Source organism: Salvia hispanica, chromosome 5, assembly GCF_029641045.1.
Source record: "Salvia hispanica isolate PSC_SH4W2 chromosome 5, Shi_PSC_v1, whole genome shotgun sequence".
In the NCBI taxonomy this organism is placed as follows: Eukaryota; Viridiplantae; Streptophyta; class Magnoliopsida; order Lamiales; family Lamiaceae; genus Salvia; species Salvia hispanica.
This window is the reverse complement of record NC_142696.1, coordinates 35841256-35984065: the sequence shown is the minus strand read 5'-3', so window position 1 is coordinate 35984065 and position 142810 is coordinate 35841256. Positions and strand designations below refer to the sequence as shown.

The window sequence follows — 142810 nt, the reverse complement described above, 5'->3', positions numbered from 1 at the left end:
CTCTAACTATAACCTTCTATTTAATCAAAATAATAATAGGGTAGAAATCTAGAAGTTTTATTTATAAAGAAAGTTGTACAGTAACTCTTGTAATAAAGATAAAATTATTTAAAAAGGACTATTGACTGATTTTTTTAACTAATAAACTTAAATAAATCAGGAATTTATGTAATTTGTGGGAAAATTAAGGAGGAAAAAAGTTAATACTACGTGGCTTAGAAAATTATTGGCAGGCGAATTAAATGAAATTGCAGTATTAACGGCGAGTGATATGAGGCAATCAATTAGATTTTTTACTTATAGATTTTCTAACCCAACAATCAATAGGAATATTAACTAGGGGTGGGTAGGTAAGGTATACCTTACCGAAACCACCATACCGTATACCTTACCGTAAATACGGTATGTGAAAAAGTCATACCTTTACCTTACCAAAGTTTTCGGTATACCGAACTTCGGTATACCTTATTTTCGGTATGATAAATTTTTATACCGATACCGTACCTCATTTTCGGTATATACCGTACCGAAGTTCGGTATACCTTAATTTTGCGGTATACCTGACTTTCAACATCAATTAAAATAGAAAATTAGAGTTTTTAAAATATTATTTATAATTTATAATTTTAAAAATAAATTAAATATAATTTATTCATAATTATATTTATATTTCACAATAGATTTTATAATTTAAAAATATATAAAATATATTTTATATATAATTATGTTTATATTTTTGTGGTATATACCTTAATTTACGGTATATACCGAATTTCGGTATGCAGCGGTATACCGCGGTATTTGAAAATTCATACCGTTACCTTACCGGAATCTTTCGGTAAGGTATCATACCATACCGAAAGTCACGGTATACCGAAAATTCGGTATTTTCGATATTTTTTCGGTACGATAAGGCCGGTATTTCAGTATTTCGATATTTTTCCCCAGCCCTAATATTAACCACTCCTCAGCCCAAAAATCAATATTAACCGCTTTGTTCATCTTCTTCGTTGAGAATACATCAGCTTCTTCTGCAACTTGGCTCGACACTCCTATAATCACCGGTGCTAATAGTGGTCCGACCAGATCCGTCACAGAATCATGGGGCGGAGTTACGAACGCTGTGGGGTCGGGGGCTGTTGTGAGAAGTCCCCCGGCAGTTCTCTGAAGACGGCGGTGGGGTCGGCCGACCCCGCGCGACCCCACCTCCATCCGCCACTGATTTTAATGGTAGTTAATGATTGATGTTGTGTCGATATTATGTTGATACTGTGTTGACTGTTGACATCTTGAAATTTTACACTGTGTTGATATTATGTTGAAGCTGTGTTGAAGAGTTTTGAGTTTTGAGTTTGTACAGTATATAAGTTTGCATCATGCCATATATATATATAATAGTACGACATTTTTTATAAAATTACACATTGTTATTATACTTTACTATTTTCAGCATATATATAATCAATTTAATTCTCATTCGACCATAAATCTGGTTACAGACAAAGAACGGGTTTTTTTTTGTAAAAAATATCTGAAATTTTATTGTCTGGGGTAATTTATTTAGCTTATTTTAATGGAATCATATCCTGGCTAACTTTTTTAGTTTGAAGTTTAGGAGTCCAGTCTCCAGAGGCCTCAAAGAGTCATCCAAATAGTTCAAGAAATCAATAATAGAAAAAGAAATCTCCATGAGATCATCTTCAATAGTCCAGACGTTTTTGTGGAAGAGGCATATTCTTCACATAAACTGTCTCAATGATATTGTTTAATTGAGTAATTAGGATTACGCCTAATAATTCAACCCTTAAATCATTGGGGAAATAATCAGATGGCAAGTTAAGAAGACCAAGATCAATGAATTCATTTTTTTCTAGTTCATTATTTCCATACTCTCCAACAAAGTCAATACACAGCCTATCTACTTAGAGTGTCTCCAACAGAAGAGCCGCGGCGGGGTGGGCAAGAAAGGAGTTCGCCGCATCTGCGGCAAGGATTGGGCAGTGGGGTCATGGATGCGGCGACCACCGCGGCGCCTATTGCATGCCGGAGAAAGCCGCGGCGGTGTCCGACTCCAATTTTTTATTTGTTTTTCTCAAAATTATCTATAAAATATCTATTCCAAATTATTTTTTTCATTACATTCCATTCTATTTATTTTTTACAATTAATTTTGTTTCAGGCCATTTAAAATATTCCATCACTTGATAAAATAATGCGATTTGTGATCGTGGCGTGACCACCATTGGATTGGACAAGTTTTATTATGCCTCGGCGGAATCGTAGTTGCGTCATTCTACTGTGGACAATCTTAATACTCCAATGTCTATAACTAATTAAAACCCCAAATTAAAAAAAGGGAAATAAATAAGAAATGTAATCACTTTCATTCTTTCAATATATGCAATCTAGTGTTCCACCATTCAAGAAAAGTGGTATGATAATGATGATATTGGTGAGGTCGTTAATAAACAACTATTGTCATGGATCTTTCAACCCTCTGAGAAGCCCATATCTCTAAACTAAATTAACTAATCATCTCCTTTATGCATTTCAATTTTTTTTATTAATTAGATTACACCACCTTATTTATTTTTTTGTTCGATAAACTAGAATTTAACTAATCTCTCACAATGACTGAGAATCACAAATCTTTAGCTTCAATAATCGCTTTACCATGTTAATCCATGATAGTATTGCAAATCAATCATACTAACTCTTTTCATTATCTACTTGAGATTCTAACAAGTTAATTTAATGTTACATTGTACTAGCTTCTGAAAAGTTTGAGACTCAACATTATTAACCTCTTCTAAATTTTTTCATTCCAAAGAAAATGACCTCTTTTTTAAGATGATAGTACTTGCTTTTTTTGGAGTACTCTCATCTTTGCTAGGACAATCCAAAGATAAAAATGGACCATCTTCATTAGAACATGTGATATTAAAAATAATTGAAATTTTTAATTGAAGCAAAATATATATAAGAAAATAATAATAAAAAAATAGTGTGGAAAATTACCTTCCCAATACAATCATACAATAAATTAAAATCCCATCTATGTTTTGCATTTTTTTTAACTCCTTTACAAATATACCCCTATTTAACTTTTTGCCATTAAATTATCAAAATAAATATGGGCATATTACAGAATTTATGTATACGTTGTTTCCAATTACTTTCTCAATATTTTTCAAAATTCAAATCGGCTTATATAATTGCAATAGTGATATTATCGTGTTTTGCTAAAACTCCCAAAGTCATTTTTCCAAGGCGCACTCCGGTTTTAGGGTTCACTGATCCCTATTCAAAATTTGCTAATATCTAATACTAATAGGTTGCTAATTCTCGATTATAATAATAGTTCATTTTAATTTATCAATTATGATTATGATTTATGTATATATATATAGAGAGAGAATGCGCACAAATTTTTTTATTTTGCTTTTGCCTACGATGCGATTATAATATCAAGCTAGTAGCTAACATTCGGTACATTGATTCTCTTTTGATATATGAATATTGATAATTTAATGTTGTTAAAACAAGTCATAAATATCATAACCACGAGAGTTGGTATACATCCACGTATAATACGTACAAAGATAATTTCATATTGTTGTGTATATAAAACAAGACGTTCGATTTCATAATGATAGATAAATTTATAGTAGAATCTTTTTTTATGGTTTGGAAATAATATAATATCATTATGATTTACAAATAAAATTTAGGGGTGTTCGGTTGGCAAGACTAAATCTCATAATTAAATATGTATCATGTTTGGTTCATAAGATTAACCCACTAACTTAATCCTAGATAGATAGTCTCATGATAATTAGTCATAGTCTTCCTCCTCCAACTAAAATAATCCCACAACTTAATCCTAGATGGATAGTCTTATGATTATTAGTCTTGACACCCACCGAACGCAACCTTAGTGTATTATTAATTGATGGCTATATTTGAATATGGTGAAGAGTAGCTTGCTTGCTGACTCAGATAAAATGTCCTTTATTGATAGTAGTATATTTTAGTAGTACCTTTCTCCCATGAAAAATAGTCTTATTATTGTTTTAGGATGTATAAAAAATAATAGTCTATTTCTAGAAATTGAAAGTTTTCCTCTTATACTATACCCACTTTTTCTTTCATCTCTCTTACTAATTTGCCTCATTTTTTCTCTCATTTTCTATTAAAATTCGTATCGTTCATAAATGAGATTATCTTTTTATGAACGTAGAGTATAATAAACAAATACAACTTCAAGTATTACTCCCCTCATCTCACAATAAGAGTCACATTTTGTCATTTCGATTTGTCCTATAATAAAATTCACATTTCACTTTTACCATAAATGTTAAGTAGATCTCACCTTCCACTAACTCACATCACTCACATTCTATTATAAAACCAATAAAAAAGTGAACTTCATATTCTATTTTTTTTTTATTACTATATTTTTTATATTTCTCAAAAATCTATGCTAATACCAAATATATTCCTACTGTGGGATGGGGATATTATTTTTGTGGTGCCTAAAAATTAGGCAGAATAAAGAACTAGCTAGCTTGTGTGGCCGGTGACAAGCTATTCTTATTAACGAAATTTACACTAATTTTAATATTATTTGAAAATGTGTAATGCCAAAATGTGTAATGCCTTTTCGGTATGATGAGAGGTTATTACCATTATAGGATATATTATAGGGCTGTCAATTCATATACGTTTGATCGATGTCATGATATGAGAGGATACTACCTAATTTGCCTTGTTCAAGATCTCGCACAAAAAAAGAAAAATAATGTAAATTTCAAGATCATAATTAGACCAGCATCATTTATTAAAGAATTTACGTTAAAAAGTATACTATGTTACTCGTGATTTACCACATAATTATACACTCCTATTTTTATTTTATTTTTTAATCAAAGTTATTCCGAATCCGCCTTTAACGAAATCGGATTATATCTGCTCAATCGAGTTTTATTTGATATTATAAAAAAACAAGTTACAGAAGCAAGGTAACTAAATAATTGTTTTTCGAATGTCCAATATATTTTAAAAGAAACATTAAAGGTGAGGTCAAAAGGATGAATTTACCTAAAAAAATAACATCAAAACTTTCAGGAACATAAAAAATTATTTTTGTTTAAACATTCACTAAACAATATCTTCGGTTCTGACCCATAATACCACAAAAAATGTACTACTCCACAATCTAAATTATTGTACTTAAAAAAATCAGAGATTGTCGTTTGTAAAATATCACAAGTGTAATTAGTGGAGTAGTACTATATCATTTCCATCGCTGAATCCACGGCTTTCAACACGACAAAATTGAACAATTTATATCCAATCATCTGAGCACTCAGGATTCCGCAGCCCCACAAACTTTTTGATAAATAATGGACTAGTATTCATAATTATACTTTCTCTCCTTTCCGATTTATGGCTTTAACTTCAATTTTGTTAATTTTATTATAGTCTGAATTTTGAGAAAATTATTAATCGTAGCTTGATTTAATTTTCCAGTGCCAAAAATTAATGTGATTATAAGGATGTAATTGGTGTGAAATTTTTACTGAATTATCATTTTTTGTGTCCCTATTTGCATTTTCTAAAACATATTCCTAACAAAGAGACATCAATCAAAATTTTCGAAACTCAGCATTCACTGTTCCAACACAGCATATGGTTTGAGATGCTCAAAGGAAAACGAAAGCAGCAGATTCAAAAAACGCAGAAACGAGGGTGGGAGAGAAAAAGTAGATTTAATTTCTAATAAAAATGTTATTTACAGAGTTTTAATTTTGTTTCTAATATGTTAGGTTCTTTAATGTGGCATTATTCAATTCTTTTTTTAAAATTTATGCCTTTCTTGAATTTTTTATTTAATAAAAAAGTAATAAGAACTCTAAAAACAAGCAATTAAATAATTAAAATAGTGTAAATTTTCATTTATACGATTCTTATTTTTTTTCTGGGCATACTTTGTTCTAACTTCTAATTTCAAAATTTTATAAATTTTAATGTTATTTTTATTGTTTTATTAAAATACATACAATAATAATAATAACACACTTATTAGTGAGTATTTATTATTGATGACAGTTAATTTATTAGTTAATAACTTAATACAGTAATTTTTGAACTAGAAATCATGCTTAATCGTAATTGATAATTAAAATAATAATATGCTTATTATTCTTGTCATACTCACTATTAATAACTTAATAGGAAAATATTATTATCATAGTTTTGACTATTATTTTCTCAATTGATATTTGTATTAATAAAATATTATAGTAGTAACTTTTTAGGAGTACCTATTAAATGACTTAATCCGTATAACTTCAATATCCCTTTGGTATTTTCAAATACACGATAAGTAAATAGTAAATCATATTTCCAATGAATTGTCTTCAATGATTTATGAAAAATACTACTATAACTTTTCTTACAAACAAGCGGCCATAGAAGTTATTGGCATCATTAAATATACATATTGCATGAAATCAAAAACTGATTTGAGCATTTTAAATAAGTTAAATAATACTACTACTAAATTAACTGTAACTTTTGATATTTATTTAGCGTTTAAAATTAATGATGTCAATGAGAGTTTTAAAAATGTTGGAATAAATGTTTGTTTTCATTTTAACTTCAAAGAATAAATTGAATTTTAACATTTATGCACTAATTTGTAAATAACATTTATGTACTAGTTTGTAAAATTAATGCTAATAAGGACTAGACATGGGCAATGTCTATACACACATAAAGCATGCGGCGTAATATATATGGTAGTTTTCCCTCTATCCCATCATAAAGGACTCAATCATTTGTCTCGTCTAAGATGACTCATTATTAAAAATAAATTTTTTTATCTTTATTTTAATTCTCTTTATCTAACATAATAAAATAAAATTGCATTAATCGCCAACCACTCAAGGACCAAGTCATCTTCCTTGAACCGGATGGAGTACTATTTTATTTGTAAAGGTGTTCCTTTATAAGTACTCCATATTTTAGAGATTGTAAATAGCAATATTTACCATTGGTGTTTATTTTGATGGTAAGATTTGGATTCAGCTAACCATATCTTTTATACTCAACCATATCAAAACTTTGAATATCGGGCAATGGATCCAAGAAACATTTCTTTTTTATTAAATTATTGTTATAAAACCGATGTTGAGATAATACTACTACTAAGATTCTAGAATCCAAAAAAATAATCAAATTTTAGTCCCCACGCTCAGTTTACGACAAAAATGAATAATTCAGACCAATAGCATGTCGCGACATAAAAGCACCGAACCCCACGTACCTCACATGTGCACTTTCGATTAGGCTATCGTGTCCACTTAATATGTGTTAGTACTATAATTTGGTCCACAATTTTCATTTTAGATTTTATTTCTCAATCTGGAACTCTAGCAGTATTTGAGCAATAATTTTGTGTACGTATAAACTCACCTGATATTTTATAATGTTTATTTTCAAATTTATTCATAGATGCTTTCAACAAATACTAACTACGGAGTAAAAAGTATATGTACTCTATTTGATAACGATAATTTTTTTAGATTGTTTTTGTCATTTTCAATACCTATGATTTCTGCTACTGACTGACGATGGTAATCCTTGGTAGCGAAGGCTAGGCAATATGTAGCGTGAGTGTACCACCTAGTGGTCCTAAACCTAAACCAAGCAATTCGGTTCGACAAAGGGACACATAATGGGGTCCGAGAAAGTATTATTTTCCTAAAACACGTGAAATAAAAATTACTCCTACTTAACTACTTTGGAGCCGATGGAATATATATAAAGTATAACTCACATTTCACTAACTTTTTCTATCACTTTCTTTTACAGAGTCGAACAATTTTTTAAAACTCTAGCCGGTAAAAAATGGAGCATTATTGGTGGACAAAAGGGAGTTTTTACAAAAATATTCTTTTCATCCAACATTAAGAGTGTCATTTCTTTCCGGTGCGAATTTTAAGAAATTTAAAGAAAATTTAATAGAAAAAAACTAGTCAAATATGATCTCACATGTATTAATTTTAAATGAAATATGAGTAGAGTGAGTAAATGGAATATGTGGCTTATTACCATTTATAATAACAATGAACCGGGATCCTATTCTTGGACGAACCAAAATGAAAAAAGGGACTCCTAATTACAAATAGAGGGAATACATTTTAATTTAAATGACTTCTATGAGTATTTATATTTTATAACGGAGTTTTTCTATAACATCCTAAAATTTGAAAATTATTCAAGTATGAATAATTAGTGAAATTCGTAGTACTATTGAAAGAAGAAATTTATGCACAATGTGTTTCTTGTTTATTTCATCAATATAATTCCACTCCTTTATATTAGAGAATTACACTGTTTTGGAGGAAGTACATTTTAATTTAAATGACTTCTATGAGTATTTATATTTTATAACGATATAAGTTATTCTTTTAACATCCTAAAATTTGAAAAATAATTCAAATATGAATAATAAAGCGAAAAATTTTATTGAAAGAAGAAATTTATGATCAATGTGTTTTTCTATTTCCTCAATATAATACCGCTTATTTATATAGGAGAACTACACTGTGTTTGGAGAGCAAATAAACTAGTACTCTCTCTGTCTCATAAATAAAGAGACAATTAGGGTGACACATGAATTAATGATAATTAATAAAATAAAGAAGAAGAAAATAAAAAATAGTTAAAATAGTGCTAGTGAATAGTGTGATCACATTATTATTATATTTATAAAAAAAATGTGTTTAATAGTAACCTAGTGTAATACTCCCTCCGTCACATGTTACTTGCACTTTTACTTTTCGGCACGTCACAAACTCCTTAAATTTTTTATAGTTTAAGTTAGAATTAATGCATTTAATTAATATGTTAGTTTAAGTTAAGAAGTCCTTTATTAAGTGACGTCTCATTACACTTAAAATTCTAACTTAATTACACAAAAAAATCAATCTTAAATTTACGGCCTAAAATGAAAAGTGCGAGTAGCATGGGACGGAGGGAGTACTACTAAGTTGTAAATAAATTAAATTGATGTACTATATAGGTAATGAATTGGAGAGAACTTTCTATAAATGTAAAAGAGCTATTTTTATGAAATTATTAGAAAAGAAAAGTGTTTATAGTTTTATTACACGGAGGAAGTGTCAATCGTCTATCTGTTACATAGAGTAGTGATAAAATGCAATCTTATATATTGTACAAACTCAAAACTTCTCAACACAGTTTCAACAATGTTTTAATACAATATCAACACAGTGTAAAATTTCAAGATTTTAATGTCAACACAATATCAACACACCATCAATCAATGACTACCGTTGAAATTCTGTTGATATTTTTCTGTAGATGTGTTTTTTTTTATCTGTTGATATTTTTCAATGGTTCAAATCATAGTTTTGAATTTGTACAATGTTTAGAGTTTTCATTTGATCAAATTCTATGTTACGTATAATTACCTATATCTTCCATATTTACTCATTCCCCTAATCTTGGTATGTTTGACCTTCTATATTTGATCATTTGAATTATAAAAAAAAAGTAGAAGAACTTGAGTAATACTAGTATTTACTTTATAAAACCTGACCCTATTTTGACTTTTCATGTTTAATTATTAATAGACTATTAATAATTTATGAAGATACTATTTTGATTTCTCATATCTAATCATTAGTAGACCATTGATAATTTGTTAGGAAGATAATCATTAAACATCTTCATCTTAATATGATAAAACATAACACAATCGAATTAGACTGCAAACTTGACTCTGCTGTTACCGCTAAGGTTAACTGACAATAATAAAATATTTACAAATTTCTTAGAGTTTAAGGCATATAAATAAATACTAGGTCAAATTTGTTGCTATAAACTATAATTAATTTTTGTTTTAAATTACATACTGTGTTTGTTTTATTAGAGTTCCACTGGCTGATAAAAGTTATACTTATGCCACCATTATTTGAGTGAAATTTTATAAATAGTTATCAAACTATCATAATTATATCAAATTGGTTACTAGACTTTAATTTGTTTCAAAATAAATATAAAACTTTATGCAGTACTGCTATGAATCCTATTCTAATGCTTATAGCACCCTAATCTAAAATCAAGACTAAATCTCCACCATTGAATTTTAAAATGAGTGGATGAGATTAAAGCTCACAAATCTCAATAAATAGTAGACAAAATATCAACAAAAGGGTAATATCGTCATTATGTTATCATATGATAATTTTCGTGGGTGTTTTTTTATATCAACATTGTGTATTACAAATATCAACAATATGACATTAGAATATCAACACAAGGACAAGAAAATATCAACACATTTTTATTGAGATTGGACATGCATAATATTGAGATTCTGCCTACAATATATTGAGATTTTTTGTTGCATTTGTTGATAAAAGCTGCTTATCTACATGTACGAAAATTGAAATATAATTTATCAAATTTCATCACCCGAACATCGTCGGAATCCTTATTAAATTATCTTTAATTTGATATATTTTTTGCTAAAAAATAATTTAAATTGAAAGAGTTACGTAAATTTAAAGATTTGAGATGATTTTGAGAAGAGATTTTAATTTAATTAATAATTATTTAAATTTAAAATATATTACACTTGACATTATATCAACCACAAGATCTTCTAATCTAATGGTTAAAAATTGATCTCAATTTTGGATTGCTAATTAGTTAACAATTGATCACCTCCCTCCCGTAGTACTATTACTTTATATCAAAATCATCATTCTAAGTTTAATTTAATTTTCTTAATTATTTTATTTTAAATCTCGTTTTCTATTCTCTAACCAACTAATTTTCCTCTTTGTTTTCTATATATTCCACAACCATTACTCCTTAATTCGTACTCCATAGACTGATTAAAACTGATTGCGAGCCTTTTTAATTTTCTTAAAGAATGATGCAGCAGAAAATCTACGCCATTCATTTGAATACTATAAAGAGGGAACATCTTTTTTTGTCCATAAACTTTGTCAAAAGTATCATTTTAGGTCAATGAACTTTGAAAATATCATTTGAGGTCTACCAACTATGGGTTAATATCAATTGAAGTACTTTTTTTTATTATTTTCAAGTTTTTCTGGACGAAAATACCCTCAATATTTTTAAAAGTATATATTTTTAATAAACTTATCATATACTCATATTTTTTATAAATATCTTTACTATATATTTTTGATAAATTTTCTAAATATAATTTGACCTTCAATATTATCACTTAATTTTGTGACATGCAAGAAAAGATCCTTATTCAATTTTTTAATATTAAAGAAAAGTTCTTTATTCAATTTTAAAATTCTTTCATATAAAAAATTGAAGAAGCAATTTGACTTGCATATCACAAAATTAAGTAATACTATTGAAAGTCAAATTATATTTAGAAAATTCATCAAAAATATATTGTAAAGATATTTATAAAAAATATTAGTATATGATAAGTTTATTAAAAATTATACCCTTTAAGATATTGGGGGTATTTTTGTCCAGAAAAATTTAAAATTAGTAAAAAAGTACTTTAAATGATATTAATCCATAGTTGATGGACCTCAAATGATACTTTGGCAAAGTTAGTGGATTTGATGTTCCCTCCACTATAAAACACCATTATTAATTGAGTGAACTACAAGAATAGTCCCTGGACTATGGGTTTATCTCGCCCATAGTCCCTGGACTTTAAAAATATCGCCAGTAGTCCCTGGACTAAGGGTTTATCTCGAAATTGGTCCTTTTGGCTTTTTTTGGTACGAAAATACCCTTTGATATTATTTTGGGGGGTTTGGGCAATTTGGTCTTTTTACACTTTTAACATTTTAAATCTGATATTATTTCAGCTATGTACTAACTTTGATATTATTTCAAATTTATCATCCTTTTTCCCTTTTGTCACCCTTCACTTTGTTTCTTTATTTTAATATTAGATTTAATTTTACAAAATTTTAAATTTTAATTTTTAAATATCAATAATTTTTTTTAATTTAAAAATTATTAAATAGCAAAAATTAATAGTTATAATCAATATTTGGTAGTGTATACTACTATGTAATCAATAAGGTATGACAACACTTTAGTTTTAATCAATATTTAATATAGTAGCTTTAATCATAAATAGATTATATAACACAATTTATTCTGAAATAAATATGGATCTAATGTAAGACTAATATAATTTTCGTTTATTAATTTGAAAACAATCAAAATTTACTAGAAAATTTCAACAAAAATACTCCTATATAAAATTTTTAGTAGGATCAAATTTTTAGTCAACTTCATAATATTTAATCACAAGCAATTATAACAACCGAACGGAGGCTAAATAGAATAACTCTTATTTTTCCATCATGATTAATATTATTTTTCTGTACTTCTTCAATTCAATTGAATATTATATTAAATAACAAAAATTAATAGTTTTAATCAATATTTATAGTGTCCATGAATTAATAGTTTTCATTAAAAACTTTTATTGATATTTAAAATCTAAATATTAAATTTAATTTTATAAAATTAAATCTAATATTGAAAAAAAAAACAAATTCAGTGAAGGATAACAAAATGGAATAATATCAGATTTAAAATGTAAAAGTGTAAAAAGACCAAATTGCCCAAATCCCCCAAAATAATATCAAAGGGTATTTTCGTACCAAAAAAAGCCAAAAGGACCAATTTCGAGATAAACCCTTAGTCCAGAAACTACTGTCGATATTTTTAAAGTACAGGGACTATGGGTGAGATAAACCCATAGTCCAGGAACATTTTTGTAGTTCACTCTTATTAATTTTATAGTTTAAAAAAACTGATTGGGAGCCTTTTAATCTTCATAGATATGAGTACAGAAGAGTTAAAAAATATAGTGTGATGCAGCAAAGAATCTAGGGTATTCATTTGAATATAAAAAACATTACTAATAATTTAAAAAACAAAAAAATCAGATTGGGAATCTAGAGTAGGTTCACGTGGTAGTGGCCCATTTGGGCGTGCAATCATCCTCTCACTTCCAAGTTCCACCTACCAATCTCCGCATCCATCACCTTCTTCATCTTGGTACACGCCTAAATGGGATTCTCATTTTAACACCAATTTCTTGAATGAGTATCTCCGATTTTCCGCTATAAATAGCGCTCCATCTCCACCTCTTTTACCCACAACTAATGCATCAAAAGGGTCAATCTTGCAACCGCAGATCCAGGACATTTTCAAGATCTCGCATTGCCATTGAGGGTTGTTAGATTTTTCTGCCAATTTCCATCCCTTTAAAACCCTTCTCCACTCTCTCCCCAGCTCACTCTCGCTTCTCACCATGGCTGCCGTTCAAGGTTTATTGGATTCAATTTATCTTCCTAACTAATTTCGATGATGTATTTTTTTAATTGCATTTTTGTTTGGAATTGGAATTTGCAGAGCAAGAGCGTGAGGTTCAGAAGAGTTACTGGACGGAGCATTCTGCTGACCTCACACTGGAAGCTATGATGCTTGATTCCAAGGCGGCTGATCTTGACAAAGAAGAGAGGCCTGAGGTCTAATCTCTAATCTCTCTCTTGACTATTTTCTTAGAATGTGAAAAATGTGTATTAAGATGGAACGTTCTTGTATTTTTGTGCTGTGTGTGTGCGTGTGTTTGAGGATCTTGATGTCATTTTTTGCTTTTTTAATAATGCACGAATAAAAAGATGGAATCTTTGGTGAGTTTTAATATTTTATTTAGGGATACCAGTGTTTAAATTTGTCAGCTAATTGTTGAACACTAATTTCATCTGAATTTGGTAATGAGATAGATGTATCTTGCCGATTGAATATGAGGGCGAAGTTAATCGAAATTTTCGGTTTCTTTAGCAAAATCATACTACTACTAAACTAAACATTCAGCAATTGAAAATTTTAAGACCAGATTTTCAAGTTCGTGTGTTAGTTGGTTAAAATTCAATATTTACAGACTATTACCTCTTTTTAATTAGTGGAGTACTACTATAAAGTTGTATGTGTAACTGTCAGTAGTTTGATTATGCTTTGCATATTTTTGTTTTACAGTCATTATATTTTGCTTCTAGCGACCCAAATAATTGATGATTATGCAAGCTCGAATCATTTTATTACTTTATGACCACTTATGGGAATCTTATTAAAAAAGGAAAAATTTCCAACTACTTGTTTTGTCATACCTATGCTTTGAAAGTGATGTTGAATTATGTATGTGTGTGACTTTTGATGTCTGCAGTTAAAATAATTTATTTTTGCATGTGGGTTGGCCTTTAATACCGGAGGCCAAAGTCTCATGTTCGAGTTCACCAATGTCGGAGGCTAACCATCTAATATAACTACTCTGCAATTCCCTCCAAAACTTTCAGCTAAAGGAATATAAAAAAGTGCTTCGTTTTGCCATTTTAGTAACTATTTTATAGCTGAACTTTGTATTTTCTGGAGGTAGCCATTATTGGACTTCCTTTTAAATGGTATATTTAGTTGCCATGCTTTTCGAAAATAGTATTGTTTTTTCCTTTGCCACGCACTAATTTGGTATCTATGCTCTGAGATTTTATTATTTTTATCTGTGACTGTATTATACTATGCCATATGTCTGCCATATTATTTCATTTATTAATAAGGCATATGTCTCTCATCTCTTGTCTTTAATTTTTCCTTTAATCATTTCTCTGCACCAAAAATCTTCTTAGGTGATGTCTCTGCTCCCACACTTTGAGGGAAAGTCAGTTCTGGAGCTTGGAGCCGGCATTGGCCGCTTCACCAGTGAACTGGCTAAAACAGCCGGTCAAGTGATTGCTCTTGACTTCATTGAAAGTGTGATAAAGAAGGTAGTTTAGATCAACTATTGTTTAAGTACGTAGTTTGCTATAACCCTTGAAGCCAAAACTAACGGCTCTGTTTTCTTGCAGAACGAAGCTACCAACGGGCATCATAAAAATGTCAAATTTATCTGCGCTGACGTGACATCTCCGGACCTGACCTTCCCTGAAGGGTCTCTGGACGTGATATTCTCAAACTGGCTACTAATGTATCTCTCGGACAAAGAGGTGAAGCTTCTTACCTCCTTTTCTTGATTGTAGCTTTCTTTTGGTTCTGTTTGTTACTATGTGATGAACACTTGGCCTGTTTCGTTTCAGGTTCAGGACCTTGCAAAGAGACTGGTCAAATGGTTAAAAGTTGGTGGCTATATCTTCTTCAGAGAGTCGTGTTTCCATCAGTCCGGTGATCACAAGCGAAAGTCTAATCCCACTCATTACCGTGAACCAAGTTTCTATACCAAGGTTCGAGCCTTTTTTTAATTGCAACATTAAAATTAAAGATCGCGTCATGTTCAAGACCTTCTCACTGTGAAACAGTCAACGACAAATATTGCTGATGTTGATTCATTAACTTCACCTAATAATTGAGATAACAGACCACAACACCGATCTGTATCATTTCATAATAGTTTTCTCTAGATATATAAATAATTCATAAAATATTTGGACTTTGGCTCAATTTATCTGTTTCAGGTGTTCAAAGAATGTGAATCGGCTGACAATTCTGGGAATTCATTTGAGCTTGCTCTCATTGGCTGCAAGTGCATTGGAGCTTATGTGAAAAACAAGAAGAATCAGAATCAGGTAATGTTGTTCGACTTTACTCAAACTTGTTTCACCTGTCATATATTTGCCGTGAATCCTACTGAACATTAGTTAGAAGCATGGAACGTGTTGTTGTGTTGTTAGTTTTTTTCTTTTAAATTATTTATATATTTTGATCGTAATGAGGATTGAAGGTTTTAGTTGTTGAATACTTGAATTTAGGCTTCAAATTAACCTGCCTGCCCTGTATGTAAAACATAAACTTCTCATAAGCCCAGAAAATAAATGGTATCTATGGGTTAATCAATTTACATAATAACAGGGAGGTTTGGCATTTGATATCTTGTCATTTAAAAAAAAAAAATCTAATCCTCAAACTATATAAAATAGAGTAGAAATATACTGCAATCATTTTTTAATCTGTTCTTTTTGATGCAGATTTGCTGGCTCTGGCAAAAGGTTACTTCAGATGATGACAGGAAATTCCAGAAATTCTTGGACACAGTCCAATACAAATGCAGTGGAATATTGCGCTATGAGCGCGTCTTTGGACAGGGATACGTGAGCACCGGAGGACTAGGTATGTCTTCCGAGGTTTCAGGTTACCAGAAAAGTATATAACATTGAGAATTTGTGATGCTTATTTCAAAGTGAAGTATCATTCATGCACTCATCTTGATTATGACCAGAAACAACTAGTGAATTTGTGGCCAAACTGGACCTTCAGCCCGGCCAGAAGGTCCTAGACGTGGGGTGCGGCATTGGTGGAGGCGATTTCTATATGGCAGAGAAGTACGACGTTCATGTTGTTGGCATAGACCTCTCCATCAACATGATCTCTTTCGCTCTCGAGCGTGCCATTGGCCTCAACTGTGCAGTTGAATTTGAAGTTGCCGACTGCACCAAGAAAGAGTATCCCGATGGCTCATTTGATGTGATCTACAGTCGCGATACAATCCTTCACATTCAAGTAATTTTCTCACCATGGACTGTGTGGTATAGGGTCTAAGGTCTACAGTTTATTCAATGTCATCTGATTTGCTAACCATGGCATTGTTTTCAGGACAAGCCTGCATTATTCAGGTCGTTCTACAAGTGGCTGAAGCCGGGAGGCAAAGTCCTCATAAGCGACTACTGCAGAAACTCTGGGACCCCATCTGCTGAATTTGCAGAGTACATTAAGCAAAGGGGATATGATCTGCACGATGTTAAGGCTTATGGCCAGGTAACGACTGCAATCACATTACACCACTGTTACATCTGAATCCTCCCTGTCCTTACCAAGCCTTTTCTCCCTGTCCTTGTGCTTGCAGATGCTTCGTGATGCTGGCTTCGTTGATGTCGTTGCTGAGGATCGAACTGATCAGGTACTTATTGACCTAACCACTTAACAGACGTTAACTTTTCATAATTACTAAGCCCTTACCCTTAGAGAGAAGTAGACGGGGCATAGCTAACGACGTCGTTTCTTGCTTTGCAGTTCTTGAAAGTTCTCCAGAAGGAATTGGCGACGGTGGAGAAGGACAAGGAAACATTTATAAGCGACTTCTCTGAGGTAAGACTTCATTTGTTTTACTCCACTGCTGCTCATGACTGGATAGTAATGCTCCATCTCCGTGTTGCTTCTATATGTAGGAGGACTACAACGACATAGTTGGAGGCTGGAAGGCTAAGCTCGTGCGGAGCTCCTCGGGGGAGCAGAGGTGGGGTCTGTTTATCGGCAAGAAACAGTGAAATCCTCGGGTGTTTTACCGTGCCTCGTCGTATTAGTATCCATCTGTTTTAGTTCAATAAAAGGCATGGTGTTGAATAATATGGGTGTAGTGTGTTGTATCTGTGTATGTTGATGCCATCAGTTATTCTTAACAGTCAGTTTCTAGGCATCCATCTACTTTGTTTGTTCTGTACTTGAATGGTCATATTTTTATCTATGAATTTTACCTCCTCAAAACTTGTTAGAAGTGAATTAGTTATTAACCCGTTCATGCAATTTGTAGCCATTTATCTTTGGAGGCATGAATTAATCCTAGGTAGTTGAAAATGAGAGTCACCTCACTAGAGAAGGAAAAAAAAACTATAAATATGTTCTACTGGAAAATTGGTAAAGATTAAAATAAACATGCTTGGTATGATGGAATGGAATAAAGGTGGAATGAAATGGAGGTTAGAATGAAATGTCAATTTCCTTGGATTTTCTTTGCATTTTCATCCATTCACTCATTCATTCCATCACACCAAGTAAATGAATAGAATGAAAGTAGGAATCACATTCTATTCCATCATTCCATTTCATCAATACCGAGAAGCCCAGAGAAAAAAATTTGAAATGTTCTAGTAAGAAAATGAGAGCCACCTTATAATAAAAAAAAAATACTATTATAAATAAATAGAGACTAATAATGGAATCAAGATTGAAATGAAAAAATATGACTATTTTTGCAGAGAAGCAAAAATAGTAGTTTAAGGGCCAAGATTTAAATGACATGAATCAAGATTAATCTCCTGATTTTGTTGGATTCAAATCTTAATTTTCACTTAATACTCTCAAACTCCATTTTATACCAATAACTATTCTATCTGTTAAAACCAACATTTTTTTCTGGGATTTATTTGGAGATATTTTTCCACACTTGAAAATTTATTTTAAATATATTTTGATACCGACAATTTGCAATGGTGAAGACTTTTGGTTGGAAAGTCTCTCAGAATTTCTGAATGGGATTATATTCAACTTCTGTCAGATAATTGGCTCCCAAGGGAAAATTAATTGAATCATATTTCTTTTTGAATTGTTCTATTTCAATTAGGTCATTTTTTAATTGATGAAATACAATTCTTATTTTATTATAACTCTATTTAACTCATAAAATTTTTATCCTAGTCTTTGCGATAAAAGAAATGTTCCAACACTACTGAACATTTTTAACTAATGGCGTGTGCAATGTTTTAATTTGAAACATATTTAAATGATAAATTTATAATTTAAAGAAAAAGTTTTAATCCATTCTATTGCTATACAGCTATACTTATAGTTATGGACTTGATATCACAGTTTTGCAAAAATATCATAACCTATAAAATATGAAAAAACAAATCCATCTGACCTTTTAACGATTTTGATTTCAAAAGGTGGTAAAGGGTTTATTTAAGATCTATTAATCAATATTATCAAATGCCACTGGTCCACTCTTCAAATAAAAAGAAATTCAAAATTTATTCTTGAATCAAAAGTTGGCATTTCTTTTTTGATATGCATGCTCGACTCTACACGTGGGACACAACTTGCAAAATCGAAACACCAAAGCCGACAATGTGAGATATGTTTTTTTTTTAATGTTAAAAGGTATGGTAGTAAATTTAAATATTGGAGTGTCATATATTTTAAAATATATTATATAAATATGTAGAATGTTTTTGGAAAATGTGTCGGCGAAATAAAGTTTAACAGAAGCTAACGGCCGACGTCGGAATCTATCGGAGGGGGCGTCTATGAAAAATTTACATCTGGACCATGGTATAATGGGAGGAAGAGGAATGATATGTAGAACTTGTTTTATAAGCAAGGATAGGCTATTCAAGTTCGGCTTCCCAAATGTTGAAGATAATCTGAATGCCTTTTGCAAAGAGCATCCAGAAACGGTTTCCCACATCATCTTTAGATGTAAATATTTAAGTAGTTTGTGGTATTTCTGTTGTAGCTGCTGGAACATCTCCTTATGCTTGTCTATGGATCCTGTTTTATGCTTTCTATCATCATGGACTAAAGCTTGGTGTCCGGAATTTCTATTTCTACCAAGTCAAATGAGCGAGGAGCTGCCCAAAGTTAGACGATGGTCAAGACAAAGTTAGGCAAAAAGGTGATGGCCGTTGCTAAGGTGACCTCTCTATGTACTCCTTCCTTTGTTTTCTGTGTGAGCTTTTGTTGGTTTTTTTTGTCCGTTCTTATTAATTTAGGTGTTTTGGTTCTATAGCCTTTTTTTTTATTTTTTTTATTTTAGATTTGTTTGTTTCTTTGACTTGCTCACCCATTCTAAATGTGATTTGCCTTTATTTTATCGGAAAAAAAAGATCTAAGAATCCTTCTTTTCCAAGTAGGACAAGAGAGAAAGGTCTACTGCTATGTAGAATTTGGGCTTAATAATTGGGAGAAAAAGCCCAATTTAGATTTTCAAGCTGCTAGTTTGGCCCAATGACATAAATTTGGGGTTTAGACATCCCAAGTTCATGTTTTTTTCTTAGGTTAGTTTTATTTACTCTGCTCATTCATAGAAAGGAATGATGAAGAAACTAAGAGACGAAGGTACGAAAAAAATAAAACTAAAGTACCCCCCATCCCCCCAAAAAATAAAAACAATGGAGAATCTTCATAAAAAAGAAAAAAAAAATTACTACGACTCCTCCCTCCGTCCCAGATTAAGAGTCACTTTTTGCCATAAAAATCCGTCCCAATTTATGAGTCATTTTTAGAATTTTCCATATTTGGTCATACAATTTTACCCCATTCTTCATCAAAATTACATAAAAATGTCATTATCTACATTAAAATAAATCAAAACAAAAATCAAAAGTCAAAAGGGACTCACTTTAACCAACTCCACCATCTCACTTCATTTATTACACATTTTATCATTTCACTTCATTTATTATACACTTCAACTTTTTCTTAAAATCCGAGCCATAACAATAAGTGACTCCAAATATGGGATGAAGTAAGTATTAAATAAAGTTGAGTGAAAAAAAATTAAATAACTAAAAGTCAGAGGGAATTAACTATAGAAATTAATACAGATCGTAAAAGTCATGAAAAGTAAATGTACAGCGGGTAATACAAATAACTATTATGAATTTATGATCTATTCCCCTGAATTATTGCGAGTTATTAATTGCATATGGATTTGTTTAAGAATCAAATTTTCACGGGAATTAAACATATTAAATTAGGGCATTTATCTAATAACAAAATAGTACTAATAAATTATGATTGGCAATATTCTGTTATCAAAATAATTAAAAATTCTCTTTTCAATCCTTCATTAAATTTATAAGTATATTGGAGTGTTACTTATATTCTTGTTTTATTGTAGTAGTAATAATATTTTTAGAAAAAGGTGTAGTGACCAGCCTACCCTAGATTGCAGGCCACACTGTGACAGAACAGATTTTTTGTAGGGACAATTTGGTTGGAATTAAAACATATATTTATGTTACTTAACTTTTATTAAAAATTAAATTCTAATTGACCCCATCATTAAATGTTTAATATTTATGGAGTATAACATAAAACTCTCACCTCTGGGACATTCCTACAAAAAGAACATTATAGTTTACTTAATTAGATCAACATGCTCGAGTGAAAATCCATGTTTTAAATAGGGACAATAAATTAATTTTTAATTAAGCGGGGGTAACATTAAGGTATGAAAAGACTAGTCATTTATTCATGTCGAGATGGGACACCATTTTTATTTGTGAAGGTGTACTTGTTTAACATTTAAGTGCTTAATACAGATTGCTGGTCCAACATCAGACATTTTTCCTATTCTTGTTATAAAGTGGTCATGTCCCAGTGGCCTTTCATCAAGAAAGATTCGCATTCACTCACGTACTACAAAATATGTCTATATTTACATAAGCCTTGGCTAAATTCATCCACATTTCACTACTTAACAACGAAAATATCTATCGGAAATTAACAAAACTCCGTAGGCAGACAGTGTTACCGACGGAACCATTAAATTATTTCTAATATATATGTTCAATTATAAATTAGAGAAAGATGATAGCACTCAATTTTAAGACCTTAGAGTAATTTTCGAAAATTAAATATTGTATTATACGGCAATAGGGTCCAAATGAATAGTTGATCGAGGACCTCTGAAAATATTGTCGGCAATATAAGTCTCTTAAAAGTGAAAATTGACCTTACTATGAAAAGAAAATAAATAAATAACAATGAGTTATATATATCTCAGGAAAATGACTTAATTCACTTTTGTCTTGGCAAGCATGGGGACATTTTGAACTATTTTACCTGTAAATACCGTAGTTGCAGTTTCAATTCATTTGGTCACAATTTATAAATAGTCCGCTAACTTTTGTGAGAGTACTTGAAACAAATAATTTAGCCTCAAATTTATACATACGGATACCATCAGAACGGCACATGTATATTTACTTTTTGAAAAATATATAGACCCTTTACTATAAATATGTAAATAATTTATACGCACAAATTTTTTCCTGTGCTATTACTAACAAACTTCAGTTAATTACAAGACTGAGACTGAAAATAAGATAAATTAATACTATGATGCTTAGCTGCTATCGCATTTTTGATAGAGTAGATAACTCAGCAAGAGATGATATTCTATGAATAAAAATGTGAATTCCACTCGGACCAAGTGAGTCTTTTGGACGAGGTGAAATGGGTTCCACTCGGACCAAGTGGATTATGAAATGAATCCCACTGGGACCGAGTGAACTCTCTGTATTGGCCGTTGGACATCCTACTCGGGCTGAGTGGAAAATGGTATGAATTCCACTCGAGTTAAATAAACTATCTATATTGGTCGGCCTCGGGCGGAGTGGAGGGTGGCCTATATTCCACTCGGATCGAGTAAACTTTCCTTATTACTGTGCTTGGGTTTTACTTGGACCAAGTAGACTTACTAACTCTCTCGTTCGATTTTTAGCCCGTTTCACTTGTATTCTTAGCACATCTTTAACAAACTCGTTAAACTCCAAATAGTTGGAAACAAAGGATTCGAGTTATAAAACTCAACTGAATATTACGATTAACGCGCATCAAACAACCGTATAACCTATACAAATACTAGTTTAATGATATCAATTTTATCAACGTTACACACATCAAACGACCAATCTAGCCTATACAAATACTAGTTTAATGATATCCATTTTATCAAAACTCTTTTGATTTTAGACCTATTATTTGAACTTCAAACTATAAATGCTATGAAATTTTTTATTGTATTTTTAAAATTATAATATGATAAACAAATGTCATATAGGCACTATAATATTTGAAAGAAATGATATCATTTTCTCAGTATTATTGCACAAAATGACTAGCTATGTCAGTTAAATTACATAGTGACATCTAAGCTAATATAGTTTGGAATTCATATGAATGATTCTTGTAATTCTATAAGAGTAGAAGTGGTGATATTTTCGAATAATTAAATATTAGTAAAACGTAATTTAATTTGAAGCAGATTAGCCTGAGTGATATGGTTTTTAGGTGTCCAGTGTAATTCCTTTGTCCTTACTCACATTCATGAGTTATGTAAATTGAAATGTCAAATTTCCTTTATTAGTACATATCAGAGGCCAAACATAGCCTATGTAGCAGTTGTTAGGCAGACCTGTGTAACGTAGAAAAGGCTAGTTATACAATGCAGATTGAATACGACACACCTACACTAAACTCAAGAAAATATCACACACACACACACACACACCCACAAGTATATCTGTGTGTATATTCATTCTATTTCTAACTCAATATATATTTTTCAGATAAATCATTCCATCATAATTACAGTGGGACATATTCATGTAAGTAAATATTTTCTCTTATAAGGATGACCTGTGCTACTGTTAAACCCAGTACCCTCATTTTACTCACTACCTAGAAATTAAATTCCTCAACTAATCTCGATTTTGTAATAATTAATTTTTATTATGAATCAATATTTCTCGTAATAATAGTACCACAATCCTAAATCATACTGGTGATATTATGTTCTAGTCGATATACTTGAAAGTCTTTCATATGAAACTTACCTAAATTTTGGTTATTCACAGAACAAGATGATTCTATCATTCTATGTATAAATTACCAAATTTTTAATTCATTTTGATTTTGCTAGAATCTCTTTGTAGTGTATAAACTAGAGATAATTTACATGCTAGGTTTTTTTTTACTGGAGGAGGAATTTTGAAATTTGAATCATATACCTAGTTGTTTAGAGTTAGAGATTTGTATCGCTTGGATGTTCCATGAAGAACTAATAACTCCTATACATAGTATGCATAGGGATTTTCAAATAAGAATGTTTTCATAGCTAGACAGCTGAAAATTATCATTCTTGATGATTCTGTCTCATTTATATATTCTTGGATAACTCTCCCCCATATAAGGCCTTTAAAGATATGAATGGTCCACTTCTAGATGGTATCAGAACATGCCCAAATCGATGTGGATCTCTTTATCTGCGCGTGTGAAAATCTGATGTGCATTCCGGCCCACACGTGCAAGGGTGTGTTGAAACTCCTCATTCTTGTCGCACATCAACTTGGTCATAATCATGTCACATCTATATATCATTGGATAACCCTTTCTCTTATAAAGTTTTTCAAGGGTGGCTGGGTGAGTGACTCATTTCTCTCCAGTAATCAATTGCATATTGAATGTATACCATAAGTGCAATGGAAAGTATATACTCAGTATATTCATGTCATTAAGTATAGTGCAAAAGTTGAATGCATGTGGCTTATGGGTTGAATGCAAATTATTTATGAGTACGTTCTTATTTAAGTTATGATTTAAAAAAGATATAAATATGCAGAGAGAGGGTGAGAGTGTGTGTGTGGAAATTAAAGGAGGAAGGAGAAGAGACAGAAAGGAGAGGGTGAAATAAGAATGGTTGCAGAGAAGATTCGAAAAGGGACAGCACAGTAATTGTGATAGCATCTAAATGTGTAAAATGGTTGTATCATATGTCATATAGCATGAACGAAAGGACAATCATATTATGGGCATCAAAAACCACCCTCTCCTTATCACTACCTTGATTTCCCCTATGTTATGTCACTACGATTCTCTATCCTCCTCAATTCTCCTTCTTTCATCACAATTTACTCAATCCTACCTAATTCATTATTTTCTTCTTTTTTCTTTCTTTTTATTTTGTTATAATCAATATATTACCTTTGCTTCATTGCAATGGATTGAGTCGATTATTTACAAGCTAGCTAGAAGAAATTTATAATTAAATGTAAAAAATAACTACATGAATCGATCTGTCCCATGTAGTTTTTATACTTGTCATCTTCAAGTGAATGAATATCTTGGTGTTTCTCATTTTTTCCTAAAGAAGAAATTCAGTGATCATCGAACAACAAACGTACAATCAACACAAAGAAAAGGGATACCTTAGTCTTTGTGAATAAAAAATCGATGTACAAAATCAGGTCAATATATAGCGGCCAAGAGTCGAGGGCTGTAAATTTCTAGTGATGGTGCATGATTGAAGGTTGCCAAGTCTTGGTTTATTTTGTAGTTTGGCAAGAACATTTTCTGAAATAATTACAGGGTACATTTTTAAAATGTTGGAAAATATACAAGATTTGAAATATTGCGGATTTTATTTGCGTCACTAACACCATATTTTTTTAATGGATGATTTTCATATATATGAAATCCTTTAAAAGGGAAATCCGAACTTAAAAAATTTTAATTTGGCATTAATAGTAAACAGTTAAAGAGTGCGCATTGTTACTTATATTGCTCTATTAATTTTAAATAATGTATGATGTATCAATGCAGTTGATTCTGTTCGTAAGTTTCAATTGAATTAATCTTTTATGTTCTTAGATACAAGAATTCACTATTTCTTAATCTTCTAATTTAACTACTCCATTAATTACGAATTAAAAGTTCAATTACGAAAGTTAGGTTAAACTCATTTATTGTGTAACAATCTAAAACAGCTAATTTTATAATCATCTCTAAAATGCAGAATTTATTAATCTAACAATTATCTGTTTTTATCATACTTTTAGGAATATCATGTACTCCAAATATTGATTTACAAAATGCACTAGAAGTTCAGAGTAGATGTGTTGCTATATGTAACATAAATTATAGGAGTACTATTTATCCATGTGTAATAATAAAAACAATTTATATTAAATGTGAGTGTATGAACCACTGCACCTCAATTTTTTTTTTATTTTTAGTGTCTACACTTGTAAAATTTGTGATTTGTCGACCCCTGCTGTGGCTATCTCATTCACACACAAGTATTGCTCCATCACATAACAAGTAGGACTCTTTCATAAAATACATTAAATTAAAGAAGATCTTGTGTCCACCACTACATCTACATGTGTGTTTTCCTTACCTATTAATTCGACAATTTCTCACCGACTATGAGAAGGGACGATATATATTAGACTGGTGTTGAACCCTAGCCAAACTCCTACCCCAACAACATATTCATTTATTGGTATGCAAGAAAAATTAAAAATTTCAATGAAAGACGACAATTAATATACTCCATAAAACATCCGTGTAATAGATAACGGTTAATGTCACACAAATTTAGCATTGAATGCGACTATAGTCTATAGTGTATTACCAATACCTATCCCAAGATTCTAACGAGTCACCTCCCTTTATAGTTTCAGTCTCATTGAATTCTAAATTTATGATTTTATTGGAGATTCTCTCTCTCTCTCCTTCTACTATTGTCAACAAAGGTAGACCAATCTTCCTCAAATTAGCTTACCACTTTATTTGATTTTACCCAAATTTCAACATATGACAAATTCATACAAGGCACATTAACTTTTGATTTTCGTCTCATTTGGAATATTCAAAGCTATTTGCAATGATAAAATAAAACCAAGAAAGAAGCACAAATTCCATTGCATATCATCATATCATAATACATTAAATTGAGAAGCAAATTAAGTTCAATTTGGAGAAAACCCTAATTTTCAATTCTTTAAAGGAAGGAATTCGAAAAACTGGAAAGGGGCAGCAATATTATTGAGGGAAACAGCATCCGGAATATCCTGGCGGCGGTGGCAGTCGGTGTCGCTCTGAAGGGGGAAGAGCTGGAGGGTCTGTGCGTCGGCGGCGGGGGAGGAGGAGTGGTCGTAGGGTTGGAAGAAAATGTTGAAGAAATCTTGAGGGTTGAATTGCATAGTAGCAAGTGTAGAAGGAATAGTGGAAGTGGGGGCGGAAGAGGATGATGAAGAAGAACAAGACAAATTCATCATCTGCAACGTGGCATTCCTTCTCCGTTGCAGCTCTGCCTCCTCTTCGAACTGTACCCATCCATCATCTGCTTTACATTCTGCCTCTGCCTCTCCACTTTTCTGATAATCATATTTATTGCATGCAAAACTTGCTAAGCGTTAGTCAAACACTAACCTAAATCACAATCTGACATCCCTAAATATCTCAACAAATACTAAATTCCTTTATTCACTATAAATGATAATAAAAGAAAAATAACACAGTACTATATCAATGTGTATGTAATTAGAATGGAAAATGTGAAGGGTGAAAGTGTCATTTGATGGTAATATTAGTAGTCCACTGCATTGCTTCCAAAAAGTAATGAAGAAGCACAATCCCCAAAACCCTAGTAACAAAATGCAGCCCCGACAGAAAGGAAGGTATGCAGCTTTTGGATCATTTTCATTTCCCAACAAAAATAGCTTTTGCTGCTTCTTCACTCCTATCCCCTGAAACATTATACTTTTTCCAACCACACAACCTAATTTCCATAATCATCTCATAATTATGAGCTTATTAGTACTAGTACTCCTACTAACTACCACATTAGTATAAAAAAAAATGTTCCTATCATTCAACACCAAATTAAAGCCCTAGCTAGTGAGAGAGAGGGGGGGAGATAGTGATGAACCTGAGCAGCAGCAGCAGCAGCAGGTGTAGTAGAGTGAGTAGGAGATGGCCAGTCCTTGGTGTGTTCAACTTCAAATAGTGTCGTATTCGCTGGTGCGGACAAACAGAAAAACAAAATAAACAAGCAAATCCGAGAATACAAACAAAGGCCCATCGCGGAATCAAGCAATGGATCGCAACTTCTCATGGCAGAATTCCATGCTACCAAACAAACTCGGGTTTTGGAAGGAATAATATTAATTTATTAAATAAATATTCTTTACCTGCCGCTTCTTCTCTCTTCTCTCCGTTTTCTTGCTGATTGCTCTGCGCCTGCTCGACGTCGGGATACGACTCCAGCTGGCGCCGCCGCTTCTGCCTCTCCCTCGCCTTGTGGTTCTGGAACCAGTAGAACACGTTCTTCCCCTCGATCTTCCCGTACCGCCGGAGCTCCGTCGTGATGTGCTGGATTTGCTCGGCCGACGGCGTCCGCGTCCCCCGCCGGTACAGCTCCTCCAGCGTCTGCAGCTGCTCCGGCGTCGGGTTCCACCTCGAGCTCACCACCACTTGCTGCGTCGTCAGATCTCGCTTCCCTTGCTCCGCCATTGCTGCCGTCCATCCCAATCCATTATTATTAGTAGTAGTAGTAGTAGTATTCATAGAGATATAGAAAGAGAGAGATTAGACTTGCCGAGATGGTGATTGAGGGCGAAAATGTCGGCGCCATGGATGCGGGAGAGGCAAGAGGCGGGGCGGGGGATGAGGGGGCGGAGTTTGCGGTCTTGGATGGTGTTGAAATCTCCGCCGCCGTCGCTGTATCCCATCATCCACATGATGAATAGGATTATCTGATCATGCCTTTTTGGAATGAGAAAACCAGCTTTCCAACTGAAGAAGAGTGAAAATAAGGGTTTTCGATTAAAGGTGGGAATGAGCTCAAGAGGAGCAGCCGTGGGCAGTAAATATAAAAGCTTTTTTTATGTGTACGGAGGGAGCTGAAACAGTTAGAGTGAAATTCGAATTGTGGAAGAAAGGAAGTTGACTGGGGTTTGAAGAGAGGAAAGGAAATGAAGAGGGCAGTGCGTGGCAGAGAGAGAGAGAGAGAGAGAGAGAGGGGATGAATAATTGATAATAGTGAAGAAGGGAGGGTGCTCGGAATTCTGGGTATTGAGTTATCGAGAAGCGTGAAGAGAAAGGGACGTGACGATGATGAGGGTTATCATAAGCCTCATCACCTTCTTACAACATCATTTATTGTTCTTCTGCCTGTCTCGTGCCTTTCACACTTATTCTCAATCCGAACTGCCCCTCCCTCCCTACCTCTCATCTTTTTTCCTATCACAACAATTTTGTGACTTTTCTGGAATATTTGTAATTATTCATCCTTATATATATAAATACCTCTATATGAACCGCAATTCATTCTCTATAACTATGCACTTATGTGTTCAATAACTTTGCAAACACATATTTGTGCTTGTCATCCCCTAATTACATTAAAGCCCATCATTTTGTTGTACTTTGAAACTGAAAGGAAAAGAGAACAAGTGATTGGTTTATATTGTGTTTTTAGAACTACTCCATGTTTTTGTTTTATTCTATACCACTTGGTTACAAGTTTGTACTACTATATTTTTTGTTGAAAAATATGACTCAAAAAGAGATTAAGTATTCATAAACACGGTATTATAATGCATAGGGGTTAAATTTGGTGTGCCATGTGTAGTTTTCAAGCTATATGTCTGTGCCTTTGTTAATTCTCGTTCAATTATTTGCTTGATTAGTTTGGTTTAGTTTTGTAACATATAAGATGGTAAAAATGAGTTTGAACCATTATTAAAAGGCTACCAATATCGTCATATTCAAAAAAATTCGTGTTACACTTCTGAATCAGAATTATATATAGAGAGAAAGTTATGATAATCTTACCAAATATAGACGCAACCTGAGTGTGATATACATGATCGTGTGTCCATACATGTTGAGCACACAACCATCTGTGAAGAGAGGACTTTAGGCAATTTTAACTGAACGAATTTAGTTTCTTCAAACACGTGGAGAACACGACCCATCTCCTTAGCCATAGGTTGCGATGGACTTCGGGCATCGGACATTGGGGGCCCGATCGCGCGAGATCGGGCTCGGGCGAAATCGGGCGTCCATTGCAGGCGACCGAGTGAAACGACCGAAATATCGGTCGTCCCACTCGGGCGCCCATTACAACGCGACGCCCGAGCCTGATCTCGCGGATTTGCAATTTTTTTTTTCTTTTATTAAACCAATATAAATACCCTAAACCCTCATTCACTTTTCACACACTTACACATAATACTCTCTACTCTACTCTCTTTCTCTTATCTTTTCTCACTTTTACACTTTCAAGAATGGATCCGAATCAATTCCCAAACCTGCATAGTGTGGACGACGACGCCCGTTGGCCCAGCCACGAGGACTACCGGGTCGAGACTCCTGGATCTGTAGGGCCCACTTACGTTTCTGACTCTGAGTTCAATCCGTTCTTCAACACCAACGCGTATCAGGTTAAGGACATGGAACCCAGTTGTGGGCAACCTCTTGCCCCAGTGCTGCCGCCGCCGAGGTGGAAGAAGAAGATGGCGCAAAAGAAAAAGGAGCCATCCGTCCCAGTTACACCTATAGGGTATGCCACGGTGCGTACTGACTACGAGATGGAGGAGTACATGAAGGTGGCTCAGTGATGGTTCGATATATCGAAGGATTCGATACAGCCTAACAACAAGACTTCGAGCAGGATGTGGGAATCGCATTGAGACCAGATACAACTCGGTAAAACTGAGTTGGGCGCACAAGCGGACCAAGGATCAGCTGCGCAAGTGTTGAGATCGGCTCAAGGTCCATGTCAACAACTTCGCCTATACCTACACGAAGAACAGGGACGGAAGGGGCAACGATGAGAGCATGGAGGATATCATCCAGAAGTCGATGGCCGAGTAGCAGTAGGAGTACGGGCAGTTCAAGTTCTACAACATTTGGCTGATATTGAAGGACAAAGCGAAGTTCAACGGAGGGATACCGGTTGGATCCTGAGTTGTGAAGCGGACGAACACCGCCACTGGCCGTTACACGAGCAGCGGCCCATCTCTTGTTGGATCTGAACGTTGAGCCGGAAGGGAGTTCCAACATGCCTACGTCTACTTTTAGACGTCCCATTGACACCAAGGTTGCCAAAGCTCAGGCCAAAGGGAAGGCGAAGGCGGCTGCGTCTAGATCAGTTTCCCCGCAGACTACGCCTCTTCCGTCTACTCAGCTGGTGGCCTCAACGATCGAGGAGTTCAGTGGTTTTCACGAGGTGTGCGGGTATAGGTTCCTACTTGATACACAAAACAGCCTTCATCAGGAAATCAATCCGAAAAAACGACGGTGGACTGAGAAGATGTTCAAGAATTTGAGCCAGAAGTTAAATTTAGATGACTAGTTAGGTTTTTTTTAATTTAGTAATTTAGTTTAGTAATGTAGCTTTTTTTAGCTAAGTATGATATATTTTTTTTAATTAAAGTAATGTAGTTGTTTTTTAAAATTTATGGTGTTTAATATAATATATTTTGATATATTAGTAATTGAAAATAAAAATAATAATAATATTCAAATTAAATGCAAATTGAGTTTAATTAATAGGGCAAACACTAGGGTGATATCATTACAGAAAGAAGGGGTGAACAAAAAATTGTTGATGTGGCAACCACTAGGGCGCCCATTGTGGATGCTCTTAAAGAGTAAAATCATAAAAAAAATTCAGGCTTTTATATGATTTTTGTAATTTTAGTTTAATTTATTTTTGAATTACTAGGATTTTTGAAACACTTATAAATACTGGTTTTCATTCTTTTACAACCAATTTGGATTATTATTAGTAATAAATCCTATATTCAAGAAACTAGGTGTATAGACCACACATGAATTGTTGACCTTTATTTTCAAATGAACAAAAATTTAAAATCCCGTCACAATATAGTTAAATCTGAAACCTTTAAATTTAAAAGTGAACTACAAAAATGGTCCATGGACTATGGGTTTATCTCGCTCATAGTCCCTGGACTTTAAAAATATCGTCAGTAGTCCCTGCACTAAGGGTTTATCTCGAAATTGGTCCTTTTGGCTTTTTATTGGTACGAAAATGCCCTTTTCGGGGGTTTGGAGGGTTTTGGGCAATTTGGTCTTTTTACACTTTTAACATTTTAAATCTGATATTATTTCAGTTATGTACTAAATTTGATATTATTTCAAAATTATCATTCTTCTTCCATTTTGTCATCCTTCACTTTGTTTTTTTTATTTCAATATTATATTTAATTTTATAAAATTAAATTTTAAATTTTGATTTTTAAATATCAATAAAATTTTTAATTAAACTATTAATTCACACTATAAATATTGATTGAAACTATTAATTTTTATTATTTAATATAATATTCAGCTGAATTGAAGTACACACAAATAATATTAATCATGATGGAAAAATAAGAGCTATTCTATTTAGCCTTCGTTCGGTTGTTAAAATTGCTTGTGATTGAATATTATGAAGTTGACTAAAAATTTTATATAGGAGTATTTTTGTTGAAAATTACTAGTAAATTTTGATTGTTTTCAAATTAATAAACAAAAATTATATTAGTCTTACATTAGATGCATATTTATTTCAGAATAAATCGTGTTATATGATATATTTATGATTAAAGCTATTAAATATTGATTAAAACTAAGTCGTTGTCATATTGATTAAATATTATACACTTTCAAATATTGATTATGACTATTAATTTTTTTTATGTAATAATTGTTGTAATTAAAAAAATTTATTGATATTTAAAAATTAAAATTTAAAATTTTGTAAAATTAAATCTAATATTGAAATAAAGAAACAAAGTGAAGGATGACAAAAGGGAAGAAGAATGATAATTTTGAAATAATATCAAATTTAGTACTTAACTGAAATAATATCATATTTAAAATGTTAAAAGTGTGAAAAGACCAAATTGCCCAAACCCCCAAAACCCCTCAAAAGGGCATTTTCGTACAAAAAAAAAGCCAAAAGGACCAATTACGAGATAAACCCTTAGTCCAGGGACTACTAGCGATAATTTTAATATCCAGGGACTATGGACGAGATAAACCCATAGTTCAGGAACTATTTTTTTTAGTTCACTCTAAATTTAAACATTAATCTACCACTAAACCAACTAGGATATATTACTGGCGACTTTCTTGGTAAGAGATTTAGAAAGTGCAAATACCATATGTAGCCAGGTGGATAAGTAAATGAAAAATTATTTCTAAAATAATATCTTGTGAGAGTTAGGAATCAAACTTAAAACCTCTACTCTCACTAAGATGTCAATATTTGCTTTTCTCCACATTATAACTAATATATTTTATTTACAAAATTAATAAATTATACCATCTATTACCAAAAAATAAAGTATACTATCTGTGTGATTGCTGATCAATTTCATAATTTTCAATCCTGCATATTAAAGCATACTATTATTTCAATTTGCAATTGTACCACGATATACGCGAATTCCCAAATATGTGAATACCTAAATTTTCGCTTTTGTAATATTTTAACTTCCATAACTGCAGATTTACAGTTGCATATGCGCTTCTGCGCTTGTCTTAATTTGAGAAGTGGTGAGCTGTTAAGATTCTGGGACAGGTGTCACTGATACATTGGTTAAATCTTATCTTTTTCTTCTTTCTATATTTCGTTTTTTGTCATTTTATGTAAAGTGAACTACAAAATTAGTCCCTGGACTATGCTCGTCAATGAACCCTGGACTTTAAAAATATCCCCAGACAACCCTGGACTAAGCGTTTATCTCGAAAATGGTCTCTTTTCACTGTTTCGTAACGAAAGTACCCTTTTAGGGGGTTTTGGAGGGTTTGGGCAATTTGGTCTTTTTACATTTTTAAATCTGATATTATTTCAGTTATGTACTAAATCTGATATTGTTTCAAAATTATCATTTTTCTCCCCGTTTGTCATCCTTCACTTTGTTTCTTTATTCAATATTAGATTTAATTTTATAAAATTAAATTTTAAATTTTGATTTTTAAATATCAATAAAAAATTTAATTATTAAAATTACTATTAAATAACAAATTAATAGTTTTAATCAATATATGATAATGTCTAATATTTAATCAATAAGGTACGACGACACCTTAGATTTAATCAATATTTAATAGTTTTAATCATAAATAGATCATATAACACGATTTATTCCAAAATAAATATGCATCTAATGTATAGGAGAATTTGACTAAAAATATTGTGAAGTTGACTAAATCGTGTTATATGATCTATTTATGATTAAAACTATTAAATATTGATTAAAACTAAGGCGGCGTCGTACCTTATTGATTAAATATTAGACATTATCAAATATGGATTAAAACTATTAATTTGTTATTTAATAGTAATTTTAATAATTAAAAAAATTTATTGATATTTAAAAATCGAAATTTAAAATTTAATTTTATAAAATTAAATCTAATATTGAAATAAAGAAACAAAGTGAAGGATGCCAAAAGGGAAGAAGAATGATAATTTTGAAATATTATCAGATTTAGTACATAACTGAAATAATATCATATTTAAAATGTAAAAAGACCAAATTGCCCAAACCCCCCAAAACCCCCCAAAAGGGTATTTTCGTCACGAAACAGTGAAAAAGGACCATTTTCGAGATAAACGCTTAGTCCAGGGTTGTCTGGGAATATTTTTAAAGTCCAGGGTTTATTGGCGAGATAAACGCATAGTTCAGGGACTATTTTTATAATTCACTCTTTTATACATGTATGTCTGGTTTTTTAAGTCTTAAACTTCCCTATAGTAAAAATTAACAGACCAGAAAATTACCGGATACAATAATGTTCGGTGACGTGATTATTTTTTCTATCTTAACCGTACTTTCCAACTTTATATCTCTTTTTTTTTTATCTTAGAATGTTTATTCTATTCGATTTTCATACACAAATAAAATTTTGAGAAAATATTTTTTTTTTTTAAAAAGAACCCAGTGATCAGGTTTAGCATATAATAAATGTAATTAAGTTTAGATTTTGCACATCAGCTCATTAACGTAAAGAATTACAATGTGATATGGATTTAATGTCCTTAGCAACTAAATCACACATGAAAAAACGTTAGGTATGAATTAAAGTGATGTTCGGTTTTCTAGATAAAATAATACTCCTACAAGATATAATTTAGGATTGAGTTGTAAGATTATTTTAGTCACAGGCCCATAAAGGATTAGTTATGACTAATTATCTCATGATTATACATCTAGGATTGAGTTGGAGGACTACATCTGATGAACCAAACACACTACTGAAATTAATCCCGAGATAAATCTTGCAAACCGAACACTCACTAACGAGATTAAATTTGCTTGAGAAAAAAATGGACGTTTAATGAGTTAATTTTATATTTGGGCCATCATTTACTGATGGACAATAATAATAAAAGTAATGATGAACAACAACAACAATAATAATAATAATAATAATAATAATAATAATAATAATAATAATAATAATAATAATAAAAAAAAATCGGCCTGTATAATATGATTAGACTGGGCTACCTTATTTAACTATAGGAGCATCATTATCAATTTCAGATAATTGTGTTATTTATTTAGTTACAAATCACAGATTAATTAAGCTATATCGGCGGTTTCTCGTTCTTCCAGAAAACACACACAGAGAGGCTTGGGCTCATTTTATTGTTGGGCTTTACGATTTATTTAAGTTGGGCTTCATATGATTTAGTCCGATCAATCTGATAGGCTTAAATTGGGCTTTTATTGGTTTGATACTTTGATTAATCAAATTTTAGGATTTACTCAACAAAATGTGTTTTAAATTATCGGGAAAGTAAATGTCTTATATTTCTCAGTTTACGAAATGCCGTTTTTAGTTGTGGTATAATTTTTCAAATCAATCTAGGGTTATTTGAAGTTTTGAACTATTTAGGATATTAATAATAACTGTACAATGGACGAAATTCCGATGATAATGGAAATTTCACTACAAATATTATTATGTCCATATTTTAAGTAAGAATAGATTGTGTATATTTAGAGCATGAGAAGAATAGCTTAGAATAACATAAAGTTTTATATCATGCATTTTGTGATTTTTTTTTTAATAAGTCTATTTAAAGAAAAGTCAAGTAAGACATCGTTTTTTTCATGATTGGATATTTTGATTCTGAGTATAAGAATTTCTCCAGTCCTAGCAATGTTAAGTCAAATGGTAGTTAGAATTATAAAGGGACTTAAAAAAATTCAAAATTCAAATTCGTTTAAGCAAACAATGATTAGGTTAAACCCCAGTCATATTGAGGGATTAAATGGTTAAACAAATTTAAAAGTAATTAATTGATCAATATAAATACTAAATTATTAATATCTGTCATCTTATTGCCAAAAGTAAACTTACATAAGAGATATGATTACACTTTACTAGCAAGCTCGAGGCCTGTTAAGCTTTAACTTATTTGTGAGCCCAGCAAAATATATTACTACTTTTTATTAGTATCCAATAGTATTATTGAAAAGTCCATAATGTGCTACGGGCTTGTTAATTTATTTCTACCCAAAAACGATATTTTAGCCAAATTATACAACATTTGTTTTCCAAAAATAGGAATTTTAGAAACAACCTAGGTTATAATGTAAAATTGATAAAGTAAGAGAGACGGAAAAAATGGATAAAGTAAGAGAAATAAAGGGAAAAAGTAGTGAAATTGGTGTTAGTGGATTATGGGTCCTTTGCTTAAAATAGAAAGTTTCTAATTTTAGATAACGAACCAAATAAGAAAGAGTTTCTATTTTTAGGAAATGGAAGGGGCGTGATATTGAGTCCACTAACGAGAGTTCACACGTGATGAACAGTTCTTTTTTGATTAAATTCAAGGGATAATAATTATTTAAATCATAAAATTTGGTCAAATTCTAATCATCCCATAAACTCTAAAATTGGAATAGTAAAACAAATGCACTTCACTCAATCTATTGGACTTTGGCCTCCTTATTCTTTGTTAAATAGTTTTTCCTTTTGCAGTTTACTTTATGACATATGGAAAACAAAGTGTTCGATTTTATTATATATTTTGTTTAAACTAATAGTACTATTTACAACTAAAACTATTTTTTTTGGGTGAATGTAGTATAATACCATGTACCATGTACCATGTTACCTAATTTTACCATCTTTTAGGTATCTCTAAAGGATAAAGTTGATACTTAGTTATTCTTTTTATATCAGTTGTTTCCCTTTTTATCTTTTAAGTTGGAGGAAGTGGTCTTTTCTTTCCTTTTTATTTATATGTATATATTTAATTTTATAGAGCATATTTATTTTCTTTAGCCGTTACAAAAAAGAAGAAGAACTCGTTAAAGGGAAAAGCGAAAGGCATATCTCTCTGCAAATATAATTTCACATCTATTTTTAATTAAAGTGAAATACACTTTTCTTATTATTAGCCAACCCCAACCGTAAACCACAAATTAATCCTCCAAATTGACAGTTTGTCTCACTGTTGATTAACGTTCATGTAGTTCGAGCTTTGAAATCTGGGTTTTCATTACTTAATTATTTTGTCAGCAATAAAGGAAGAATATTAAATATAACCACCGTACAACTTTTTCTATCTCTATATATGTAAGAAATTTATAGATCTATTGTGACTAAATATATCTTACCCAGTGTCACCTAGTAATTAAATAATCGTTCTGTAGTTTGTCACTGAATTATTCTGTGAACCTCGAAAATCATAGTAGAAGAGATTATTTATAGCTATAGTTCAACTTTTATTCCCTTCGATTAGCAAAAATATCATTTAGTAACAATCCACCGTTTTTGCCTTATTACGCAACAGTATTTTACATCTGGATAATGAATTTTATTAATTAAAATTAAATATTGTTAATTAAATTTAACATTATCTATACCATATTTTATCGTGCCAATAGAAATTTTATCACCGCATGTAATTAAAATTTATGAGCGAAAATTATTTACTCCAATGTAAATGTGAAATTTCTCTAAGAGCATCCACAGTGCCGGCTAGCTGGATTCGCGTCGCTAGCCGAACCATTGCAATAGGCCAGCGGCGAATCGACGTAAAAATCGGCGTGGGCTGGCCGATTAGAGGGCGCTGGCCGATGCGCTGGCCGCCATTGTGGCGTGCCGATCGGCCAGCGCCAATTTTCGTTTTTTTTAAAATAAAAAAATTGAAAACCTATATATACGCGATTTTAGTTTCATTTTCATTTGCACCACTCGTTTTAACGAGTTTTCTCTCTCTCTAAATTTATGTACAAGAGCAACATCGAGGGATGAATAACGCGGGTGGTAGCGGTGGGGATGCTGAGGAGTACGAACGGCAGATGAACGAGGCAATGGAAGCCTACATGAACCGCGAGATGGAGCGGTACATGCGAAGGGTGGAACAGCAGGCGGTACCTCGCCCTCCACCGGTTGTCCACCGCCAAGCAGTGATTGATCGGGATCACGTAGCTGCACATCAGCGGTTATATGACGACTACTTCGCTCCGGACCCGCGGTTTCCAGCAACCATGTTCAGGCGGCGTTTTAGAATGCGCAGGGAGTTGTTTATGCGTATCGTTGACGCTTTGGAGCGTCGATATCTTTATTTCCGCTTCAGGCACGATGCGGCTGGCAGACTCGGCCACACCCCTATCCAAAAGTGCACTGCGGCAATCAGACAGTTGGCCTACGGAGGCGTGGCAGACATGTGGGATGAGTACCTCCACATCGGTGAGACGACTTGTCTGCAATGTCTGAAGTATTTCTGTCAGGGCGTGATAAACATTTACGGTGAGCAGTACCTTCGAAGCCCTACTCCCCAAGATTGTCAGAATTTGATGCAGATGCACGAAGAGTAACATGGGTTCCCCGGGATGTTAGGCAGCATAGATTGTATGCATTGGGAGTGGAAGAACTGTCCGACTGCCTGGAAGGGGGCCTACACGACCGGCTACAAGGGAAAGAATCCCACGATGATCCTCGAGGCCGTAGCTGATTATCGGCTGTGGATCTGGCATGCGTATTTTGGGGTAGCCGGGTCGAACAACGACCTCAACGTCCTCAACTCGTCGCCCCTCTTCAACGAGAAGTGTCAGGGCATCGGTCCAGCCGTCTCATTTGTGGCCAACGGCAACCGACATGATATGAGCTACTACTTGGCGGATGAGATATACCTTAGGTGGCCCGTCTTTGTGAAGACGATCAGGCACGCGGCGGATGACAAGAAGGCCTACTTTGCGGAACGACAGGAGTCGGCGCACAAGGACGTGGAGCGCGCATTTGGTGTGCTCCAGTCTCGATGGGCGGCAATTAAGGGTCCAACGCGTTTGTGGGATGTCAAATGCGTTTCCCAATTAATGTACGCCTGCATTATCATGCACAACATGATCGTCGAAGACGAAGGCGTACAACTGACTAGTTGGGCCAATGACGATGAAGCCGGTCCAAGCCACGGAACGGCCACCCCTAGCGTACGACATGGGGTACCTCTCGATGAAGTCGGCCGCCTCCAGGAATATGCCGACATGCGCCAAGTGGATGCTCATATTCAACTCCAAAAGGATATAATTGAAGAGTTGTGGGCACGGAAGACTGCACGGCGATAGTTTTGTTTCTTTATTATGTAATTTATTTTTTTAAATGAATGTAATTTTTTTTAATGCAATTAATAAATTTTCCCGTATATGTCTCGTAAATTTAATTCCGCAATTTAATCGTAAATTTAATTCCGTAAATGTAGTTATTTTTTAATTATTTTTATTGCGGATGGCCTATGGCTAGCCTAAATCTAATGTGGCAGGTGGATTTTTAGTGCTATTGACGTGGCAGGAAGAGAGAGTGGCTGGCCTATTTCTATTGTAGATGCTCTTGACGTACTAACTGATGTGGTAGGAAGAAAGAGTGACTGACCTATTTCTATCGTGGATGCTATTACCGTACTAACGTGATTTTTGTGGAAACAAATTAAAAATAATGAGTGGCAAAACTGAATTGGTAAATGGTTTATTCTTTGGAATGCGTGAAGCTGCATGGTAAACGACAACAATTCCAGTTAATATCTTTGGACTTTGGCCTGAATAAGTCGGTAGTGTAATTAAAACTTTTTAAAAACTCCATCCATCAAAGCAGCAATATCTTATTTACTGTTACCTATTTGATGGTTCTACTATAGATTTACAGCCATTTATGGCATTTTACGAGTCATTTATATTACAGTATATTTTTTTTGGGTTAAATAACTTTTGAAATTGCATATTCCAGGTTAGTTGAATCATTTTATTTTCTACATTTATTTTAAAAATATGATAATAAATAGTAAAAATAGAGATAGAGTAAAGTAAGTGGCATCATAAGGTGGATAATAGTCTTATCTACATTATTTTCTCACTTACTTTACTTTTTCTCCACTTTAACTATTTTTTATTATTTTTAAAAAATGAGTGCAGAAAATGAAATGACTTGACTACGGCGGAACGGAGGGAGTATTAGATGTCAATGTTTCACAATTATTCTACTGCTATGTTTTATCGATGCTTTCATATATTTATGGATATCAAAAGCATATCAAAGTTCAAACTGAGTAAACAATTTTTTATATGTCCATTTTTGTTTTATATTTGTGATTGTTTTATGTTTATTATCCAACCAACACATAATAATCACGTCCACATATTGACATATACACACAACTTTCAGTTTTTCTATTTTTTTTTACCATAATTTCAATTCTTCTGCAATTAATATCTACATGGGTGCTTGTAAGGTCAAAATAATGAAATGAATAATAAATCTAACCGACATAGTTGGATGTTTACTCTATTTTAGTTAGGAAATGATTACCTTACTTTGTTGTTTTATCTTGTTATAATGAAACTAGTTCACTAAAAATTGAAAATCAAATGACAAGCTCAAAAGAATTGAAAAATACATGTGGCTTGAACTGCTCCAACTTTTCGATCCATTGCAATTCACTCCACATCTCTTGCAATTTAAATTATGTATTTAGATGAGACATCCTAGTATATATTTCTTCCACCAAAAATTAATAGTTGCAAAATAACGTCCTTGTTATAGATGATAGCGAGAGGGGTAACAATTGGTTCTAATTGAACTATTATAAAATTTCCTATAATCTATTTAAGTCCGACAAAAGATCAAATATCATTAAATCCTTGTCAAATAATATATGGTCCTAAATGTCTATTTTCCTTTCCGATTACATTAACTCTGCGCAGATGTACGGTACATCAAGCACGGACGGACATACTACTACTCACATTATTAAAGCTATGACAATTCACCAATTATTTAGGTGAGGGTGGTACAAGTTTTAAATTTAAATTTTTAGAACTATTACTTTAACTTATTTCTTGTTTCTAGTTAAAAATTAAAATAAAAGGTAAAAGAGTTCAAATAATAGTTGTTACAAGTTTCAAATGTAAATTTTGGAATGTATATATATTTTTATACAACTTCTTTTGTAATTTGGAGAGAGAGATTTATAAAGATTTTGTCATACTAGTAGAGTAGTAGGTATTTAAAATCTTGTTACAATGGCTTTCATTTTTTTTAGTGCCAAACGTGAGAAATAGTAGTAATTTAATTTGCTTAGTCAATGCGTTAATTGTAACCAAAGTTTAAAAATATATAAATTCTAGCCATTTTATGTAAAAATAGACTATATCACTCTTAATGAAATTGAAAAAAAAAACTTGCTCATGCAATAATCAAATGTTCAAATGATTATTTCAGATGAATGATATCGCGTGAATATATATTCATGAAAAATCCAAATATAATCCGATCGAATGGATTGAACAATTATATATCGCACAAATTTTTGACATTTGCATGACAACATGTATTATTTCCAAATTTGACGCAAGCAAAGTCCAGAATTAATATAAATATATGACTATTTTATAATTTTAGTCTAAAACATTATATTTAGTACCTTATGTATCTAATTTATGAAATTGGTGTGTTTTTTTTGTCGGAATCGTAAAAACTAACGGTCAACACATCTTTGACCGATTTAGTATATAGCATTAACTGATTATTTTGTTTTTATATTTGAAAAATGAAAATTTTGAGTTGATCTATTATATATATCCACACCACCAAATGTCATTCTCTCTCATTTTAAATTTATGTATGGGTCTTGAATATTTCTAACTTTATGAGTTATAGTCTTAAACATTTGCTTGGCCTTTATTCAGTCACGCTTTCTGCAAAATCAATGAATTAGCCAATCATTGAAATCTCAATAACCATTAAAATGAGATTATTATCAACTAATATAAGACAATATTACAACACACATTCATAATATAGGGAAAAAAAAATGACCACTCACTTTTCAAAATTAGTGATGACTTCAAAATAGGACCATAAACACTTTCCACGAATATAAAATAAAATGAAAATCAAGTCCAACTAACCTTCGTTATATTTAATAATTGCATGACTTTTACTGTTTTTGAACGACATCCTCCTCACAAGAGAGACGGATGTCGCGTGTGTTACGCCGGGGGAGCAATAAAACTAGAGCGCGGACTCTCATCTCACGGAGAAACAAAATTGTAAAATAATCATTTGTTTAGAACTAATTTTGGACTTTAGTTTACTATGCCATTTTAAGAAGAATGTATACTAAAAATCAATTATATTAAGAGCATCCGCAGCGGTGCTCGTCCGTCGCCTTGTCCGTCCGTGCCGCTGGACAGAGCTCGTCCGTCCGCCGCTGGAGCTCGTCCGTCCGTGCCAGCGGCACGGCGCTGCTCTTAGCTAAGAGCACGTCCGTGCCGCTGAGCAGCCATACGTGGCGTGTTTTTATTGGCCAACGGCTATGCCGTTGGCAAATTCGATTTTTTTTTTTTTTTTTAAATTCATAATTAATTCAAAATAATACCAAAAAATAAAAAAAAATATTTTTGGATTCCCAAAAAAATAGAGCCGTTTATAGACGTTTTTTTTGGATTTTTGTGAATTTTTTTTTTTTTTAATCCCAAAATCATCTATAAATACACACATTCATCATCCACTTACACACATTCATCATCCACTTTTCACATCAAATTATCTCTCATTCATACTTTTTCATACTAAATCATCTACATCTTCCAAACTCTCTCTAAAAAATTCAAAAATGGATTTCACCAATCTCATTGCGGAAGCGGAGCGCGAAGAACAAGAATATTATGAACAATATTGTGCCGCCTATGAAGCCTATGTCGCCGCCAACGCCCCTCCTCAACCAACTAGAGCAAAACGTCGCTACATCCCTCGTGATCGAGAGGGAGCCCATGAAAGGCTCTTTGCCGACTATTTTTCCGACCAGCCGCGGTATCCACAAGATTACTTTCGGCGCCGTTTTCGCATGTCAAAACGGTTGTTTATGCGTATTGTCACCACATTGTCCACCCGCGTTGAATACTTTCAAGAAGGTGCAGACGCAACCGGTCGGCAAAGTCTCACGGCGTTGCAAAAGTGTACTTGTGCCATCCGACAACTTGCTACTGGGCAAACGGCTGACCTCTTCGACGAGTATTTGCATGTCGGTGAGTCAACTGGAATCCTAAGCCTCAAGAGTTTTTGCGACGGCGTTCGTTCTGCTTTCGGCGAGGAATTCCTTCGGGCACCCACCACCGACGATTGTCAACGGTTGCTTCGTCTTCACGAAACAGTCCACGGTTTTCCCGGTATGCTAGGCAGCATTGACTGCATGCATTGGAAGTGGAAGAATTGCCCGACTGCTTGGAGGGGGCAACACTTAAGCGGCCACAAAGGTGGCGGCCCAACGCTTATCCTTGAAGCGGTCGCCGACTACCGCCTATGGATTTGGCATGCATATTTCGGTGTTGCCGGATCCAACAACGACTTGAACGTGCTATATTCTTCACCACTCTTCGATGATGTTTTGAATGGTGTAGCACCGGCGATCGACTTCACCGTCAACGGAAATGCATACCACATGGGTTACTATCTCGCCGATGGTATCTACCCAAGGTGGTCGACTTTCGTGAAGTCGTTCAGCAATCCACAAGAGCCGAGACGGATTCTTTTTGCGCAGCGTCAAGAGTCTGCTCGGAAAGACGTCGAAAGAGCTTTTGGTGTCCTTCAAGGCCGATTCAACATTGTGAAGTCCCCTTCTCGGCTTTGGTACGTTAAGAATATCGCCGACATCATGTACACGTGCATTATCTTGCACAACATGATTATAGCTGACGAAGGACCGATGGCGGGTAACTTTTACGACGAGGATGAAGCCGGAAGCTCAACCGCGAGGTCTCCCCCATGTCGAGGTGTGCATACGACGGTGAACGAGAGGATGGAAAGAAAACACACAATGCGCGATACAAGAGCCCACACTGAGCTACAAAAAGATCTAATCAATCACATTTGGGCGAAATTCGGCAACGAGTAGTGTAATTTTTAATTTTTAGGATTTTATTTGTGTAATTTTTAATTTTTAGGATTTTAATTATGTAATTTTTAATTATTTTGTAATTTGTAATAGTATTTCGAATATTTTAATGCATTTTAATATTGTGAAAATGTTTTTATTTAAATTGAATAATAGAATGGTGGGACCCTTGAGCTTGTCCTTAGCTAAGAGCACGGATGTGGGTGTTGTGCTCTTAGCTAAGGACAAGCAGTAAAAGTGGGTCCGGGCCCACTTCCGTGCTCTTAACTAAGAGCACGGATGGGGATGCTCAAAAGTTTTGGTATATTATTCCACCATTTATTTATTAAAGTAAATGTGTGAGAAATAAAAAATTCTAGAAGAATATGAAAACCCTTTTCCCACTTATTTGCCTATAAAATCCCATCCAACAAACTCAGTAAATGAGCACAAACTCTGCTTCACTCTACTCCACCACCCTCACTCCCACCATGGAATCCCTCAAACAACCCCTCTTCTCTCTCCTCTTTCTCTCCCTCCTCACTCTTCACATCTCAGGTAACTTCTCCCTCACCTCCAGATCCAAATCCTCCGACCGAAATCCGCCACAATTTCTAATTTATAATTCTAATTTTTTGAATTGATTTTGGCAGCTACAACAATGACGCTGTACAACAAATGCAGCCACCCTGTCTGGCCTGGGATCCAGCCTGGCAGCGGCTCTCCGGTGCTGGCCAAGGGCGGATTCAAGCTGCCTCCGGGGAAATCGTACGCGCTCCAGCTCCCCGCCGGCTGGTCCGGCCGCGTCTGGGGCCGCCACGACTGCTCCTTCGACGCCGCCGGCCGCGGCCGCTGCGCCACCGGCGACTGCGGCGGATCTCTCTACTGCAACGGCCTCGGCGGAACCCCTCCCGCGACGCTGGCTGAGATTACCCTCGGGAACGAGCAGGATTTCTATGACGTCAGCCTCGTCGACGGCTACAATCTGGCCATCTCCATCACTCCCTTCCGCGGCAAAGGTATGATTTCAAATCGAATTCAATCTTCAATTTGCTGCACTTAAATGCGCTTCAGATTATACCGTGTGCTTTTATTAATTGGGTTTGGGGCCATCTCATTCCCTATTTTAAATTGTGTTTCCAGATTTGTTTGCGTCTACACTATTAAAAAGGGCTTAATTATGATTTTTTAATTATTAATCCCCTAATGATTTTTTATTATGAATTTTTAGTCAACTAAAGCTGACATTTCTAGTGTTTAATTATGGCCGGATTTCTAATTACAACTTTTTAAGGTTTTACTGTTTTCATAGTTTTTCAATTGAATTTTCCACAAACTCTGCGCAATGTAACATGTACTAGTACTACTTATATTTGTATCCCTATTAAGTTTGAGCTAAAAATTGGAATTAGATGTCAAAGTTTATAATTTAACAATAATTCATTATAGCTTCTACCAAGTTTAATCACAGTCTGAATATATTTTACACGGCACTTTATATAATTAATTAATTTTCTAGCTGCTGTCACAGACTTTTCATTGTCGTCAAAGGGAATCTAAGTTTGGATCCGAAAAATAATTTATTGGTTATTAATAAGTCGAAGTGAATCTGAAAATTGATCCAAACTTTTGATGCAAAAGTGTAATCAGCGCTTTTATAATTAAACGAAATGCAAGAAAGCATATTTAGGTGTTTTAATGTGGTTTAGTTTTTAATTAATTCAAGAAGCTTTTGAATGCATAAAAGAAGAATATGATGTGATATTTAACTCCTTTTCTTGTAATATGACAGCAAAAATGTTTCTTGAATGTGACAGGGTCCATGGATAGGTCACTATTCAATAGTTTTACTTTCAAGTTTCAATGCTTTTCTTGAGTTGCGGATGCCACATTTGAAATCCTATTTATCTCAACTTATTCCTTTTTCGTGTATTGCCTTTTTCTCTCTCTTACTTTTTCACACGATTTAACATTTCAGAAGTTTGTAATTTCAATGGCATTATCTTGCAAAAAGCTGTCTTCACACATTCGAGTTCAACAATATCTGCCTCACTAGTTGAATTTTTTATAGTCTTTATTCCTCTTACATAATGTAAAAAGTGTAGCATGTTTTCCCTATCTTGATATGTAGCTATTGCTTTGCTTCACATTGATTTGGTAAAGATCTGGTGTCTTGGATATAAGGTGTTTAAAGGAGATGATGTGTTCAATTCTAAATTCTAATAGTGATCACAAATCATACTACAGGCAAATGCAGCTACGCCGGGTGTGTGAGCGACCTAAACATGATGTGCCCGGTCGGTCTACAGGTCCGTTCTCACGATAAGAAGAGGGTAGTGGCGTGCAAGAGCGCGTGCTTCGCCTTCAACTCGCCCAGGTACTGCTGCACAGGGAGCTTCGGGAACCCTCAGACGTGCAAGCCCACGGCCTATTCTCGGATCTTCAAGACCGCTTGCCCCAAGGCCTACTCGTATGCCTACGACGACCCCACCAGCATCGCCACTTGCACCGGCGGCAACTATTTGCTCACTTTCTGCGCCCACCATTAGACATATCTCCCATTTATGCAGCACTATATTATTATTATTATTATCATAGTTAGCTAGCTAGTACTACTAAGTATGTTGTGACAATTGATGGATTTGGACAATGGAATTTTGTTGGTATTCTATTCATGGCATGTTGAATTTAGGTCATTCCTTGTTTTAATAGGCAATGCATTGGAATGGGAATCAATTTAGGTCACTACATATTGCACTATATTATACTTTGTATTTTATGGGCCATGCTTGAACTAAAGTTTCTTTGGATCCATTTCTTTGCCATGTGACTGAGATCGTGTTTCTGAAAAGTCAGATGAAAAATCTTTTTAACTTCTGCTAATTTTCAGTCATCTAATGTCTTTTGTGGGTTTATTTTATTTTCTCAACTAAACTTGACAAAGTATTAACTGCTCCTTACTTAATCTGAGATTCTTTTTTGTAGTAGGTTGTAGTGAAGTGATTCTTTAAACAAAGGTAAAATTGTATATCAAACACAAACAAAGATATTCATAATAAATCAATCAACCTTGTTCAATAAGCGCAACATCGACTAGTTTGTTTAGTGGCAGACACTTCATCGATACATATGATTTCCTTGTTCCCACTTAGTGTTTCAACATTAATAGTATCAGTTTTTTGATCACTTGGTTTAGTGTTTAGGGCCTTATGAGAAGTGAGGGCATAGATCTTATTGATCATTTGCAAAAATGCTTCTTCCACGTTTAAATTCTCCTTGGCTGAAGTTTCCATGAAGGAGAGGTCCTCAAGTTGGGCTAGGCTTTGACCATCTTCCAAGCTGACCTCTCGGGAGTGGGCGAGGTCGGACTTGTTTCCGACCAGCACTACCACCATCTCACGGCTACCAAACTCCCTCAACTCCGTCAACCACTTCCTTAGGCTCTCGAATGTCGACCTCCTCGTTGTGTCATAAACGAGAAGGGCACCCATTGCCCCGCGGTAGTATGAGCTCGTGATGGCTCGGAATCTGAAATATCATCACATTGTAGTTATGAAATCTAAGGCAAATGTGTAACAGTGAGAGTGAAACCAATGTTGAACCAAGCCTATACATAATTGGGAGTTTAGGTAAGCCCATGAAAGTGATTTATTGTGTTTATGCGCAATTGAGCCCATTACTGATATAAGTAAGCCCATGAAAGTGATTAATTGGATTTGTATTCGTCGTATTGTGTTTTATGCATGATTGGGCCCATGCTCTCTCTCTCTCATCATTTAATTCATATTGGATTATTATTAGGGATATTGACATCTAATTTCACGAAACTTTAAAAAAGTTGAGTTTTTCCCACAAACTTTAAAATTGGCAAATAATATCACAAATTTTACCCCGTGTTTGTTTTTTCCTACGAATGAAAAAATTCCCACAAATAATATTATGATACCATTTTTTTTTCGTAATTTCTCCACAACAATTTTGAAAATTTCAAGTTTTTCAATTTTTGTAGATAGTTTTTCTTGAAGCACACCCTCCAAAATTGTTCTTCAATCTATTAAAATAACATGAATTTTTTCATTCGTGGAAAAAAAAACACGGGATAAAGTTCGTGATATTATTTGCCAATTTTAAAGTTCGTGGAAAAAACTCAACTTTTTGAAAATTTTATGATATTAGATGTCAATATCGCTTATTATTACTAGACCACATACATAAATATATCTAAGTATCTAAAACAAAAGAGCAGCTATGCAATCCTTCTTCAAATTGGGAATGCCCTGTTTCAATCAATTTACTTAATTTAATTCCATAAAACGACTTAAACAAATACTACCATCCTCCTCTAGGGAGGGACCCCAGTCACCTTTATCTCCTAGGGACTACTTTTTTAAGTTGATACTTTGACATATCAATTTTAAGTTTTTAACTATTTTAGTAGTAGCACATAATTTGAAAAAAAAGGACATACTATAATTCAACCGGCAGAGTTTCTTTGGATTAAATTGTAAATTGGAATTGGAACTCTGAAACTTTCTAAAATAAATTGGGGGATGTCTGTCTTAATCGATACATATCATTTGGAGGTTAGAATTGGAGTCATGCTGCAATAGGGGTCAAATTAATAATTCCGACTTAAATTAATACTAGTATATAAGTATGCATTATAAATGTAAGGGTGGGAATATTTTCAAATAAATAATCAAATTTTAGGATACGATTGGGTTTCATTTTTAAAGGGAGGTTGATGGTTACATATCTTAATGATTTCTATGAAACGTTACGTACGGAACTCTCTCTCTCCCATTTTTTTTTATTTTTTTTCAAGGATTTCTAAGTGATCCAATTCCATCATAAATCTTCAGATATCAACTCAGAATCTATATCATGATTTTTAGGGAGGGATGCACTAATCAACCATCTGACTATAAATTCAATACGAACAATTTGTAATGGTTTAAATTCAATATGAACAATTTGTAAATTGTAATCAACCAACTAAATTGAATAGGATCAAAAACCATTTACCAAATTATGATTAGTTTGTGCTAATACAGTTTAGTAATTGATTCACCAAAACTCATTCACAACTAACACATAACAATATCAAACCCATCAACTCCTCCCATTTTCCATTCAAAAATCAACTCTTCCCATCATCTAATTAGATAATCCAATTTCATTTTCACAACACTAAAGTCCATATCAATGATCCATCAAAACACACACACAAAAGCAAAGTATTACCAAAATACATATATAAACATAAATTAAAAGAGGAAGAAGTGTGATTACCTTTCTTGGCCGGCGGTATCCCATATCTGAGCTTTGATGAGCTTATCGCCGATCCTAATATTCCGGTAGGCGAATTCGACTCCGATGGTCGGCTTCGACTCCAAACAAAACTCATCTCTAGCAAACCTCGACAGCAGATTGGACTTCCCCACGGCCGAGTCTCCTATTAGAACCGCCTTGAACAAATAATCACACTCTTCGTCGAACGAACCTTCCATGATCCAATTCAAATCCAAAAATTATGTATACCTAACAAGATTTGTGTAAAGAGATCATACGCAAAAAGAAATTCGAAATATTGGTTTTATGCCATGATCATAATATGGAGAGAAGGTAAGCAAAGTTCACAAGGGAGATAGATATATTGATGAGTAGTGGCATGTGATAGCATTAAGAAAGTGACATAATTTGGTTGTTGCTTCATTATTGTTGTCAAATGGCTTTGTTGGCTTTTAATTTTTTTAATCATGGCACCACATATAATGCTTTATTTTTGGGTAAACTATCACTTTAAATTGCTAAATCACTTCCTCATTATATTTATATTCAACTATTTTAAATAATCGACTATTAACCGATTTTGTATCAATTTTGTCCTCTATCCACATGTATTTAGCTTTTTCGATTTATGATCTATAATTCGTGATTTGGAAAATTAATTTCAGAGTTTAAGCTACGATCAATTGTATGTGCTGAAATATTTTAGAGTTTAAGTTACTTTATTTCTTCTTCTTCTTTTTGTAAAGAAATTGAAAAAGTTTTGACAAACATACTTGACTTTTCTTGAAGCTAATTGAGTGCATGTCACGAGTGTCCAACCCTAATTGAGAAAAGGGATTTTTCTAGTAATTTCATATTTTTTGTGTGCTCTAGACATTGAAAATGTGTCTTCATGGACTCGAATGGTGGTATTATTACTTTATATGATGACATCCGACCAAAAACCCCATGCTTAGATAGTTAGATGTAATGTACTATAAAATTTTAATGTTTTTTTTTATGTTGTGGTCATCATATTATAATTACCAAGTTACCTACTAAGGTTGTTATTTATGATCATTAAGGAATATTGTTGAAGACTAGTCATTATAATGGGTACACAGTACACTTAATTAATCTTCTACTATTTAGTATCTACACTGTCTTTCATTAATTTTTTGTGTTTTACAAAGTATGCATACCTTGTGAATGAAAAAATATTTAATTTTAAAATATAAATTGAGAGTGATTTTTAATCATGAAACGTGAAGATTTGTGAAAAGTTGATCTTTGTTATATATCAAATCAAATTATTCAAATAATTATGAAAGGCGAATAGTTGCAATTAAATGTGCGTGCGGGTACATCTATTTAAATTAGAATTTCACCAAATTCTAATTAATAAAAATTTATTGATCCTTAATTACAATTAAATTAAGGCCGATGTATGTCTAATAAAGGAATAGGACTGCACATAAATTGTCACGATGGTGTTAGCTTAGCACCATAGGTCGTCATTTCGAATAAAGACAGGAATAGGTAGCTTAGGACAAAAGTAATAAAAAAAGATAATTACTCGTGACTCATTGCATTTGGAAATTATACCACTTGATTTGACCGATTTGTTGGCTACGAAACCAGAATCTCTATCAATGTTTTCATGGCCATGTGGTAGGTAAATCAGTAAATGAAATCATATTCAAAAATAAGAAAAACGAACAAATTTCAAAAGTGAAGAGTAAAAGTAATTAAATAAGGTTTCTTTAGATTAAGTATGATTATGCTAACCTAAGGACAATTATGTTAGTCTATAAAGAGAGGAGATAAAAAAAAAAGAGATCATTATACTACTACTCCTTATTATACTATACAACTAGATATTTTTTTTTCATTTATATAGTTATATTCAAATTTAATTATCTATATTAAGGGGCGGAGCTAGCCATTGTCTAGATGGGTCATGTGTCAATTGCCCCTCACCCCCAACAAATCCTTCTATATTTTGGTACAAATTTCTATATATATATCAACTTCTTCACTAAATGTCCCCTTATTAAAATTCATAAAATTACTATGGATATAATTTTGCCCCATGTGGCATGATGTTCTGGCTACGCCCCTGTCAGTCTGTATACCTATTTTTACTGTCAAAATTTAATATTATTATAGTTAATACATTACTTTCAATTAGATATTTCTAAAATTATATTTGAAAGACTTACGTTTTTTTTCATTTATTTTTACTCATTATTAACGATATTATATAATAGCATTACTTATTTAAATTAATATTTTTTTATTACTTTCATTCATTATTTTGAAATATTAATTATTTGTGGAGTATACTTAATGAATTTAAGAGTGATAAATGAAATAAATAAGAAAGAAAGAAAATAAAGAAAAGATATAGAGGAAGAGGATGATAGAATCATAAATAAATTGGAAGATAGTGGAGAAAAAATAGACTAATTTTAATATTTTGGGTCATCTTTCAAAATTAGACCATGAAAAGTTTTTAATAATATATTAATGTGGACTTCACAATCCACTTTCACACTACTTCCACTATATTTTTCTTTTATCTCTTACTTTAATAATTACACATTAAAATCTGTATGATTTACAAATTTGTCTATTCTTTTAGATTGGAGAGTATAACTTATATTTATAGTAGAAAGAGAGATATAAATACTTTAAATGTACTAAAATACCCTTCAATGCAAAAAAGTAAAAAAAGGTAAAAGTTAAAAAATAATGAAAAAGTACCTTAAATGAATTAAAATATTATTCATGTACGTCAAATGTAATTTATTTTCATAAAATTGATAGTATTTTTATAAAATATGGGATGAATTTGAAAATTTTGTAAAAAGAAAAAGATATGGTGATGAATTTGATAAAATTTCAAAAATCAGATATGAAGTTAATATTTTATAAAGAGTACGATAAAGTAAATCGGTTAATAGAAAATATAATTAATGAGTAGTCCTAATTTAAATAGGAATACAAAATTAAGAATGGGCGTGACACATCTGGGTCACAGCCGACACACAAAGCAATGAGAGACAAGCGTCACCTAACAAGTGAATTTAGCTACCCACAATCCACATCATCTTCTTCCTCCCAATTCACGCTATGCTGCTGAAATCCCGAGACTTTACAATTTACATGCTCCTCGCTAAAATACGCCGTGACTCAACGAAGTTGATCCCTGCGCCCCGACTAATGCTCTGAGAATTCAACGCCTCTCAATGGCTCACTGGATCTCCTCGAAGCTCAAAGCCGCTGAAACCCTACTCCAACAGGTAATCAATCAATCAATCTATCCGCATTTCTGTGTCCTTTTAATTTTAGGTTATTGAATATTTACATCCCTTGGTTTTGCGCTGTTGATTGTTATTCAGAATGTATTTCGGATCGTTATGAATCATTCTTAGCTGACAACTCATATCATACGGATCATAGACGCATTACATTATTGGCAGTTCGCCTGGCGAGGTTATTTGGTTAAATTGGGATTGGAATCATGAGAACTGGAATTTATGTAAATTGAACTGTAATTCAGTTTTATCAAAATGCCCTACATTTTGGGGATGATTCGTTTGGCTAAGATAGATTTGAATAGTGACATAATTTGTTCATGCTGAGAAGCCATACAAGTTTGGATCGATGACTATATCATTCTCAACAAGTATTTGGCTTCCTGAAAATTTAGAAACAGGCAACATTCATTTTGTTGTCAAAACTGAGAAAGGGTGTTGTGAGGAGATTGTAGTTGGCATAATATTGTAACGCACTGTTAGTAAAAAGGTGTATTTAACTTTCATTATATGATTCCAACTAAGGAACATTTTGCTGTATCAAGCAAAATGTAGAACTTACAGATTGCAGACTACTATTTCATGTCGGTATGTAGGGAAAGAACCAACACCATTTAAGAGTATATGACAATTATTCTATTGTACATCAAGATCTATTATTTTTTAATGGAAGTAGATTCTATGAGTTATAACTTCTTGAATGTCGAGTGCTTATTTCATGATACATATTTCGTATCTGTTGGATGATTTAGATCGACCAGCAAGCTGCTGACTCACTCAAAAAAAATGAAAAAGAGACGATAGATGATCCATTGGTTGTTGAAACTTCATCAAAATCTCCTGAAACTAAATCACTGATAAAGGACCAGCTGAAGAAGAAAAGCCCAGAAAATGTGCTTAGCCCAAGTATTTCTCCCAGTCACAATCGTGATTTAAGTGCATTTAGTAGAAGTAACAGTGATGTTAACAAGAATGTTGAAGCTGAGAGGTCACCGAACTTGAATTCAAAGCCAAACTTGAGTCCAGGACTAACTGATAGTGATTGGACAGAGTTACTCAGTGTGCCAGATAAAAGGCCTGTATCTGGTGCAGGAGTTACATCACAAGGTAGTAATCGGGTACCGGTAACTCGGGCCCTTAAGAAAAATGGGAAAAAGGCAGGCAATTCTGGGAAAGGACTAAATCTGTCTGTGGTAGACGGCAGGACTGAAAAGGTTGGAAATAATGAAGTTTTGAAGAGATCAAGAAAATCAAATGTTGGGTCAGAGAGTAACACTAGTGCTGATACCAATGAGAAGACGAGCATTGTTGGGGATGCAACTCCAAGAACCATAAGCTTTCAGTCCGTAAGCAGTGGAGGTGAATCCAACGAAAGAAACGATATGCTGACACCTATGTTTGGCACAACAAAATCAGGAACACTGGAGGGGGTGAATGATACTGTAGATGTAGAGAAGCTGATTTTGTTAAATGATAATGATCCCTCTTCCCAGATGACGTCGGTTTCCCTGGACAAGAAATCGGATATGGAGGTGGAACTGAATGATAGTGATAGGCCTGAAACCGCAATTAGTGGGACTATTAGTTCAAAAATTGGTCCCAGGGGTTCTAGTTCTAAAAAGAAGGTGTTACCATTACCAAGTGAGGTAGACTCTAATTCTGAGACAGATACATCATCATCAGATTCAGAGAGTGAGAGAGAAAGGGAAGAAAGAAGAAAGAGAAAGCAACAGATTCTGGCCGAGAAAGCAGCTGCAAAAGCAATCGAGGCAATTAAAGAACGAGAGAACATGGTTGCTAGGTTAGAGGGGGAGAAACAGAGTTTGGAGAAAATGTTTGAAGAGCGAGCAATACAACAAGTGCAGGAGGTACTTTGAAAGATTCCTACTTTTATTACTTGATTGGACTAGTCCTTTCCTTTTGTTGTTGTCAGACTTCTGTTGTGTACTTTTCTAGAAACTAATGCTGCTTTCTTTGTGAACAGATATCCTTCTTCTCCATACACAATAGTTTGCACAAATTCTTGTTCATGCTCTTCTCTCTGTGAAGTAGTATGAATATAATGTATAGGCTAATTGATGTAGTGAACTATGTTGCTATGAGTCTGAGATCATTGTACCAGAGCCCACAATATTCATAAATAAGCTTTTGTATAATGTGGACTTGTTTGTTAGATATTATCATATTATGAATATCGTAACTTTGCTCAGGTGCATATATCCATTTTTCTTATTGGAATAGAAGCTACTATTTTCAGTCTCATTTTGTTGACTCGACATGTCTTCCTGGATCGTTCGTAGTCTGCTTTATGACATATTACATAGATTATCAATTATCAATAACTCAGCTGGACACCTTCATCATTTTAGTTTTAAAAGCTACTCAAGTGATATTGATGAATATTTGCTTACCTTATTAATCAGTTTTACTGATTTTGTTGAGTGACTTTATCTTGTTTAACTAGGAAAATTTCTGCTGTCCATGAAGGGCTATTTCACTATTGTTTGTGGTGTTGCCGTGTTGGTGACTTGGTTCTAAGTTCTAACATCCCTTGGTTAATTTTCGAGTTTGCTCAGTTGACCTCAGCCCCTTCAAGATGTTTTCTTTAATAATTTTCTAGGCAATGATAGCGATTACTGATTTATGTTACTCCTTTATAGTTTCAATGGCTTTCTTGAATGCTACTTATCTTGAAACTTGATAGTAGGTGATAAAAATGCAAAACTGCAGATCATCTGATGTCTATTTTCAGACAATTAAACTTTTTAATCATGATATGTGATGCTCACTCTGCCCTTGGAATGTTAAAGCCTGAATTGCCTGCTTGGGGAGACTGCTAAAAAAATAAATACTATCTACCTTACGCATAAACAAATACATCTATTTTCAGTACAGTGCAAATGATTCTATTAACTTATTGTATTGTAGAAAAGTTCACCGTCAACATAATGGTCTTTTAGTATATGCTTACGGAACATTCTTCAGTAAATTTGTATTATTAGCTATGTCTTTTCAGTCTTGTGTATGTGTAATATGTTATTTTCTTTTCGAAGAGGATATTTTTTTGTTTTTAGCATTGTAAGAATCTCTTCATATGAATGCAAGTAGTAAATAGTTGAACCTTTTCAGGCTTCAGAATTACAGACTACAATGATGGAGACCATGGATGCAGTTGAGCTAGAGAAGCAGAAGCATAATAATACTCGTATGGAGGCCCTTGCACGATTAGCAAAACTTGAGGTGTTGTAATCTTACAAAAATGTACTTTGAACTTACTCTTATGGTGGTAAAGCATGGTCAGTATGCACATATATCTGCACATATGATGTGTTTGGCCGTCATACTGTCATTGTCTTTACTGAAAATATTAGTGTGTATTATTAGGTTTTTGCTTTTGTAGTAACTTTCTCTTTTGCTTGAGATTATTAAATTAGTGTGCATGTAAACATGTCATTCACATTAAGCACTTTCCTCCCAGTTTCTCTTATCTGGCATGGGAGGAGGCTGCATTGACAGTGGTTGGTTGGGGGTGGCCTGATAACCATTGTCTAATATTCTTATATGGGACTTATTTCTGGATTTCCATAGTTTCCTGCTTAAATTTCTGTTTATGATGATCTAAGTTTTATATTGCATTTGTTTTGCAGAGTCTAAATGCTGATCTTGCAAGATCTTTTGCTAATGTACAAAAAAGTCTTGAAGTAGAGGTATTTAACGCCTTTCAGTGTGATCATTTATTCTGGCTAGAATAATTTTAGTTTCTTGCCAACTTGCATTTATTTGTATTCTTTATTTTTCTGTATGTAAAAGTGTCTTGAAGACATTTAATTCATCAATATCTTGAGAAATTAAAGATACTGTGCTGGACCAGTAAAGTATCTCCAATGCTATATGGATGATAAATTTAGCCAATATGTATGCATCTTGCACTTGATGGAGTTTTGTACTGAATTTCTTGTATCTATATGTGCTGGAGTAGGCTGATCGTATAGCTGAACTTCGTCACCAAATTCAGGTGAAAGAGTCTACTCTCGAAGGTGCATTGTTGGACCCAGAGCTCTCTTTTAGTTATATTGTCCCGTATCTGCAAATTCTTATGCTTGTTCCTGATCCGTGTGCTAACCTAATCATAGTCTAGGACAGTTATTGAATTTTTGGCTGTGATGTCTTTCAGCCCCATAAAGCCCATATCCCATTTCTTCAAGATTTCTATTTTTTTCCTCCTAACATAATTGTCTTTATGTTGTTTTTGACATAAGTCATAACAAAACACTATCTAAACTTTTCTTTTCTCTTTGTAGATTTGAGAAGAGAAATATCAAATACACACCAAAATGGTGATGCCGTGAGTATCCCTGCATTTTCTGCAATATATAGACAGCAAGCTGTCTTCTAATTTAGTTTTATGCCTATGATGTTGCAGCTAAGAGCTTCAAAAGGTGCTGAGTTTGAAATGGAGATGCTTGAGGCAGAATATTCTTTCGTAACTGACAAAGTAGCAAGAATGCAAACTCAGGTATTTTTTGCAACAAGAAAATAAAGGGCAAGCCTGACATAGTTTTTTCTGAAATTCTTCTAGAAAGCACCTTTCTAGAATTTTTTTACCAAAATTCTGCCATCGGTAATGCTAAGATACAGGTTTGACAGACGTCTGTGATTTACATTTGCTGCTTATGCAAAGTACTTGTCTATAAGATGAGTATTTCCATCTTGAGTTGATACCAATAATCTTATCATATATATACAGGCCAAGACTCTGGAAATAAGCATTGAAACAACCAGAAGAGAAATAGAAGATCCTTCTGAAGTTGAAATTGAGCTCAAGCGAAGGCTTAGTCAGTTGACAGATCATTTGATTCAAAAGCAAGCTCAGGTTATTGCCTCAAACTTCATAAGCTGTTCGATTGGCAGTATGATTTTGATTTGCACGAATGCCATCTATCCGTCTGATTACATTTTTGGCGATTTATGCTGCTGACTGGATAAATGTTACCTCTATCAGGTGGAAACACTATCTTCAGAGAAGGCTATGCTACTTCTTAGGATCGAGGTAATACTACTCATCCTCAATCTAAAAACTGCATCCTGATGAACTTTCATAGCGTCTCTGAATCCTCGGATCAAACACTACAGGCCGTATCAAAATTGTTGGACGAGCAAGGGCCAGCTGATTTCCCGAGCACCTCATCTAGGGATGAACTGGACCAAGGTACATGGCACTTATCCAACTCAAAGTTCAGGTCCTTATTGAAAGGGAGAATGCAATCTGGTCAACATCAGTTTGGGTCGTTGGTTCGACAACTGGACTCACTGTTTTGCACCGGTGCTGTGTTCCTTCGAAGAAATTCAACAGCCAGAGCTTGGTCCCTTGTATACTTGGCGTGCCTCCATCTCTGGGTTGTATACATACTGATGTCGCATGCTCCGGTCACGGACGACTCTAGATCCGGTGCCGTCATCTCACTGGAGAATATTAACAACACTGGAGGAGGTGTCTGAATAATTGTGTACTTTTGCATTAATATTTTTTATCAGAAGGGATCTTGTGTATAGTTAAATGGATTTTCCCCCGACTTGATACACATTAATGTACAGAATAGAACATGTCGAGTCATTGCACCAAGGTATAGTTCTAGTGGTCACTGGGTGATGCATGGGGAGGATTTAAAAAATTGTTACTTATATTTTTTTGACTGTCATGTATTTTTGAAACGAATGCAGTATGCATTAATTTGTTCGCTATTAATTATTATCTCATTTCATTTTTACTATGTATATTAACTATTAACTATTAACTATTAAGTAGGTCTCATATCCTATTAATTCATTACTATAATAAAATTATATAGAATATAATTATTTCTCTCATTAACGTGGAATCCGATCAAATTTCATCATGTTTATATTCCAGCAATGGACCAATTTAGTTTTTTTTTTTTTTTTTTGCATTATCTTTCACTAGATATAATCTGAAACAAATATTACACGAGTGAACTAATTAGGACGACTTGGAACTGGAACTTCATTTCGCCTTGGAGGATATTCGATTGTCGAAAACTGTTAAAAAGGCTTCACTTAGCCCAATGCAATTTGAAACTAGATCTATCACGTAAAAAGATCAAGACTCATAATCAGACACTAATCTATGTGACCTATCCTAATGTAAAATTTACCGAATGCGCCCATCATTTATAACACTAAAATTTATCAAATTTCACCAAACTGAACGTAGATGATTATCTTCAGACCCCAATAATTTGATACTTTTCTGACGTGGGATAATTTCACTCATTTCTACATATTATATACTAGCATTCATAGATGTTACACGAAATTTTGTAGCTTGACTAATTTCATTTTCAAATCCAAACGTACCCCTAATTAAATATGCGCATTGGTCTTTATCAACACAAATTCTACTTCTAACCACTCAGGACCGATTGATTCGTTGAAGAAAAAAAAATCTCTAATCATTCAAACATGATTCACAAAAATAGTCTTCAATCATCAAAAATTTATAGTTTTTCAATGTATATCATTTACTCTTTTTTACAATTCTACAAATTAAATCATACCATAATCCAACAACTTCGGAAATTTTGAGTACTGAAAAAATAGGTGTGTCACACAGTCATCCTTGAAAGGGGCTAAAAATCACAAACCTGATCCTAACATAGAGTCAAGATATAGTAAATGCTTAACTGATCTTCTGCACGTACGACTCCGGCTGACTTCTACTCCTTACACAGGCAAAAGAGAAGTACATCAAAGGCCTAGTAGATTAGTTTGCTTTTCAAGTGCAAAGCAACAACAAGAAGAGGCAAACACTATACTTTCTACATTTTCCCTAACATTATAAACCTATCTGGTTCTATAGGTGTCTAATTATAAGCTGTAGACTAGTCTCACCAGGTCTCTTGGGGTAAACCACGACTATAGAGAGGAAACTCGAATAGAAACGTGGTTTTGAACCATTGCGGAATACTTCCATACAGCGCAGGAGGAAGCAAGATGAGAGGGCTGAGACAAAAAGAAAAAATTTGAGATGCCTCACTTGAAAGGAATAAAACAGTATAAATGGGAGAAAGTGTTCAACACTGCAACCAACCTCGTCGTTCTCTTATAGTGCCTATATGCAGAAACATTGCCATACTTCTTGTCGGCCGATTCCTGTATGCATAAAGATATGTTTTGAGTCAGTAGATATTGATAATTCGGATCAATGTTGAGGACAATGGATTGAGTAAATGAAGCAACCTCGAGCAGTGGTATGCCACTGACAAAAAGAAGCAGTAACGTGAGGAATATTGGACCAAGGATGACGAGCCATTCTGCATTTTTTAGTACAGGCGTTGCAGCCACGAAGATTCCCCACCAGAGGAAGATCTGAGTAACACATGAAGATTCATGTGACAAAGCAAATATCCAAGAATATTAATTTGAAAATTTGCCATTATCATCGATACTTAGACTCAAACTTGTAGACTCACCTCTCCGAAATAGTTGGGGTGGCGAGAATACTTCCAAACTCCAACATCGCACCATTTGCCCCTATTCTCTGGAGAATTTTTGAATGTTAACTTTTGTTGGTCGGCAGTCGCTTCAATGGAAATTCCTATAGACCAGATGATCCACCCAATAATATCCGCAGCTTCAACGGAAGGATTCCGACTGCTCGCATTAACAACTGTCACAGGTAAACTCACAGTCCACACCCATACAGCCTGCAGAGTAGGGAGATCAGTTCACAAAGCTCGCGAGGACTGGTGAAACTAACCAAACAATGAAACAAAGCATTGTTACAGAAACCTGAAATATCCAAAATACGGCCAACTTTGCCAAATTTTCACGCATTTCATCAAAGCGCCGATCCTCCCCCCACTGCAGTATCCTGGACAAAGTTAAGAGCACGGGTGAATTCAAATCAAAGGCGAGTTTCAATCTTCATAACGTTGAATATAAGCTATGCGTAAATCTTTTGACTTTGTATATATTCATACACATTTTAGCATCTTAGAGTCACCAAAAAAAGGTAGTATGAAGTATACAAACCTCATTAATAGAAAAATCCCCAAACGAAGGCCCCACATAACTACAAGAAGGGACAATATCACCTGAAAAGTAAGATAAGAAACTCAATTTCAAAGAAAGAAGATGAAGAAAAAATATCAAGTTTAGTTCAAATTTATCAAAGAATTCAAGACGTGTTTCTCCCCCATCCCGAGAAGTTCAACTTAATCTGCAGCATGTTATTTGTATCTCAACTATATACCATTGTCTTACTCTTTATTATCTCATGACACTAATGCCGATATATACAGCATATACTTATCTTATTCCCTTACGCCCAGAAATATCAGTATGTCCTTCTCATACTTATCATATGCTAAATTTAATCTTGTAGCCATACAAAGGTGTATCCACATCATACGAATGAAAAAACTTTAAAACGGAAGCATTTACCTGCCGGAAGTACCATGATCCTTTCACAACCAAGGTAAGGATAGCAAGTATCACAAAATTTGTGCTACCTATACAATGCAAGTAGATGATCAGTAATGGTGAACAAGACCACAAGTCATAAGAAATCACTATAAACAGTAGAAGAAAATTTCATTCTCTGAATCCATAACATTGATCCTGTTTGTTTACATAGTTATCAAGATTCAGATTTGAAGTAACAAGTTGGACTTTGGCATTTGTGTTCAATATCAAATTAAGTTGTAAACATCTCATCCTAGCCACAAAAAACACAGTTTCCTTATCTGGTCTCGAGACAGATGATGCTGTAACATGAAAACAAACTGATATCTAACGCAGCTTTGCACTTCAGTTTCACTATACTATACTATCTCCCATTTTGTAGGAGATATTACTACAACTTATTACAAAATAAGCTTCACACATTGTTCTGATTTTTGCATGGTCACGAAAACAAAATGTACACGAAAAGTAGAGCTTGCAGCCTACCAAGAAACCAGTAATTGATCTTGAAATGAATAATCAACCATCCATGCCATCTAACTTTCTATTCAAAAACATTTTCCCATTATAAGTATTCCCTTTTTGATCAATTAAATACCAACAACTCAATTCTATTTCTTCCAGATTAAGGCAACAAGCAAATAGTCGAAAGACTTGAAAACAGAGGTGATAGCCTAATACACAAACTTTTACCCAATTTTGGTTTCGTGTATGAACTAAAATTTCTGCAGCCAAATACAAGAGCATTCACTTGTTATGATACTTTCGCACGGTTATCAGTTACCAACAAATTAATCCAACCATGGCTAGCATAAATGGTGTAGAGCATCCAACTACATTGTTTAGTACATCGACCATTTAGGTCATTTCAGGAATTCACCTCATCATTAATTCGGAGGCAACTGACAATCATGTAAGAAATCAGAAAATTGAAAGAAAGGCATAATTTTTAGTTTACGTGCAAAACCAAAATATAGTTAAACTCTATGTATTTAAAGACAATTGCCTGTTGAAAATAAATAAGCACACATAATCAGCTCAAAAAAATTCAAAATTATGATCCGCCGTTGATGAAAATCACCTGCAAAGTCAGTGACTTTATCAAATTTTAGAAGCGCTGTGATCACAAAGAAGAATAATTGATAAGCCACCTGCAAAAAACAACAAAAAGATTCAATTTTGAGCAAGCCCACCACGCCAATTGAACGCGCGTGTGTGTGGAGGAGATTGAACTTACAGTGACGATGGCAGTGAGGGCCAAGAAATGGGAGTCGATAACGGTTCCCATGAATGAATAGATGATCTTCTAAGTTGTAATTCCAACTAATAAACAACAACGCATATCATTGTAGTAACAAAGTATTGTTCTTGTTTTTGGACTCGCAAGCTTTGAATTTCATTTTATTATTCGCATACACGAAGAAAGGGATTGGGTATTTTGTGGCTCAGGACAAACCAGAGTTATAAGAGCCTGCTGTATCAATAACCACCTTGTTTTGTTTGCTTTTCTGTGGAAAAGTAGCAGTCAAGGCCTATTTCTTGACTCTCTTATACAATTGCAATTTCGTTTACTAATTTAACACAAAAACTTTTACTTTTGTAATTTGATTGAGTCAATTTGATTTACCAGAAATTTAACTTCTAAGTTCATATGTCGTTCCAACTTGATATAACAACTGGATTAATAGATTTTCAACACAAAATCAGTCCAAAAACTAAAACAGTTTTACAGAAACCAAATTGAAACGATACATTGTAGTAGTTTGGTTGGGTTCAATTTGACATTCTAATTTGAAACAACAGAAACTGTCCAATTATGAATTGAAACAGAGTTGAACAAGCAATAATTACAACAATTTTCTGGTGAATTTACAACAACAAACTGCACAATTTGCTTGAAGGTGGCATTACAAAGCCAAGAATATAAAAGGAGAAATACATGTAACAAAACAGAAACAAGAAGAAGAAAAAGGCAGAAAGAAAAAGATCTAACTGACTCAAACAAGTGATCTTCTTGACTTCTTCAAATAATGTCTCAAAGCAAGGCTGCAAAATGCCAGGCATTCAACCAGGGAAAATTTTCTGCTGCTGATTGCTTCTCTCACTAGTTTCTTCTATCTTGCGAATTTACACTTCTCCTGCTCATTGTTTTTGGTGCTTGTGAGCTTGCCATCGACTTTTGAAGCGGTTTCAAGGCAGCCATGATTTCACCGAATGTAGGCCGTAGATTCGGATCTCTGCAACACAAAGGTATTTCATTCTCTTGCAAAAATGTGTACTAATAACATAGCCATGTTGAGATAGTAAAGATAAATATAGCCACTAAGTATACCGTTTTACTCCTTGTTCACAACCAATAGTAGGTTTGATTGAATTACATTCACAATCAAGCAGAGATTTAGTCTATTCACAACCACAAATCCGGTTGTGAATTTAGTATCAAAATCGAATTAAAGGCAAACAATACTTTAAGCCCCAAAAAAGTTGCTGTTTTTATCATTTTAATATTTGTGGCTATTTTTATCTTTACACTGCAAAAATGGCTATATTGATATATTAACTCCTCGAGAAATGGCTGTCAAAAGTGGCTAAAAGTAGTTGGACTTACGTTTCCCAGCATCTCAAGACAATGTCTTTGATGACAGGATCCATGTCGTCTGGTATGTCAAGACGGCGATGCTGAAATCCGACAGCACCAACAACTTGCATGGGGTTCATTCCTCCCCACGGCTGCCGCATGGTGCAGAGCTCCCAGAGTATCACGCCAAAGCTGTAAACGTCACATCTGCATTTTGATCAACATTAATAAGATTATGTAGGTTGAGAAGCTAGCATGTGATTCTTAAGACTATCATACATTATTATAGCTGAATCAATTTTAATAAGATGGGACTGCATACTTCTCATTTGATGGCTCGTTTCTCAATACTTCCGGTGCCATCCACTCCGCCTAAGCAAGACGGAAAAGCTCAGAATTAGCAGCATTAACGCTCAAGGGAGCTAGTCAACCTTGGTGAGTTTGGCCTAGCGCGCTTAGTCATGTAACAATGACCAATTTTGTATCTCAAAGCACAGAACAAATGACATGGGAAATAATTTTTCAAACAGCACCATACAACTCAAGAAGATTCGTTCCAAATATAATGTTCGATGAAGATACCAAATAAGGGAAAGGTTCACATTACATAACCTTCTTTAAGTGAGAAGGTTGAGACTGAATGTATAAAGTATCTACACTTATCTGCACTAAATGCATAAATTTTCTGCAACGCGATAATATTAAGGTGTAAATGTTGTTATGGTGTTCTCACAAAAGTGCAGATACTATTACATACGCGGGCAGATACTTTGTATGTTAAATGCAATGTTTTCACATTCTCATGATAAAAAGGTTCACAAATTAACCATTAAGAAATACCTACCAATAATATTGCAGAATGGCACATTTATGCGCGGAAATAAGCTTAACATCAACAGCACAACACAGTGCAAGTGTTGATATGGATCTATAAGTTATCTTAGGACGAAATTTGGACTGCAAATAGATGCATGCTTCATTGATTTATGATACCTGATCTCTTCAAGACAAACATAAACAGAAAAAATGTTTTCCTACCAAATTCTAATACATGTTCGTGCTGCAAACATGAAGACACTTGGAATCAACTGCCGGTGTTTTCCTAACAAAATATAGACATAGAGAATTTGAAATTCATTTTTAAACCATAGATCACAGCAGACCACCTCTTCCGAAGGCAAACCTTGGCAATCAAATTTCACCAAAAGCCTGAGTAATAGGATCAACAGCAATTGAGCTACCTTCTACAAAATGGCTGGTAAATATAACGACGCATAACAATTGATTATGTTTTCATTTTTTTTAATGCAGCATCAACCGATATAGAAGCCAACCCCGATTGGAGAGATCCAAAAACTATTGAAATGAACACACATTACAACACAAAACCTCATTAATATACCAAGGGTAAAGGAAATAAAGAGTCAGCAACAAGTCAATTTATCGAGAGGACCCGAAATCTACAATGCAGAAAAGAAATATGACAAGTTGAGAAAATTTACATAGCATCACAATGTAAATCGTCATAATAAAGCGTAAGACTAGCTTACCGTTCCAGCAGTAGACCTTGAAGAAAGAAACGTGCTGTGCTTCATCCTCGATAATCCAAAATCACACACCTTTTACAGAAAACATAACATGGATTAGTTATTAAACAATAACACGGTAACTTATGATTACTATGTGACGAGAAAATCACCTTGACTACCCAGTTCTTGTCAACGAGAAGGTTTGGGGACTTCAGATCTCGATGAACTATCACAGGAGTGCAATTATGCAAATAATTCATTCCTCGAGCCTGTCACATCAAGTGTCTTTTATTAGCGCTAGGCGCTAGCACATTCCCCTTATTTAGAAACAGAAAAATGAAATGCAAAATAGAAAATAGTTTGCATACAGCATCAAGAGCCATCTTCAACCGTCTACGCTCATCTAGTTGATTGTTTGGGCGATGAAGTAATCTGTATAAACTACCTCTGACCAAATAAAGAATTCGTCAAATAAAAACCATTTATAAATTTGTGATGTGTATAATTTGATAGAGAGAAAAAAATGACAGCAAAATTCAGAAAAACCATTTTTTCTGCAATAAATTCATCAATTTTATCCCCTAGAGTCGACTAACCGTAGAAAATAAACTTATATATACAGAAAACTTTGTTTAACTTGATTGCTTTAAGAGAGATGGGCATCTGTTAAGTCAAGCATGCTTTTCATAATCTCAATTTTCAGTTTTTTAGGGCATTGCTCTAAACACTAGTTTTGTCTTTGCTTTATATTGAACCCTTCATTTTTCAAATAATAATGTACAAAGAGAAAAAAGGTAACTGCGCCAAATTCACAAACTTTCACCACTTCTAGTTGTACACATGAAATGTACAAAGAGAAAAAAGGTAAATGATGCATGGAAGAAGAATCAAGCAGCTGTGTAAGGGAGAAGAAACAGCGGTGACGAAAGAAGTTAGTTATCTCCGGCGAACCTGAGTACTGTATCAGTGCAAAATTAAACAACTGAAAGTTTGTGTAAATGGACGCATGATTTTTATTTCATGTGCAAACCTAGAATTGGGAGAAAGTTCGTGTATCCAAGCGCAATTACCCCAACAAAAAAATAAAGGACCTATCTTACCAGAGATACTAGGGACATGTCAATCTTTGTTAGTCCTATCTTGCTGCCCTCACTCACATTAGATTAGGGAACGGTGCTTGATTAGACAATTTATATTTGTTTCATGTTTAAGTGGTCAAAGCTTGGAATGACAGAAGATGGTTCTTAAATGTATGTTTCATAGGAAGTAGACAAAAAATAACAAACAGGTTTTAATATCACAAACCCAAAAAAATAGAAATTACAACAACATCAATCTTCACGGTCTGGAAGTTCAAAGGATCTTAGCATACCTAGGGAGAAACTCTGTAATAATTGAGAGATTTGGAGGTCGAGTAATAGCTCCCATAAAGAGAACAACGTTTGGATGTCTGACTCTTTTCATGATGCGGACCTTGGAAACCAGAAAATATGCATGTCAGGTCATTAAAACATCTCAAGTAAATATGAAAACCTGAAATAAAATAGAACGAGAACATAGAGTGGAGTCGGCGCTGCAAGATCAGTAAAGTAGGGACTGTAGCTTTGATATATACAAGTCAAAGTGTGAAAAATAATTTTAAAGCTAATACTGGTACAAGAAACTTCTTTGACCTTTGCAACTATGAAGTGAGAAACCATTAGATAGGGAGATTACCTCACTTCTGAATTCCTCGAGAGATTCACCGGTAATATCTTGGTCAAGGAACTTCTTAACAGCAACTTCCTACAAATTGAAATTGTGTAAATACTCATCTTCTAGGATTAAATTGCGATATAATAAGGCTTGTAATAACTCAAAATATAGCACATAAAAACAGAGGCATGATGAAAACAAATTATACTTAAGGAACCATGATGAAAATAAATGGCAATCGCCTGAAGACTTTGCTTCAGAAACAACAACACTACTACTTAGACCACCATCGAGACAACTCTATGGTTCATAGAGAAATATCATAATTGAGGTTCAATAATGATTTTACGTATTGATAAAGGGAACAGAGAGCCCAACACTTCAAGAGACAAAGCTAACAAACCCTTATTTAATGCAGGATGAGATGTCAAGAAGGCAAAAGAGGGACAAGAAAGCAACATGAATGGCCAAGTTTGAGTAAAGAAAAATTAAATAATAACAAAATGAATCTACCAGAACTTTTTCACGAAATGCAGGATTTTTGGATTAATGAATCTATTTTCCATTTGTATAAAATAAAAGAAATTAAAACCCTCAGATAGGCTTTGAGAAACTCACAGTTCCATGCCAGTCTCCATGGTATACCTCACCGTAAGATCCTACAATAAGGAAGTATATTATTCGTTTTGTCCAAGAGAAATCAATCATTTGTAAGTACAACAAAACAATTGGACAAACATAATGCAAGATTTAGTACCAAGCCCGATACGCTCACCCAAGGTGATATCTTCCCAAGGAATTTCGCAGTCCGCTACATCATCTAATGTTGAATCAGATTTTGAACTTTCATTCTCCGTGGATCTATCCGATATCCTCTCACCTCCAGAACTCGGTCCCGAACCTCCATGTCCTCTGTCACCACTACCTCGTTCATGAACAGCAATGTCCACATCACTTCTGACACCCACTGTCGGACTAAGTTCACCAGGGCTATCCGCTGAATGAACAGCAGATTCCAGAGCCTCATACTGTTTTGTAACAGCTGCGGTAGTTGCTACTACAGCTGCTGCTGTTGCAGTAGCTGCAGCTGCGACGGGAAGCTGAAGTTTTGAATCACTGCTTACCTTTGCAGCAGCAACTACCATCGAAGAGGCAACAACCGCAGCAGCTGCTGCTGCTGCAGCAGCAACCGGAACGTTTTTTGTGTATTTTACAGGAGTTGCTTCGGAATCCAAGGAAAGATTGTGTTTGTTAGATTCTTTTAGATCTAACTGGAGATGTGGATGCTTATCCAAACTGCCTCTAGGATGCGAAACCTGATGAGGCAGGGGAGGGAGAAAAGATCGATCATAATGGAAACCCTTTCCTTTAAGTTTGTCATCAGATCCTTTGCTATCATATTCTTGCATCGCGGACTTGACCTCCGACCGCGGCATATCCAACTGTTCTGTGTATGCTTCAGTGAACAAATTCGGAGGCGCAACGACGCCACTCTCAAGCAGAACATCGTGGAGCTTCTGAGCTAATTGTGGATTTTCTTTGGCAGCCTCGATCATGTATTTTGAAACATCCTTCACTTTTTTTTTCCGAACAGCTGGGGAGCTAACTCCTTCTGTCCAGGATGGAGATCTTGCGTGTGTGTGACTCGGCCTGGTAGAGGTTTCCAGTGCCGGCTCTATCTTCACATCTGAACCATAAACGCACTGGTGAGATCCTCCTTGGCCTTTCATCGGCAGCTCTACTAAAGCACTTGATGGTTTACTTTCACCTTCATCCGTCAATTCCCTTCCCTCAGGGATACTATTCCTGAATTTGGATCTTTGATCCAATATACCAAAATCCGATTTCTTGTCAAGTGCACTGGATGTTCTGCCACTAGACAAAGGCCAGTGAGAAGGACCATCATTTTTAGACACTGGGTAGACGGGGAGAAACGAGTCTTCGTAGTTAGGATTGGCCCCTGCTGCATCAGAAGGAATAAGTGTACCAGGGTCGGCCATCAAATCAACAATGTATTCCCTGAACCACGTTTCGACATCTTAGGATAGGATCACTAATTAATCACACAGTAGTTAGTGAATGTATTTGGAAACACTATCATATCATATGCTAGGAACTTTCAGAGATTCTTCTGAAAGCAGCAGCGTTAAGACAAACGAATTGAGATCAAGAAACGAATGTGGTTCTGACTGTGGTTAAAACATGTATAAATAGCACTTACCTCCCATCATCAATTTTCACGAAGCTCACTGCCACGTCGTCAGAACCAGTAAACTGTGGTCCTTTCACCAAGCGACAAGGAATTCCAAAAAAATCAGCCAAAACCTGCACAACATGCCATATAGACAAGATATTAGGTTAAAGTTGAATGTTCGTTATCCTTAAAGATCGGTCATTTCTTATATTCTTTGCACATCCTTTGCTGGTGTTATATGCTCGTGCTTATTTATTTTATGGTTAGTCATAGCTTGTACCCCAAACTTTCAGCATTTTCCAAAAAATATCCCCAACTCACGTTTTCACTTAAAACATACTCAACTTGAAAGAAAAGTGTGGTTATACCCCACAGTACAGAATCCGACGATGAAATGATGAATCACCTCGCTGGATTCTTAATTGGACTTAGCTCCATAATGAAAAACAAACAGGAATCAATAGAGCTTAAACTATGTTGACAAGATGTAACTGCCTCGATAGTCAGAAAAGGGAAATGAATCGCTATGTGTATTGCAACAAAATAAAAATAATAAACTCTCGATAATAAAATCATTGCATACCTTAAATAGCAATGCCCTGTGACGAGCCAATCCAACAGTCAGAGAACCAATAGGCAAAACCATGCTCCCATGCCTTGCTTTCAAAGTATGACTGAGATTTCTCCATGCTGCCAACATGTCATCGGGGTCACCAACTGGCCCTCCCATGTGATTGGAAACTAAAGTAGCAAGTTTTCGCACTGTACTGTGGTTTACAGAATTAATAGAATGTGACCTTACTCTGAATCCAATTTCGATGGCTTTCTGCTCGAGTTTCAACAAGTTTGAATCAGATTGTCTATTTACAAGAATGGCTTCCCAACTAATATCACCTGATAAGGGCGTTGCTTGCAGATCCACAAGGGAAGGCATTCTAGACGACATGGAGCCGGTCACGATGCCATAAAGATCATAGAACCCATCCAGAATCTTGTCATCATAGCTAAGGGCATTGTAATTCTGTGAAGCATGGATAAATCTAGAATATGAGATATGTTAGAAAGGAGAGCAGAGAGGATCATGCATATACAACAACAATATATATCTTCCTTGAAGTCGAGAACAGATCAGATAGCAAACAAAGTTTGAAGAAGCATCTTCAAAAACACGCAACGAGATAGGGTTATAGAACATTGTCGTTGAGAATAGATCTCCAGTGTTCTTTAACTAAGAGACTATTTAAGAAGCCTGTGTTTAAAATGTACATGATCATTTTTGCCTGAAGAATATAGAAATTTCTCTCCTGCAAATAATGGTTACATGCTGTGAAACAGGATACAGGAGAGTGAAAAAAATATCTAAATGTTACATTTTCAAGAAAATAAATGAGCACATGAAAGAATGGCCTCTCATCGGAGCCACTCCATCAGATTAAAACCGACTGATTCGTAAGGATGTGACTAGAAGAGGGAAAATTTCTTCATGACTCGTAAAAAAAGAGCCCAATTGTCCTTCATTGCATAATGCTATATGGCTAGGGTAGGCTACTATATGTTATACAATCACTCTTAGCCAAATGCAGTCTTCAACTCATAATCAGTCTATATATTCCCCATTCTTTTATGTCATCTATTTGAGTATGGTTTTGCATTCCAACACTAAACAACAATGATATGTATGAAATTAAAGAGGCATGTCTTGATTTTAACTTGAGTCTTCATCTCCACAAACTATTTATCAATTCATCTCAGCCTAGACATAAGTAGTTTCTTACCTTAATATATCCAGAATTTGCATTTCTAAACAGTTTTCTAAAAACGGCCATGGACTATTCCTAATCCATTCAACATCTACACGTACACCAAGAATGCAAAATGCTCAACAACAATCAACATTACAAACCATGAACACGAAAACATACCCAATAACGATAAGCCACAACTTCAGCCGGTGTATTCTCAGGATGACAAGAGCCCAAACTGATCTGCTTCACAGCCTCAATCTGCACAGCCTCAGGATCCTCCTTTGCACTTAGCTCTAAAGCCAACTGAATCTGATACTCCTCCTCAATATCATTCTCCCTTGAGTTAGAAGAGCCCGAATCAGGCCTCACAGCATCCAAAGCAGCATCCAAGCTACTGCTCCCCACAGAATCAGAGGGCTCCATTCTCTCCCCCTTTGTCACGTTAGATGAAGATGGAGGACTAGGGCTATGCCTATGAGTAACAGAGTTCAACCACCCCGAAATCGTTGAAAACGGCTTGTGCTCTGACTTAGAGTGGGATAGCTTAACACTTGGTGCACCATCACTCAATCTAGTAACCCTTGATGATGTTGAAGAGCCCTCTGCGTCCTCAGATTGATTGGATCCTATGTGAAGTTTCTTCAGAAAGTTTTTCATTTCTTCCCACCTAAGCTAAGGAAGTCAATGCTAAAGAAACAAGAACCTCTGCATAAATCTCTCCATGGCCTCAACCCAAGCATGAATCTTTATCAATAAAAACACCAATTTCACATCAACAATTGCAAATTCCCAGCTCCCTCAAAGAACCCTTTTTGCCATATCCAAGTATTCAACAGAAAATCCCACTAACACCAATAAAATCACTACTAAACCTCACTTCTGCACGATAATAGTAGCAAGAACCCTTTTTCTCATAAAATAGCAAAAACCCAAAAATCAATAGAATACCAACCACAGTTACAGCCTCGCAAAACCCAAAAAGTACATAAGTACACTAACAACTTGGGTGAAACAATATAAAGATTGCTTCTTTTCTTTCCAATCTCCAGATCAAAAATTGAATAACTTCTCAGAGGTGGGGTGGGAGGAGAGAGAGTCAAATGAAGTGCAGTCAATTTTACAATCTTGAATTGTGTGAAGAGAGAGAGAGAATTAAAAATAGAGGAAAAAGATGCAATTGGTCAATATGGAAAAAGAGGCCTACGCATATGCAGGTGCAGTGAGACAGCAAAGAGCTGAGCAAGTGGGAAGTGGAGTAGGACCTTCAACAATATGAACCATTTCTACCACATAATTGTATACCGCTTTTCACCTCTTTTCTTTATACGAACCAAAACTCAACTCCAACTTGTCCTCTCACTATCAATCCAAAACTAAATTCTCTACTCAAATTTCATTTTAAATCCACATCAAGAAAATTAAATATGAATTGATCCTGAAAATTTCCAATGTCTATCTGCATTACATCATCATATACTGCATTTTTTTTACAGTCTTACCGTGAGTTCACTTCTATTTTACTGCATTGCACTGCATGTATTAATAAATTTATTTTTTAAATTTAGTGTTGAATTATTCACTCTATGATTCAAACACCGTACTGTATTTTTGAAGTACAGTAAAATCAGTACTCAGTAATATGAGTATAAAATTACTGAATACTAGTAGTAGTACTTTGTAATTTAGTGCATTTTAAAAATATCTCGATTTGTTAACATAAGTTTTTAGATTCAAAGAGTATATAGATAACACAATTTACAAGGTTAGGAAGCTCAATCATTTAAAATTTCTATAATTTTCACTTTTTAGCACGGTGGCATAGTTTGGTCGGGGGGAGGGAGTAGTATTTCGTGATTATATCATTTCAAAATATTTTCTTAATTTCAAAAAAAAAATCTCAATGTCATAAAAATTGTAAGCTAATTGTGACATGAATTTTAATGAAAAATGAATCTCATTTAATTACTCATTTAGCGTAGATAGATAATGGTGGGACATGTTTTTGTAAATAAATTACAAATAAGGCTAAAAATAATGGAATTGTGTCAGAAATGAAAATTTAAGAAATAGTATGCATTACTTTAGGAACACCTAGAAATGCAGTGTGCACTACTTTTATAGAACAAACGTAACTAATTAATAATTTACTATATTTTTAATTAGAATATCTTAATTAATTTAGTTAAAGATTAATTTAATTATTTAACTAAAATTAAATAAATAAGTAAATGAAAAGGGAGTAGGTCAAGCTGAACAAATTGGAATTGTCTAATTTTACCCCAAAAAAGTTTAAATATACAAAATGTAAAATTGTATGGAGATTCAATCCCATAGCTAGATCTACCCACATTGAATTTAGTGAATGTGCAGTAGAGAATGTGTAGTTGGTGAAATAGAAGAGCTTTGGAACTGTCATTTGCAAAGTGGTGTCTAAAGTGTTTAAGTGTTTAAAATTTGGTACTCCAGTAAAATAATACTACTACTGCTAGCATTACTGTTCAATATCTCAACAAAAACTAAAGCTGTTCCTCAATTTTAATTTAACAATTCATTATTATTTTAAATAAAGTTAATTTCAAATTATAACCTCAATCTTGACTTTATGGCAACTTTTTTGCCTAAACTTAAAAACTACTTATAAGCACAACAATATGTATTTATCTCACTTAAAAGCCGCAATCACAATTTTCGTGAGGATTTTAGAGCATCTCAAATGGTCGGCTAGCGATCGGCTAGTCGATTCGCGGCGCTGGCCGATCGGCTAGCCGAACCATTGGAGGCAGCCAGCGGGAAATCGGCGAGCGGGTCGGCGTGGGCTGGCCGATGCGCTGGCCGCCATTGTGGCGGCCCGATCGGCCAGTGCCGAATTTTGTTTTTTTTTAAAAAAAAAACCTATATAAACGCGATTTTAGTTTCATTTTCATTTGCACCAGTTGTTTTAACGAGTTTTCTCTCTCTCTAACTTTCTGTACAAGAGCATCATCGAGCAATAGATCACAACAACGAGTCCAGTCCAGCGACGAGCGGATCTCAGACTCCCACGGTACCTGTGGGATTTGGATGGGGCCAGATGGGCGGGCAGAGGGCCCAGGGTTTAACGTCCCTTGGGGGCAGTTGATGGGGATGATGGCCGGTGCGCCGGGGGGGGATGCCGGGGGGGGGAACCCTGGGGGTATGCCGTGGGGGATGTCGGGCGGGGGGCAGGGGAGCGGCGGGCAGTCAGCGCCGGGGTGGGGAGGTATGATCCAGATGCAGCAGCAGATGCTGCAGCAGATGATGGGGATGATGTGGCAGGGAGGGATGCAGGGGGGATGCAGCACGGTATGCATCCCGGGATGCAGGGGTCACCCGGGGGGGACACGGTCTATCGTCCCACTCTGGATTTTTTGACGGCTTCGTCTCACACGTCAACCCCAATGGAGACGCAGTTCACTGGCGATGACCTTATGTCATTGCATGACATGGGGATCGATCTCGGCGATCCGGACACTCCCGTTCCAGTGGGGCGGGCCGCGGCGAAGAAGAAGAAGACGAGGGGGAAGGCCAAGGCGGTCGGCGAGTCGTCGCAGCTCGTTGTTGACGACATCCCCGGCCGGAGGAAGTGGACGGAGGATGAGTACGCTGGGGTGGCCAGGGGGTGGTTGGAGGTGTGCGACGATCCGCTGGTTGCGAACAACCAGCGGGTCGTCAACATGTGGGCGAAGATTAGAGCTGCCTACAGGAGGCATTGCCCGCACGGGAAGGACTTCAGCGGGGAGAAGGTCCGGAAGGGGTGGGAGCGCATCAGGGCCGCGGTCGGCCGTTTTTCGGCGTTGTACGCCAACGCCCTCCGTCAGCTCACTAGTGGGCAGAATGAGGAGGACGCCCGGAGGATAGCCGAGAGTCAGTTCCCCTTGGCGGGGACGTACAAAGAGTTCCACTTCTGGGAGTGCTATGAGTTGTTGAAGGACTCCGAGAAGTTCCGTGCGGGGGTGCGACGCTGGGTGGCCGAAGAAGCAGAGGCTGAACTATACCGGCGACTACAGAGGCAGCAGCGGCGGATCCCACGACCTCCCCCCGGATGCTGAGGAGTTTCCATCCCTTCCTTCATTTGCTGGTCGCCCTCGCCCGGTTGGACAGAAGCGGGCGCAACGTGCTGCGAGGGGCGGATCCCCCCTATCACCCCGCGAGGTCCAGTCCTCCGCCCTCCCACCCGCCCCACTCGAATACACTCTCCATTCGCGTAACCAAACGTGGGCTCAGATGTACAAGGTCTTCCAAGATTGAAGGACCGCCACTGACCCCACGGAGAAGATGTTTCTTCACTCGATGCTCGAGAGCATGCGGGTTGATTTGGATGTCGCGAGGGCACGGCTAGGGGGTTCCGACGTGGGCTCAGATACCACGGGCGGCGGCGGCGACGGCGATGAGGAGTAGAGAGTGGCGGGGCTCGTGTGTGGAAGCCCTTTTTTAAAAAAAAAATCATGTACTTTTTTTAAAAATCTTTGTACTTTTTTTGAATGGAATGGATTAATTTTCCCGTATATGTGTCGTAAATTTAATTCCGTAATTTAATCGTAATTTTAATTCCGTAAATGTAGTATATTTTGAATTATTTTTATTGCGGCTGGCCTATGGCTGGCTTAAATCTGATGTGGCAAGTGGATTTTTAGTGCTGCTGACGTGGCAGGGAGAGAGAATGGTTGGCCTATTGCTGACCTATTTAGCATTGGAGATGCTCTTAATTTACTATTAGTTTTTCAACATTTGAAAATAAAATAAGATCATTTGTACTTGCAGGCACATCAGCTTAGTCGGTCAAAAAATTTATGACTTTTGACTATTAAATGTTCAATGTAGCGGAATACATACATGCTATATTTATAATATTTTCAAATTTAAGTAAAAATCACCATTTAATTAAAAGTTCACGCAATAATTAAAAATAGCCTCTTTATCTAAATCTCAAATCTTTGCCCAATTATAAAAGCAAAAGTAGGAGACGTCTGAAATTTGTTTAGAAAAGTTAAGCATCAATTACTAACCATAATACTACAACCAATGGTGTGTGACATCTCCTCACTTTGGTCAAAGAAATATTGGTTTTACTAAATCGTATCCTTGTGGAATTCAACTCTCTGTTTTACACTTCAAATCTTCTGGTGATATTTTTTTGTTGGAAATTGATCGATCTTACATCCTCAATAGCTATATTATTTTTGTTTAATTTAGGCTTATAAAATTTCGCCTAAGCTGTTTTGTTTTTCCGGTATCTAGTCAGAATTTTGAAATATATAGAGATCAATGTTCATAATCAATTGAACAATAACGTGTGAATTAGTTAGTAAGATGTTTTCTCTTCGCTCAATAAGCACAGTTAAAATTACACTCAGTGCGCATGTGTTGGATGCGTGTGGACTCTACACCAAAAAAATTATGTTAAATATTAGCCCATGCACATTCAACCTCTTCATTTTATTCTATAGAGAGGAGAGAGTGCAAAACATTTATTCTTTTCAATAAACAAGTCTCTAATACAGTCAAATAACTTGTAAGATGTTGCTAGATTCCATTTGACTATAGATTGAAATATATTCCTCGCTAAGTTTAATATGCAAGACAATTACCCAAGTTAAATCCCAGCTATATGGGCAGAATACATATATGATGATACACATCCTACACATCTATGCTCATTCATATCCAATCATTTCAGTGAAATCAATAATTAGTGGTTGACAAGATTTAGTTCACAACACTAAACAATAAGGAAACAGAATAATATAGAACTTATCTACTAACAGCTTGGATATTTGGTGGATTACATTAGGTGAGTTGTTTAATTATTAATTTTAGTATACAAATATACTCCATTTTTTAGATACATTTAGATTTATTATAGAAATACATGTGGACATGAACAAGTCCAACAAAGCTCAAGATATATTTATTTACTAATTTCTTCTTGCTATAGCTAGGGATACTTTATTTGACCAAATATATTTAGTTCGCAAGCGTGCCTAACTCAATTAATTTAAATTGGAATTTAATACTACTAATTAAGATTGAGTTTCTTCTTTGGGCATACTTTCTTTCATCCACGATTACTTTGTTTTTTGTTTTCAGTTTCTTTCTGACACCACACATTTAATTTAAGAAATAGAACTATAGTTAATTGGAAATATAAGGCAACTTATTCCATAAGGCTGCTTAGTTGGCTAATTCATTATTTTTTTCATTAGGGGTCAAGATTTCCAAATTTTAGGGCAACTTATTTGGTTGGTTTTCAAATATACTTGTACGAAGATTTTGCACCTTGAAGATTGATTTGCATAAAATCTATTCTCCTCTATTGTTTTTAGTATAGCATCTTGTGTTACGTGAATAGGAATTGATATGACAATATTTGTGATTTAGGATTTAGTGTTTGTATAAGAATCTTGAACCTTGAAAATTTTTAACTTATGGATTGCCACCCATTAGTCATCTATATATACAATAGAAAATTAGGAGTATTAGATTACTTAATTCATATAGTGCCTTGATGAGCCCAATAAAATCATGTTATGCCTTCTCAACCGCAATTCAAACATTCATCCATTTTCATCCATAAAATGGAAAACATTCTTTTGTGTACATTGCTTCAATAAAGACGTTTAGGGGATTTTATTTTATTTCATTTTTGCACCTACTAAGTACTTCAACTCAATCGTCTCCTTGAAGACCAGCAAAGCAATAAAGCATAGTAGTAAATTTTTTATCCTTGAAAGGGAAGCTCGATTACTCAAGACTCTTGATGACCCAAAATTACCCAAAACTAATTTTATATGCACCATACTCACATCATCCCATCCCAAAACAAGTAGTACCAAGCAAAATCCACACAACAAATTAACAACAGATTATGAGGCTACAATTTTCTTCTTAACCTGCCATCCGGGAGTTTGCCACTACATTTTATTGAAAAATTTTCGTTTTAAAGATTCCCTAAGAGCAATATCTCAAACAAATGAACCCATAATTTAAGAGCACTAGATCTACCAAATGTATTACAGATCTGAAAGTTGCATCAGTTATGGGACATGTCAAGCTAACAGGAGAGTTATGTATGCCTAGAATATCTCGCAGCAACATACATCAATAGAAACATCCAGCAGTCAACGTATGATTACCTACATCTTACACGAACGAATACAAACCTATTTGTCTGGTGAAGACACCTTACAAGAAGCTCGATTCCACGCTAGTCTTCGCCCATAAATCACAATTCTCTTTTCTAAGCGCTAATCTTAACATTGTACCAATGACAAGGAAAAACCCCCAACTTAGCTTCCACCAATAGTCAGCACTACATTTTACCTGTCAGCGACTCTAACTTTGGGGCTGCACCTGCTCCGGCAGGGGCTGCTGCTGGGTTTGAGCATTTGGGGGTGCACTCGCATTCAACGCCACAAGCTCGAGCTCATCTATGGCGTTAATTGCAGCCTCACTCGTCAGGGATGGTCTGATCAAAGTTGCAGCTTGCTTGACCATTGATTGCTGGCAGTAAGTTAAGAGACGAGATCGTTAGAACATGAACCACAGATCATTATACATGTATGCACAAATATTAACAAACATCTAAAATGCTAAAAGTCCTCACCAAATTTTCGAGTTTGGCCTTGAGATCCAGATATGCCACAAGGAGATGTGAGTCCGGAGTCCGATTCACCGTTGCTTCAGCAACCACCTGACAACCACATAAAACAAACACAAATATGCAGTCATTCAGACGAAAAAAGAGATAATTTAGGGAAATCCAGAATTACAATTTGAATACATAACAACAAAAACAGTTTACACTATTGTCAAGCTTTTTATCCTACCAGCAATGTGACTAAATGAGTTGCTAGCACATATTATCAGAACTCTAATGTCAACACCATACTTCATTTATATTATAGCAAAACACAATAAAATCATGAGACATCAGACTGTATTGCAGATTGGAAGAAGCATATTAACGGATGTTGATAGTGAATACTTGAGCTAACATAAGCAATTAAGGTGTTGGTGCTCGTATAGGGAGCTTCATGAGATGGCGAGTGTTTGCATAGAGCAGGATTATAAGTGCTAATTTAGTTTACAATTTCTTCGATGAGCAAGCCTATGTTTCTAGAATCTAGCCTCAAGGCTTACTAGTTATTGTTGCAGACATTCACACGTCATAAGCTCAACAGCCTTATTTGAGGAGCTACTCTCCCAAGTACAAGCAGCTAAACAGTATTAACCAGATATGGTCCTGCTAACAGAACTTGTATTGGGCAGGAAATGTATAAAAAAATACCCATTCTCGACACGCATCTCATTCGTATACATAAAATACCATTTAGTTTACCTAAAAACAAGATGAATAGCAATGCTAATCGGCCTAGGTAGGCACATAAGGACAATGGTGGAGAGCTAAGCAACAAAATCAACAGCCGAGGTTACTTTGTTTTCCTCAACATGAGAAAAAATCATGACTAAATGATCGTCCTTTTCCTCTTTCATTCAGACTAGATTCTAGAATCGTAGAATTGTTTTAATTTTATTCAGAATTTAAGAGCCTTGACAAAAGGCTTTAAAACAATATATTTAGTGGGTGAACATTCGAACATGATATTAATTGTAAAAATATTCACCGCAATGGCCAATGGTTGAAGGAACCAATAAAGCCATCAATTATTAATTTGTGAATCAAACAATATATATCTAAACATTGAAAACTTCCTTGTCGAAAGTATATTTTTACTATTACTTGCGTCACATAGAACTAGGCACTTTGGGGACGACACGGATTTTCAAGCGTAATTGGTAGCGTAGGAGCCGGAGAAAAGGTAGTTGAAATATGTTGGTGGATGTGGAGCCCAAAGGGTAATGAATTGTGGAAATGTTTCCATAAATGGATATGGACTATTTCTACTGGACCGGTGAAAAGGAAATAATGTTGGGTCGGAGGGAGTATATATTTATTTGTATACGACATAAGACTAAATTAATGCTTTCGGATTGTTTCTTGTTCGCTCTAGTATGGTGTCATAGAAATTTGTTGGCAGAGCATTCTAAGGCTCATGGTTTCAATGGAGATTAGAGTTTCACACATCTATCAATCTATCAGGAGGGCAATCAAGTTGTTGAGTCATCTCCTCAATCCCAGCTACCCTCTTTGCCACTTCACTCTGATACTGATCGGAGGCAGTGTGTTGTCTACTTGGGGAAGATGGAGTCCGCATACGTGGATGTCAATGATCAACAACTTGTGTGAAAATATGCCTAGTTGGATAGCAGGTTATGTGGAGGTGATGGAGGAGAATGTGTATGGGGAAGTTGTAAATTACCAGTTGGTTATTGTTAGTTTTGCAATGTGGTAGATTTTTAGTTTATATACGAGGTTAGAATGGTGGTTATCGAATTGCATTTGTAAAATTTTGATAAGGATCTGAGAGGAATAAAGTGACTTACCAGCTTGTGTTTCGATCGTCTTGCATTGTAAGTTATCAGGGGAATAAGTTGGTCATGAGCTACAACTTGTTTTAGGGTTACAATAAGTTGGTTCGGAAACCGACCAAAACAGGGTTTTGGATTCAGGACTTCTACAACTTCTTTTACTTGTATATAATAGAGACGAGGTTATGACACCTAGAAACCTCTAGATCAAAAATCTCAAGTTTAGAAAGTCATATGTCAGTTGTGGTCCCTCATATGTTCAGAACTCACAAGTCAGATGTAGACTGGTTCTGTTCAGAAATCAGAAAGTCTGTCTGATTTCTTCTAGTTAGATATGATCAGTTAGAAGCCTAGAAGTCCAACTTTCTATGCTTAGAAGCCAGTTTTGGTCGCTCATCATGTTCCAATTATTGATGCTCAAACCTCAAATGACCAACCCTTGTTCAATAATCATAGTATTTCTAGAAGTTCGATGTTTAGACTATTGAAAAGACAAATGTTCTACTATCCTTGTGGTTCTCTTGCTTGTCTTGTTTCAGAGCTTGGCTAGGGTTTTGAGTTTTCCTATCGCTACAATTCCCCTGATAACAAGGCTCGGCCTTAAGGAATCGCATTTTGATCTCCTAAAGTTTTTGTTAGATTTCTTTTCTTTTTTCTTAGTAAAATGAAATTTCACAAGTAAAAGACAGAAAATCATTGGAATAAACTTCAGCGGACAATGACCTAGAAACCTATGGGTTTAACTTTCTTTATATAAATTCTAAACCTAAGTGAGATTTATATTTAGTCACATCATTAATTGATCTAATTATCAATCTGAAGTTAATGAGTTTTATTCATTTGAAATTTTAGCCAATATGTGCATAATTAATTATAGTTCACACGTAGCTTACATTCTTAACAACAATTAAGCACATTTCAAACTTTATGTTGAGGAAAAATTTGCCCCCTAAATTATTTCAATTAATTTAAATGCCATACTTTCTATACAATGGTACTAGGGAGTGTATTGAAGGTAGTCCATACTCCATAGCATTATAATATAATCGAATGTACTATAATTTGGACATGACTTGTAGAAAACAAAAGCAGGTACTCTTCATGGCAAATAATGTATTACAATGTAAAGAGTATACGCACCACCCTAATTCTATAAATAGTTTGAGCACTGCAGCTATATTATTATACAAAAAGGAAAACATTAAAAGAAGATAGGAGCACATTATGATTTATATTATTGCATTAGAAAATGAAAATAATATTTTTCCTTCCAGAGGATGACTAATTGATTAGTGTTGATTCTATAAATGAAGGAAAAGGTTAACAAATAGATATTAATAATAAAATATAACTAAAAAGTTATTTAGCACGGTCTATATAAATGTTAAATGGCTGCCAAATCCTCAAACCAAAAGTTCTCAAGTATCTTAAGCAATAAGTTTTGGGTTTTGATGAATTTACATTTACTCATAATATATAAGGTTCGAAAGCACAAAGTGGTTGGCACCTTTCTAACTTCCAAAGTTTTGATTCGTATACTTGATAATGAATATTTTACTCCTTTTGAGATAGGTATCAAATGAGGTTTTCGAAGGCTAAATTACGTTTGAATGAAACAATGTGTTTGGTATTTATAATTGATTAATGCACCTAGGGTAATTCTTCTGCTTTTTTATTCACATGCTCTGTTTTTTAAATGCACACATATGAAGAAGCAAGGCGTTATTTAATCTACAATCATTGTTACTACGGTACTGCGTTCGTTAAACCAGTTCTCAATCCTAAAACCACTCCGCTAAACCTATTTTTCTCAAGATATGGCTTCTTCTTTTAGATGCCAATAGAACTCAATTAATCTCAAGTAAACGCTCCAACTCATTGTGAATTATGGCGAACTATTAAAAAATTACGATTCCCTTTAGTCCAATTATCTCAAGATGTAGTAAATGCAAAGAAGATATTTTTAACCAATACAGCTAGGAATGACCTTGCTTATTCAAAAGCGAATTTCTCGAAAGAAGTTATCCCTAAATAAAGGTAGGCTCACCAGACGACTTTGTCGTCGAGCAAATGAATTGCTAGATACTATCAGTAGAGTCGTGAGGGATGTACATTTTATTTTCCTAGACCGTTGAAACACATTAAATGTCCAACAATTTCACAGCTAAGGGCATCTTACCAATTGCTAGTACTAATACTTTTTAATCATACTAATAGCTAATTTTTCATTTGTGTTTGAATATTTGCATAAAAACGGACACAAAATTAGTGTGATTTTATAGCTTTTTTAACTCGAGTTATTATGATGGTTGTAATGTTTGCAATTTCTATCTTCAGTTCATTAGATTATCATAGACAAATTAAGCAATGAACTAACATTTCTACGCTAAAAGGACATGGTAGATAACTATGATGTAATTCACATACCCCATACAATAACCAATTAAATTTCTGTAATTCTAACTTTCTAAGGCCATCACACAAATAGATATTCTTGATTTGTTCTTGAATCTTTTATTCACAAATAAATTAAACAAATCAGTGTCCATTTTTAGCTTTAACCTAAATTTCCTACCGTTGCAGTTCTAGTAAAATTAAAAGATGAAATAACATTATAAGCATAGAAAATTATGATTAAATTCCCAAAAAAAACGATATCAGATTTAAAAAATTGTAAAAATAGAAATTTGTACCTTTCTCGGCCGGCCCAGCGGCTTGCCGGAGAGATTCCTCTGTCTCTTGTGAAGCGCAACAGTCATGTTCCTAGGCTTCTTTGCTTCGTTTCCGGGCTTGGGCGGCCTCCCGCGACGCTTCCCTGTCACCACCGGCGCATCCACAGCCGGAGCAGCGGTAACAAGTGCAAAGTGGTCAGCACTCACTGGAGAAGCAAACCCTTCCACCACATTAATAGGCTTGGGCGGCCTCCCTCGCGGCCTCCCCGACCCCTTCGCCTGTCCAGCCGGGGTAGCAGCAGGGGAAGCACTCTTCTTCGGCCTCCCCCTGCCCCTCCCACTGCTGCCCCCGCCCGCACCGTCGCCCTTAGATGGGCGGCCGGGTCCGCGCTTGGCGCTCTTTGGGGGGCGGCCGCGGCCCCTAGCCGGCGAACCCGTGGGGGTGGCGGTGCCGTTAACAGGCAACGGCAATGGCATCGGCACCGCAGCAGCGATATACGCACTCTCCGACGGTAAGTCGGAGGTGAAAGCCGGCGCGTCGTTGATGTTTAGGGGAGGGGGAAAGACGGGGACGGCGACGTGGACGGCGTCCGGCTTGGGCTTGGGGGGGCGGCCGGGGCGGCGCTTTGTGGAGGCAGGGGATGGATCAGCAGATTCAACGGCGGCGGCGGGGCCGTTGAAGGCGGGGGGAGGCGGAGCAGATCTGAGACCGGGGAGTGTGTAGGAATGCTTGACCATGAGGAGGTGACCGCTGGCTTTGAGGTGTTTGAGGTGGTGAGTGAGCAAGTCGGAGTGAGTCGGTGGGAGGTCGGAGTAGTGCGTCTCGATGTACTTAGCGATGGCTCTCTTGCTCGACCCGTCTCTCTCGTTCAGCGCCGTAATCGCGGCCGAAATCATCTGAAATCAACTCTAACATCACAAATCTATCTAATCTAGAGAGAGAGTGCGCGTGTGTTTGACTAAAATTGAGTGAGCTAAGAGTTAGAGACGACTGACCTCGGGAAAAGGGGGGTGGTTGTAGGCGACGGGAATTGCCGGCGCGGGCGGGGCGGCAACCGGTGGAGGTGGATCCAGCGCTGGGTCCATGCACTCAATTTCAAAAATATCTGGAGGAAAGATAGAGAGAGAAAGGGGGGATTTGGAATTTAGAGAGAGAGAGGAGGAGCGCGTCTATGTGTGTGTGTGAGGATAGAGATGAAATGGATGAGAGGGTAGATTGGAACGTTGGAGGCACTGTGTGACTGTGTGTGACTGTGTGAGAGAGAGCGTCTGAGTCAATTTGTTTGCAATTAAAGAAAAAAATAAAGTTGCTGCTCCAAATCTGTCTTTTTCTGCCCTTTATTATATTCGTCTTCCTATATTTAATTTTCTATTACTCCTACTACAGATTATAGATGCTGGAGATCTCTATTTCAACCAAATTATTACACTCTGGAATTGCTACTACTCATAATTCATTTTTCCTAGTATTTTTAAATAAGAAAATGTTTGGCAATAAAAGTGATGATATTATTGCTTGTACTACTAATTGAATATGAACATACTTTGAGTCATTGCCTTAAAGTATTCATTCTTATTTAACAATAATTAAAAATAATCACACAAAAAAATTATCAGTTTCAAACCAACAACTACTAGTATTCGAAGTGATTGATAAAAATTAATAACACTAAAGCTATGTATGGTTGACGGAAAAGTAAAATTGGTAAAGAAAATGATTAATGAGAAAATGAATCCCCGTGAATATGATTCCTAATAAATTTATCTGTGTTTAAACAATATCAAGATTTTAAATTTTATATATTTAAACCAAACTAAAATTATACTCCTGCTTATTATTATTTTTATTTATAAAGAAGAGTAATAATATAAAAATTTTAATAAATTATTAATTACAAATAATAATTATTATATTATTATATTTATTATTAGTTTAAATATGGATTATCAATCATAATATATAATAATATAATTGTAATTATAGTTACATGGAGTATTATAATCAATTATAATTATAATAATAAATATGATTATTATAATTATAATTTACGGATATTATAACTGAATAAATTTTATAATTTGAATTTTCGGTATGACTTTATTGATTAATTCTAATTTATAAATAATTATTATTCTATAATTTATATTATATAATTATATTTTAATTATTTAATAAATTATTTATTATTATTATGATAATAACAAATATGTATAAATATTATAATAATATTGTTATAATTATGATAATTTTAATTATAGTAATTTATTATGCCATAATAAAGTGTGGTTTATAATTTAAAATTAATTTTAATACATTGTAATAATAATAATTATTAATAATAAAACTATATTTATATTGTGTTAAATATGTAAGAATCCTAAAACTTGGAAAATGAATACCTAAGGAAAGTTAGGATTCAGAATCCTGAAAAGTTGTACTAATTTTCCTTGTCTTGGGATTCTGATTACTTTTTCCAATTAGATTAAAAACCGAAACAAACACAAGATTTTAAAATTTAAGGAATCAGCTTACTTTCTCATATAGAAACCTGACAACCAAACATGGCCTAAGTCACAGATGTAATTATTTGCGGTTGTGAATGAAGTGTGTGTTCATTTTCCCATAAATGGCTAGTTTTGAAGTTATTTTTTTGCTAATATGGCTATTAAATTTACGATAAATCATTTTTTTTGGCCCGCTAATTTTCCTAAGACCCGCACTATTCATCATTAATGTCACAAAATCAAAATTGGAAAGGAGCGTGGTTTAGCAATTCTTTGTTGAAAATTGCACTAAGAAACGAACGTCATTTTCCTAATTTATCATTTCCTAGTTTTATAATATAATAATGTGAGTGTAAATAGTAACAAAAATAGGGTCCATTTACCAAAATTAGTTAAAAAACAAAGTGGACAACTTTTTAGGGACGAACTAAAATGGCAAAACTAGACAATATTTCACGGATGGAGGTATTAATTTATTTACTATAAAATTTAATTAAATTATTTTTCAATTTAATTAAATCACAAGATTCATTAAAAATAAAATATTCACATATGAATTAATTTTAATTAAAAGTTTAAATTAATATTCAAACGGATCATTGTGAGTTATAGTTTTAAAAACCAATTTTTTATAATTAATAATCAAATTTAATAATATAATCTATTTTTAAAAATAATTTTTCAATTGGACAAAAGAAGCCCACTCACAGGGGGCGAGTGGGCTTCACCGCCATGTAGGAATGTGTCATGTGGACACGAGATGGCTCGTCAGTTTTCTATCCGAAAGGAAACACTTCACGGGACGAGACGGGATAGATCATCTGCAATGCCAGCTCGCCGTCGTCTCATCCTAGGAGACGAGCTCGAGGTAGTGACGAGCTGCATTGTGGATGTTCTTATGAATATTTGGTCTCTTGCTAAATGTACTTTTATAAAATCAAAAGGTTGTGCGTTCAAATTCCAACTCCATCGTATTTTAAAATTTTGATTTGATTGTCTTTTTTCTTTTTATTATTGTATATCATTTCTTTTTATTATCTTTTCTAATTTTATTATTGCATATCATTTTAATTTTTTTTTCTTTTCTTTTTAAATTTCATTATTGCATTTCATTTCATTTTATTGTCTTTTTAACTGTATTTTTAGGACATCAACAATTTCAAGCAAACTCCATTTAGTAACATGCAAAACTTTTCATTTTAGCCACAAAACATAGTTAAGCTAGTTTCATTTTCAGTCACAACTAATTTCCAAAACTTAAAATAAATTTAAGCATATATACTAGTATAAGTTATTATTATCATTTTTTCCTTCACAAACACAAAAACATACGTCGGAGCGTCTGACACAGGGACAAATGTAATGCTAGTAACAAGGGGCAATTGCCCTAGCTCAATTTTCCATCCACATGTATACATATATGCATAATATTATTATAATATATTCTAACACTAATTTGTCCCCCTCCGTTAGAAACCAATAAAACTCATTTGCCCCTGACCCTGAATATTCACGCCACTTTTACACACTAATAAAATAGTACTCCTAGTTCTTTTCCCTCTCACCAAATTGAAATACACAAATATTTTATAAAAAGCCATAAAAATTAGAAAAAAAGTTGTAATTGTTAACCATTGAATTTTTTTTGTCCCTTATTATTATTATTATATTTTATTTTATTATATTTTTATATTATTTATTTAAAATATTTTTACCCCTCCTATTATAATTTTTTGGATCCGTCCCTGGTCCGACACCTCTAGCCACTGAGGAAGAGCATAACCGAGACACCTTTATTTTTTAAATTATTTTATGGGAAAATGGTTGGATTTATATCCAATGGGTTGGAGATATACATTAAATTGGGTTACTATTATTTTATTATAATCAGTATTGCTATACACAGACTATGAATATTTTAAAATCTTAATTTTTAATTTTTAATTAATTAAATAAAATTATAATTAATATTAATAATGAATTAAATGTGTATAAAATTTTAGTTATATAAGTATTGAAAATATATTAAAATCAACATTGAAACAATAAATTTAAAACAAATCACATTTTCAAATACAAATTATGGAGTATAATATAAAAATCCATCACAACAAAGAATTAAACAAAAGAGTACTTTATACACTACATTAATTTTAAAATTAAAATAACCATCAATATTGTCATTCCAAAGTAAAACCTTTCATTCTTTAGTACTCATCACTCTTCAACAAAACTCAAAAGAAAAATAATTCATTACCCTGGTTTAAAATAACTTGTCTCACCTAAAATTAGGAGTAATTAAATATTACTATGACTCAGATTTATTGTAAATGGAAACTTAAAATCTAAGGTGGCTGAAACTGAAACGCGAAACCTAAATAAATTTAATTAAAAAAATTGGGCGAGCTACTATGACGTTTGTTTTTTCAATACTATTTGATATCATTTTCACTTACAATTCAAGAATCATGAATAAAGATTTTTCCTCATTGCAATGAAAAAAACATGAGATATTCAGTGGTCCGGACACACCACGTGGCATGATGACGTGGTGTGTCCCACTAATTAGAAGCTGACAAATGGAAGTAGTAGAAATATATAAATTACACTATATAAGGTATCTAGTTCTTATAAATAGAATAAAATTTTGAAATTTAAAAACTTTTCAAATTACAATTTAAACTATTAATACATATATACAATAATAATAAATTTCATTTTTTTATTTATCTATTCACATCGTCATCTTGAGAGGGGACACACTAAATTTATCTATTTGTAAGACTAATTTATATAAGTGTGTATCTATTTTTTATTAATCTATTCACAATAATAGTAAATTCCATTTTTTTATTTGTGAGCTTCTAATTAGTAAACTAAATTGTCAGCGTATAATTATTTGTCAGCTTCTAAATAGATCCACTAAATTGTAAGACTAATTTATATAAGTATTTTTTATATTGTGTGATGGTAAAATAAATTTATATAAATATTTTTAGTTTCATGCCTGTAGTATTAATATGATTAATTATGATTTAGTTTATTATTTTTTTATTTTTAATTTTTTTCATATATAAATGCAAAATGAAAAAATAGTAACTGAAGTTATTGTATTGTGATTATTTGAGATACATACATTACTAAGTCAATTTTTTTTTTATTTTGTGTAATGGTAAAATAAAATTATATATATATATATATATTTTTTTTATTTTCGTGGCTATAGGTCTATTACTTATGATTTAGTTTATTACGGAGTATTATGTTTTTATTTTTGATTTTTTCATGTATAAATACAAAATTGAAAAAATGGTAAATTTAAATTAACGTATTGTGATTTTGGAGATATATATATAATACATTCACATATATAGATATACTCCATAAAATTGAAAAAAAAAGAGAATAATCTCATCAAATTTTTAAAAAATCATTCAGAATAATGTGAATACATAATGAAAGAAAAGATGAAATATAAATATATGTGTATTAATAGTTTATATTGTAATTTGAAAAGTTTTTAAATTAAATTATTTTATTTTATTTATATGAACTAGATACCTTACATAGTGTAATTTCTATATTTCTACTACTTCCATTTGTCAGCTTCTAATTAATGGGATACACTACGTCATCATGCCACGTGGTGTATCCAGACCACTGAATATTTTCTCAAAAATCATAGTTCCATAATGGCGAATTTGGTATTTTAAAACTTTACATAATTAATCAGGTAGCAAAAATATTCCATTGGATATAAAAGTCCATATCTTCAAGACCATCTCGGGAAGGGATGCCTACATAATGTATTTTGGATTTTGAGATGGATTAGCTGGAGTGGTTGTGTTCAAGTGTGATCGGTCTTCATTCTGATGTAGTGCTCCCGCAGGATTCACTGGAACTTGCAAGCTCGTCTGGCAAATCCCAAGTTTTTTTTTTCAGAATTATTGCATTTTTTGAAGGGAATTTGTGCAACTGAGATAGCAGAGAGTAGAATGTAATGTGGAAGAAAAATATAAAAGAATTTGATGTTCTTGTGCATCTATAGTCCATTTATAAGATTCTTCAATAAGCTCTTAACAAAATTGTTGCCACTTATCTAAGTTTAGCAGCCATTGAATTGCATTTCTCAGATGTGAAAAACTCTATTACATTCCCAATATTAACAACTTAATGAGAATTAAAGCGTTGAATTCCAAATACAACTCAATAAACCTGAACAAACATAAACTTATTTTATACATCAACTCAGTAACATGAATAAGCAAAAGACAAAATACTTCCTAAATCAGCATATCTCATTCTCAGTCACATAAACTTATTTCAAGCTAAAATAATTTCACACACCCAAACCCACAGTTGTGAGCGCATTTTCAAGCTAAATAATTTCATAGAGAGAAGATGGCCACCCATTAAGGATTAAGGAGTAGATCAATCCGCCGTTCCTCTTTTCCGCCTCTTCGTCGAACGATTTGGAGAGCGATTCGTGCTTCGGGAACACATTTTTCTCTATTCTCACAATTTCTTCGCCCAATTGAGGGAATTCTATCTCGCAGTTCGCCATAGCCTCCACGTTCAATTTTAGGTCTAATTAAATGAATGTAACTATCAAATTGACGTATTAATTTGGTTAAAAAACTGATAGCCTCCCTCTTCTTCATACTCGGCGCCTCCAATCTTCTTCTCCACACTAATGAACGATCTCTTCTCCAACCTCCCCCTCACCCCCTTAATCACTTTAATTATATATTTTTAATTTAATATAATTTAATTATATTAATTGCATTTACATTCCTCGGCATAAAATATTATTCAAAACCTCTCAAAACTCCCTTTTATATATTGTATAGATTATTATTCCGTATTAAATGCTCAAATTTGAATATAGAAACTTTTCTTTTTTATTTCAAAATAAACCCAATGTAAAAAATTTGTTATTTTATATGCTTTGATTTAATTTTATTTTGAATTTTAATAAAAACTCAAAATATAAATTTCAAATTTTTAATGTATCATTTTAAAAAGGGCAAACTATTGCAGAAGTCGCCATCTTTTCCATTTTTTCATATAATTTTTAATGAATTTCATATAGCACTAAATACTGTTTACTAAGTACTCCGTACTTTTTAATTTTTTCCATAAAACATGAGAAAAATCATTAAGATTTAAAAATTTATGACATTTGGTACTATGTTTGAAATTCTCGAGTGATTTTGGAAAAATGAAAAGTTCATGATTTTTGCAGTAGTTTGCCCTTTTTAAAAAAATACTATTATGCTAATTATTTACAATTATGTATTTTGAAAATAATAATTATTTAAATATGTATACTATTCTTGGGGATAAGATGAATAGAAATATGTTTCAGACTATTTATTAAATTATTGGGACCCATTAGTTTAATACTCTATATGTTGTCATTATGTGTATCATTTGATAATATGGTGTCAAGTCAATGTGTCATTTGAGACAAATATATTTACGAGAAATATGATAGTTGAAATACCTTATCCTATTTAAATACACTATAAATATTTTCCTAAGCATTTTATAATTTGATGAAATAACTTTTTTAAAATCATTTGTTTTAGTAATAAGATTTTACTATTTCAGTATTCACCATGTAACATGTAAAATTACATTTTAGACGGACTTTAAAATATTTTTAAAATTTTAAATAGTTAGAAAATTTATATCCATGATATTTTTAACAAAAGTTACAAAAAATAATGAACACGGTGATAAAACGGTAATATATTTGGGAAAGTGCAAAATTTTATTAATTTTAAATTTTTTCTGAACTTTTTGTAAAAAAATTGAAGTTACAAGACGGGACGAGACACCCTCCACACCGAGAGTCCCCACGGGAACGAAAACCCGCAACAGACTCTCGTCGCCGGCAGGGGTGGTCCAAGCTCTCGGCGGGTTGTCGTTGCGGGTGATCTAATGAGAGATATTGCACCTATGCAAATTTATAAATACAGACTATTTATGTCAATGATTTATTTTAATCGGTAGAAAGTATTATGCATATCTCTAATATAAAATATGCATTTGGCTTTTGATCATGCATCCTAAGTTGTGTTAACTAGTATAACAAATAAATTATATTATAACATATGCTTTGTATCCTCTACCATTAGTTTAATATATATGGTAATATACATCATCTTTCTAACTATCTCTCGTAACCATGAATCCTATCAATTTATTATTATTGAAAATGGCAAACATTTTTTTAAATACCATATAATTAATTTAACGTATATTGCGGTAATATTTATTAAAAACATGCATATAAGATTTTCAATATAGTTCGAACATTAGATATTACTAGTATCAACCCCGTGCGTTGCACGACCTATGGAGTTTTCTTTATATAAAATTGAAAATGTTATTAAATAAATTATGATAAAAAGTAAAATTATATAAAGTTTTTAAATCACTACACTAATACAATAAAAACCATTGACATTTACGAAGCAATCTTAATTATGTTATTAATATTTTTTGGAAATGTTGAAAAATTAAAATATTTTTCAATATTTTCTTGTTTATTTAATAATGTTAAAATTTCAATCTTATACTTATGTTTAAATTAATTAAATTATTCATCAATCCATTTAATTATTAATCATATAACATTCAATAATTTCACTAATAGAAAAAAATTGATTGAAAATAGAAAATTAATCAACTTTATTAATAAAACATTATAGATCAGAATGCAATAAAAAATGAAGAAATCGGTAAAAATAGTAGAATCCAGAATCAATGCTCATGCAGCTCTGGCCATCACACATTAGCATCCATCTATCTCCAATAGCCTACATCTTCTCCGCTCATCGTCTCCAACACTTTCATCGTCCTGCGTCGACACCATTTTCTTCATCATGTCAGTTTGCCATATGTAGATAAAAACTTCAAACAAAAGTCAACTAAATACCCCATATTACAATTTCAATAAATATTTTCATTCACGAATAATGCAAAAATAACTTTGTGTTTTGTACTATAAAATTTTATAAATTACTTACCAATTTCAATATCAAATTTGGCAAGGGGAATGCTTCCATGGTTTCAACCATCCTCTCTGGTAAGAACAAAACAACAGATATTACTAACATAATAATCACACAAAAAGAATGTCTGAAGTGGTTAAATATAAAAAAGATACTATTGATAAAGAGCAAGAACCATAGTGAAAACAAATTCTTTTTGTAGAAAATTCAGTGATGCAATAGATTATAGGTGAAGGTAATGAGAAATTGGGTAAGAAGCTTGCAAATGACACATATATATAGACAAAAAATATAGAGAAATTATAGTGTATTAAAATTTACATTAAATTATTATTAATACAATTAATAATAATGTGGCAGTTACAAAGTCAACTACTTATTATTGAATATTGAAATTTATTCAAAATTATTAAAAATTTGTAACTCCAAAAATTTATATTCAAATGATGTTTATAATTGATGATTTGTAACAACTATATTAAATAATTGAATTAATTTTTTATAGACCAACCAAAATATCTAACATTAACAATACAATCCAAAACTTATAAATATTTACAATTAAGGCTAAAACTCGCCTTTTATATATGTATAGATTATAACTCAATTATTTTGTTATAAGTTATATCCAAAACTGTTTTAATAAACATAAATGTTTATGTTATTTTAATTTTAACTTTTAACTTATTTAATTTTATATTTTTAGCTGTCTAATAAAGTTTTACTATTATATACACATTTCTAATTTCTAAATTCCATGTAATAATATTTTTTTCTTACTGTTTTTATTGATTTATTGTGAATGTGCATGAAAGCTATTTGGTCTGTGCATCGGGTGATTAAACTAGTTATAATTATATCATTATTATTACTACTTTTAGTAAATGTGATGTGCACAGTATTAATTTTAAAAAATTAATGTGTATTTTTATAATTATATTATATGTATATGTATATTATATTTTTATACACATTGAAAATTGAAATTTTTTAAAAAAATTGTAATGTTTTGTTCGATTTGAAAATATCAATTAACTTAGATTAAATATGATGTTAATGAGTTGAAGGGAAATTTGGGAAAGTATAAATGGAGAATGACCTTAAATGCAATTAATGATTTTCCAAATACTTATTGTGATATTTTTTCGAGTTCGGGAACCTTGCGCGCGGACCGCATTTTTCAAATACCAATTTTGAAGGTCACCCTATAACTAAAATTTAGCGATTCTAATGGCAATTATGTTATCTTCTCTAATACTAACTTTTTCTTCTATATATGTATAAATTCGATTAAATAATATATTTATCACGATTCGATTATATCTCATATCAAATCGTACCACATTCATTGAAATCTCAAAACATTCCACAATAACTACTACTCATTCTCCAAATCATATCACAATTTAATCATCTTTATAACTAGTAGGAGTATCCAATTCAAAAATTTTAAAAATTTACTATTTGTGAAAAATTAAATAATTCAAAAATTAAAACTTTTTTAATCAAATTGTTTAAAATTAATTTTTTTAATATTGTAGGATTTTTTTAGATTACTAAAATAAAAATGAATAATTCATATATGAGCAAATTTGAAATAAAAAAACATGCACATTCTTCAACGACCCCTATTGTGGTGCGATCCAACAGGCTACTACAACGTAGCCATTTAGGACCTCTCCAGCGGCCCATAGCCAGCCGGGCCAGTCCCGCTTGTTCCGCCAACACCTGCAACGCACGGGATTAGACCATGTCGTCATTTTTGCAGTTCAATTCTATTTAAGGTGCATGGCGAGGAGGCTCTAACATAGTCTAAAGTGTTATAGTAGTGTATGTAAGGATGCTTCAAATTTTGCGATTGTTCTTATTTGGTTATCAGATAGGTCATTTCTTAAATATCACATTTTACTTTCTCACTATTTCATATTAACTTCGGACATTAGGAAAATATATACAATTTCAATTTTAGAACTTCGTACGTACCAATAGCTATCAAAACAACATACTTGTCATCTATTAAAAAGCGACTTCTCTTTATTTTATTTTTTAGAAGTTTCGTAACAACGGAGAGTGACGTTATTTTGGGAAAAAACTAATCATGAACTGTAAAAAATAAAATATTTTTGAATTATTGGGCAATTTTAACATTTTATAATTTACTACTACTATAATATTTATTATTGTTATTATTTGACGCGTTAAAGCTGTATACAGAGTTTTTGAGTTGGATTAATGATATTCCAACCTGCAACATAGTAATCAACCAAATACAAAAGAGCATTTAAATAAATCCGAAATAGTAAATGAATGTGAGTTTTGAAGTGCAATATATACTTGGAGTAACTAATTTCCGATTTTTTAGCAATCATCCTACATCGTTTATTTATATCTTCTATTAAGTCTTACTCCACATTAGTGGATACGTCAAAACTTGTAGTAATTATTTTAAGCTTGAGTAAAATAATGGTCATTTTATATTAAAGGTTATTTATTTCTGTCTTGTACATCAATTCAAGAAGTGTAGTAATTCAATACTCTATTATTTATCAAGGACTCTCATAATTGATGCATAAAAATAATGAGGCACATTCCGATAATCAAATTCTATATCGCTAAAAGTCAATATTTTAAAGCGGTAATTATTGAGATGCAAGACCTTGATAGTATCCACTTGTCAATTTTTTATTAGTCGGTTATTTTCCTCAGATAATTTTCAATTTCCAAACTCCCCTGTTTTACCTCGAGGCTTAAAATTCCCACAATTGCTCTCAGCCAGAGAGGGAGAGAGGAGTAAAGAAGAGAGGGTGAGTTAGTTACTCCATATGGGGGGAGGCACATTCGTGGACGGAGTTCGTCGCTGGTTCCAAAGACGAGCGATTACCAATCCCAATTCCAATATTAGTAATAATGATCATCAGCCGCATGCATCACAAGACCCCCTTCCCATTGTTCAACACTTTGATATTTCGGGCCTCAAGTTCATTAAAGTCCCCAAGCGTCTCGATTTCCCACTTTCTAACCCCGCCATGGATTCCCACAAAAAGGTTGAATCTTTTTCCCCTTTTCCCTCTCTTTCTATTTGTGAATGATTGCTCATTTGGCGGTTCGAGTGAATGGGGCTTTTACAATCTCTGCCTTTCGCATCTTATGATGCTGAGGTGCTAATTTGATTTTTGGTGATTCTGCTTTATTACTGTTGCATTCAACAAGTTATTGTCGATTTTGGTTTGAGTAATAAAATAATCCAACTTAATCAAATGTTTGGTCTGTATGATTCATCCAATTGGACTATTTATCATGTCACTTGCATTGGATTACAACGTTCAGGAACAGAGCTTTAGCCTTTATGCCTGATTTTGATTTGTGCAGCATCTAATCTTTGTTTGGTCATGTGATTGGACAAGAATATTCTCTGTCTTTGCAATATTAATTGATTGAAGAAATGAAAAATTGGGTTGGGGGATTCTTATCCAGTGACTAATTTATGTAATTCTTTGTGGAATGCTGAAGCACCCAAGTTTTGATTGAGAGTCTGTTTTGACAGGGTAATCTGGAAACCGAATTTTTTACAGAGTACGGGGAGGCGACTAGGTATCAGGTCCAAGAAGTTGTTGGCAAAGGTAGCTACGGCGTTGTAGGTTCTGCCATCGATACTCACAACGGAGAGAGGGTTGCAATTAAAAAGATCAATGATGTCTTTGAGCATGTCTCTGATGCCACGCGGATCCTCAGAGAAATCAAGCTTCTTCGTCTGCTTCGCCATCCTGACATTGTTGAAATCAAGCACATAATGCTTCCTCCTTCTCGGAGGGAATTCAGAGATATCTATGTTGTTTTTGAATTGATGGAGTCTGATCTTCACCAAGTGATTAAAGCAAATGACGACTTAACACCAGAGCATTATCAGTTTTTCCTCTACCAGCTCCTGCGTGGCTTGAAATACACCCACTCAGGTGAACCCTGTTCTGTTGATGTATCTTCGAGAGATGACTATCCTTTGTTAGTGACATGTTTATTTCTACATCTTCAGCAAATGTGTTCCATCGGGATTTAAAGCCGAAGAACATACTTGCTAATGCTGACTGTAAGTTGAAGATATGTGATTTTGGTCTAGCTCGTGTGTCGTTTAATGATGCCCCATCAGCAATATTTTGGACTGTAAGTGTCATTTCTATGCACATGTAGTTTTCTCATGAATTTCACCTTTAAAATACATGTTGCAACTCTCTAACCTTTCTGTTTGATTTGTATTTGCTAAAGGATTATGTTGCAACTCGATGGTATCGTGCTCCAGAGCTATGCGGTTCCTTTTTCTCTAAAGTAAGCTTATTTTTCTTTGAAGGCCTCAGTGCATTATTTATCTCCACAAACAGTGGTGCTGCTAATATGGTACTTGCCCTAGTATGAGTTGGATGTATTGTAAGCGTTGAACATTGCGATATTCACGTTAATAAGATTCCTTATCTTGACTAAAAATCATTACTTATTCAAATACTATGCTTATATCGTACTTTTTGTTGGATACGTACAGTATACACCTGCTATTGATATTTGGAGCATCGGATGCATATTTGCTGAGATGCTTAGTGGAAAACCATTATTTCCCGGGAAAAATGTGGTGCATCAGTTAGACTTAATGACTGATTTGCTTGGCACTCCACCTCCAGAATCTATTGCAAGGGTTAGTTAATTAACCTGGGTTATTTTAGTTTTCTACTTAGATTCCTCATTATATTCGAAGAAAATCCCTTGCCACCAGGGTTATTAATAGTGATTTAAGAAGGTTATAAGAAAAGCTAGTATTTGTTTTGTTCCTGTTTCTTAAAGGAACATATTTCTTCTGAATAATCTTTTATAACACAATCATGTTGCAATTACAATGGCAGATCAGGAATGAAAAGGCTCGGAGATATCTGAGCAGTATGCGGAAGAAACAACCTGTTCCGTTCTCTCAGAAATTCCCTGATGCTGATCCTTTGGCTCTTAACTTGCTAGAAAAGCTTCTGGCGTTTGATCCTAAAGATAGACCGACCGCTGAAGAAGTAATTTTATATGGCCTCTTCATTATTTTGGCACTTGTACACTATTATGTGAAGTAAGCAACTCATGGATGGTTTGTTTGCAGGCGTTGAATGATCCCTACTTTCACGGGTTGTCAAACGGAGAGCGTGAACCATCAACTGTACCAATATCGAAGCTTGAGTTTGAATTTGAGAGGAGGAAATTGACTAAAGATGATGTTAGGGAGCTGATTTATAGAGAGGTCAGCCGTTGATCATTAGTTCTGTTTCCTAATTTATGGTTTTTTGAGTTGTCGACTCTGTCTTATTCTAGTTACTATTTTTTGTGGTTTAATAGATTCTCGAGTATCATCCTCATATGCTTGAAGAGTATCTCCAAGGTGGAGAGCAGACTAGTGGCTTCATGTATCCAAGGTTATGCCAGTTTTTATTTGTTTGATTGCGTAGTTTATTGTCTTTGCCCTTCGTTACTTCGTGTAAGTTCAAGAGATTGAATAGTGTGGGCCCATATTTTCTGGGTGTTGTGCATTACTATATTTCGGTTTTAGTATTAGTTTCTGACACTGTGCATCATTCCATACCAATCAAGTGGCGTCGATTGGTTCAAGAGACAGTTTGCCCATCTTGAAGAGCACAAAGGTAAAGGTGAAAAAAGCACTCCTCTACTGAGACAACATGCTTCATTACCTAGGTATGTAGTGATATACTTTCTTAAATTTTTTTTGTCCAGAATTGTTTCTTTCCTCCGTATATATGTAGAAGTGATCAGATAGTAACGTATATACGACTGTTCTTGTTAAATATGCAATCACCAACATGATATAGACAAAATAAAACTGAGTGCAAAATAGTTATTGCAACAGTTTATTTCTAAGCGAATGTGTTTGGAACCATGAGTGTGTATGATTTTCATTTAAATTGTTCCTTTGTTTTAGAATTGATCCAATATCTCAACCCATATTTTTCTAAAGTCTAAAATATTGAACTTGATTTTTTAAGAAAATAGGTATAGTATTGTTGCTGTTGAATCTAAAATATTCTTTTGATGTATTTATGTTTTAGTATTATTGCGTAACTATGATACGCTCACTTTTTTGTTACCCTCTAATGTGCCTGTAGAGAGCGTGTCCCTGCACCAAAAGAAGAACCCGAAGATAATGATTTTGAGCAACAAAATGCAGCTTCTGTTGCTACGACTCTAGATAGCCCCACTGGGAATGATGGCATGAACAGTAGTGCCCAAAACGGCCACAAGGGAAACGTCAGCGCTCGTAGCTTGTTGAAGAGTGCAAGCATCAGTGCTTCCAAATGCATTGGTGTCAAAGAAAAGAAAAACACCGAGGTAAATCTTATCCACGTCCGTAGTCTTCCGATTGACAAACTAAATTTGCTTAAGCTAAAAGTCCGCTTCTCAAAAGAAAGTGCCGTTGCATCATTAACTTGTCATCTTTGTTCAACAGGAAGAGCCAATCGAAGAAAACAATGAAGAAGATGTGTTATCAGAGAAAATTGCTGCCCTACATGCTTGATCGCGTTTGAGGTAGCTGATGACTTATGTTGGCTCGTTTTTTACTGTGAGATTAGGCTGCTTGGGATGAGTAATCCAGTGCAGCAGCCAGCAACATTTTTCTTAGCATTCATAGATTAGGAAGGAAATCTCTTTTTGGGTTGTACAGATGTATTTGCTCCCATTTTTGAATTTATGTAGTTATAGAATCATCTGTTTTTATGATGGTTAATTTAGCTCATTGCATTGTACTAGGATGATGTTTTTATGGATCTCAAAATTTTCTCGCAATTTTTGTTTAAGCCAGTGAAAGATCACTGTCTTTCCTACTGTTTTTTCTTCTGTTTCTCTATCATTGTCCTCATCAGCCAACCAGTCAAGAATACTTCTACTTAAAAGATAACAATGTCAAGAATAGTAGTAAATGTTAGGATATATAGTGAAAATTGTTGCATAAATTTTCACGAAAATAATTTTTGTGAAAATAATATCGATAAAACCTGACATTAATTTGTTGCATAAGTTTTCTTTTATTATTATTGTTGATTTATTTCAAGAAAATAATATCGGTAAAACCTCTGACATGCTAATTTGTCGGTAAAGTCGACAATCATTTTGGCGCGTTCACTTTGTTAAAAAGCACGTCGAAAATTTGCCGGACAGTTTAGTCCTTCGGTAATTAACAACGAATTATAATTCACCGGAAAATATGTTGGTAAAACCCGTTAATTTTTGCAGCAATTATTCCAATTGTATGTAAGATAAAAAGAGGTAGAAAAAGAAAAGTATGTAAACATTGTGATTGTCCATTTCAGTCAATTGATCAACTACTTTGTGTTAAAATTAAAACAGGTACTGACACTTCAAAAAATGACCAAATCTTGAATAGATTAGAATCATAGTAAAATCTAATTCCTGAATGCTAATTTAAGTGGAGGTGGGATTGAGAAATTTTGAAATGATATGGCCCCAAATGGACAGGCATGTCACGAGGAATTGTTCCATATGTATTTATCTACAATCTATCTTATTGATAATGATACACCAAATAATGGCAGCTCAAGTTGTCCATGTGAATGGCTTCTCTATGTCACGTCGCTATACCTATCTGCCATTAATATGGAGCTATTACTCCAATTCGACACTCATTGTAAATTTCATAAATAACATGTGACTCAACTTATTTCAAACTATAAATATTGTTGTCCTCACTTTATACAGAGATTGAGAGAGGTGATCAGTTCTTTTCAAAATCGATCTCTATACATTAATTAAAAATCAATATTAAATTTATGTTTAAAACTGCAAGATTATTTAGAAGTTGAATGCAACTGGGATTTTTCTAATAAAACAGCACATTTTGGATTAGTTAAATGAAATCTTGTAATTTGTCACCATTTATATATGTCAGGAAAAATAAGAGTAATATGGTGGCTATGATTGGGACGTTAGACTGAAATGGTTGTTAATAATATAACTATGTTTCTGTTAAAAATACTCATTATAGTTGAGTAATAATTCCATTCCTAAAGGAAATATCTAATATAACAGCTAGTTTGGTGAACCCAATTAATGGAATTTACTGCCTGCTTTTGGAATTATTACAACTATGCCCAAAAAATTATTAATTTTAGAGAATTACTCTACATGTTTTAACCAACTTTATGAAATGAAGACATTCAAGCTCCGACATGCATTATTTGTTTTTTATTAGTTAATTTTGTATTTTAATCACGACTAATATAATTGCCATCAATTTAAATTTGTTTACCTATTGTTGGTTGCGTAAACGAATTTTAAAATTAAATTCACAAAATTTAGAGTTTGTTACATTTTCTTCTAATTAATCAACAGTTCTACTAAATCAAACCTTGAGATTATTTCCTAGTACTCTGCAATTGACAGGTTCTTACCTGAGTATATGAGTAGAAAGAGACAATATATACCAACCTTAATATCATTTGTCACCGGACATAGTATTATTGCTTTTTTAGTTAATTGAAATAGTAAAGTTTGATTGCAAAGTTTTTCATATAATTAGCAAAAATCCTTAAATGTTCGTATGATCATAATTATAGAGTAGTAGTACTATTTTTTTTGTTTGTTTTTTCACTTAAACAGTTAGAAGATATGAATTCCGAACGGTCATTACTGATAGTGATATATGCACAAACATAATTGGTCTTGAAAAATGTACAACTACTATTTTAGCTATAATTTTTTGGTCACGTTGTGTTGAGGGTGGATTTTTATGATTACACCTGGACATATGAGTGGCTAAATGAATATTTGGATATACCATATTCATATATGATAACATTTGGCAATAAATCCAATAAAATGTGAGCTGGCAAATAATTTCTTGAATTTAATCTACCACGATTTGATCATTTGTTGCAATGTAAATTTTTTTACTAAATATTGGTGTCTTATTCGAAAATATCATAATAAAAGGACGAAAAGAAAAATTTAGGATGAACATTAGTACTACTAGTATTTTTTAGATTGAGAGGTGAAGAATATACAGTGAACCCACAAACTTTTCAATTAAACTGAGGTTCTCGTTTAATTCATGAAATTAAAGTCAATTTGTAAGTCTTAATAATGTATAGTATATAATAAAATATAATTTATATAAAGTCAATTTATTTACATACAGTAATCAGTCCAAAGAAGTCAAGTTTAAATATTATTACTCCATAAGTGTAAAGTCTCTGTTTATGTCATAGTACAACTTCCTTTGTTGCTCCTAAAGAAGTCACGTATTAAGCTTCATGGTAAAGTCCTCGACGCATTAATACTTCACACTCGTATATGTAACAGGCTCACTGCCTAATGAGAACACATAGCCAGAAGTAAATTTCACCAAACCTTAATTACTTTAAAAATATTTGTCAATGATCAACAAGGATTATCTCATTATTTGTTATGTTCAGTGTTATACCGCATATTTGTCATTTCAAGATTGAGATACTCAAGGGCTAGACTCCATAATCATTCACAAGGTTAGAATATTCAAGGCTCGACATTCCATTCATGATAGACATTCTCTGTCCCATCTAGTGCATACGGGCAATGTTGCCTAGCATTTTGAAAAAGCAACGACACTTCTCGTACACATTCCTCAATCGTTGAACACCCTGCACTGCCAACTTTCTTAAATACGTATCGTGTAATGCTTCAATAAGCATGTGGCAAAATTGTCTGATGACGCGCACTACTTGTCAGAATTGGAGCGCCACCGTAGCGAGGGTCACTAGGTTCGGCTCGGACCGATGCATGTCACGTGTGGGTGTCGTGCAAGAGCAAGAAGATCGTGCACACGCGTGCCGGATGAGCCGCGTTGGTGGCCTGAACCACGCAACCCCCTAGGTGTAGCTCCACATTCTAACCAACCACACGGCCCCACCCCCACCGATCCATCAACATAAAGCAGTCCCGACAAACAACATTCATTCATCATCTTCCTTCTCTCCCAACCCAAAATATTCCCACTTTTGTTTTCCCATTAAACAAACACACAAACACACCTCCCTAAACTCATTCTTCACTCCCTTCCCCCAAAAGCCATGTTCCAAAGCATCACATTCTCCCTCACTTTCCTCCTCTTTATCACACCACTCCCCGCTCTCCCCATCCTACCCGACCCGGACCCCGCCGCCGTCCAAACCCAAACCCTCCACCGCCCCCCGCCGGCCACCATCCCCGCCTTCCCGGAGCAATCCGACGCATCCGCCTGCCCCCTCGACCTCCCCGACCAGCTCTTCCGCGACATCAAATCCGCCTGCGGCCCCAACTCCTACTCGGGGCAGCTCCACCGCAGCCGCTGCTGCCCCGTCCTCGCCGCCTGGCTCTACTCCGCCTACTCCGACACCGCATTGCGCCCCTCCGCCGCCGCCAAATCCCCGCCCGCCTACGAGATGCCCGTGCTCCCCGAAGACTCCGAGACGTGCGTCGATTCGCTCGAGAAGGCGCTCGGCGGGAGGGGCATCCAGCTCCGCCGCCCTAACGACACGTGCGACGTCGTTTACTGCTATTGCGGCATCCGATTGCACCCTTTCACCTGCTCCGAGGCGTTTAGGCTCAATTCGCGCGGGAAATTGGTCGGCGGGGAGGCGGTGGAGAATTTGGAGAGGGATTGCGCCGCCGGGCGCGGCGGTTGCTCAAAGTGCCTCAACAGCCTTTATTTGGTGAGTACTGTTTATGCTTTTCTTTATTTGTTTTTTTTGGTTACAAATTTCATTAATTCAGATTAACGACATGTGAATATATAAGAAATGTTGATTTTTGCTTATTGGGAAAAACTTATGGTAATGAAATATTTGTGTGAAAATTTGTGAAAGTGGGAATTACTACTACTATTACTTTATTAGGCTTTTGCAGCTCGGTATCACATGCCTGTATTTTCTATAAAGTGACGACTTTTGGCTTTTTCTGCGTCACGCAATCATTTCATTTTTCTGCTAATTTTTCATATAAATCCGATTACTAATATTTAATTTGCATTTCATAATTACGAGTTAGTCCAAAATCATGATATTAGTATTTCTCAATTTCGGGTTATATGGATATATTGATCAAATGCATTTAAATAGATGTAGCTAAGTTTATTGATGAAGAGCAGATAATGTTCAATAATGAATAGGTCATTATATGTAACGTGTGATGCTTATATAGTCCGCATGCTGCTTGCTTCAACTAGGGTTTTAAGTCTTTTTGGCATAATAAGCTCTATGCAACATTTTTATGATAAACGTGTATAATAGGGCAAATTATTAAAAGAACCACGAAGGTAGTAGGTTATATTGATTTAGATTTGGGAGAAAATTATATACGATTTGGAAGCTAAAATATTTTAGCCTAATCTTTTGTTATATTTATCACACTGATGCCAATATATGTTTTTGTAAGTGATACAAAAAAATCATGGATTTTGGCTTAAAAATCATACATTATTTTCCTCCAAATATAAATCAATAGGATAATTGAGAAAAATGTCAAGATTATGATATGATTGACTATTTTTTGAAGTTTCAAGATTGCTAGACTTTGATTGGTTTTTGGGCAATTTGCCCTTAAAAATACTAGTATCACCACCCGTGCCATGCATGTACTGATTAAACATTCGTAATAAAGTAACCGAAAGTTCAATTACCATTGGTATTGGTCTCCATTCATAGGGGTAGGTTAACAAGAGGCAGAATTCTTATGCAAAGACTTTTACGAGGATGTGTAGGTTAATAAAACATATGGATATGGGGTTACTTGGTTTTCGTTGTTAACCGAATCATCATCCAAAGTAAACACTTCCTTTCTAATGTCGTGTGTTCGTTCTCAATATACAGCTCAACGGGGAAAGAGGCGGAAGAAGCAACAGAACAGAGCGGACGAACAAGATGCACAACCAGGACTGTCAGCTCATGGGTATCACTTGGCTTCTGAACAAGGACCGATCTGCGTACATACACACTGTATCTGCAGTTCTAAGGGCTCTCATGATGAATACAGACGACGCCTCTGATCCGACTTTCTGCAGCCTCAACAGCGACGGCATGCCTCTTGCAGTCGACTCTTCAGAAATCAACGATCAGTCATCATCAACATTTTTGAAAGTAAGCCTTCACAAGTACCTAGTGCCACTTTGTTTGCTATACATGAGCATTCTTTGGTTTGTCATTTGAGCATTAGTCGAATTAAGCCTTCATTTTGCCGTGCAAAGTTACCACTCTATTCAACGTCTTAGTGTGGGGGCGAGGGATGCTCGTCTGCTGCCATCGTTTCTAGTTTAGAGTCTTTGCATTTTGTTTGAGACTGATCTGTATATAAGACCATTGGATTAAGTATCTTTCTAAGTTTCTTATTTGAAGCCATACATAAGCTGGGAAGCAACTAATCTTTCAAATACTCCTGAAGTGCTTCATTGATTCATGTGCTAATCGACATAGTTGGAAGTCTATGCCTCAATGATATTATGTTGTTACTTTAATTTTGCCATGGTGATAGTAATTCATAGAAAATTGACAATGATATTATATTGTCACTTCAACTTGCCATGATGATGTTAATTCATCATAAATTGAGAATAGTGTAAAAATGAGCTCAATTGAAAGTTTTGAGATATACCACGTGCAAAATCATAATTGGGGTGATGGTTCTGTGTATTTAGGTGCAATTACCTTTAAGCTTTAATTAATGGATTAGGACATAAATTGTGTAGCTTTGGTAGCAACTAGCAATGATCACTTCATCCTCGAGAAGGAAGACTTTGTAATTTTCAACTCTTTGTCATGTGCGTTGACAACAGTGAGGTTGTAGTGATGATAAAATTAACGAAAGAAGCAGAATTTTATACTCCACCCTATTTATTGATTTTGTATTTGTTTAACGAGCCCACCCTATTGTAGTGCCTAAAATTTGAAATCTAATTATGATCGCTCCAACGGGCCCCGGACTATGGGAAGCCCACTAGACTCTTTCAGTCACACGATAATTTTTCAATCCAATAGATTGACTTATGGCAATACTGATAAAATTTAAGATTAGGAACTTATTTATGGAAAAATATACTAGTAGTACCATCTTTGAGAATCATTATGCAATAGATAATGTCATACAAATTGGCAATAAATTAATGATCTTAAATGGTTAGAACTTTCGTATATTTATAAACATAGAAAAATTATAGCTCGAATAAAAGGGAGTGACACTTCAATGTTGTATGTTGATCTTTCAGACTTTTGTTTTAGCATCAAACCTATACTCCCTAATGGTCTATAATCTTTATTAAGGTTATCTCTCTCTGTATGTATCTCCCTCTCATGCTTCCTCTTTGTTAATTATTCAATTGGAACTGACAATCCTTTTACAATTATGATATCTTTCATATTGTATCAATTGTGTGTTAGAGCATCCATAACTACGGATGGGGAAGAATGCGTTGTGGAAGAATAAAACTCATATTGTCTATTATCAAAGATTCAAGACTATTAGCAATGGATAGAACTAGTATCTTTTTTCTCAAAAAAGTGTTATGATTGAGAGATTTTTTTTGAAAAAAAAATTATGAATGGAAAGGCATGTTCATTTCATGCCTCTTAAGTTGGGAAACGCATTTCAATTTCGCATCTCTACAAAAGACATGTAATAAATTACAAAAGACGTGACTAATTTTTTTTTATTGCTCATGTGATACGGCCTGAATTTAAAATCTTGTTAACCAACCAAATTACATGAATTATAAGTGATGAATCGTTATAATGCATCTGTAGGGACACAAAATTAAAATGCTGAAGCTGAGAGATGCAAAATCCTTTATTGAGAGTTAAAAATCCCCAAATATGAAATATTTTCCCTATTTGTTGAGAAAATTCCGATTACAACAGAAAAAATAATAGGTCAGCTTATCCAAATGAATTTCATACTATTAACTAAAATTGAAGTAGCAGTTGTGACATAATTATTAAAAAAAAATATATATAGAGAGATGTTGAAATTGATGAAATAACATGGGCGCACGCTTTTCTCTCTCACAACCCAGGGAATCCTATAAATAAACATTTCCCAAATTCTGAATCCTCAATTTCAATCTCAACCCACTTTCCCAAAAAGCCAATGGCGGAGCTCAAGGAGACTTTCGCGTGCGTGCCGTCGACGGAGCGCGGCCGCGGCATTTTGATTTCAGGCGATCCGAAAACGAACTCAATCCTCTACACCAACGGCCGATCCGTCATCATTCGCTACCTCGACCGCCCGCTCGAGGTCAAGGTCTACGGCGAGCACATGTACCCCGCCACCGTGGCGCGCTACTCGCCCAACGGCGAGTGGATCGCCTCGGGCGACGTGTCCGGCACCGTGCGGCTCTGGGGGACGCACAACGATTTCGTCCTCAAGAAGGAGTACCGTGTCCTCTCGGGCCGGATCGATGATCTCCAGTGGTCTGCCGATGGCGAGCGCATTGTCGCATGCGGCGACGGCAAGGGGACATCCTTCGTTCGCGCATTTGTGTAAGCTTCTCTTCCTAAAATGTGGGTTGTCGATGTTTTCTATTTGAATGTGCGCGAGCTTTATGATTGGAGATGGAAAAATTGAAGAATAATAACCGAGAAGCTAATGGTTCTAATGAATTGAACATTGTTTCTTTCAGTTTATTCACACCAGAGATATGTCTACCTAGAGGGCAATTTGACAATCAACATTGATAATTCAAAACAAACCATGTGTATTCCTCTCAAAGACCAGCCAATTAGCCGTCCTCTACTTTTCACCAAACAAATATGCATTAGGGGGTCTACCTTTCACCTGTTTCCTGTTACCGTGAAGGATGGGAGCTTTTATTTTATGAGATTTACAAGTATTATTTCAAGAACTTAGTTTGAGCTGGTATTTTATCATAAAAATTAAGTCATGCTGTTTCTGTATTACTTCTTAGGTGATGGTCTGGTTTTGGAAATGGTGAGATTTGAGCAATGAGATTTAGTTTTATCCTCAACCATTTATATATGCTTTTCAAATTGACTTTTATCACTATCTATGTGTATGTATGTATATATATTTGATAAATGAGCTCCGTGGTGATCGCTGTTTATCTTTTTAAACACATCAAGATGATAATTCAACCTTACCAGGATCTTGTAATTCATTTTGTAATTTGCAAACTGCTTCAATTTTTTGATATAGAGCAGACATTTGTACAAAAGTTTCCACTCTTTGCGAGAATCATCTTATTTCAATTATTGGTTATTGATGAATTCCCTCTGTTACTAACACTTCAGGAAGTTTTAGGTATAGGAAGATAGGCTTTTTCAGTAATAGTGAGTGGTTCATGGTTAGAAATGTGTTAGAATAAGTGATAACACACTCATAAAGTTTGTTTCCATTAAAACCTAACTTAGAGGATGTCTTTCTAGTTTCTACATATGACTTTAAATATATATGCTCAGTATTTTTTTGGCCTTAGACACATACTTGAAATAATTTTCTGATACTAAGGAATCAAGTGTGGGTACCTTGAGAATTTCTTTTCAACTGCAACTGAATACAATTTTCCTTGAAGTCAAACTATTTTAAGACAGATCCGACTACCTTTCAAATTTATTTTAATTCTGAATGAAACTTGAATTTGTTAGTTCCATGCTAAATGCCTAAATCTGAGTGTATTTGCAGGTGGGACTCAGGAAGCAATGTTGGAGAATTTGATGGGCATTCAAAAAGAGTTTTGAGTTGTGCCTTTAAGCCAACAAGACCTTTTCGAATTGTATCATGTGGCGAGGACTTTTTGGTTAACTATTATGAAGGACCTCCATTTAAGTTCAAGATGTCACACAGGTTTTGCATCTGTGCTTATTCACTGAATCAGAGTCTGCATGTCATGTTCTGTAACCTGTATTGAGTATCTACCCAAACATGAAATGAAATTAGTCAAATTTTAGTATGATCCCATCCCATCATAGGCCGCGTGGTTTATATGCCCCAGAGACTCATCACGCTGTAAGCATGCTATCTTAACAGAGGTGGTAGCATTTAGGTCCCATCTGTGGTTAGCACTTCCTCTTGACTCTTCACGGCTTAGAATAATATGAGGTTCACTGAGATATTCTGTCATTACAGGATTATCTTTTCCCTTAGTGAGATAAATGGACAAAGTTGCTTTTAGGCTACTTTTTTTATCCTCTGCGTAAGCTGAATTTTCTGTCGAATTATTTGTTCAGAATTATAAGCAAGCAACTTCAAAAACTCAGATGGCGATAAGGGAAATAAAATGTGTGTTATAACTATTTGAATTAAAAGCTATATTTTGTTGTTTTAGACAAGCTTTTCACTAGATAAAAATAAATACTAGTATATCTCACTTGATATTTAGACAGTTCCTTACCTAATATATAATCTAAATTGGTCCTTTGAATAAGACTGCACATATCTTTTTTCATTGACTACCTGAGTGACAATATCTAATTTTAAGTCTATCAAATATGTTTTGTTTGTTTATTGTTTATTGCTAAGATCCATGGAGGTTGTCAAAATGTTAATAACTTGGAAAAATTCCTCCTTATACACTGATAAATATTAATTACTTCAATTTGGAATTGTAATTTGAATTTTATTGTGGCAGACCTTTATGGTTTAAATTACTCAACTAGCTAAATGATTTTTTTCCCCTTCAAACCATGCTTGAGAATGTTTTTATTCTCATTTTAAAATTATGTAGATCTCACACTGCGATATTTTTTAACATATCAGGTGTTTCAAAAAACCATTTATTATGAAGTTTATTTTCAAGCCGTTTGTTAGTTTAGGGATATGCCTGGGCTTATTATAGGGGTTATTGATATGATTCACTATAACTATCTTAGCTAGGGTCTCCATTATTTTTCTAATATATCTCTTGGTTTGCTATATGATATCCTTGCATGTTAATTGACCTTCAGGGAACACTCAAATTTTGTGAATTGCATTCGCTTTTCTCCTGACGGGACCAGATTTATTACTGTAAGCTCTGACAAAAAGGGTGTACTTTATGATGCAAAGACTGGAGAAATGAATGGGGAGCTGACTTCTGAGGATGGTCACAAGGGCAGTATATATGCAGTTAGTTGGAGTCCTGACAGCAAAAGGGTAATCCCTGCATAAACTAGTACACTGTTGCGGAAAATCTTGATTATTTACTACGGCATGTACTTATATCATGATTTCGTTCACATCACAAACGAATTACTACATATACCCTGTCCTAGGATTTGTTTTATTATTCGAAAATGAAATTTTGCACGAATTTCCTCTTTTTTAGTGATTATTAGAAAACTTTAGAAATTTTAAATGGCATAAAAGTTATAGAACCATTGGGTCTGGGATTGGTTGTAACTACTTCTCTGCTCAGAAGAAGTATTGTTTCTAAAAAGGTTTCCTAATTACCACAGTTGACTTTGTTGTCTCAAAGTCGCTGACTTTTATTTATTAGTACTACTTTATACTGGAGACTTTCTCTAATGAGTTGAATGAAACCTTGAGAATATTATATTTTGTCTTGAAACATGTAGTTGCCCTTAATCCTGGAAATTTATAATGACCAATGTCCGCATAAACATTATGGGATGTTTGTTTGCTCTGATTACTAAGTCAGGTTTTCAACCCTAATTTCCACATATTTATACTACAAAGCTAGATTGTACAAGGCTGCAGAAACATATGAGCTCCTAGAAGATAAATTATAAAAGTATTAGAGTCTAGACTACATAAATTTTCCCGGCACCTCTCAGGAATTAGTGTCTAATTGATGATATTATTGCGTGCCAGAACTTTTATTTGGTCATGTCATTCATGCATACATGCATGTGTGCGTGCGTGTGTACGTGTGGAATGGTTTTAAGTCAAATTGAGATGACATGGAGGATCTGATGCCAATTTACTGTAATACAAGAATGTTAAATCCAGTATGAATATGACATTCATTATTAAAGTAGCCATAATAATTTGTAACTGGCCAGAATCAAAACCAAGTATCTGAAGTCTTGTTAAGTTGAATAGCAAATTGTAAAACAAGCAAAATACCTATTGGGCTCCTATCCTGTGGTTCAATTTAGTTGAGTCTGCTTTTACATTCTACATTCATTTTGTTCTCCATATTCTTTTGCTCAATTATTACCAATTTCTCCAAACTAAAACTTTCTAATGTGATAGTTTGTGGTATTTGGTAATACAATGCGCTTTGTGTGATAGGGTGTGAGCACGAGTGCTTGATCATATGGAGCTTTTTTATTATAAGGACCACCTTCCCGTAATTGAGTGGGAGAGGGATTGTCATCTTAATTGATCTTGATTCTTGTGATCATGGGGAACTACCTACGTATGCACAAAATGTATAGATATGCATGGTTTATGTGTGTAGCAAAATATGCAAAATGGAGATGGGTGGAGGCAATTAGGGGAAGGTGGTACTTATAATAAAAAAGGTCCATATGATCAAGTAATTGCAAGGCAATACTATTGTGTTCCATTTTCCATATCAACAACCATGTATTTTTCTTTCTATTGCTAATGACTTATTTTAAGCAGTGAAATGCAATATGATGGTTTTAATAGGCAGCTCCGAACCTGCACCTAGGCCCTCCCCCCAACATGCAAGTGGTTAGAACCATCACATACATTCTGGAAAAATTGCATCTTTTGACATTGTATATGAAAGATGCATTGAACTAAAATCAATTATAAGTCTATGTGGTGAATATGCTTGCACATAATTGCTTAATTATATTCCGATATTCTAGCTTCACTCTGATGATTGAAAACAAGTTCAGCTGACCCTCCCCCCAACACACACCTAGCTGTGATTTCTTGTATTCTTGATATTTGTATTGTTGTGTTTTACACTGAATCCCATTTCAGGTCATAACAGTGTCTGCTGACAAAACTGCCAAGGTGTGGGAGGTATCTGCTGATAGTAATGGAAATCTGGTAAAAACATTGACGTGTCCTGGATCTGGTGGAGTAAATGACATGCTAGTTGGTTGTCTATGGCAGAATGATCACATAGTCACTGTTTCTCTTGGTGGCAGTATTTTTCTGTACTCTTCCACTGATCTTGACAAAGCTCCTCTAGAATTATCTGGACACATGAAAAATATTAATTCACTAGTACTGCTGAAAGGTGTCCCCCAAATTATACTAACGACAAGTTTCGATGGCCAAATAATTAAGTGGCTTCAAGGTAAAGGGTTCTCTGGAAAGCTAGAAAGGAATGTTAGCACTCAAATTAAATGTTTTGAAGCTCTTGAAGGAGAAATAGTGGCATCAGGATTTGACAACAAGGTTAGAAAATAATACGTAGTATAATATTTCTCATCATTATAATTCAGCAATAGCTCTCATTTCACTTTGTGTATAGTAAATTTTATATTTCATATTAATCTCATGTATACTTAATTTTAACTTCCTCGACCTAGACTTGCACAACTTTCTCAGCATCTTTTAGCCATGTAATTCCTCCAGCGAACATAACTTTATCAGCAACTTTACAAGTATATTGACGGAATAATGTGCTTTCATGGAATTTTTTATTAAAATTGGACTTTGTCTTGGAGCTTAATGCAATCTGCATATCTTTACATCTGTTTACTGCCTGATTCTAACACTTCTTAAGCTCCATCAGATAATCAATCAACTAATTAGTTTTGTTGTTCAAAATTATAGAGCGAATATGTGGCACTTGAGCTATTATTTTGCATGTAAGAGCCTCTTTTATGATTCAATTTTGCATAATTTTTGGTTGAAAGTTGTTAAATTCTTTGATGTCCTTGTGCAATATATAAATGAGTTTATATTCTGTGTTATGTTTCTTAGGCATCTCTTGTATTGATGCTTTGGTTTGTTTTTTATTTTGTGAAGGTTTGGAGAATTCCTATGCTTGGAGACCAATGTGGGGATGCAGATAGTGTTGATATTTCCTGTCAGCCCAGTGACTTGAGTCTTGCCATTCTTTCTCCTGATCTTGTAATGGTTTCACATGATACTGGTGTTACACTCCTCCATGGTACAAAAGTTGTATCCACTATTGATCTGGGGTTCACTGCGACAGCATGTAGTATTGCACCTAATGGAAATGAAGCTGTTGTGGGTGCTAAGGATGGAAAATTGCATGTCTACTCTGTCCTGGGTGATACACTGAAAGAAGAGGCTGTACTTGAAAAACATCGAGGTCCTATCACTGTCATTCACTACTCACCTGATATTTCCATGTTTGCATCTGCTGATTCTAATAGAGAAGTTGTCGTTTGGGATCGTGCTACTCATGAGGTATGTTAACATTAATTTATGGTTTGGGTCTTTCAAATTCAATACTTTTGATTTTGGAAAGATATAGTTTGCTAAATATTTCCCAACCTTTTTGACCTTGTTGCAAATTAGACCTAACTTTAAAACGTTTTAGCAATGTCCCCTCCTTTTTTTTTTGTGTGAATTTGGACTTGAGATTTATACATCCATTTGAGTCTTTGACATCTTAACTCGAGAATGATGGATGACTTTTTTGAAGTCCTCATGTGTTGTCAATTTTGTCATTGGACATCTGACGACTGAGTTATTAAGTCTAGAGTTGGTGCGGGTGAGTTAGGGCTTCCCGACTGTTCGACTTGTACTCCCTGATGTCTAATAGCAAAATTGACTTAGAAGAGGACAGTCAATAATACAATGGGCTTCAAAAGCCCTAATTTTCCAAGTTTCAGCATCTAATGGAAATATAATTCTCATCTTTAGTTGAAGATACCTAGGGGTAGTAGTAATTCTCTTCATCTGTGTAGTTGCTATTATGATGATTTACTAGTCTATTACTGTAGTCACATTCTCTTTCTTTTGCTTTGTTAATGATGTTATTTAACATTATCATCACTATCCCCAAAAAGAAGAATGTATCATCGAGCCTTTTTTTACCTTGATATTGACAAATATACTTATTGACATTTTCTCAGATAAAGCTTAAAAATATGTTATACCATACGGCTCGAGTAAACTGCTTGGCCTGGTCTCCTAATAACGAGTTGATTGCAACTGGATCACTCGACACATGTGTCATTGTATATAAAATAGATAAGCCAGCAGATCAGCGGATAACTATCAAAGGAGCTCACTTGGGTGGAGTTTATGGATTGGCTTTTAGTGATGACAACACTGTAGTTAGTTCTGGTGAGGATGCTTGTGTCCGCATATGGAAGGTGACACCGCCACAGTGATGTTTGAATTCTGTGCTACTGGTTCCTTGATACTTTGTTTCCTGTAAATTAGATGGATAAGTTTAAGTCTGTTATTCTACTTTTGGAAGGGAAAGACATTATAGCTCGCTTGAGATGTCCTAAACGGATTTTGCTCTCTTGCTGCCATTTTTGGTCGTTTGCTGACAACTTCATCTTATTGATATCGGAAGCTAGCTACAGAGCTGTCTGGGCTTTTGTGATGAATAAGTTATTGTACGCATGCCTCTCTTTCCATCTCCATCGTTAGAGCTTGTGAAACGCTGCGTGTGGTGCTCGTTTTTGAAGGGCTCCAAGATTCAGCATCTTGGATTTGCTTTGAAGGTTAGATCAAATAATATGTTGATGCCTTTTGAGTTTATTTTTGTTCTTTGTCAGTTCGTTTGTGAGACTTTTGTCTTTGTTTTGAGTTGTAATGAGTCATTTTGGTGATGTTATTTGTGTTATGTAATTAGTTTTGGTTGTTTGGGTTTTGTAATTGTTGGCATATAACTTATATTACATTCAACTTAATGTCATCTCTCTTTTCAATTTATCGTAAGAAAATATTCGTGACAGATCTATGCATATTGTCATTAAGGGATGATTGTATTAATTTGCCTCGAAATATCTTTAACGTCGATTATTCATATGCATTAGACGATGGTTAAGAGTCACTAAAACTGATTTCATTTACGTTGCTTAATAAATAATGGTTGAAAATTTTGAATTCTTTTTGTGATTTTTAACCTCTTGATTTCACTGTTGAAAATAAAAATTCTAGATAAACATCACTGAAAATACATCGTAATTTTCATAGAAAATGTAGATTTGATTTCGTAATTATCAAAATTGATTATGTCCTATCTATTATGCATACGTACACATACAAAATGTAACCAATCCGAAATATGCATATGTACACACAAAATTAATATACAAACACAAAACGTAACCAATCCCAAAAATGCACATATACAATTCTACACACAAAATTAATATAACAATCCAAAAAAATGCACGCCTATACACACACACAAAAAAAATACTCCTTGTAATTTATTTTGATCATGTATTGCAATACCTATCGTGATATTTAGCACTCCCTCATCTCACATTACTTGAGTTTTATTCTATTTTGAATTGTTCTATATTACTTGTGTTATTTTATTTTTTGACTAAATTCAAAATCCAATTTCTCTTAATTGTTCACTCATCTACTTTACCATCTTTAATTTTATTTTATTATTAATTAATTTATTAAAAACTCATTTTTTTTAATTCACGTGCCAAAATGAAATACCTTGATGTACTATTTAAGTCATACAAAGTTGAAAAAAATGTGTAAAAGCAATTATGGGAATCCTAGCTTGATCTTGGTTGAGAATGGCAATCTAATTAGTTGAAGTATATTGGCAGCTAATTTGATCCAGCTAACAACAATATTGATCATATAGAAATAATGAGGCAGGGCTGCCGGCAATACTCGGAATTTTGAGAATTTGGTATAAGGTGCTAAACTGCTAATATAATGGTATCAACTTGCATATTTTTTTATTTGTACAAATTCCAGAATACATATTGGTTACTTATCCAACTTTTACAAAAAGGAAAGGATTTACTGACTTTGCTTCAAATTTCTCATCACGTCACTTAAATAGGTAAAATAATTCACAGCGATGATGTTTAACTACTAAATGCAAAATTTTGTGTTACACCAATTTGAGAGGATCAAATCAGTTCATGCCGGATCCGGAGCGAATCTCCTAAACCACCTTTCCTACTCCATTCCTAATCCACACTCACAACTTAATAAAATAATCCTACCATCACTCAACCATCACTTACATGTTAAGATTACTTTATTAAGTTGTGAGAGATGGATTAGGAATGGAGTAGGAAAGGTGGTGTAGAAGATCCACTCCGGGTTCCATATATTCCCCTCACAAAAAAATGTTTTATTTTGAGTAAATTTCAAATTTAGTCCTAAACGTATGAGCAAAATGTGAATTTGGTAAAAAACATTCACTTTTTGAAAAAAAGATCCATAACAAATGAAATCCTTGTTGGTTCTTTTTTGGTCGGTTCCATAAAAAAACTAATAGTTATGTTACTGTGTAATTAGCGTTGACCATTCGTTTTTTGACGAAACTATCAAAAAAAGGACTACTTCATCGACATTTTTATTTATTATAGATCTATTTTTAACAAAATGAATATTTTAGACCAAATTTATATTTTAGTCACATGTTTAGAACTAAAATTGACTTTTTAGTCTTTTATTTTTCAATGCAACAAATTTGAAGTAATTTATACTCTTCAATGCACGGGTTTAAAGCTATAAAAATGAGAGTAATAAATAATGACTTGGATTTTTCAAGTATAAAAAAACTGAAAAGAAGTATTAGAGGCCCAATTCTTCGAATTCAGTTAGGTCTCATCTTCTCAACACAGCAAAGCCCGCCCGCCTCTGCCTCTGCCTCTGCCTCTGCCTCTCTCCCTCTCCGGTAACCAAAATTCCCTCATCTTTTTCTTCTTCCATTGCCGGCGATAGTCTCCCTGTCTTCTCTTTCTTCTCCTCATTTCCTCTCCTCCCGCGGCGAATCGCATCCATCGCATCGCCGCCAGGCCGCCTCTGAGTCTATCCTTAGCTCTCCGCTCTCAACTAAAACTATAAATTTGCCACTAAACTATTGAGTGGAGCTCACATACAGATACAGCTGGAGAATCTATTGGCTGGAATATCTCAGTATTTTGCCTTGGCGGGAAAATAGCCAAATCGCAATAGATTCGAAAGCTCCCCCAGCTCAAAATTACTCGAGATGCCGTCGTCTAAGGAAGAAATCTCTGATTCAGACTCCGACGATGGATTCAGCGAAGACATGGAGGCGCTAAGAAGGGCTTGTCAGCTAATTGGCGAAACACCTACCTCTACAACCGCCGCCTCCGGCATTGCTAGTCTAGGTTCCTCTTCCGAGGGGGGCTCTGACAGTGAGGGAGACGATGACCTTCAATTAGTTCAGAGCATTCAGAAACGGTTCGCCTTTCCTACGGATTTGGGGGAAGAACCTCTCAAGACGAAACCGTCGTGTACCGTGTTACCTGATTGGTCTGACAGCGATGATATTGAGGATGATTACGAAACCCTCCGAGCTATTCAGCGGCGGTTTTCTGCCTATAATGATGGTATATGCTGTCCGTTACTTCAACTAATTGAATCGATGCGGTTTAGTTGTTTAATTGTGTTAAATTCGTGTTCAATTCAGTGAATTGGCGCATTATTTTTCATTTAATCCTCTTTTGTTTACAGAAGTCTACTTACGTATTGCCGGTTGATTTGAAATTCTAGTGTTTTTCTCTTTCCTGTTGGTATTTGTTTCTTATAGCATCATTGTTTGGGTTATTTGATGCAGGCAGCTTGAAGGACAACTTTGAGGAATTTTCGCACACACATGAGCAGGTGGGTGCTACTATTATAGACTCGGAAAAGGAAACTTCGAATAGCTTTGTTGAGAGAACTAATGCTCGAGAAGGGTTTCTCAATTGTGTAGATACGAGCGAGCCTACTGGAAAGAATGTAGAAGCATGTGATAATACTGGTGGGAGTTCTGATATAGCTGAATGGAATGAAACAGGTGTTGATGATGAGGCTGAATTGCCACTCAGAACTTCTCAATTTCCTAACTCAGCCCTAGCATTTGTTGATGCTATCAAGAAGAACAGATTGTGTCAAAAACTTATAAGGAGTAAGATGATGCAAGTGGAAGCCAGGATGGAGGAACTTGATAAGCTAATAGAGGGTGTCAGAATCCTTAAAGACTTTCAGGTTGATAGCAAGAGGAGGATTGGGAGATCTTTTTCACAGAAAAAAGATCCTCGTGTTCGGTTAATTTCAGTGCCAAAGCTGAAGGCAAACATGAAGGTCTTTTATCCTCCTATTCTACTTACGTGATCTACTTTAGAACTATTACTATTATGTTGGATATGTTGTTCTGTATTGCTGGAACTCTTACCATTTTCTATTTTACACACTTTACTGACATGTGCAGACCAACGAAAATAATGTTCCTGCTTCGTGCAAGGGACCTCCAGAGAATGTACATGTTCCCAACTATAAGGAGGCAATGGCAACATTTTCTATCCCTTGTAATAAGGAGAAGTGGTCTAAGGAAGAGCGGGAGAATCTTTTGAAGGGTGTGAAACAACAGTTTCAGGAAATATTGCTCCAGCAATGTGTTGATCGACTCAAGTATGATTTCACTTGTAGTGTAAATATTTACTATACAAATGACTGGATTGTATGTTTACCTGGCATGCATTCATGCAGGAGTTATTGCATGGTCTTTTTCCCTGGTATACGAAGCACATGCTTTTTAGATGTATACAGCTTTTCCTTCTAAATTAGCAAGATACTGCTTTGGCAAAATGAGTGATAAGATTTTAGAATGTCATGTGTGCTTGTAATGATTATCTGACACATTATTTTTGTACCATTATGCTGATTTGATTTCATGGGTTTTTTTTTCTCTTGAAAAGATCTGGTCAGTGCATTTGCCTCAAAGTGTAAAACCACAAAACTCTTTTGTGTTTGGTTTCCATTCACAACAGTGAACTAAAGGAAGAGAAAACACACCTGTCTCCCTGGCAAGGGCTTCGAAGATAATGACTGCATGAGATACTCACATGCTTGAGAGTTTTTTTCATGTTCTTTTTGGGCTATGAACTACTTAGCTGTCATTATGTTGTTAGAGAACAACTAATTCTTGAATAGTGTCGTCCTCGTGTTGTTTAGTTTTCACACTTCAATGAATGTCTTGTCTTTGGTTATTTAATCATGGCTGCATACAGGCCTAATTTTTTGATTTGTGGATGATGACAATGAGTTTGAGATGGATGATTTTAATGAATTCAGTGGGGGATTTTTTGCCAATCAGGATCTGAGAAATAGATGCAATAGGCATATTGGTATACTCTGTTATTTTTTTTTTTTTACATTAATATAAAAACACGAGGGAAGGGGGTGCATGGAAATAAAGACAAGTTAAACTTCGCAAGCAAAAGAAAGAATGGAATATTTTAAAAGGTGTTACGAGAGAATTAGATAGTGAAATGTGTTCCTACTTTTGGTGCTTGCTAGTTGGCCTTCTGAAAGTCTCTGTGTGTATGGTTCTGATTAGCTCTAATTCTTAATTGTTTCCTTCTGTGTCATTTTTTTGGGAGAGGGGATGGGTAGGCGTAATTGATCTTTAAACATGTTAGTTTCAGTCTTATTCAGTATGCTGTTTTTTTTTTGCAGTGAGGCAGATGGATATTATGAGTCAAGTAATGTTGACAGCATCATGGAATCAATTAAAGAAACTGATCTAACACCTGAGAGAATGAGACAATTCTTGCCTAAGGTTAACTGGGAGCAGCTAACTGCTATGTATCTTCCTCGACGGACTGGTGCAGAATGCCAAGTGATGTAAGTTGGTGTAGTTTCTTTGATTTAAGATGGTTTCATGAAAAGACTTGTACTCTCTGTTTAAAGCTGGAATTGTTTGGAGTAGTAGGGAAATAAATGTTGTGTGATAAGTTTGCATTTATTAATATAAATCCTCCACAAGAACTCTTGATAACATTGATTATGTCGTTGAATGTTGGTAGAAGATCATAAAATGGTAGCTTTCAGGTGTTTGTTTGTATCAGGCACAGATTGAGTATGGAGATTGGATTCTAGCTATACTCTTCATCTGATCTCTTTATATTAATTTTATTTTTATGGCTTTAGGTGGATATCTTGTCTAGTTTACAAGTGTCTTTATGGAAGTGTCATGAGCGTCAAGACAGAGTATAGTAGACAGCCCACATTAGGTCGTTTCAAACTTTTGAAATCCAAATTGCTAGATCATTTTTCCTAGAGGTGGCTACTTTTCATTTCTCTTTTCACTATGTAATTAGGAATAATATATATTTTAAATTTGTTATATCTATTCTAGTTGTCTAGAAAGGTGACTGCCAGATCATTGAAGCATATGGATGAACACTATGCATGTACCTTTTAAATGATGAGCCAAATGCTCATACTTTGCAGGTATTTAAACCATGAAGACCCCTTAATTAATCATGGCCCTTGGACTGCGATGGAGGACAAGAATATCTTGCACATTATACAAGATAAGGGTTTTATTAACTGGATTGATTTTTCTGTAACACTTGCGACAAACAGAACCCCGTTTCAATGCTTATCACGCTATCAAAGAAGTCTTAATGCTTCAATACTCAAAAGAGAGTGGACCACGGAGGAGGACAAACAACTTCGAGCTGCCGTAGAGACGTATGGTGAGAGCAATTGGCAGGTCGTTGCTAATGCATTAAAAGGAAGAACAGGTACCCAGTGCTCTAATAGGTCAGTTACTATGCTTAACTCTAATTTTAATATTAAGCTTCTGATTAAGTCGTGAGTTTATGTATAATGTGATCAAATAACCAAATTTCATATGTTTAAACTTTAAAGGTTGTTTGAGCTTATAAGCCCATTAAAACAGCTTATAAGCTGTTTATGAGCTTATAAGCATTTGTTTGGAAAAATAAGCTCCAAAACAGCTTATGAGCTTATGAAAAGTGCTTAGCAAAATAAGCTTCTAAACAGCTCATGAATGTAAAAATAAGCTCCCCACAAAATAAGTTCTTTAACTCAACTTATATTTTCATTATCCTATAAGCAACAATTAATTCGCAAAAACAGTCATACTATGGGTTGTTATCTGCAACAGATACCCTTTCCATCTCATCTGTCTTAAGTTTTCTCTCTGATTAGGATTATGTCTCTCCAAGTCATAATTATCACTCTAGCTTATAATCTCAATTATCCACTTTGACAACTTATAAGCTCTTGACATATTACATCTTGAACATCTTATAAGCTCTATAACATAAGCTTAGCCTAACACCCGAGTATCTTGAGTATGTAATCTTAACTGTTGCTCTTTATTTGTTTGTTATGTTGGGGATTGGGGCGTGGCGGGCTATAATCATGCATAGAAGACTTGATGTATTATTTTGATAAAATGGTTTGTTAAGCTCTTCAACTTCATCATGTGAAAGCAGATGGTTGAAGACCCTTCATCCAGCCAGGAAAAGATCTGGAACATGGACTCTAGAGGAAGACAAACGCTTGAAAGTCGCTGTAACACTTTTTGGGGCAAAAACATGGAGAAAAGTAGCCAAGTGTGTACCGGGTCGTACACATGTACAATGCAGAGAAAGGTATTATTCCTTCATTATACATCTCTGGTTGTGCGTGTGCATAATAGATAAATGTAGGTTAGAGATATAGTATATCTTAATTTTATGTGCGTATAATCGTGGGCCTTGAGTGCTACAGATGGGTCAATTGCTTGGATCCGTCCATCATTCACGGCGAATGGACCAGAGAAGAAGATTTATTATTGCAAGAGGCTATTGCAAAGCATGGATACTGTTGGTCCAAGGTTGCTGCCTGTATTCCTCATCGCACTGATAACCTTTGTTTGAGGTATCTCTCTTACTGCCAGAGTCTGTTTAGAGTATTTTTTTAATCTTTGTAACGGATAGGATCTCACATCGGTTTCACACTTACGTGTGGAATAATATATGAGAGGGAGTCTAACTCTTTACCTTTGACCATGGTTTTGGGTTAAGTTAGGGCTTCCCATCTTGTATGCTTATCAATTTGGTGCGGTGAACGTGGATCCGAATGTCTTACGGAAAGGGTCTACCCGTGGGTGTGACCAAAAGGTGCCACCAAAATATGTGGGCCCCAAGGATTGAAAAGGGCAGCAAAAGGGATGGTTGGTCCGTGGCTTTGGGTTTGCCATCCGGTGTGTGCACGGACGTCCCTCTTTTAAACCGGACGGCACACGCTAGGTGGCACGGGCCCACGTTCCTTTTGCTGCCCTTTCCCTTCGGGCGCCATTTTTCTGTGGCACCCCTTTGGTCATACCTATGGATAGGACATCTGGATCCATGCTCACCGCACCATGTTGGTAAGCATAAAAGAGAGAAAGCCCTCACTTAACCCAAAGCCATGGTCAAAGGTAAATGGTTGACTCCCTTTATATATTATTCCACACTTAATGTGAAACCGATGTGGGATTGTAACTGTTGATATGTGTAATTTTTCTGCTCCAATTCTCAAATGTTTGCATGAATTTAGGAGATGGAAGGTGTTATGTCCAGCTGAAGTTCCTCTGCTGCAAACTGCTAGAAAGATACAAAAGGTTGCTCTGATATCAAATTTTGTCGATAGGGAGTCCGAACGACCTGCCCTTGGACCTAAAGACTTTCTATTGCCAAAGCCATTATTGTGTATTACTGGAAATGAAAATGTTGATCCTTCTACGAAAAAAAAGAAAATATCAAGAAGGTATGACTCGCGGATTGTTCTTAGTCATTTTAATACAGTTTGAACCTGATACCTGTTTATTGATAATTTGTAGGCGAAGGGGGGCACGTAAACATAATGAAGAAGACGACCTTTCCAGGTAAAAGGATAATTCTAAATTTCCCGTTTCGTGTGACGCCACCATGATCCCATATACTTTTAACTTGCATTGACCTTTTTTCATGTCCCTCCTTAATGCAGTGAAAATTCAGAAGAAGTTCTGATGTTGACTGATGGGAACGAGCTTGAAATGCAAGGAAGCTCCGTTCACAGAGAAGGAACGCGTAGAAGTACACGTTTGCGGAAGAGAAGTACACGGTTACTTGATGCATCCGAGGGGGAAGAGATTACAGAGCCTCGTGATAGTGATGGTAACAATACGAGAAAATCTAGGCCACAGAAGAAGAGATCAGGGTATTCCCTTGTCCATTGCAATAATAATATGATTTTCTTTTACAAAATGATTGATGATTGTGTTTTCCGTTGCAGAAAGGATGCTGATACTACATCTGCTGCAGTTACAAGTGATGAAGCATGCTTTGAAGAGTACAAACATCTTGATCCGGTAGAAGAACCAACTCCAGAGGTTGAACTTGGAGGCAAGGATGCCATCGTCACACAACCTGCAAAGGCTTCTAAGCTGCATCCAAGAAAGCGGAAGAGTCAAGTGCTCAAGGAAGTTCAACAGACGAAGTCCAAAGCGCCAAGGCAAGCTGTGACGAAAAGACGAATGAAAATGGATAAAAAACTGACCAATGCAACAGATGATCATCCATCGTCTTTCCCTGAGCCAAACATTTTGATTGATGATACGAGAGCAACAGAAGCTGGTTCCACAGAAGGGAAGAACATTGAAGAGATGCAGCTAGCTTTGGTGGAAATAAAAGGGGACGGCATGAATCCCGCCTCATCCCTTCAGCAACCAGGAGATGATGCAACAAGTCCGTCACCAGTAATCGTTGATGACTTGCTGAGGAAGAGAGAGAAAAGTTCCCAGATACATATCTTTTACCAGTGTAAAAGGAGAAAAACTGGAGGCGGGGATAGTTCGAAGCAAACGCTAGTGGAAGAGGGATTAAGAAGAGATGATCAAACATGCAAGAATCAAGCTGAGGCTGGAGATGATATGACTATTGCTCAAATTTTGCAGCAAATTAAGCAAAAGAGAAAGTGAAAATACCCTTTGATACTAGTATGCAACCACTTTTGGAGAAGGGTGTGTTTGGAAATTCTTTTATAGGAATTTAGTCTTAGAAGCAGGTATATAGTCAAAAGACTCGTTACCAGTGATTTCATGATTGTCAACTTCTGAAACTTTTGTTAAGGATAAACATTCTTTCTAGTAATTGTCTCTATTACTTTATGAAATGGGATTTTAGTGCTTATTGTAAGGTAGCATTGGTTTCGGCGAAGTAATTACCAAGGTTTTATTCAATGTTTTAAAAACTGGACCGGAGAGCGAACCGGCAAAGCTACTGGTTCACGGTTCAACCGGTCGGACCGGTTTAACTACTGGTCGAACCGTTTTACTAATATAAATATATAAAATTAAATATGTAATATATAAAATATGTTAAATTTTGCAATAATAAAGTATAATTACAAATATATATAAAAAACATTAAATCTCTAAACTATAATTAGTTATATTTGTGAAATATAAAATATGAAATATAGTGAATTATAAAATATAATTAGTTTTTTTTTTAGTAAATATATAAGTAGTGTAGATAAAAGTTAATATTTTTATACAAAAATAGATAAAGATCATAGTATCAGTTATCATATACTATATATATAATTAAAATATGAATTGCGAGTTAGTTTTGGGTAAAAAATACTTCATTAATATTAAGAATTGGTCTATAATTAAATACTACTATTGTATACTTAAAAAAATATATAAAATTACACATGAATTATATACAAAAAACATGTTTAATGTATATGAATATATAATGTTTACATTAACACCAAAAGTTCATGGAGTGGAAGAAGTGTTGGTCTCCTTAAGGAGAACTCTTGAGTTCAATCCCTCCTAGTAGCAAATTTTAAAATTTTTAGCATTTAATGGTAAAAATCGGTTTCCGGTTCACGGTTGAACCGGTTCAACTGGCCGGTTCAACATGCTACTAGTTTAAAGAGGTGAACCGGACCGGACTGCTTGTCGGTTCGCGGTCGGATCGGTCGAACCGGCCGGTCCGTCCCGATTTTTAAAACATTGGTTTTATTGAATAGAATAAATAAAAGCTAACTTTTTAGTGCTGAAAAATAACTAATACTATATCACTAAAAATAAATTTAGAAACTGCACAAATTAATACAAAGAAAAAACACATTAGATACATATTGGCACTAAACAAAATGGGTTAAAGCTAAGTTTATGTAAATATATAAATGCCTAAAGCTATATTGTCAGCCAATATTCCTTTTTATAATTACTACACCACTGTATAGTAATTTCAGTGAAAAGCATAACTAACAAAGAGAGACGAGAAAGTTAGGCCAGGCAAGAATATTTGAGTGAAAAAAGAGAATTATCAGAAAATATTTATCCCACATTGATTTTTGATAGAATGAAAAGAGAATCTTTCATTACTATGGCTATGCATGTTATAAATTGTGAGTTTCTTGGTCCTTTTTCCCCCCACTTAAGTCTCGTATTTGGGTTGCCGAACCATCAGCCCATCTAGTTATTAAGTTTTGCTATATCAATAATTATTACAGTAATTCTTTAGTTTTACGTTCACTTTTTTAATCAATTAATTTGATTAAACCGATCATATTAAAAACCAGGAACCCGAATCCAACTGAAGATATAAAATTATGGTTATCACAGGATAATCGATAATCGTTTATTAAACAAAAGCATATAACATACACTCCCTTGTCACGTAATAATAGCTACATTTGAGATGACATTGTTAATGGAGAATAGACCCTTTCAATAGAGCTAAAAAATTACTTGAAATAAAAGTGGAGTATGTGACGAACCAAAATAAAAAAAGATAAATATGATAATTACAGTATTTACGTATTTCCACTTTCTAATCTAATTGAATTTTTATTGTTTTGTAGTGTTTAAATGAAAAGATGTTCTATAATAGTAGTAGTATTTTTAAGGAACGGCTAAAAATGAAAATAATTGAGGGAAGAGTAAAAATAAACCTACCTTCATGCTATCAAAATGAAATACTGGTACTAGCGTAACAAATTTAAGACAAGCATATAAAATGGGCCAGTGCAGTCCAAAACCCTAAATCCCAAATCTCTATATAAATTCAGCTCATCACCATTTAGGGTTTCCTATTTCCGCCTCACTCTCGAGAAAACCCCAATCCGCCGCCGCAATCCTCAATTCCACCATCAATGGCGCAGGAGCAGCTGATTCTCCGCGGCACCATGCGTGCCCACACCGACTGGGTGACCGCCATCGCCACCCCGATCGACAACTCCGACATGATCGTCACCGCCTCCCGCGACAAATCCATCATCGTCTGGGCCCTCACCAAGGAGGACCGCACCTACGGCGTCGCCCGCCGCCGCCTCACCGGCCACTCTCACTTCGTCCAGGACGTCGTCCTCTCCTCCGACGGCCAGTTCGCCCTCTCCGGCTCCTGGGACGGCGAGCTCCGCCTCTGGGACCTCGCCGCCGGCACCACCGCCCGCCGCTTCGTCGGCCACACCAAGGACGTCCTCTCCGTCGCCTTCTCCGTCGATAACCGCCAGATCGTCTCCGCCTCCCGCGACAAGTCGATTAAGCTCTGGAACACCCTCGGCGAGTGCAAGTACACCATTCAGGATCAGGACGCCCACACCGATTGGGTCTCCTGCGTCCGGTTCTCCCCCAATACCTTGCAGCCGACTATTGTCTCCGGCTCCTGGGATCGGACCGTTAAGATCTGGAATTTGACCAATTGCAAGCTCCGCTCCACTCTCGCCGGCCACTCTGGGTACGTCAACACCACGGCGGTCTCGCCTGATGGTTCTCTCTGCGCTAGCGGAGGAAAGGACGGTGTGATTTTGCTGTGGGATTTGGCGGAGGGGAAGAGGCTCTACTCGTTGGATGCTGGATCGATTATCCACTCCCTCTGCTTTAGCCCTAACAAGTACTGGCTCTGCGCTGCCACGGAGTCCAGCATTAAGATTTGGGACTTGGAGAGCAAGAGTGTTGTTGTCGATCTTAAGGTCGATTTGAAGCAGGAGAGCGAGATGGTTGCCGAAGGATCTCAAACCGCCGCTGGAAAAACTAAGGTTTATTCACATTTACATATTTATTATAGTCTATTCAAGTAATTGTTGATAATTCATGCGCTCTTTGTTAAGCTGATTGTGAAAAATTGAATCTTGTATACGAACCAGCGCTTGTTGAATTGTATAATTTTTCTATTGATATTCCTGTTCCACAATCAAGACCCTTAGTTACACCTTTGACATATCTGAAGAATGTGTTAAGGGCTGCATATTTTTTTGATTAATTTTGCACTGATTCTTAATAGAACAAATAAATTTATAGTCTTTTGAGCTTATTAATGTTTCATAGTTTTAGCATACAATCTTTCTTAGTCTTCTATTTGATTTTGTTGCTATAAAAGGATGAATGCTATTTTTATTTTGCATTGGATGTTGGTAGATTAATTGCATTATTTTTGGGGGGTTTGATTAACAAGTAGTTGATGTGTGTGATTGTGTTTGTGTTTGTGTTTGTGTAGGTGATTTACTGCACCAGTCTCAACTGGAGCGCAGATGGAAGCACCCTTTTCAGTGGATATACAGATGGAGTTGTGCGGGTTTGGGGTGTCGGACGATACTAAGTAGCACGCTCGCACACATGTAGGCTGTGAGTCGATTTTACAGTGAGCTTAATTTTACTTTTAGATTGAAGCTCAGAGCATATGGTCTCTCTGTGTTTTATTTAATGGTTTTGAGGTGGATATTTAAATTTTGAGCACTTTGTTGTTTAGTTTGTTAAACGAGAATGAATTGTTTTTGCTTAATTTGAAATCCCTTTCGAATTCCGCATATCTTGCTGTATTCTCTTGTTGGTTCATACTTGCGCAATGTCTTGTTATCAAGTGTCAAATATTTGAAATATTCCTAGCATGGATTTGGAATCCTTAAGGATTTGAGAATAAAGGAAGAAACATAGCACTTCTAATATTTTTCCATTTTCTGTATTGGGCTGAATTTGTAGTCGGTTTTTTGATTGAAATTAATCTTTTATTGGGCTGAATTTGAAGTTGACCGAGACTGATTGAAATTTGATCGTTTGGGAGATCAATTTGTAAGAAGAGTAAGAGCCACATGTGTTCTTAAATATATTCTGATTTTGGTTCTAGTACATTATGTTTTGAATTATTGTATCCCACACATTTGAACTCGGGTTGGAATCCATCCATTTTGGACGGCTTCCCTAAAAAGTGACTGATATTTAGTTGATTTTCACCGAATTAAACATTTTTATTAGAATTTTTTAATTATTTCAAAAAATAAAGTATTATTATTAGATTTCTAAATCCCCCTCTCTCGTCTTTCTTTTTTGGCCTCCTCCCTCCACCTCTCCCATGTCGGAACCCTTGACGATTGCTTCTCCAAAAAAAATCGATTTCGATCTCTTGCTTTTCCTCCCACCACCTCTCCCGTGTCGGAACCCTTGACGACTACTCCAAAAAAAAATTCTATTTGGATCTCTCACTATTCCACCCTTCTTCAGGAAGCATGTCTCTAATACCACCTTTGTCGTTCTCAATCCAGATTACTGATTATCTAATTTGGATTTGGGTATACTCGAATTATCCGGTTTATTTTTTTAAAATTAATAAATTATATTTTTATTATAATTAAATGTAATTTAATTTCTTAATTATATGTGGATGGATGAAAGATGTTAATATGTCAATTTCTTATTGTGAATGGATGAAAGATGTAATTTAATTTAATTTACTTTAATTTCTTATCGTGGATGGATGAAATATGAAAAATGTAATTTAATTTCTTAACTACATGTGGATTAGTGGATGGAATAAAGATGTTAATATATAATTTAATTTTTTAATGTAATTTATTTTCTTGTTGTGGATGGATGAAAGATGTTAATATGTTACTATAACTTATGAATTTTGTATTTCTCAAAGTTTGTCGTTATTTTTCTCTTCAATTCGAAATACTACAAGAATTTCGTATGTCTAAAAGTTTGTAGTTATTTTCTCTTGAATAATACTTCAACTTTGTATTGAATTCATTCGAACTAAATAATTATTAAATAAATTATAAAACTATAGTTAATTTTCAAAAAAAAAAAAAAATCAAAATCAAAATTACAATCGGGACTGATACCCGATCAAATTCGGGTATCCACAGTTACCCAATTTGATCGGCCTAGATAACAATATTTCTTTCCCCAAATTGATAAACTTGAGTTTTTTATCTATTGGAGGAGTATGATTCCAAATTCGTCAAGAGCAGGTTGGATGATGGTAAGACAGTGTTGAATTTGGATTACCTGATCAAGGGTTTTGAATTGGGGAATCGAGATGTCGTCGCTTTTCTTCTTAGCTGGTGTTTTGTCGGTTGCTTATGAAATGGGCTGAGGGTCAGGGATGCTCTAGCTCTACTAATGGGGATATTATTCTTTGGGGAGATTGAAGATCAATATGTTTTCTTTAAAGTGTTATTGAGAATGAAGTTTATGCCATTTGTTGGAAAATATTAGATATATGTTGGAGTAATTTAGTATGGAGGAAATATTTGAGAGGAGAATGGATGGAATATATGGGAAATGGTTTAGGAGAGGTGATGTGGGAAGACTAAGAAAACTTTATTTCTCGAACTTTCTCAAGTTCTCAACTTGTTCAACTTATAGAAAATGGTACAACTATGCCATATTTATAGCCATTCATTTCCTATTTTAGAATTCTCTACTAGATTCTTAAATATTTTATATCTAGATTTTTCTCCATAAAAATCTAGATATTTTACTGGGAATTTTACTAAAAATATCTAGATATGCTCCTACTTAATTATTTTATATTCTAAATATCTATATTCTAGAGAACTCTATCTTTAGTTAATTCTACCAAAATATCAAGATATTTTGTCCTCCTATCCTAGATAATTCTACATAATATCTAGATATTTGTATAATATCTAGATATTTATAAAATCAAGTTTATATTTTAATATTCCGACACCATTTGCCAATGTAGCGTCGTGGGTGATCGGGCATGAGTGGGAGAGCACAGGGTTCGTGGCGGTTTGGTTCTTGAGCGATGTGTTACTCGGGATGTTGTTTGCAGTGGATTTTGGGTAGCCATTGTCGATTCGAGACGAGGTGGGAGGGAGATTGTGAGAGAAGGGTGTCACATGCTTGTTCTGTTTTATGCCTTGCATTTGAGATGAGATGGATGTAATTGTTTCGTTGAATCTTATGTTTTAATATATTTTATTTTTATGTATTTTATTTTCATTTCAGAATAAAAACCAGCTTAACATCCGCTCACCATTTGTTTTCTACGGTTCCGTCCATTTTGGACTGAGTCCGGCCCGAGTTTAAATGTGTAGGATGCAATAATTCAAAACATAATGTCTAGGACAAATATCGTAAAATTGTCATATGTTTAGGACCACTTTTGGTTACTCTTGTAAGAATAACAATTGTTTACCCATAACATTTTATAAACGCTGTTTTTACGTTAAGATTAAATCAAAGGACACGCTTTTTTTTTCGAAATTAAGAAAGAAAATAGAGTAGTTTCAGGGGCGGAGGGAGGGTGGGGCCGGGGGGGCCCATGGTCCCCCCACCAATTCTTAAAAAAAATTAGGGGTATTTTAGTAATTTCACGTTAATTATAATTTATAATATATATAATGTTAGGATTGTGGTTCGGTAACACCCGTTTTTTTAGTACCTTTTCACGTTGAGTTTTGTTTTGAGAACGAGCGAGTGATAGACCTTGATTAAAATACTGTCTTTGTTTTGACTAGTTGCGAATGGAAACAGTGGATGCTTGTTTTGGTCATTGATTAATTGTGTGGTGAAAATAATCGATGAGTTTGACGTGAGAGTCATCGGTGGAAAATTGTGCGTCCGTCTATGTACTTGAAATAACACCAAAGTACTTAAATAATGAAATACCACAATTTAATTAATATACTAAAATCATATATATTTTTGGGCCTATCACTTTTGTCTATTATTATTATTCTCTCCTACGCCATTTATCCTAATTCAATTGGGATACTTTAATATAGCCATTTATTCATAATCCCTATTTAATTCCTGCAGTCAAATCTTAGTCAAATAAATCTCTTCCAATCCCATAACCATACGGTTTCTTCCATATCCCCATCTCCCTTAAAAATCTCCAACCAAAATCCATTCCCTTTCATATATATATTTTCCCCAACGCAACTTCATCATCTTTTTATGAAGAAGCCGTTATCTTATTCCTCCTAGCAAAGAGGTATTTTCTTTTCTCCTCAAGTTCATATATATGAAAATCTCCCTATTTCTTGATTTCAAATTTTCGATATCACAGTTTGAAAGAGAAACCAAGAATTGTGATCTTTTGTTTCAATACCTTCTCTTCTGCAAGTTTGGCTTCTTCCTGAAGGTATACACTATACACACAAATTCTGAAAGTTTCTGCATTCAATTTCATGACATAGTTCACATGTTCACAGTAGCTCCTTTGATTAAAAACTCGTGAAAGATTAGTGATTCATAGTTCTTGATAAAGCCTCGATCTTTAATGCAAATAGAAATTGCCATTTTGTTTTCTCTATACTTTGGTCTGCCCATTAATATTAGAAACAGAATAATTAGAGAAGTTAATAAAAGTTTAGATTTGGAAAAAGGGGAGACGGGGACAGCAGCTGCGCAGCCGGCGGCTGCGGGTATAGCATCGAACGAAAGGAAGAGATTTGAATGTTGAGGGAGAAAGAATCTGTTTTGAGGATTTTGTGTTAACATGGAGATAGAGACGAGAATTTGAGGGAGAGCATTGTGCTTTTCTTTCTGTCATTTTTGAATTAAGCAGTAGGGAGAGAAAGAGTTTTACTGATTGAAATTTGAGGAAGACGAATTGGGCTGGGAGTATTTATGTAGTACAATTCCTTTTAATTGTTATATTATTTCTTATTATTCATTCTGTGATGAATGAGAATATATATTCTTTTTCTTATTATTTACAGCACACATAGACGTGCGTTGTGTGGGAGTATATATGTGTACTGATTTGGGAATAGGCTACTGTTTATTTTGATTTCTTTATTTATTTTGTTGGGTACTTTAATACTTTTATGGACCACTACTATCCAAATAATTTAATAGGGTAATATCTAATTAGTAGTGAGTTTCGGTAGATATATATATATATATATATAGATAGGATTGTGTTAAAATGACAACACCTCTTAAAGTAACACCATACCACCATTCTTAGCCAATCATTTGTACATGTGGACGAATAATAAGCTGCCATGTGGCAATCGTAAAAATTGCTCAAGGGTAAATTTTCACGGACTGCAATATCCAATACACTAGACTGCAATTTTTCGCAAGTGCAATATCCAATACGCTAGACTGCAATCTATAGATTGCAGTCTAGCGTTTATACTATTGCAGTCTAGCATATATAATATTGCAGTCTAGCGTGGTGTCACAGTGTCATTTTAAGAGTGTTGTCATTTTAACGCACCCCTATATATATATATATATATATATATATATATATATAAAGGTGTACGTGAGTTTGGCTGGGAGTAATATATTAAATGACTAATGCTATTCTTTTCCTTAGTTCTTGTTTAATAGAGTTGACCGATTGGTGTTGGGTTAGTTTATTTTATTAAGTAATTCAAACTTATGTGATTTAGAATTTAATCGCTTGGCCTCTTTTTAGTAATAACCGAGAGTTCAAGTACGTTGGCCACCATTGAGTTTTGTGCTTGATTGATGAGTCTGTTTTATTATCTGTGAACGAGGGATAAATTTTTTCACACACACAATAGGATGCATGCATTGTCTTTAATTAAATTATTTAGCAAAGTCTGATTTTTGCATATCATGTTATTTCAAAAATGGTGAAATTTTGCACGTTGTTGAGGTTGGGACAAGAAGTTTGTGGAGGAGCTAAGCTTTTGAGGTGGGCTTTCCTTTTAAATAAGGACTATGTCTTAAATGCTATTTTTTTGTGAAAGGAGGTGAAAATTGTTTGTCTTGCCATGTTTTGTGTTTGAATGAACCTATCTGAAGTGGCTATGCCATGTATGTTTAATCGAATTCGGGTCCCAGTAGGGCCGCAAACCCTGCTCGGACTAGTGTACACCCAGTAGATCGTGCGCTATCTCTTTGGAGTTGGCCGGTCTAGTGACTTGGTTCGTGGCCACGTTCCTTGTCATGTATGTTCAGATATGGTGATGGTGATGTGGATGGAAAATGGTTGCAACCAAAGTTTATGTGAAATGTTTTTTTAGTGACTTGGGATCTTTTCAATTAAAACCCCCAAGATCACTCGTTATGGCTTGACAAACTGATTTGGCATGCGTCCACTGAGTGCATCAAGTACTCAGCCCTGCATATTTGTTTTTCTTAATGTGCAGATTGAGCGACGACGGGCGTGGAGGATGTTGAGCACAATTCATGGATTATTTATGTTTGGCTTAGTATTGTTGGATATGCCGTGTCTTCATACTCGGCATTTTCCGTGTCTTGAACGCTTCCGCTAGGTGTCTTTTCTTTAAAATTGTTTTTGTATTGAGAATCTAACTCTTTTCAAAATTGTCTACTTTCTAGTCTTTATTTCTTAGAGCTGGTACTTTGTTGAAATGATACTATGTTGTTTTCTAAGTTATTTTAATTATTTAAATATTTTGGTCAAAGATGTGTGTTTCCCCCTTTCTTCCCCGCTTCTTTAATCATCTCCTAGTCGCGATCAACCGTGTTTTCTATCCTTAGAAAATACGGGGCGTGACAGGTTCGGTGTGTGTGTGCGAGGCAAGAATTGAGAGATTAAGATGAGTTGCGAAAACGAAGAGAGAGTTTTATTGATATGATTTCTGAGCTTAGTTACAGAGAGATTGAGATTGGGGAAAAACAGAATTAACAAACTAAGAAATTCTATTTAAACCAAATAGAGATCAACGGCTGAGTTGATCCAATGGTCTAGATTTAACCATCTAACTAATACTCAATCTGACGGCCTCTGAAGCTCCAAAGCTCAAGTGAGCTCCTTTCTTCACAAATCTCCACCTTGATTGCTCAGCCGATCATCAACATATCTTGCATAAACTTACAAGCTTCATACATGATTCAAGCTTGCTTCTTGACACCGGCTTAGTAAGCATATCAGCCGGATTCTCAGTGGTATCTACTTTGAATACCTTTACTTCGCCTTCATCTATCTTCTCTAGGATAAATGTAGGCGCACGTCTATATGTTTACTTCTCTCGTGGTATACTTGGTGTTTGGACAGACAAAGCGCACTGTTGTTGTCACAACCAACAGCCACTGATTCTTGAACTACACCAAAGTCTTTCAAAATCCCCCTCAGCCAATAGCTTTCCTTCACCGCAGTTGTTAAAGCCATAAACTCAGCTTCGGTTGTGGATAGTGCATCCACTGCTTGGAGACTGCTCTTCCAGCTTACTGCAGCTCTATAAAGAGTGAACACATATCCAGATTGGGATCTTCTTGTGTCTATGTTTCCTACAAAATCAGAATCTGACCATCCCACCAAAGCATCACCACATACTTCCTTTGCACCATCAAACAGAATCCCAATGTCACTGGCCCCTTTCATATATCTCATCAACCATTTCAAGGCTGACCAATGCTCCTTCCCATGGTTCGACATAAACCTGCTGGTAATAGAAACAGCTTGGGCTATATCCGGCCTTGTGCTAATCATGGCATACATAATGCTACCAATCATGCTAGCATAAGGGAGTTTCTGCATCTCATTTATTTCTGCCTCAGATCTTGGAGCTTAATCAACTGACAAATTGAAGTGCTGGCCCATAGAAACTGAGACCTCCTTAACATTGTCTAACCCGAACTTCTTGAGCATCCTTGATACTCCCTCCGTCCCATAAAAGTTGAGTCGTATTCCTTTTTAGTCCGTCCCAATAAAGTTGAGTCATTTCCTTTTTTAACAAAAGACAAAACATCTAATCACTCTTACTCTATTCCATCATTTACTTTACTCTCTCTTATCTTTAATATAAATTCTTAATCTCCGTGTCCAAAAGTTTTGTCTCAACTTTTATGGGACGGAGGGAGTACATAATCTGCCTGAGTCAACCAGATTTTCTTCTCCTTTCTATCTCTGATTATTGTCATGCCCAAGATTCTTTTTGCTGACCCAAGGTCCTTCATCTCAAACACTGCACTGAGATCATTCTTCACTTTCTGCACTTCATTCTTGCAAGCACCAGCCAGCAACATATCATCAACATAGAGTAATAGATAAGCTACAGCAGCTCCACCTTGACTCTTGATATGCACACACTCATCATATTTTGAGCTCACAAAGCCACTGCGGATCATATGGTCATCAAACTTTCTATGTCATTGCCTACTAGCTTGCTTCAAGCCATAGATGCTCTTTTCCAGTAGACACACCTTTCCCATATCCTCTGGCTTGACAAAGCTCTCGGGTTGCATCATATAAATTGTCTCTCTGATCTCACCATGCAAGAAAGCTGTCTTCACATCAAGCTGTTCAAGCTCCCAGTCTCTCCTTGCTACAATGGCTAACAATAATCTGATGGAAGCATGTTTCACCACAGGGCTGAAGACCTCATCAAAATCTACACCTTGCTCCTGTGTGAACCCCATTGCCACCAACCTGGCCTTGAATCTCACTCCATCTGGTTCAGCAGCCTCAATTTTCTTCTTAAAAACCCATTTACAGCTCAGAACTCTTCTCAGAACTCTTCTGCCATCAGGTTTCTCCACCAAAACCCATGTTCCATATTTTAGCAAAGATTCTTTCTCCTCAATCTTTGCTTGCATCCATCTTTCCCATTCTTTACTTTGCATTGCTTCATTATATGAACAAGGCTCTGAATATTCAACTTCCTCAGCTACTAGCAAAGCATAGAATAGAAATTTTGCACCTGAGTACTTGGCTTGGCTGGTGGTTTTGAGGTCCTCTTTGTTCTATCTCTAGTCAGTTTCCAGTTCCTCAAATTGTCTGGATCAGGTTGTTGGCCAAGTGGATCAGTTGATGGTGATGGGGAATCAGAAATTTCATCAGCTTGACTGTGACCAGGGGTGAGATCAGACTGCTCAGGCTCCTCCTCAATTGCTGAAGTGACGCTGACTGCAACTTCATCCCCTGAACCTCTCTTGAAAGGCAATTATGTTTCCCAGAAAACCACATCTCTACTAATGATGATCCTTCCATTCCCAGGCTCTATACACCACAGCCTATAGCCTTTAACTCCTGGTTGATACCCCAACATGATACATTTCAATGCCCTTGCTTCCAACTTGCCTTGCCTAATATGAGCAAATGCCTTGCATCCAAAAGTTCTCAGCTCAGAATATCCTCCATAACTCCCAGACCATCTGAAATCTGGGGTATCTCCATTGATGCTAGAAGGACACTTGTTAATAAGCTTGACAACAGTTGATGATGCTTCTGTCCAAAATCTCTTTTCAAGCCAAGTGCCAGAAGCATACATCTCACCCTCTCCAAAATTGTCCTATTGGCTCTCTCTGCCACTCCATTTTGTTGGGGATTCATAGGCACAGTCCTATGCCTCCTTATACCCTTCATCTTGCAATAATCATCAAACTCCTTTGACAAATATTCAAGACCATTAACAGTCCTGAAACATTTCAAGCTCACTCCCTTTTCAGCCTCTATTTCCACACTCCATTCTTTAAACCTTTGAAAAGCCTCAGATTTCTCCTTCAAAATATAAAGCCATATTCTCCTAGAATAGTCATCAATTATACTCATATAATACCCGCCCCCACCAATAGACCTTTCTTGTGCAGGACCCCATAAATCACTATGTGCGTAGTCTAATGGTTGTGAGGAAATATGAGTACCTTTAGGATATGGCAGCTTCTTGGCCTTGCCCGTTACACAATCTTCACAAGAAACTGTTTCTTCATCATTCGAGCACTACAAGACTCCTTTCTTCACAAGATCCTTAATGCTGCCTGCTGCAGGGTGGCCAAGTCTGTTGTGCCACTGAAGTAGAGAGCTTGGAGTCACAGTATGAGCTTCACCAGCCTTTCTGCTGCAGACAAGAGCTATCAAATAATACAAACTTCCCTTCCTATGTGCCTTCATAAGTGTCTTTCCAGATTTACAAACTTGCATTTTGCCATCAACAGAGGCAAAAGAACACCTCTTTCTCTCAAGAAAGCCAAGGGAGATCAAATTCCTTTTTACATCAGGAATATACCTTACTCCAGAAAGGACTACAACTACCCCATCATCACCTTTTAACCTTACTGAACAGACTTGGTTATTTCCAAGAATGACAGACCCGGTAGCTTCTTCAATGTCCTCAAACCACCCAAGATTATGACTCATGTGAAAACTACACCCTGAGTCCATAATCCAAGATGACAGCACTCCTCCCTCCATAACATTGAGGACTTCATGAGCCTCATCATCTTCCTGAGTTCCTTCAGCTGAGTTAACAGCCTTACCCTCATTCTCCTGCTTTCTTTTCCAAGCATAACAATCCTTCTTGAGGTGCCCCGGCTTCTTGCACCAACGGCAAGAGTGAGTTTCTTTCTGCCCAGATGAGGTATTCTTGGATGACTCTTGAGGTTTCTTGAATACTTTCTTTCCCTTAAACTTCTTCACATTTAGACTCTCTGCTTGCGGCCCCAGATTCCTCACAACACCCTTTTGCAATTCCTTGCCATAAGAGCTGAATGAACCTCCGAGAAGGTGATCTCCTTATCACAGCCATACAAGATCGCATCTCTCAATTGATCATAAGAGTCAGGTAGTGCATTGAGATCCAAAATGACCTTGTCCTCATCACTAACCTTGACATCACAGGCCACCAAATCATCTATCGCTTTATTAAAGTCTTCTAATTGGTCAAGAATCGATCTATCAACAGAAAAACTATAGGAATACACCCTTCTCTTCATATATAAACGATTCGCTAGAGACTTACTGCAATAGATTTCATCCAGCCTATCAAGAATGTCCGCCGCGGTCTTCTGCTCCTGAATCTCACGCAAAACCTTATCTCCAAGGTTCAAAATCACTGCACCATAGGCCTTGAGTTGCATCTCCGCCAGCTTCGCATGTGCCTTCTCGTTGAGAGCAGGTGCCTTCTCTTTATCTGTGGGATCGGGCTTCTCCAAGACCGCTGCGCATCCCTTCTCAATCAGGATCGCTTTAATCCTCATCTTCTATAGGCAGTAGTCATTCTTCCCATTGAATTTTTCTGACTCTAATCGCAACGCCATACTTGAATAGATCTTCTCCTTCTCTCAGCGATTCTCCGAACTTCCCACAGACGACGCCAATTTATTAGGATTGTGGTTCGGTGTGTGTGCGAGGCAAGAATTGAGAGATGAAGATGAGTTGCGAAAACGAAGAGAGAGTTTTGTTGATTTGATTTCTGAGCTTAGTTACAGAGAGATTGAGATTGGGGAAAAACAGAATTAACAAACTAAGAAATTCTATTTAAACCTAATAGAGATCAACGACTGAGTTGATCCAATGGTCCAGATTTAACCATCTAACTAATACTCAATCTGACGGCCCTTGAAGCTCCAAAGCTCAAGTGAGCTCCTTTCTTCATCTTCAGCTTCACGACTGTGCAATCATATTACATATAATATTAAAAATAGCTTTCAACAAAATTTATATGAACTATTTCTCCTTAATTTAGCTTTCTGCTTCTGAGTTCTTCGCCTTAGGTATGTAATTTGAAATTCTTTATTTGATGTGAATGTGTTAATAGTTTTATATATATACTAGTGTGAGTTCCAATGTTATTAATTATTGTTTGCAACGACAAATTTTTAGATTTGAGCATATTGTATATTTTGGTTACTCTTATTCTTTTAGTTGTGAAGTATAAGATGAATTTTATCCTTTTTTGTGTTTGATTTATATTTTGCTAATCTTAGTACAGAAAATATCAAATATTTTGCAAACTTAATCAGTTTTGACTATTTTTGTAGGTATATGGATCGTTATTTCAAAAAACTTTCTTCCATTGATTCTTCGTCAGTTGAACCTCTACTTCCGTTGAGCATATTGTCTGAACTTGAAAGTCAACTTGAGAACTTTATTTTCGATGTGCGCATTGATGAAAAGTTTTCACAAATATCAGGAATCATTTGTCTTGCTCAAAGATGGTTTCTACAAGGAAACATGGAGTTTTTCCAATGATTTATTTATTGGTTAAGTTGTTATTGATCTTACCAGTTGTGACGCATAGAAAGAGTCTTTTCAGCAATGAAGATCATCAAGACTTCTGTACATAAAAGCATGGGAGACCAACTATTAAAAGACTGCTTAGTTCCTTATATATATAGAAAAGGACGTGTTTGTTAAAGTTACCAATGAAATTATTATGCAGCGATTTCAGAAGATGAAGAATAGAAGACAAATGTTATGATGTGATTGTATTTAACTTTTACATTTTGAACCTTATAATTTAATTTATATAATTTGTTCCGAATTTTAATTTTGGACCCCCAATGATTAAATTTTTAAATATTTTGGAATTTTGCATGGGTCTATTATTGTTGCTGTTGTTGTTATTGTTATTATTATTAATAACATTAGGTAGTAGAAATAAATTGATTTTTAATTTCTATATCAAGGATAATTACTACCAGAATCCTTCCATATACTTTTTAAGTTTGTGTGCGTTTATTCGTCTTAAGCCTAGCTGGTCAATTTTTGGGGGATTACCGAATTCACTATTTTTATAGTCGCGTTTATATACACAAAAAATGCTTGATAATCCATGGGATTAAAAATGATAAATTTCTTAGGCCCTTTTTTTATGATAGGATTGAATAAGAAATGATTAAAATAAATAAGAGAACGAAATGAAGATGAGAATGCAATGATAATTCTATTCCATTTTCTTGTTTAATAGCAATAATGAATACAAAAGGAATGAAATTGTTATATATGCATGGTGATTACAAATAATATAAGAAAAGAATGCATGAAATAAAAAGTGAACAAATAATACTCCCATCCGTCCATAAAAAATAGTCACATTTGTAGTAGATACGAGTTTTAATGATTAATTAGTAAAGTAAGAGAAATAGGGAGAAAAAAGGGTAAAGTATGAAGATATACCCTTAAAAAAAGTAACAAAGTTCTAAAAAAAAAAATAGTACAAAATGCATTCCAAAAGATATAGATATAATACTTTCACAAATACCTTCCCCTTTTGAGAATAAATTTTCATGAAAAGAAGGCAAATATGATAGATTAAACTTTATCTTTTTAAAATTAGAAAAATGTAATACATTCTGACTACATTTCCCCTTGGAGAATGACTTTTTATGAAAAGAAAGCAAGTCATTGATGAAAGAGTAAAGATATCACGTTAAAATGGAAAAAAGTTAATATAATACCTCTCCATTTACCTCTCCACTTGAAGATGCTCTAAGAGATTATTAAGGTCAACGATTGGGCAGGAGCGGCGTCTCCCCTAGATACGTAGATTGTTATGGATGCAATGCTATATTTTACTCCCCCCCATCCGACTGTAAATGAGACGTATTTTTTTTTGGGTTGTCCCATTATAAGTAATGCATATTCTTTTATAACAAAAAAGCAATATTATATCTCTTTTACTTTATCTTTTGTCTTACTTTTTCTTTCTTGATTTAACCACTGACAGGCCTCTAGAGTGCAGTGCAGGTGCGGTGTGATATGTGTCACTCGATCTAACAGGTTCAGAGGATTCGACTAGACTTCAGAGGCTAGAAGATCATGAAACTATCAGAAAGGAGTCGTTGGGTGCACTCTATTCCTTCAAAAACCTCAACCCACTATACTACAACTTAGCACAGGGAAGTAAAGGATCGATCCCACGAGGACGAAGGTGCTACAAAACTGCATTTGAGGATCTTTAGGGAAAAAGGAGTTGGCTGTTGCCACGCAATTTTGTGGGTCGAGAACTTAAAACTACTGGGTTTGAGAGATAAACAAAAACTTTACTCTACCTATTGGGTCTAATTGATCAGAAGAACTTTACTCTACCTACTGGGTCTAAGAACTGAGAGCGTACGGAACATACATGACTTAGAGAAACTGAGATATTTTAAAGTTCTAAGACAACTGAAGTAAACTTAACTAGACAGACTTTCCTAATTTGGACAAACAAGCATAAAGCGAAAAGTAAAGACAAATTTCCTTAAACTACCAGGGTCTGGCAAGCATGCAGAAAAGTAAAAGGACAAGCAGATCGTACTGACATGTCTAGGGGACATGCAGGAAAAGCAAAGTACATGCTGAAAAGTACTGACATAAAGCAGATCTGGTTCTAACTACCAACAACTTCATCTTCTTCGGGAATCAAACGAGAATAGCAGGTAAAACAGAGTTTTAAACACTATGAAAACAGAGCAAACTTTAGATCTAGACTTAAAACGAGAAATTAAAGCCTAAACTAACAGATCTACGCTACTGGACCTAAAGGATGCAGAAACAGAAAGTAAATAGCCATACTCATGCACAACGTAAACATCAAGCACCAAATACGCGAAACTTCAACTCCAAAACACCAAGATTCAACAAAATCCAAACATCTCCATACGCAAATCCCCAACCTCCAACAACAAACCAACAGATCTCAGCTCCAAACATCCAACAACAAACAAAGAACGAAAGCTAAAAGCAAGAGATAAACATAAACTTAGAGATGTCCAACCAAAAGCAAACATAAACTTCCATAATAACTAGAAATAAGTCTGAATCCAGCAGATCAAGTCAGAAGCTAAAGTTGCGAACTAAAAAACCACAAAGTACTAAATGAAAGCAAATAAGATTATTTCTTCGCCTTCACAAGGCGGTGTTACACAACAAAATAACGATGACGATGAGAACCACGGTGGCCAGAATCCTCCATGTCCAAGTGCGCAGCAACACGAAATGAAAATTTGAAGTATGGAACTAGAACTAGAGCTAGGAAAGCGTAGAAGCGGCTGTTCACGGTCTGTCTTGTTCTTCAAGGTTGAGCTCCTTATATATGCGAGGCTCTGATCCCTAGGGTATCCCCCCTGGTGATTTGACGCTCTTGCCCTTGAATAAGACTCTTTAAAATAATCTGCTCTCGCTCCATTCTGTTCCTGTCGCCAACTTTTGATTCTCCCAGGTCCGAACAACGACTTCTGATTTTTGCTTCAATTTCATCGCTTTTGCATCTGCCAGGTCAGGTAACAGCAACTCCTGGGTCCGGCAGATTTACTACGCACCTGAACTCATAAACGCACATTAGCGCCCCAAATGCACAGAATTTTAACCCTAAACCAATGCATGAAACGAGCCTTATCAACCACAAATATAATATCTAAAAACCAATGTCCAAAAGAAGTCATAAGGATTATATAGCAGACTGAGGGATTATAATGCAATTTGATACCATACATTGTATTTATGCATCCAAGATATAGACATTTTTATCGATCTATATACATACAATAATTAATTCTTGTTTAATTAGGGCATCTCGTATCTAGTTGACTTCATATGAAAAAAACATAATCACTTGCCAACACACTTAGAAAACCAAGCCTATGAGATCTGACTTAATAAATTAATGATGAATAAAATACTGAAATAATTACTAAAAAAATAATACTCCCTCCATTCTCCAAAGTTTATCCCAATTTGACCCATCACGAATTTTAAGAAATTAGTTTGACTTTATATAAAATAGAGGTGTGTAGTAGAATAAAGGTCCCACATTGAGGAGATTGATGCATGTATTTAATGTCTATTTTTGGAAAGATTTCAATTGAAACAAACTTTGTGGGACGAACGAAAATGGTAAAATAGGACAAACTTTCAGGGACGGAGGGAGCATGACGTAATATAAACTCACACACATTAGCAATTAATATAAATAATAAATAAGAAAGCAATAATAAAAAGCAATTAATATAAAACTTATTTTTTAGCAGAGTCCAACTTATAGACTCAAACTTATAGTTCACTAATTGTCATTCCCCATTGAAATCTATCAATATATAAAGAGACAGTTTTTTGGAGGCCCATGTGGCACACTTTTGGGTGGGAAAACTATCTATTGGGTAATCTAAAAGACAAATATTATTGGATAAAAATTGGTCCAATGAAATGCAGAAAAATTGGCTTCTACAAGAAGTTTAAGACATTTATATAGACAACATTAATTGAATCTGCATTTTTGTGGACTGATTTTCTAAATTTTGATTGCAGCATAGTGTGGTGCTTGGAATCCGGCGACAGCTCCGACGAGAGGGTGGCAGGCTGAGGGAGACGGGGCGGTGGCAGAAAGGCGGCGGCTGGCCGAGAGGATAGGAGGGATCCGGAACGAGAGAGATGGAAGGAAAGTTGAGAAGATGAGAAAGAAGAGGAAGGAGAGAGAGAAGTACGGCGGCGGCAGCAGCAGATTCATTCAAAGATCTGATCTTTCTCGCTGGAGAATAAGAAAAAGGAGAGTAAAAGAGAAGAGTGCCGGAGTCGGGAGATGGAGCTGGCGGGTGAGGTGAGCCCGGCGGTGGCTGAGGTTCGGCTGTGTGTTGAAGGGGCACAAACTGGAGGTACTACTGCGGCGACATGGAGATTGTTGTTCAGTGGGCCGTAGGACAAGAGGAGTTGCCCGGCGGCGGCGGCAAGTTGGTGTTTTGCGGGTTCCACCGATTAGAGGGAGAGATAGAGAAGGAAATGA

The 142810-nt window shown here is 34.9% G+C and overlaps 13 protein-coding genes and 1 long non-coding RNA gene across 22 annotated transcripts; 9 read left to right on the top strand and 5 right to left on the bottom strand.

The window, feature by feature from the left end:
• The first annotated feature begins 13037 nt into the window (after positions 1-13037).
• XPL1 (S-adenosyl-L-methionine-dependent methyltransferases superfamily protein) lies at positions 13038-17589 on the top strand. 2 transcript variants are annotated; one of them, XM_089058920.1, is made up of 12 exons: positions 13038-13293; positions 13474-13589; positions 14745-14882; positions 14964-15101; positions 15192-15335; positions 15567-15677; positions 16077-16218; positions 16328-16608; positions 16702-16863; positions 16952-17005; positions 17119-17193; positions 17274-17589. In XM_089058920.1, the coding sequence occupies exons 1-12, from the start codon at positions 13224-13226 to the stop codon at positions 17370-17372; spliced, it is 1530 nt and encodes a 509-aa protein (XP_088915046.1). In that variant the 5' UTR covers positions 13038-13223; the 3' UTR covers positions 17373-17589. The 2 variants fall into 2 exon arrangements, with proteins under 2 accessions (XP_088915046.1, XP_047942062.1); XM_048086105.2 differs by having other exon boundaries at positions 13042-13388.
• An 8687-nt stretch (positions 17590-26276) lies between these two features.
• WOX1 (WUSCHEL related homeobox 1) lies at positions 26277-28648 on the bottom strand. The gene is made up of 4 exons (XM_048083662.2): positions 27992-28648; positions 27585-27908; positions 27323-27411; positions 26277-26768 (listed from the first exon to the last, which is right to left on the bottom strand). The coding sequence occupies exons 1-4, from the start codon at positions 28131-28133 to the stop codon at positions 26385-26387; spliced, it is 939 nt and encodes a 312-aa protein (XP_047939619.1). The 5' UTR covers positions 28134-28648; the 3' UTR covers positions 26277-26384.
• Positions 28649-44208: 15560 nt separating this feature from the next.
• On the top strand, positions 44209-46475 carry ATLP-1 (Pathogenesis-related thaumatin superfamily protein). Its single transcript, XM_048085329.2, has 3 exons — positions 44209-44362; positions 44458-44823; positions 46052-46475. Exons 1-3 carry the CDS (start codon positions 44248-44250, stop codon positions 46351-46353), a joined length of 783 nt encoding a protein of 260 aa, XP_047941286.2. The 5' UTR covers positions 44209-44247; the 3' UTR covers positions 46354-46475.
• A 376-nt stretch (positions 46476-46851) lies between these two features.
• On the bottom strand, positions 46852-49486 carry RABA6B (Rab GTPase-like A1I protein). The gene is made up of 2 exons (XM_048085330.2): positions 49097-49486; positions 46852-47332 (listed from the first exon to the last, which is right to left on the bottom strand). Exons 1-2 carry the CDS (start codon positions 49312-49314, stop codon positions 46879-46881), a joined length of 672 nt encoding a protein of 223 aa, XP_047941287.1. The 5' UTR covers positions 49315-49486; the 3' UTR covers positions 46852-46878.
• A 2618-nt stretch (positions 49487-52104) lies between these two features.
• On the top strand, positions 52105-58163 carry GC2 (golgin Putative 2). The gene is made up of 10 exons (XM_048085325.2): positions 52105-52380; positions 53148-54263; positions 55525-55635; positions 56043-56102; positions 56375-56432; positions 56697-56740; positions 56819-56911; positions 57143-57268; positions 57398-57445; positions 57529-58163. Exons 1-10 carry the CDS (start codon positions 52327-52329, stop codon positions 57892-57894), a joined length of 2076 nt encoding a protein of 691 aa, XP_047941282.1. The 5' UTR covers positions 52105-52326; the 3' UTR covers positions 57895-58163.
• A 716-nt stretch (positions 58164-58879) lies between these two features.
• Positions 58880-62338, bottom strand: LOC125188471 (uncharacterized). Of its 2 annotated transcripts, none has more exons than XM_048085326.2 (10): positions 62117-62338; positions 61961-62030; positions 60859-60926; positions 60448-60509; positions 60205-60286; positions 59886-60119; positions 59653-59781; positions 59504-59565; positions 59305-59415; positions 58880-59135 (listed from the first exon to the last, which is right to left on the bottom strand). In XM_048085326.2, exons 1-10 carry the CDS (start codon positions 62165-62167, stop codon positions 59093-59095), a joined length of 912 nt encoding a protein of 303 aa, XP_047941283.1. In that variant the 5' UTR covers positions 62168-62338; the 3' UTR covers positions 58880-59092. The 2 variants fall into 2 exon arrangements, with proteins under 2 accessions (XP_047941283.1, XP_047941284.1); XM_048085327.2 differs by having other exon boundaries at positions 58880-59129; positions 62117-62337.
• A 331-nt stretch (positions 62339-62669) lies between these two features.
• LOC125187775 (putative serine/threonine-protein kinase SIS8) lies at positions 62670-71907 on the bottom strand. 6 transcript variants are annotated; one of them, XM_048084409.2, is made up of 14 exons: positions 70798-71904; positions 69770-69896; positions 69459-69565; positions 68903-69006; positions 67439-68700; positions 67300-67340; positions 66703-66771; positions 66359-66459; positions 65355-65433; positions 65157-65255; positions 65008-65076; positions 63780-63829; positions 63488-63664; positions 62670-63116 (listed from the first exon to the last, which is right to left on the bottom strand). In XM_048084409.2, the coding sequence occupies exons 1-14, from the start codon at positions 71275-71277 to the stop codon at positions 62984-62986; spliced, it is 2898 nt and encodes a 965-aa protein (XP_047940366.1). In that variant the 5' UTR covers positions 71278-71904; the 3' UTR covers positions 62670-62983. The 6 variants fall into 6 exon arrangements, 5 of the variants coding, with proteins under 5 accessions (XP_047940366.1, XP_047940365.1, XP_047940364.1 ...); XM_048084408.2 differs by having other exon boundaries at positions 67457-68700; positions 69459-69896; positions 70798-71905; XM_048084407.2 differs by having other exon boundaries at positions 69459-69896.
• Positions 71908-77600: 5693 nt separating this feature from the next.
• HON4 (winged-helix DNA-binding transcription factor family protein) lies at positions 77601-83981 on the bottom strand. The gene is made up of 4 exons (XM_048085156.2): positions 83736-83981; positions 82761-83636; positions 78242-78328; positions 77601-78138 (listed from the first exon to the last, which is right to left on the bottom strand). The coding sequence occupies exons 1-4, from the start codon at positions 83823-83825 to the stop codon at positions 77971-77973; spliced, it is 1221 nt and encodes a 406-aa protein (XP_047941113.1). The 5' UTR covers positions 83826-83981; the 3' UTR covers positions 77601-77970.
• An 11048-nt stretch (positions 83982-95029) lies between these two features.
• Positions 95030-99085, top strand: LOC125190122 (mitogen-activated protein kinase 9-like). The gene is made up of 11 exons (XM_048087324.2): positions 95030-95310; positions 95811-96219; positions 96297-96424; positions 96527-96586; positions 96798-96947; positions 97153-97308; positions 97392-97529; positions 97625-97701; positions 97877-97978; positions 98407-98629; positions 98748-99085. The coding sequence occupies exons 1-11, from the start codon at positions 95089-95091 to the stop codon at positions 98814-98816; spliced, it is 1734 nt and encodes a 577-aa protein (XP_047943281.1). The 5' UTR covers positions 95030-95088; the 3' UTR covers positions 98817-99085.
• A 3173-nt stretch (positions 99086-102258) lies between these two features.
• On the top strand, positions 102259-104660 carry LOC125186996 (GPI-anchored protein). The gene is made up of 2 exons (XM_048083492.2): positions 102259-102984; positions 104140-104660. The coding sequence occupies exons 1-2, from the start codon at positions 102364-102366 to the stop codon at positions 104473-104475; spliced, it is 957 nt and encodes a 318-aa protein (XP_047939449.1). The 5' UTR covers positions 102259-102363; the 3' UTR covers positions 104476-104660.
• Positions 104661-106320: 1660 nt separating this feature from the next.
• Positions 106321-114086, top strand: LOC125188601 (transducin family protein / WD-40 repeat family protein). Its single transcript, XM_048085544.2, has 6 exons — positions 106321-106797; positions 107957-108118; positions 109219-109405; positions 111173-111595; positions 112172-112579; positions 113251-114086. Exons 1-6 carry the CDS (start codon positions 106406-106408, stop codon positions 113509-113511), a joined length of 1833 nt encoding a protein of 610 aa, XP_047941501.1. The 5' UTR covers positions 106321-106405; the 3' UTR covers positions 113512-114086.
• A 1841-nt stretch (positions 114087-115927) lies between these two features.
• Positions 115928-123297, top strand: MYB4R1 (myb domain protein 4r1). The gene is made up of 11 exons (XM_048085761.2): positions 115928-116694; positions 116922-117430; positions 117558-117757; positions 118805-118972; positions 119582-119896; positions 120598-120756; positions 120875-121024; positions 121685-121894; positions 121968-122012; positions 122114-122326; positions 122402-123297. Exons 1-11 carry the CDS (start codon positions 116331-116333, stop codon positions 123084-123086), a joined length of 3018 nt encoding a protein of 1005 aa, XP_047941718.1. The 5' UTR covers positions 115928-116330; the 3' UTR covers positions 123087-123297.
• A 1896-nt stretch (positions 123298-125193) lies between these two features.
• LOC125188771 (small ribosomal subunit protein RACK1-like) lies at positions 125194-126934 on the top strand. Its single transcript, XM_048085821.2, has 2 exons — positions 125194-126166; positions 126625-126934. Exons 1-2 carry the CDS (start codon positions 125282-125284, stop codon positions 126724-126726), a joined length of 987 nt encoding a protein of 328 aa, XP_047941778.1. The 5' UTR covers positions 125194-125281; the 3' UTR covers positions 126727-126934.
• A 3359-nt stretch (positions 126935-130293) lies between these two features.
• Positions 130294-132740, top strand: LOC125186223 (uncharacterized). Of its 2 annotated transcripts, XR_007170387.2 has the most exons (3): positions 130294-130374; positions 130450-130524; positions 132515-132740. It is a non-coding gene; the product is annotated as an uncharacterized LOC125186223 (long non-coding RNA). The 2 variants fall into 2 exon arrangements; XR_016130246.1 differs by lacking the exons at positions 130294-130374; positions 130450-130524 and adding an exon at positions 131666-132057.
• Positions 132741-142810: the final 10070 nt, after the last annotated feature.

Excerpts from the sequence above, each read along its gene's own strand:
- XPL1 (XM_089058920.1), top strand. The coding sequence starts at position 13,224 with ATGCATCAAAAGGGTCAATCTTGCAACCGCAGATCCAGGACATTTTCA. Across the intron at positions 14,883-14,963 it reads TTGAAAGTGTGATAAAGAAG|AACGAAGCTACCAACGGGCA; the intron begins GTAGTTTAGATC and ends GTTTTCTTGCAG. Across the intron at positions 16,219-16,327 it reads CGTGAGCACCGGAGGACTAG|AAACAACTAGTGAATTTGTG; the intron begins GTATGTCTTCCG and ends GATTATGACCAG.
- WOX1 (XM_048083662.2), bottom strand. The coding sequence starts at position 28,133 with ATGTGGATGATGGGATACAGCGACGGCGGCGGAGATTTCAACACCATC. Across the intron at positions 27,909-27,991 it reads CGCCCTCAATCACCATCTCG|CAATGGCGGAGCAAGGGAAG; the intron begins GCAAGTCTAATC and ends GATGGACGGCAG. Across the intron at positions 26,769-27,322 it reads CTGCTGCTGCTGCTGCTCAG|AAAAGTGGAGAGGCAGAGGC; the intron begins GTTCATCACTAT and ends TATGATTATCAG.
- ATLP-1 (XM_048085329.2), top strand. The coding sequence starts at position 44,248 with ATGAGCACAAACTCTGCTTCACTCTACTCCACCACCCTCACTCCCACC. Across the intron at positions 44,363-44,457 it reads CCTCACTCTTCACATCTCAG|CTACAACAATGACGCTGTAC; the intron begins GTAACTTCTCCC and ends TGATTTTGGCAG. Across the intron at positions 44,824-46,051 it reads CACTCCCTTCCGCGGCAAAG|GCAAATGCAGCTACGCCGGG; the intron begins GTATGATTTCAA and ends ATCATACTACAG.
- RABA6B (XM_048085330.2), bottom strand. The coding sequence starts at position 49,314 with ATGGAAGGTTCGTTCGACGAAGAGTGTGATTATTTGTTCAAGGCGGTT. Across the intron at positions 47,333-49,096 it reads GATACCGCCGGCCAAGAAAG|ATTCCGAGCCATCACGAGCT; the intron begins GTAATCACACTT and ends ATGATATTTCAG.
- GC2 (XM_048085325.2), top strand. The coding sequence starts at position 52,327 with ATGGCTCACTGGATCTCCTCGAAGCTCAAAGCCGCTGAAACCCTACTC. Across the intron at positions 52,381-53,147 it reads CTGAAACCCTACTCCAACAG|ATCGACCAGCAAGCTGCTGA; the intron begins GTAATCAATCAA and ends TGGATGATTTAG. Across the intron at positions 56,433-56,696 it reads GAAAGAGTCTACTCTCGAAG|ATTTGAGAAGAGAAATATCA; the intron begins GTGCATTGTTGG and ends TTCTCTTTGTAG.
- LOC125188471 (XM_048085326.2), bottom strand. The coding sequence starts at position 62,167 with ATGGGAACCGTTATCGACTCCCATTTCTTGGCCCTCACTGCCATCGTC. Across the intron at positions 62,031-62,116 it reads CCCTCACTGCCATCGTCACT|GTGGCTTATCAATTATTCTT; the intron begins GTAAGTTCAATC and ends TGTTTTTTGCAG. Across the intron at positions 59,566-59,652 it reads GTGGCATACCACTGCTCGAG|GAATCGGCCGACAAGAAGTA; the intron begins GTTGCTTCATTT and ends TTATGCATACAG.
- LOC125187775 (XM_048084407.2), bottom strand. The coding sequence starts at position 71,277 with ATGAAAAACTTTCTGAAGAAACTTCACATAGGATCCAATCAATCTGAG. Across the intron at positions 65,434-66,358 it reads ATTACAGAGTTTCTCCCTAG|AGGTAGTTTATACAGATTAC; the intron begins GTATGCTAAGAT and ends TTATTTGGTCAG. Across the intron at positions 65,077-65,156 it reads ACAAGAACTGGGTAGTCAAG|GTGTGTGATTTTGGATTATC; the intron begins GTGATTTTCTCG and ends TTTCTGTAAAAG.
- HON4 (XM_048085156.2), bottom strand. The coding sequence starts at position 83,825 with ATGGACCCAGCGCTGGATCCACCTCCACCGGTTGCCGCCCCGCCCGCG. Across the intron at positions 78,329-82,760 it reads CGCTGGGCCGGCCGAGAAAG|GTGGTTGCTGAAGCAACGGT; the intron begins GTACAAATTTCT and ends TGTGGTTGTCAG. Across the intron at positions 78,139-78,241 it reads AGGCCAAACTCGAAAATTTG|CAATCAATGGTCAAGCAAGC; the intron begins GTGAGGACTTTT and ends ACTTACTGCCAG.
- LOC125190122 (XM_048087324.2), top strand. The coding sequence starts at position 95,089 with ATGGGGGGAGGCACATTCGTGGACGGAGTTCGTCGCTGGTTCCAAAGA. Across the intron at positions 97,309-97,391 it reads ATAGACCGACCGCTGAAGAA|GCGTTGAATGATCCCTACTT; the intron begins GTAATTTTATAT and ends GTTTGTTTGCAG. Across the intron at positions 97,702-97,876 it reads AGTGGCTTCATGTATCCAAG|TGGCGTCGATTGGTTCAAGA; the intron begins GTTATGCCAGTT and ends ATACCAATCAAG.
- LOC125186996 (XM_048083492.2), top strand. The coding sequence starts at position 102,364 with ATGTTCCAAAGCATCACATTCTCCCTCACTTTCCTCCTCTTTATCACA. Across the intron at positions 102,985-104,139 it reads GCCTCAACAGCCTTTATTTG|CTCAACGGGGAAAGAGGCGG; the intron begins GTGAGTACTGTT and ends CTCAATATACAG.
- LOC125188601 (XM_048085544.2), top strand. The coding sequence starts at position 106,406 with ATGGCGGAGCTCAAGGAGACTTTCGCGTGCGTGCCGTCGACGGAGCGC. Across the intron at positions 108,119-109,218 it reads AAGTTCAAGATGTCACACAG|GGAACACTCAAATTTTGTGA; the intron begins GTTTTGCATCTG and ends ATTGACCTTCAG. Across the intron at positions 109,406-111,172 it reads GGAGTCCTGACAGCAAAAGG|GTCATAACAGTGTCTGCTGA; the intron begins GTAATCCCTGCA and ends ATCCCATTTCAG.
- MYB4R1 (XM_048085761.2), top strand. The coding sequence starts at position 116,331 with ATGCCGTCGTCTAAGGAAGAAATCTCTGATTCAGACTCCGACGATGGA. Across the intron at positions 119,897-120,597 it reads GGTACCCAGTGCTCTAATAG|ATGGTTGAAGACCCTTCATC; the intron begins GTCAGTTACTAT and ends ATGTGAAAGCAG. Across the intron at positions 120,757-120,874 it reads CATGTACAATGCAGAGAAAG|ATGGGTCAATTGCTTGGATC; the intron begins GTATTATTCCTT and ends TGAGTGCTACAG.
- LOC125188771 (XM_048085821.2), top strand. The coding sequence starts at position 125,282 with ATGGCGCAGGAGCAGCTGATTCTCCGCGGCACCATGCGTGCCCACACC. Across the intron at positions 126,167-126,624 it reads CCGCCGCTGGAAAAACTAAG|GTGATTTACTGCACCAGTCT; the intron begins GTTTATTCACAT and ends GTGTTTGTGTAG.